Source organism: Solanum stenotomum, chromosome 9 (genome assembly GCF_019186545.1).
Source record: "Solanum stenotomum isolate F172 chromosome 9, ASM1918654v1, whole genome shotgun sequence".
Taxonomy (NCBI): domain Eukaryota; kingdom Viridiplantae; phylum Streptophyta; class Magnoliopsida; order Solanales; family Solanaceae; genus Solanum; species Solanum stenotomum.
In genome coordinates, this window is record NC_064290.1 from 56,527,157 (window position 1) to 56,666,066 (window position 138,910).

Below are 138,910 nucleotides of genomic sequence, written 5' to 3' on the forward strand. Positions count from 1 at the left end.
ACATGCGCGTAAAAGAGTGTGTACACACACATTTGGTCCAGTCAGCACAGAGGTGTGTTTTTCAAACTAAAGTGTAATAGTTTAAGTGTGTTTCTCACACTTTTAATAGTTCGGGTATGAAACTAAAAAAAAAGATATATTTTAGGTGTGTTTTAACCACTTATCTCTTTGTATTTAAATTTTCTCATTTTACTACCTAGGTACTTTTAAAAGTCATATTTAGCCCACTGGGCCAAAGAGTATAGGATGTTGGACCTTTAAAAAACCCATACAACAAAAATAATCACATAGAGAACAAATTATTATTTTCTTTCGTTTTAACTTATGTAGCATTGTTTTACTCACCTAATTTGTAAAAAAAAAAGGATTTTTTGAAATTTATGATCTAAAACACTTCTTGACAATTTATGTAATTATAAATTATTGCTAGTTTATTTTTAATACTTATTTCTCAAAAAAAAAAAACTTAATTGTTAATTGGTATTGCAAACTTGAAAAGTCTGCCCATGATTTTTAAAGAATGTTTGATATATTTGATATACTAAGCTTTTATTATGCACAAAAATTTAAGAAATACTAGATTATATCAATCGCATTGTACATTGATCTAGTTTTTATTTTGATAAAACTTATTTTATAACTTAAATATCTTATCATACAACGATAACATTTATCTTTAGACGAAACATCATAATTTCTCAATTTTATATATTTAAACACATTAGACAAGTAAAAATACTCGAATGGTAAGTCATCATTACCTTCATTTTACAATAATTACTATAGAACTCTCATTCTATCTTATTTTCAAGAACATTTACCAAATATCTAAAAATAAATAAATTCAAATTGAAACCAAATGGGGACAAAAGACACTGCATATGCTTCTTTATACTCTTTCTAAAACATTGGAATCTCCGAAAGTTGTCTAATGGATAATTATCTTTTTCCAAAAAAAAGAAAACGAAAAAAACTTAGGGTGTGTTTGGTATGAAGGAAAATGTTTTCCTAGAAAATGTTTTCTTNGCTTCTTTATACTCTTTCTAAAACATTGGAATCTCCGAAAGTTGTCTAATGGATAATTATCTTTTTCCAAAAAAAAGAAAAAGAAAAAAACTTAATTATATATATTTTTTTAAATACTTTTCTTGAATTTCTAACAGTCAGGGGTAATTTAGTCAAATTAAAGATTTTTAGTTGTACTCAACCTTCGTAAATCTAGGAAATTTGAATGGGTTGGTAACTGCTAGCCTGGATTTTCAAAACAATATTTATCAAAAAAAAAAAAAAAACTGATTTTACTAAATCCCCGTTAAATAATATTTGAAGTGATATAAGCAAACAGTTGTAAAAAAGTTTTTTGTTTCTGTAACATTCTCCAGAGTAAGAGAAGAACATATATATGTCTACTAATTCACTCTGACTCTTCAATTTTCTTCTTTAACAAAAAGTAAGTTTTTTTTTTTTTTTGTTATTAAGGGTAAGTTGAATCTTTTCTTCTTTTTTTTTTATTCAGTTTTTGCCATTTTTGTTATCAATATTGTGTTTTTATTTTGCCTCTCTGATTATGTTTTTCTCAATTTGTGGAAACAAAAGATTTGTTATGGTTTTTGTTGTTGGGCTAGATTCAGTATTTGAGTAGGGTAGTATTGAGGAGTGGGAAGAAACTGTTTATATATGTTTTTTTTTTTTTGGTTAAAATATGGTTATTAATGTGTATATAAGTGATGTTTATGCTTTTTAATAATGTATATATATTTGAATCACTTTTCGCTTTTTTGGTGTTTAGTTCATATTTTGAATTATTATAGGAAATCTCGACTCCGCCATGTTTGATTTTTTTGGTGTGTTTAGTCCATACATTTAGAATTATTATTGGAAATAGAATCCGTCTGATATTTGACAATTTCGTTAGCCAAATCTTTAAGAAAAAAAATTATGTTTCTCTTTCTGTTGTTTTCATTTTCTGGTTGATATTTCTGTTGGAAATAATGTTGTAAACAATTGTAGCTAAGTATATATCCATCAATAAACAGGAAGACACCAGATTTAAACTTAATTAGTTCAACCCGAAGGTTCTTAGCTTGTTGTAGTTTTAAAATTATGGGTTACGAAGTTAATGTATGACAAATTTAGTAGCTTTTGCTTATAAAAAAAGAAGAAGGTAAAGGTAGTATGGTGCACAAAGCATCCCGTTCACACGGGTTTGCAAAGTCTTGTTCCCTAGGGATGTGAAAATGCAAGCATCCATGGCTCGAACCCATGAGCAATAGGCAATACATTCCATTCGCTAAATTGCCTCTGCGTATATACTAGTGTAGTGTTCTCTGTTAGTCAATATATTATGTAAATTTAAAATTAAACTCTCATTTGGTTTATAACTGCACTTTTTTCTTCTTTTGTGTTTAATTTGTTACGTATAATACAGTAGCTTGCTGCAATGGACCCTTCTGAGGCAAAGAAACGTGTGTATGAAAAAGTCATGAAATTTGAACCTGAAAAGGTTGCGAGGGAGATTATAGGCTATATTTTCTTGCAAGACTATCCAGAGCAGGAAATGATTCGATTAGCGTTAGGCCCTGATACGTTAATTCGCAATGTGATCCAGGAAGCAAAAGATTCATTTGACGTAAACTCAACTCCAATGTTCCGCAGCCCTTCTATGACTGCAGTCAATATAGTAGATCCAGCACTACGGTTTGCAAACTTTTCATCCACTTACCCTGTATCCGCTCCTCGCTGCAAACCTCAACTCTCTGATGAACATTCTTATTTAGCTGAAATTCTCTACTCCAGGAATGAGCCGCCGCAACAGGTCCACCCTCTTGAAGAAACAATGTACTTTGAGAATTTGAATTACCCAAGTGATTACTGCTATCCAGAAGCTCCCCTTATCAGGCGCTACAGAAATACTCCAAGTTCGTTTAAATTTCCGAAGCCTTGCCACTATTTCAACAAAGGGTTCTGTAGAAATGGTGACAGCTGTAGGTACTTTCATGGTCCATTTCCCGAGAGCTACCCACTTACGATTGATCCTAATCTTTGTGAAAATGGTGATGAAGATGAAGTACTTTCACCTGGTTCCCTCGAGAAATTAGAGCTAGAGCTAACGGAGCTCTTGAAAGATAAGAGAGGGAATCCTGTTTCAATTGCATCCCTGCCCATGATGTATTCTGCCAAGTACGGGAAAGTACTCCAAGCGGAAGGGTATCTAACCGAGAGCCAAAGAAATGGTAAAGCTGGCTATAATTTGACAAAGCTTCTAGCTCGATTGAAGTTTGTTCGTCTGATTGAAAGGTATTTTACCTGTACTCTTGTATTGTTTCTTATCTAGTCAAACGACCGTATGTAATTTCTAATATGTTTGAATGCTTTTTGTTACAGGCCTCATGGACAACATTCTGTAGTTCTGGCTGAAGATGCAGTGAAGTACATGGACACTCATGGTGTAAGAAGTGATCCAGGTCCTATCGTTAGTGATTCACGTCAAATATATTTGACATTCCCTGCTGAGAGCACTTTTACGGAGGAAGATGTCTCTGCTTACTTCGAGTATGCAACGCAACATGTGACGTTTTTTATGTGCTTTGCCTTTTATTTAGCATTCAATACTTCTCTCATTATCTTTTTGTTTTTTGTTTGCAGCACTTTTGGGCCAGTTCAAGATGTACGAATGCCATGTCAGCAGAAACGAATGTTTGGATTTGTTACATTCTTCAGCACAGATACTGTAAAAATGGTTTTGTCAACAGGAAATCCACATTATGTGTGTGGTGCTCGCGTTCTTGTCAAACCTTATAGGGAGAAGTCTAAGCTATCTGAAAGGTACTTTATCATACTGCAAATTTCTTAATGGCACGCACATCTTGATTGCTCGATTAAATTGACCTTTAACAACTCTCTGCATGTTTTGGTGAGGGAAGCCTGGTGTTGCGTTGAGAATTCAGCTTCTTCTCTTTTTCCGTTTCTTTGAACTCTCGTATAGATATGAAGTGAACTACTAACTTGTTTGGTATTATGGGGTTTATAGCTTCTATTTTTGGATCGGATATACTTTAACTAGTTCACAATAAAGTAACTGTCTAATCTTATTTCCTCTCCTGCAGAAAGCACCAGGAGAGACTGGAGTCGTCAATATTTTACCACTTCGATTCTAGGCTTCAAGAAAGTAAGACATTAGCACCTGAAATTCTGCTCACTTATGGCTTTATCAATTTTTTTAAATGAATGTACATATAATGTGCACTGAACGTCTTTCGAATACGACCTCTCTACCTGACAAGGTAGGGTTAAGGTCTGCGAGCACTCTACATTCCCCAGACCATACAAGATTTAGTTACTTTACATCCATATCTCTAAAGCCTGTTTATAAATTCACCTTTTGTCAGCTCTCTGCCTTTGCCTTCTTTGATCTAATACATTCATGGTCTGCCAACAGAATTTAAGTCCCCTAGAATGTTACGGAAACATTTAATGGAAGAGCAATTCCTTGAACATGAGGCTAGGCGACTTGCACAGCTGCAGTTATCGCAAAAACGCATGGCCACTCTGCCCTATTTTGGCCCTCCCATGGACAAATTTAACATTTCTCAACGTGTGTATATACTCTCTTTTTTTTTGTTATTTACTTTAGCTACACACTTCCAGTTATTTATTTTAAGTACTCTGATTTTCTCTACTGCATATGTCAGCAGAACATTCCAGCCATCTATTAGATGTTCGGAACAGTGGATCCCCGGATGAAGATAATTCCAAGAATTCAGATGAAAGCCATTATGCTGACGACGATAGGTATACACTTGAGTTTATATAAATTGGCTCTGATTGTGATCGCGTTGCATAATCTCTCAGTATTTTCTGTATTGAAATCTGATAACAAGTCCTCTCTTTTTACTTTGTTGTTGTTTGCTTGTCAACCGAATTTAAAAAGTTCCAAAAAACAAAAAAATGCATCTTGATGTTGCTTTACCTAGTCTTTTCGTTTGTTTTCATATCATTCCAAAAGAGCGTAGAGTATTTACCTTGCATTATGTCTCTACACTCTCCTCATTGTCCCGCAGACTAGTCCAAAACATATGTCAAATAGTTTGAAGGTAGCTCTATTATGGGGTTTGTGAGGCATTTTCAGATCTTGGACTCATTTTAGTTCTTTTCGTTGTTGTATTGATGCAGCAATCAACGAATCAACCTGCCAGACAGTCCATTCGCATCAAGAGTAGCGAGCAGTATAGCTGAATTTTTATAGGTCTGGATACTTGTTATTTTGGTATGCAAGTCTACTTCAAAGGCAGCATCTTGAATTCGAGAGAATACGTAGTACATATAGCAATAGAGAATAGCGGAAAATAGATCCTCCACACAGCCGGGCTAACGTAACTACACCAATTAGGAAAATATGATACACAAAGGCTTACATATAAGAATGTTCAAAGGTTTTTTTTCTATCTGGTGTTTTTAAGATTAGAATAGAGGACAGAGGCCATTGTCCTTAGCAAAAAATGAAATATATAGTATAACTTTAGTTGATAAGAGGATAATAGGGTAAAAAATATATGCCTTTTATGTTCCTTTTCCTGTTTTGCAGAAGAAAATATGTAGACATGAAGTTTGTTTCATTTGATATGTTTTGTCTCTGGTTTTTGTGTTCGACAACTTATTCACGTGTTTACATCAAATCAATAGACGGCACTCATTTTCTTTCAGACCGGTAAACCTATCATGTCATGTGTCTTCTAAATTACTTAAACATAGTTGCTTTGAGTTGAGTTGGTGTAAACATTTGGTATAGGTAAGTATTATTTTAGGCTTGCATGCATGTGTGTTATTAGTGGTGGAGCTAGGATTTGTACGTAGGATTATTACATTATATCTTGAATGAACTCGTTACGCTCCTAGCTAACATCAAGTATATATCATGGTTAAGTGATAGTATATGTAAAAAATGTGATATATATTTATTGATTTTTATATAACTATTAGATGGAGATAAATGTTTTTTAGGGTTAGGTAGTGTGCTAATAAATTTGTAGGGGTTAAAACTAAGGTTGCCGTGTTTGACTGGTTTGTGGAGATCGAGGGAGACAATCCACATAACAAGAAACATCGATTTCACACAAATCTCTTTAGTTTCGGATATAAGTTGATATTTTCATATCAATATATCATAAGTTATACCTTAAAATAATTTTTTCGTAGAATAGATTTATTTATTTATTTATATTATAATAATATCTCATAAGTTATATTGTCAAAGATATATAAGGTTATATCGTATTTCAGAAAGGCATAGTATATTTTGTTTTGTTACACAAATCCACTCATATACTCTATCATTGCATATTAGTTATCCAAAGAAAAGTTTATCTACAAAGGATAAAGAATATCTTAAGGGGTAATTTGGTTAGGAACAAATTATCTCAGGATTTATTATTCTGGGATTAGTTTTCTTGGGATAATTTATCCCATCATGTATATGGGATAACTTATCTAATCATTATGGTATAAATGGTGGGATACGTTATCCCAAACATAACAACCAAATAAAACATCAAAATCTAATCCTAAACTACTTTTTTATCCCAAGATTATTTTTATTCCTCTCACCAAACGACCCCTAAAGGCATAACTCCAATTACTAAACAGTACGACAAATTTCGGAAAATACTTGTGTCGCATACCTTAATTTCTATCAAACTTACATTGAGCGAGAAAAAATATCTAAACATATCAGAATAATTGATTGAATTATTAAGTAACCTCTTATTATTTGCACAAAAGAAATGTTATACTAGGCTTCCGCGATCGCTATTTATACCTTTTTCTTTCTTTTGTTCACCTTATAAATGTGCTTTGATCCACAAATTTTCAATAAATGAGTAGTATTAACAAAGATAAAAGAACACCAAATTCAAAGTATTGAAAACACTTCTAAACTTGGCGTAAATTATTAGTTTTATCCTCGAGTTATTAATATCCTTAAAAACACAATCTATTTGACTAACTAAACTTAAATACACCCCCGACGTACCACAAAACATTGCAAGTGGTCTCAAACTTTTGTAGGTGTGTGATACTCTTAATAAAAAACCGAAAAAATGTTGAAAACACTCCTATATTTGACGAGAATTTAGGAGTGTATTTCACTCATGTTGCAAGATCAGTGGTATATTTAAGTTCACTTAGTTAAATTAAGTGATATTTTTAAGGCTGTCAATAGTTTGAGGAGAGTTTAAGGATATTTTCAATACTTCACTCACTAAATATTAAACCAAAATAATTTGGGATCATTTGCACTTTTACCCTAATTTGTGATAGTCTCTAATTTATGTCCCTCAAAACAAACAATAATTTTACGAGACATAAATTTATATTTTCGTATCATAATATTTTACAAATTATATCTTAGTATAACTTCAATCTTATGCTTCATTAGGTATTAGTTTAATTATAAAAAAGATAAAAATTAAATATCAACTCATTTAAAAAGCAAAACGTGCAATTTCACGGAGAAAAAGCTGCTAAACAAATTGGGCCTTCGGCCTTTCAAAATGGGCTATCAATTTTCACTAGTTCGGGCCTTATTAATCAGAAAGGCCCAGCCCGTTAACAAAGAGGAACAAATACAGAAACTGAACTTTGCATTTTCCGATCGTAAAATTCAACTGGAGTAATCCGACGCCGGCAACTGACCAGAAGAAGAAGGAGGAGGAAAATGAACACTGATATCACAGCATCGGCAAAGCCCGAATATCCAGTTGTAGATCGAAACCCACCGTTTACTAAAACCGTCGGTAATTTCAACACACTCGATTACCTCCGGCTCACCACCATCACCGGAATTTCTGTCACCGTCGGATACCTCTCCGGTAGCTTCTCTATCCTTTACTGTTATCAGTCATTCGATTTACTGAAGCTCAAATTGTAAATCTGTTTGGATTGGTCATTTGGATCCTCTATGAAGTTACAATTTTTTTTTTAGTTGTTGGGAATCAGTTATGTAGGGGTGGAGCCGGGTAGTGCCGAGGAGTTCATCTGATTCCCCTTCGGTTGAAAATTACATTATTTATACATGGTATATTAGATGTTGAATCCCTTCAGCTTATTCGTGTGTTTAGTTCTTCCTATTTTGAACCAATTAGTGACAATTCTGGTTACGTCATTGTCATTGTCATTATGCTTTGGGAAGCAACTAGAGGGTAGGAAGCTGGTTAGGCAGAATCCAGTAGTTTTGGTGCAAATCCTGTATTTATTATGTTGACATTATTAATTTGGAATCAGTAATTCAAAAGGAGTAAAATCCTGAACCTGTAAGGTTCAAATTCAAATCCGAGCTCAGCTTGTGCTCACATTAGCAAGTTATCTCCTTTGTTATTGATGAATTTTGGATTTTGGGCAGGAATAAAGCCAGGGATTAGAGGGCCATCGATGGTTACCGGAGGTTTGATTGGGCTAATGGGTGGTTTCATGTATGCTTACCAGAATTCAGCTGGCAGGCTCATGGGTTTCTTCCCAAATGAAGGAGAGGTAGCCAAAGCCAAGTACAAGATTTAACTGCTTCCCTTTAATTTTCTGGTTCTTTTGGATTCCCTTTTGTAGTTTCCCCGAAATGTTATGAAAACAGTGGGCATTTCTCTCTTCTCATGAGAACTTTGTTGAAAGTAATATCTTTAATAATCAGTCTGTGGTTACCAACTTATTACGTTTGCTTGTTTTGCTATGAATCATGTATTATTGTGACTTGCTAATAATGATGAGTTGACAATGCATTATTTGGTATGATGATGTTATGAAATGAGCTTAAATGAGAGAATAGAGATTTTTTGTTATTTTTTAATCAAGTAGATCATATGCTTCACATTCTTTATGCCACCAATCGATCGTAGAAGTATATTGGAGTTGCATTCTCTTCTTTTGTCTTGTTCTATGTGTTCTTAAATGAAGCATTAAGGATTCATATTGCCGACCCCAACTTGTTTGGAATTGAGGTGTAGTTGTTGTTGTTGTGTTTGCTTTACTGAAAGAGAGGGATAGGATGGGAACGAGGTGGAATCCTATCAAGCAGCTTCACAGGAGTTATGCTATAAATATTGGATCATGATGAGGCTGGTCTTTTGATTTTGATTCTTACTATCGTATCCTTATTTTCGTAGTTGAAGCTGAATCATTCAGTTTGTTTCATCAGTGGATATATCCTAAGTTTAACACATTTCCTCCCATAAAGCCGGCAAACTTAGCACTAATTCTATTATTTTCCAGGAAAATAACCGTTCATGTGAAAGTTTCTTTAATCCTATTTCTGTATGGGGAATTGTAAATAGAGAATAGCAATGATAACAGAAATGATATCATGAGATCACTTATATGTAGTCTTTTTGTGCAAGAATACAAAGAGATTTGTTTATCTATCGATTCATTTCAGAGAAAATGTGAAAGCGGTAAAAATATTTTGACACATAGCTCAGTGATAACAGACAAGCTAAGTTTGATCAAGATAGTTTTAAAAGTTCGAACAAGCTATATATCTGAACCTAGATACTAGAACAGCAAAAAACTATCCATCTGCATAGTACCTCATCTTCACAAGTAAAAACAGAAGCTTTTGTAGGGAATCAGTTAATTAAGAAGCAGGCACGCTTCTGGAGGAGGGGAGCGCATTGCAAGTGATGACTTGCTTGAAGTTGTTGATGTTAACTCTTTCAGTGCAGGCAGGATAGAGTAGCAAGTGCTTACCCTTGTTGTCCCTTTTGTAGTTTCCGGAGATGTTATGAAAACAGTGGGCATTCCTTGCTTCTATATGAGAACTTTGTTAAAAGTAATATCTATAATAATCAGTCTGTGGTTACTGACTTATTATGGTTGCTTGTTTTGCTATGAATCGTGGCTTCTCGTGACTTGCTAATAATGATGAGTTGACTATGCATTATTTAGTGTGATGATGTTATGAAATGAACTTTAATGAGAGAATTGAGATTCATATAGCCGACCCCAACTTGTTTTGGTCTCAGGTGTAGTTGTTAAATTTGAATTAACTAGATCTTATGCTTCGCATTCTTTATGCCACCATTTGATCATAGAATTATATTGGAGTTGCATTCTCTTCTTTTGGCTTGTTCTGTGTGTTCTTAAATGAAGTGCGAGGATTCATTTAGCCGACCGCAACTTGTTTTGGATTGAGGTGTAATTGTTGTTGTTGTGTTTTCTTTTCTGAAAGAGAGGGATAGGATGGGAACAAGGTGGAATCCTATCAAGCAGCTTCACATGAGTTATGCTAGTATTATCGGTCTTTTGATTCTGATTCTTACTGTTGTATCCTTATTTAGCTTCTTGAAGCTGAGGCTTTCAATTTGTTTCATCAATGAATATACCCTAAGTTCAACACATTTCCTCCCATAAAGCCGGCAAGTTAGCACTAAATTATTTTGTTTTCCAGGAAAGTAACATTCCTGTGAAAGTTACTTTTCAATATGGGGGAAATGCAAACAGAGAATAGGAATGATAACAGAAATGATATCATGAGAGCACTTATATGTTCAACTTTTTGTGGAAGAATTATAAGAGATTATGGGCAAGCTGTAAAAATACTTTTGATACTTAGCTTAATGATGACAGACGAGCTAAATTTGATCAAGACAGTTGTAGAATTTCAAACAAGCAATAAATCTGAACCTAGAGGCCAGAATAGTGAAAATCTCTCCGTTTGCATCTTCATAAGTAAAAACAATAGCTTTTGTAGGGGAATCAGACATGCTTCTGGAGGAGGGGAGCATTGTAAGTTATGATTTGCTTGAAGTTCTTGATGTTAACTCTTTCAATGCAAGGTTGGATATAGTAGCAAGTGCCTGCCCTTGTTGAAAATGATACCAATCAACAAAGGACAAGATGTCCTTAATATTCAACTAGATGCTTCATCTTTATATTGTCGTTTTAAGTTTTGTTGTTGCATTCTGGTAGCTACCTCTAGAAATGTGTTTGTTCTATAGGGATCGATGTTGTTAACTCTTTCAATGCAGGTTGGATATAGTAGCAAGTGCTTATCATTGTTGAAAATGATGTCAAGCAACAAAGGACAGAAGTCCTAACTATTCAACTAGATGTTTCATCTTTGTATTGTTGTTGAAGTTTTGTTGTTGCATTCTGGTAGCTTACCTCTAGAAATGTGTTTGTTCTATAGGGATCGATGTTATTAACTCTTTCAATGCAGGTTGGATATAGTAGCATGTGCTTATCATTGTCGAAAATGATGTCAAGCAACAAAGGACAGGAAGTCCTAACTATTCAATTAGATGTTTCATCTTTATATCGTTGTTGAAGTTTTGTTGTTGCATTCTGGTTAGCTACCTCTAGAAATGTGTTTGTTGAATAGGGATCGATGCGTTGCTCTCGTTATCTGGTTGCTTTATTGGCCTTCTCTGGTTACATGTTGCTTCTGTATGAGCAGCATTTACATCTGTGTCTGCATTATTTTTCAATTTTCATGTTGCCCTTTGATGGATTGCTGTATCAGACTTGTTTTTGTTGGGGGTGGAAGGCCTTCGCGGCTAAACATTATATTGTGTTTATGATCAAGCCTATCGGTCAGAAAGTCCTTAAGAACGAGACAATCTTTCCTTGAAACTACAGTGAAAATGCCTCTTTACGACACACAATAAGACTCCTAACCTTAGGTGTGGGATGAGTGAAACATTTGGTGAGTGCAAGTGAAGAACACAAGCACTAATGATTAATTGAAGCGTGTATAACATAACATTCAAGTCTGACATTAAGAAGGGAATGAGTCTTAACTTCGATACCATGAAGATAAATGAATTTTGAGTTTCACTTTACTTCAAATATTAGCTCACGAGGCTTTTCTAATATAAAGAAAATAAGAAATACGATCAAAGTTATTTGGATAGTCATTGTACAATAAATTGATTGAATAAATTAAGAGAATTATAGCTGCCGTTAATCAAGGATTAATGAACGCTTAAACATTATACCAATTGAAATTTATTCACTAATCACTTTTCTCATGTTGCAAGCTTTAGTAACTTAATAATTTGTCCACATGTAAGTGAAGCTCTACCCACTAATATTGACAAATAGCCTTTATAAAAAATAAAAATATAAAGTCTTTTTATCTTAAAAAGGATTACAACTTTTTGTTGATAATTGCAATGAGAAAATGTGATGTCATTAAAAAAAATAATCAAATTTTAAGATATATACTAGAAAAGAATTTAAGATGGTCAACTATGGACAACCAAGGATATTGTGTAACGTAGAATATTATTTAATGAAGTAGGGTTGGCATTTATTTTATTTGCTAATGCTAATAATAATAAATGCAATATTTAGGTATTGGGTTTTCAGTAACAATCGAAAGTCTCCAACAATTTATGTTTATTTTATTTAGTTTTAATCCAAAATATATTAATTTCATATTCACACTTGTAAGTTGTAACTTGTAACATTCATTTAAGAAGAGTCCTTGCTAATTATGGTTTTTTTCATTTACAAAACTCGAGTTTGAAATCGCTAGTTAAGTATGAAAAATCTCATTCATATTAGCTAATGTGGTTTTAAATATATCATGAATTTTTTGTCTATTTTCACAAATGCTCAACATTTAAAAAAATTTATAAAATATTGTCAATGTTTAATATCTTACAAAATTTTAAATTATGATCGAACATCTTCTGATTAGTTTTTAATTTGTTAAAAGAAGGTCAAATCTTAATCTACAAAGTCCACAAGTTGCAAGAGTAATTACAAAAGATAACAAGCAAAAAATTTACAAATACTTTTATAAAAAATAATGTTAAATATAAAAAATGTCATTTTTTCAAAAAAAAAAAAATTAATTAAAAAAGAGACTACAATATGAAGTCAAATAGACAATGATGATTGTACTCCCACCAAAAATATTAATGGTGAGTAATAAAATATCTTCCCAACCCAAGTCAAGGACAAAAAAATCAGTTTCAACAATTTTTTTCTGAATTTTATTACAATGTTGAAAATCAAGATTGATTTTTTTTCCTGACTTTCTTTTTAGTATTTTCTTCACCACTAGTGGCTTCCTAAAAATGGAATATGCCTTGTCTAAAGTTAGCTTTTTTCTCTGATTACTTCATTAACCTTGTTCTTCAATCTTTTTGCTTAAGATTTCTTCTATGAGTATCAGGTATGCTTTTTTTCACTTTTTTTTATTATCTGAAGATATGGGTAGTTTTAATTCTTGAAAAAAATTGAATCTTTTTGTATGAACTTGGAACCTCTTTTCATACTTGAAAAAAATTGGATCTTTTTGTATAAACTTGAAAAAAATTGAATCTTTCGTAGTAACTTGAAACCTCTTTCCATTCTTGAAAAAAATGGATCTTTTTGTTTTTCTTGTTTTAGTTTTTTCGTTGTTGGAGTGGGGGGTGGGGGGTTCTTTATGCTTAGCTAAATTCTGGTGTTAGGATGCAAGTGGTAAGCTTCAATTCTTTGTAATTTTTAGAAAGCATTTGAGACATTTTAATTTTTTTGGGTTTTGTGGATGGGAATTATTTGTTTGCCAGTAAATCTGAGAGGAATTCAGTGAATTCTATTTTGTGATGATGAAAATTAGGGGTTTCAGTCTCTATATGGAAGATCTATAAGGCTAAGGCAGAGGGTAGTGGGGACCTAACCTTTTACCCTAGACCTTTTTTTTAAAAAATAATGAAAAGAAAAGATTGCAACTTTGGTTAAAGTGCTTTTTTTGATATGATGAAGGGTATGAGTTGAGGTTAAATGAAGCTATAGAGATTCAGTTAGCCGACCCCAACTTGTTTGAGACTGAGAGTCTTTTTTCTTTTCACCCTTCCCTAGGAGCTCCGGCCTTTTGGTTCCTTGGTGAGTCGAATCCGCAACCTTAAGATTGGAGGTGGAGGGTGCTTACTATCTGAGCAACCCCTCTTGTCGAGAGGTAGTTGTTTGGTTAAAGTGCTTTTCTTTGATATGATGAAGGGTATGAGTTGAGGTTAAATGAAGCTATGAAGATTCAATTAGCCCACCCTAACTTGTTTGAGACTGATAGGTAGTTTTTTTTCTTTTCACCTCTCCGTAATTTTTAAGGTTGGAGTTGGAGGGTGTTTCCCATCTGAGCAACCCCCTCTTGTCAAGAGGTAGTTATTATATTGGTTACAGTGCTTTTAGGACTATGAACAAAAGCGTTTGTCCAACACTTACACTAAATTAAGTTCAAGCTGTTCTTTATAAATTGATGTTCTTTTGATTTCTCATTAGTGACAATTGCTATGGTATTTGTTTAACTTCTCGACAGGATAGTTGGATCATTGAAATGTGTTATGGATGTGAATGTTAAAGCTTGGAGCTGGTGAACTTTTTGTTAACGAGGCGGGGTGTATGCTGGAATTGTTCCTGTTGTCTTCTGGATATCCATGATGTGCTAAACGGGTAGATAATATTTCACGATGAGGCCTTCTCAAAACCCTGAGGATATCAACGAGTTTAACAGATTCTATAACCAACCCATAGAGTATCAAGAATCCTATTTCCTGCCTTCCATTAACAATCCGAACAACAACCAATCGTTCTATGCTGATGTCTCTGCCTTAAAACCCAACCAACACTGTTATGTTGAATCATCCGCGGGAAATTCTAGTGAACTTGTTTCTGATTCACCTCCTATTGTTAATTTCAACGCCATGATGCAGCAAGGTTCTGATTCATATCGTTCGGACATGCATCATTCTCCTGATGATACATTTCAATCATCGGGTAACAGTTCGTGCTACACTAGTGATGTTACTGACCTGAAGCACAAGTTAAGGGAACTTGAAACTGCAATGCTGGGGCCAGATTCAGAAAGCATGGAATCATATAATACTATCCCTGTGGCTGCAGCCAATCAAGTTTCATCGGAGTCAGATAAATTGGTTGGAATGATGGAGATGATGCCTAGCGGAGACTTGAAAGAAGTTCTAATTGCTTGTGCTAAAGCAATAGCGGAGAATAATTTGATAACAGCTGAATGGTTAATGTCAGAACTACGCACAGTGGTATCTGTTTGTGGATCTCCGCTACAACGTTTAGGAGCTTATATGCTGGAAGGTTTAGTTGCTAGATTGGCCTCCTCAGGAAGCTCCATCTACAAGGCCTTAAGGTGCAAAGAGCCTACTAGTGTTGAGCTATTCTCGTACATGCATTTGCTTTATGAAATCTGTCCGTACTTCAAGTTTGGATATTTGTCAGCAAATGGTGCAATTGTTGATGCCATGAAAGATGAGAACTCGATTCATATAATTGATTTCCTGATTGCTCAGGGTAGCCAGTGGATCACCTTAATCCATGCTCTCGCAGCCCGGCCTGGTGGACCTCCAAGAATCCGCATCACAGGGATTGATGACTCCACATCAGCTTACGCCAGAGGAGGAGGGATTGAAATCGTAGGTCGAAGATTGTCAAGCATTGCTGCATCTTGCAATGTACCTTTCGAATTTCATCCCGTGTCTGCTTCTTGTCCGGATATTGAGATTGAGCATCTTAAGGTTCGTCCTGGGGAACCATTGGCTGTTAACTTTGCGCTCGTCTTGCACCATATGCCTGATGAGAGCGTTGGAACTCAAAATCACAGAGACAGACTTCTGAGGATGGTTAAAAGCTTATCTCCCAAGATTGTTACCTTAGTGGAGCAAGAGTCCAACACTAATACAGCCCAATTCTTCCCCAGGTTTTTGGAGACACTGAATTACTACCTATCTGTGTTCGAATCAATAGACGTGGCTCTACCTAGAGACCATAAGGAACGAATCAACGTTGAGCAACACTGCTTGGCCCGTGAAATTGTCAACATATTAGCATGTGAAGGGACAGAGAGAGTGGAGCGTCATGAGCTTCTTGAAAGGTGGAGGTCACGATTTGCTATGGCCGGGTTCAAACCATATCCGTTAAGCTCCTCAGTAAACGCTACTATCAAGACCCTGCTGGAGAATTACTACCAAAGCTATACGCTTAATGAGAGAAATGGAGCTCTTTATCTTGGCTGGATGAATCGAGATTTAGTTGCTTCTTGTGCATGGAAATAGTCTCTTGTCGGAAACAGCCTCTCTACCCGCAAAGGTAGAGGTAAGGTCTGTGTACATCCTACCGTAATTAGGTGCATGTAACTTGTAGCTTGATAATGGTAAGAGATAGTAGCACCTTTTTTTTTCCTTTTCTGTTTGTATTAAGTTATAAGACTAAGTAATTTAATCTTGTTAGGATCTGTTCTATCAGAAACTAATTTAAGTCTTTTTTTATCTTTCACATTGTGCATTTTATTGTTAGCTCAATTTACTCCATGAGTAGTCTTATTCCAGTTTCGATCTCTGCAATCTGCGAACTGATGTTTATAGTTCATTTGGTTTGTCACTTTGCACGACATGAAACAACACATTCAGGATGTATATCAATTGAAAATTACAGAAAATACATTAGCCAAGTGCACTCATCATAATTACAGAAAATATGATACATTGAAAAGTTCATCATAATTCCTAGAAAATGTCATTGATCTGTATTCATTGGAGGTCGACATTTGCTCCGTCATCCATTTCCTAATATACTCTAGGTATATGTACACAAAGAACACTAGGTGAAGATGTATTATACAGCATGACGCGACGAGTCCTAGAAGTATTTATACTTCAACTAGAGATATCTTTGTAATCCACCAAGATGCAGGAAAAAATATAGATGGTGGCTTCTTATTGTTACGCTCTTATACTTGATGGTAGAGACTATTCAAGGGCCAAGAAGTATCTTTCCATAGTTTTGGAGAGACTGAGTAGAAGGTTGTAAAGGCAAAGTTTCGAAACTAGGTCCCTGAACACGATTATCTATAGCTCCAAATCGGCTCATGCCACTATGTACAATACCATAGCGCGCTGCAACTGCAGCTGGCTGTACTAGCATCATACCAGAACGTGAAATTTGAACTTGGTGATGGAGGGTGTGAAGTTGCCCGTTGTTCCCATTATCCAGACGATATCCAGTACCAACGCCTAGATCCAGACTAAGTGAGTTGGTCTCTCCTGCCCTGATCCTTGAACTCTCAGTTACAGGTGAGGATCCTGTCATTTCATGGTTATTATTTTTTGCAGCAGGTACATCGTGGTTATGTTTTCCTTCATATGTGGTGATAACAGCTTTGGGATCATGAGAAGCCCTCTCCACGTGTTTCCTGACAGGGCATCCAGCATTGGTGCACTTGTAATAGCTCCTGCATGACATGAAAATCAGGAGAAAAGATTGACCACTGGAAAAGAAAATGCTCGAAATCCCTAGCTTCTGGACATGATACAAAAGCTTACCAGAGATCTATATGAATCATGATGAGTGTGAATGTTTGATGAACTTAATGATAAATGGTCTCTAATTCATCTTAAATTCCCAACTATAGAATGTTGGCTTACAACAAAGAAGATCTTGGGGATCGATGGATTAAGGATCTGCTATCCTAGAGACCTCATTGTCTCTTAGAGGCTCTTACCTCTCGTCAAGAGAAGGCATGATATCAAAAGTGTCACACTTTCTTAGGCTACAACTCCGATCATATTTAAATGACTACTTTATAGACTAGCCAACACAACCAACAACCAGTAATGACCTTTGTCAGATACTTGTTACATTGCAAGATATATCAGGTCTGTGTACACGACAATAATGTAACATGAGGTCACATGTTCAGATAACTACAAACCATAGACATTACATACCTAGGATTAGGATTGCCTCGGACCACCTTCTGTCCATATTTGCGCCACTTGTACCCATCATCCAATATATCAACTTCACTGACTGTTTGAACAACAACGCGTGGTTCACGGATAGGCTTAATCACTGGTGTTATATCCATCCCACCATCCATTTTCCTGCTTAAAATATTAACCAATTATCAGATTTATTGCAGGAATAAATTGAAGGTGCTCCAATAGTTTTACCTTCTTTTCGCAAATTGATCATCCTCATCCATATCATCATTAGTGCCATGCATCTGTGACCCTGCTCCTTCAAGACCACCAGTGTCCGCTTGCTGAGGTGATACAGGAGTACTACTAGGCTCAGTTTTACTAGTTTGAACATTGTTGTTGAACTTGTCTTCTACATAGACTGAGAATCAATAAAGGTTGACTCAGAATAACATTACGAAAACTTCTTCAGAATAACCACTTTATGTTCAATTGAGAGGGAAACGAATACCAAAAGAGCTACTAGTTTACCTTCTTGACCCCTGAAACATGCTTCTTTCTCACATTTATCTTCTTGGATAGACATGAGAGCACCAGGAGAAAATCGGCGGCTCAGTTGGGGTTTAGGATGATCATGAGAACCTTTATAAACAATCTCTGTTATTTGTCCTTCAGGTGACCGCTCAAATATCTTTTTCACTTCGCAGTTTGGATATGTACATTTGTAATAGCTTCTCGGAAATTCACTTCCTTTAACAAGTTTCTGGCCATACTTTCGCCAGTTATACCCATCATCTGATGATCTATCAGATGTTACTGATGATGCATCTTTATGATCAGCATGTGATACTTGCATGCTTACACTAGATTGATCTCTCGGATTCATGGCATCAACGTTAATAGGTTCATATAGACTCTCTTCTTTTGATGAAGCATCAACATTAATAGGTGCAGATAAACTCAGTTCTTTTGATGTTTCCATCTCGTGTTTAGCTAGAGATGAAGGTACTAACAATTGAGGATGACTTTGATCTTGAACTTCTTTCAGTGGCTCATTTTGTTGTTGGTTGAGACCTGTAGAAATCTAGATTACAGAAGCATATTAGGAATGTAGGAACTGACTACTAGTAAACTAATATTCTTTTCTGTAATCAAATTGCTCAACAAGCTAGTAGAAATTAGATCTAAATATTTATTTTTGAAGATCTACCTACAAGAAGAGAAAACTCATCAGAAGAGGGCCCAAAAAAAAAATGTGTGCAAGGCAAAATTTATACTCTTGTGGAACCTTTAAGATATACAGGGAGATAGATGCTTCTGAACTCAGTAAAAAAAGGAAGCTCCATCCACCCACCATGCAACATAAAACAAGAAGGACGAGGAAGATATTGGAAAAATAGCCACTAGACGTGTGATACATGTTGATTTTCTAAAAGTTCAAAAGAATTACTACCGTTTTAAAATTAAAAAAAGAAGTTCGAAAGAATTACTTTGACAAACTAATTTGCAGGGTTACTTTTAACGTGCATTCTGACATGATTTAACAGTCACAGAAGAACAGATTTAAGTTAGTTATTGTACATTCTTGCAAAGTTAATTGGATGGACGCACCATCAATCAAATTTATGATTTTTAATTGTAATAACTTCTGGAATTTGTTAATCGAATATTTTTTTAATAGTAATGTGACAAATCATAGAAGAGGTAAGAAGGATCAGGAACAAGGCATAGTAGATGAAAGGTCATATCCACTGGTTTAACAATTCATTTCTTGACATTATGCATGACCACACTCAAACTACTGCTCACGGTGCTATCAATTTACCGACATAACCAGATTAATGATACTCTACTTGTGTGAAAAGGACTGTAGTGCTGCACTTAAGAAACATGAGTCTCTTCGATATGAAGAAAAAAAAAACAGATAAGCAAATCAAAGCTACTTTACTTACGGATAGCATGCTACAACACCATTTAAAACCTGCACATTTGACATTAACCTCAAATAGATGCCATATCAAGAGAATGGCACAAGAACAGGAACCTGAACCTCAGAGTTAAACTTTCATTTCTTCTAAGTTAAACATTAGTCAGTTGTTAAAGAGGGCTACTGCTAATAAAAAAGCTCTTGTTTCATTTGTTTTTTGTTTCTAATCCAACATCAATAATATTTTCTAATAGAGCATTACCACATGTTCAGTTGCTAATGATCCTGATGTAGAACTAGATCCACCGGCATATTTGTACTCAAAGCAGCTTGCTTTTCTTTCAATATATGTATTACCACTAGCATAACCTCTTGTCAATAAGAATGCAGCAGCCCCACCAGAGCCTTGCACTGTTTGAAATTTGGAGAAGGAACCTGTAGTCGGAGATGGCTCAGCCTGCAGGTTATAAGTAAAATAGACTAAGTGTTTTGATAGGTAAATGAAATAAACTTTAAGTTATTGATCACAATTTTCTTTTCCAAAGGGAAACACATTCATCCATAGACAGACATGGTACATATATTTACTACTCTTTCTCAGTTTTCTGCTTCGTTGAGGAGGGAGAAAAGTTTTTTTCTTTTTTACGTCACCTTCAGGTTCATTTCTTTTCATTTGGGTGGAGGAAGATAGATGCTACTTATAGTAGTGCAAAAGATCATTTATCTGCAACAGAACATTAGCATTTACGTCCGAATAAGACAAACATTTAGGCAAGCTTTAAAAAGCATATAAGTAGGTCAGAAGAACAATGTAGGGAATTTACTGATGCCATTATCAGGACAGAACATTAGAAAATAAACATATTTTTCCACAAGGAACAACATAGTGGAAAAGCTGAGCACCTTGCGAAAAGGAAGATTCATTATGTGAAAAAACAACACTGATGCCTAACTGAGCTTTTTCCACGCAGAAGAACGAAGAATATGTATTCTGGTAAAGGCAAGAAGCATAATTCTATTAAAAACGATATATGCACCAATACAGTTCATCGTTCATGTAAGCATCAGAACCAACGGTGACAATTTGCACAGATAAACATACTTATATTTATAGATAAATATTATATTCTTAAATGAGCACTTAGCTATATGCAGAAGAATCAAAACAACAAGTTGGAAATTGCAAATGCCAATGAAAAGAACCAAATATCTAATCAATAATTCAAACCGTACTTTAAGAAAGCAACAATCACATAAAAAAAATCCTCAAATCCTCCACTGATTAGTATATTATGACGCAATCAAACTGAACAAAAGAAGGAAAAAAGTTTTACTAATAGTTTGCATTTCACTCAATTGAAGACAGCACAACTATACACCTTATTCTTAACAACACTTAAACTAATTAGATTATCTTAATAATTGTTAAGATTCCCTAATTATTTTTCCTTATAGCTTATCCTTCGTTTTCTTATCAATCAAAACATAACAATAGCTAATTAGTACTCGTAATCACCTCAACATCCTGGATCTACTGAAATTCTCCAATTAAAAAAAGCATCGTAGTCAAAATAACTTCATTTCTTCAGCTAATGTGTTACATTACAACAAAACAAGCTTAAATTTCGTCCGATAATAATGGTTAAAAAAAACAGAGAAATGTGAGAAATAGAGATTGAGAACTGACTTTGATGTTAGAAAGAAGAACAGGAGATTCGAGGAAGGAGGAAGGACTGAGACCGGGAGGTATGGTGATACAGGCGGACCTAGAGATCGGAAGCATAGCAGGAGTCATGAGCTTGTACTTAGCACCGCCGTTCGATCCGGCGGCGTTGTGACGGAAACCGCCGGTGGAGATTTGTCCATCTCTGAGTTGTTGCTCGGAAGTAGAGTGCAGCTGCTGCTGCTGAGAGTGAGAGTCTTCCATTGACGATTCCGAAGGGGTTTGTTTGTTTTTTTTTTGGGTGTGTTGGAGAAGACAACAGTCAAAAGGAGTGTGACCCAACAGAGTGACCGGGGGCAATGGGCAGGGGTAGTTTCGACATTTTACATAAAACGGTAATTTGGCACCTTTATAAGAAAGGGAATTAAATTTTTTTTCTTTCAATTTACAATTTTCTTGTGGGCAAAAATTTAATGGTTGGGGTTTACATCAAACTAATAAATAATGATAAAAATAAAAGTATAAATACAACATGAATACTAAATAATAGTGCTAAAAAAGAGGATTGGAAGAGGAGATTAGTTACATTCCTCTTCCATTTATAAGAGTACGACAACACTCAACTACCTAATGCTCTTATACTATAATCTTCAACTTTCATATCAATTTTATCGAGGGTCGTTATGCCTTTGAAAAGTTCAAGATGTATTGTGTCTTGTTTAATCACACTTTCTAGCTTTTCTTGGCCTATGTACATCTACCTCTCCTAAAAAGTGTTTTAGTTTATTTCTCACTCTTCTTTGTTGGTGCATCCGCGCGCCTCTTTTTCATATACTTGAACTATTTCAACTTGTTCGTCACTTCTACCTTGTCTTGTATAAGTTCGTTCATAATATCATATTGTCTAGCATGTCTACACATCCATCTGAACACTCTCATCTTCGCTATCTTCATATTTTGATATTGTGTGATCTGGATTGAATAACACTCTGCCCCATACAACAATTCAAACTTAACCACCACGATGTAAAACTCTTTTAAGCCTTGATGATACATTTTAACAACATAGTATTCGATATGTGAGTCTACATTTCTCTCATTTTATTTCAATACGACGTACGATTTCATCGTCAATCTACCAATTTTCTTAAATTTCATATATCCAAACTACTTGAAAATACATTTTTTTAGATACAACTTATATATCGATCTTCTAATTAAGCTGATTAGATATTTTAGGTGAAAATAGATATTTATATAACATATTGTGTGTGTACTTTTGATATTACTAAGTGAAAGACGATTGGACGCAAGTTGACTATGGGACATGCGATGTCATATGTGGGTGTTATTCATGAGTTGTCTCTATCCAAGTACTATATGTAAATAATTTCCCTCTCAATAATTGCCATTTTCAATTATATTCCTTTACGTTTGGTTTCATCTATGTTATTGGAATTCGGTTAAGATACACCAATATAATAATAGAAAAATAATGCAAGTTGAGTACATTTGGGGTGGGTTGGGGTCCTCTTTTAAGAAAAAGAAATCTTGGTTGACATGCGATAATATTCAATTATCGTATAATTTCTTATTTTTCAATGTATATTATCATACGTTTGATATTTTGTTTTCATATTTTTTTTGGTAATTCTGATTCAAATACCGTTTCTTTTGAGTTGGGGATTTATCGGGAATAGTTTTTCTATTCCGTAAAGATAGAGATAAGATTTGTGTACATCTTATCTTTCCAGTTTTTATTTATCGTCTTCTGTATCCATGAATCAAACGATTTCCTCCGATTGAAAGTTTAAACTAAGACGCTAAGTAAAGTATGTCAAATTTATAAAAAGAAAACACTTTTTAAAATTTTATGTACTCTTAATGACTGATTTTACTAGTTATAATTCATCAAGAAGAGGAAGAAGAAGCAACAAAGGAATCCATATGAATTATAGTAAAGTGGTGAGACTGCTCCACCCTTAACTAAAAGTCTTGGCGAGTCTTGGATATGTAGAAAATTTTGTTGGAAGCATCAACCCAAATGGACCTAGCAGTTTGCGACTCAAATTTAATCGGGGCTTTAATACAGACACTAAACACCAGGTGAAAAAAAAAAACCAAAAAAGCAAAGGAAGAGCAATAACCACGTCTAACGTTTGATAATAATAGGCCAAATGTGAAATACTTTGTCAATATAAATATAACTTAAATAGTACATATAAATTGGCCATCCAATGCAAATCCTAGGTTTGGAAAAAGCCCATCTAATTTTGAGGGCCATGACATAAACGAATCCATTACTTAACTTGTTTGGGCCAAACAACTGGACTTTTCAGTATAGACCATGGGCCTGGATGGCAGGCAGTACGCAAGTTTTTGCCCGTACCGTCCCTATTTCGGGATAGTCTTTAATTTTTACTCATACGATTTATGTAAGAAAATTTAGTGAAAATTTATTATTCAAAGTATCCTTAACCATGACTTAATTTTGGTAAATAAAATTATTTTCAATAAAAAATTCCGTGAAGCTTAAATTTAGTGTTATCTAATTTGGAAGACAATTTTTTATTCTTAATATTAAAAAAGATAAAAATCATTAGGGACAAGTTCATGCTATCGAACTTATGTCTCGAAACATAAGTCCATATAAAATTCACAAGAGACAAGTTAGGTCTTATAAAGTTAGCGTATAAACCTAACATATAATGATTTAGAACTGAACTTATTATAAGATCTAACTTGTAAGTCGTACCTAGCGATTTTTTTTTGTCTNAAACTTTCGCATATAGCTATCATAATTAAATTAATTACTCTCATTAGCTAAAGTTTTCATAATTACTAATAGTAGCTATATTTTTAAGTTGCTACAGTGGTGATCGGCTGTGCAATTCTGTTTTCTTCAAAGTTTTTACAAAATTGAATTCAAATTTTTGAAAGCTATGGCGGTGATCTCGGCTAGAAAAAGGTATAAAATTCCTTAATTCACGGAATATTATCTCGTTAGACTTTCCTACCAGTTATATCTTCTTCGTACAACCCAATTGATTTCATCCTAGTACACCCAATCGAATCTCGGCGGCAACTCAATTTTCTCGGCTAGAAACGTATATTTGATTTGCATTGATTCGTATTTTATTTGCATTTATGTAGATGAAGAACTTGAAAAAATAGTGCAATTGAACTGATTTGTATATGTAATTGTATAAATTCTCTATTAATAATTGGAGTTTCATTCTAACAGTTGTTTACAATTGTATTTTAATAAGCCGAGAATTAACTAATTACTCCATTGATAATTGGAGTTTCGGGAGAAGAATTTGTTTTCAATTGTATTTGAATTGATCGAGACATACAACTTGATATCTGCAATTTGAGTAAGTAAATGTATAAAAATAGAAATCAATTGTATAATCTACTATAGTTTATGTCAAATTGTATACGTTCGTAATTGTATAATCATCAATGATTGTTTATAGACTTGTATGTTTTGTATATGTATAATTTTACATTATTTGTAGAATCGTATAACTTAGTGTTTGTATGTGTATAATTACACTTGATGAAATTAGTATTTGTATGTGTATAATTGATTGTTGGGTGGAAATTATGTGAAAAAGTTGTTTGTATAAGTTAACTAATTACGTTTGTAGTTGTATAATTGACATAGATTTGATTTGTGGACTTGTATATTTGTATATGTATAATTTTACATTATTTATTTTGTGGAAAAGTTGTCTGTTGAATGTGTGTTTGTATATTTTTGAATCTTGTTTGTATATGTATACATGAGTTATTTCTATATGTACATGAATGTCTTCCATCAATATTTTGGTAATATATTCTGAAAAATGGGATGATGCAAACTGTTACATTGACTACGTTATCGAGGGGGTAGTTTTTAGAGAAAATGCGTTTACGAATATATGAATTTATACAAACAACAAACCTCAAGAGTACATATGAAAACAACAAATATACAACAGTGGATCCGAACTTGATGAGTTTATACAAATAATATTATACAATTTGAATAACAATTATACAACTATGGGTACAGATTTGACCCAAACCAAACCCAAATACAAAGAAATACAGTAAAATGTAATTTATTTGAAAAACTAAAATGAGATTTCGTTTTACCTCATAAATATACAATTGAATTCGGTTAAACAAACTATGGATTTGTATGAAAATATACAATAAATTGTAGATCCAAACTTCAAAAGTTTATACAAATAATTTTATACAAATTACCTCAACTGTTACACCATCTTCATCTTTAGATATACAAATCTGAAAAATCAAAAGAAATCTCAGTGATATACGAATACAAATCGGAAAATGATGAAATTGCAACAAAAAAAAATGTCAAGAGTAATTAACTGTAAATCAATTACCNCAAGAAAAGAAGATCCAAAAAATAAATGGAGAATTTCACCAGAAAAAAAAAGTATATAAAAAAATATTTTCCTACCCATTTTTCGTGCCCTTTCCAGATCCTTTAGTTGGCTTTTGCAGAAACTCCAAATTGAAAAAATTGATGTTACGAAGAAGACGACAAAGTTTTGTGCATCATCATTGTGACCGAACCAAGCTTCAAAGAAGTAGTCTCATGGGTTGGATTTTTTAAATTTTATAACCCAAGTTCATTAGTTGAATTTTGTCTTCTTTTATCACAGTGTGAAAATAATGGAAAGAAAAAGCGATTTGTTGCTAAAAAAGTAAATTCTTTGCTAATTGAGAAAACGTTTGTTGCAGAATTAAGTGAGAAGGAAAGAGATGAGAGGGGAGAGAGAAAGAGAAATAGTAATAACTATGGTTAATGATATTTGATCATGGTTTAAAGGCTGCTTTATTTAAATAAATATGAACCATTAAATTTTAAAATTGCCATATGTCATTAAATTAAATATGCACTGGACCAACTGGAAAGATTAGTGTACTGGAGAGGAGCCTCTTCCCTCAATTATATGTCTCTATTATCTTATTTTTAGAATTCAATAATTTAACAAATAAGTATTGAAATTTCTAAACTCGACGCAAATTATTAGTTTCATTTACAACTTTAAAAACATCACTTTACTTGACCAACTAAACTTAAATACACCTCAATTCTATAACATTTCGACTTTTTATTAAGAGTTTCATGTTCCTACAAGAGTTTGAAACCACTTGTTCGGTCATGTAGCAGTTCGAGATGTTTCTAAGTTAAATCAATCAAGTAGAGGTGTGTTTTACGATGATTAATAGTTCGGAATGAAACTAATAATTTGCACCAGATTCAGGATTATTTTTAGTAGTTCTCTCATAATTTAGATAGATTAGAATTTTGTAATCAATAAACTTCAAATCTTGATCCGAACCTATCACAAAATTATCTTAAATCATTAAAAAGCCGGCCATTTTTTCTATTATTTGCAGTCGGTTAAAATAAATACGAATTAAGTATCATTTAGGTTTTTACTGGGCCGTATTTTTACCCAAAATATTTTCCCACGTGTAATCCGGATTCTAAAAATATTTTAATTTTCACCCAATCCGAGTAATTAATTGACCAGCAACTACTAAACCCAACTTTAAACCGTGGTATAATAAACTTGGTCAACTAAAAGTCTAAACTTAACCATAGTTAAAACCTTCCTATAAATACCAGCAACCATAAGCCCTTCAATTCTTCTTTTTCCCATGCTTTATTTTTTCCGTTTCATTACTTTTTTTGAGAAAAAAAGCAAAAGAGTTCAGCTTTTTCGCTTCTCAGTTCATTGAAGTAGAAGACAAATTCACGTAACGTTCGCACTACATGGTAAAAATTTCTTTATTCAATTTAATTTATCGATAAATCCAACAGTTTAAACAACTGATTTTTCATTTTTTTTGTGTTTTTTTTTTCATTTTTATGTTCGAATAGCTTGATTTTAGTTGTTTTTGCTATAAAAAGTGTAAAAAAAGGCTCATTTTTGAAGAAAAATTGACGAGTAAATGCAAATGTTCGAATACATGCTTTTAGTTTTGTTTTCAATTTGAATAGTTTGGAATTTAGTTGTTTTTGCTGTAAAAAGCGTTGAAAAAAAGTTCAATTTTGGCGAATTTTGAAGAAAATTTGATGAATAAATCCAAATGTTCAAAAACATACTTTTAGATTTGTTTTCAATTCGAATAGCTTGGAATTTAGTTGTTGTGCTATAGAAAGTGTTATTTTGGTGAAAATTTCAACTAATTTGGAGTTTTTTTTTAAAAAATAAAAAATCTGGGTGAAGGTGCAGAGCGTGAGTGTGGATCCGGATCGGGAATCGGAGCCGTTCATTGAACTGGATCCGACGGGGAGATATGGGCGGTACGACGAGCTATTAGGTTATGGAGCAGTGAAGAAGGTGTACAGAGCGTTTGATCAGGAAGAAGGGATTGAAGTAGCTTGGAACCAAGTGAAATTGCGTAATTTCATGGATGATCAGCAGGTGATTGACCGGCTGTATTCGGAGGTTCGGCTATTGAAAACTCTAAAGCATAAGAACATAATTGCATTGTACTCTGTTTGGAGGAATGAAAATCGCAACACGTTGAATTTCATAACCGAGGTTTGTACCTCGGGAAATTTGAGAGAATATAGGAAGAAACACAAACACGTATCGATGAAGGCAGTGAAGAAGTGGTCTAAGCAGATTCTTAAGGGATTGAACTATTTGCATACTCATGAACCTTGTGTTATTCATAGGGATCTCAATTGCAGTAATGTCTTCATTAATGGCAATATTGGGCAGGTATATCATTGACCTCTTGCTTTATCTGTTATTATATCATGTTTTGTCGAGCAGAGGGTCTACCGGAAACAGTATATGTAGTTGGTGTTGCTTTATCTGTTATTCTATCATGTTTAGTCGAGCAGCCTGCAGGATCACCAGATATGTAGTTGTTGTTGCTTTATATGTTATTCTATCATGTTTAGTCGAGCAGCCTGCAAGATCACTGGATATGTTGTTGTTGTTGCCTTATCTGTTATTCTATCATGTTTAGTCGAGCAGCCTGCAGGATCACCGGATATGTTGTTGTTGTTGCCTTATCTGTTATTCTACCATGTTTAGTCGAGCAGCCTGCAGGATCACCGGATATGTTGTTGTTGTTGCTTTATCTGTTATTAGTATTATCCTTATCTTTATTAACTCTTCAATGTCATAGCTATTTTGTTCAACCCAAAAAAGGATAATGTTGATTATACCTTTGATGATAGTATTTAATAGATGAACATTATAGTGTTGTTCTTATGGTAGTATTCATTTCACCGATTGTCAAGATTTGATTTTTATTTGACTCATGTTGGTCTTTACTGTTATCGATGTCTTAACTTGTTAATGTCTGTTTTATGAACTTCAGAATTTCGAAGGGAGTATGAATGATTGTGTTGTGTTTGTGAAATAGGTTAAGATTGGTGATTTGGGTTTTGCAACTATAGTAGGGAAGAGTCATTCAGCACATTCGGTTCTTGGAACCCCAGAGTTCATGGCACCGGAGTTGTATGATGAGGATTATACTGAGCTGATTGATATCTACTCGTTTGGGATGTGTGTTTTGGAGATGGTGACGTTGGAACTACCTTATAGTGAGTGTGATAACGTGGTGAAGATATACAAGAAGGTAATATCCGGAGTGAGGCCTAAGGCCATGGACAAGGTTAAAGATCCTGAGGTCAAGAAGTTCATTGAGAAGTGTCTTGCTCAGCCTAGGGTTAGACCCTCTGCTTCTGAACTCCTTCAAGACCCTTTCTTTAATGATATTAATGATGATGACGAAAACGACGATGAAGAGTATACTAGTAACAACTTTTGGCATGCGTAGGTCAGCCATTGCTATTATTTGCTAGTATATTAGTTAGTTGTATTAGGTTTTGTTGTGGAGTTTTTGGTGTTGATTTGTTGGTTGTAGTGTTTTTGCCTTTTCTTCCAAAAAGAATAAAAGAAAATGGTTTTGCTTTTTATTATGAAACTATTGCAAAAGAAAAAACAATAGAAAAGAGTGGATTTTGGTTAAGGAGTTTGTACATACATTTGTTACTAAATACTATTTGAAGATTGAATTCATTTCATTGTATTTCCGATTGGACAACACATCACTCGCATCAGATATTTATGCCAAATTATGGTTACATATGATTATACATGTATTAATTTGACGTAAACATGGTAACCTTTCATACCCTTGAAGTGATAGGAGAACTAAATCTTCATATTGGGACAAGTCAAAATTTTGGAATTGGTAAAAGCAAAAATGTGGATTGATTCAAATTTTAACAAAAGAAAACAAAAATAACCTTTGGTATAATGTAATGGCTTTTTATTTATTTAGGAAAAAAACATGAGGTGGAACTTGTAAGCAAAGTAAAGAAGCAGTTGACATATATACTCAAGTTGTCGCCCGCTGTCCCATTTTCAATTTGTTGGACTAAACACATCCCATTAATTTTAAAATATTATTATAAAATTAATAAAGAAAAAGACCAATAATATTTGTTGGCGTGTGTTGCATTTGCCATTTCCCACTTTAAACAAATCGAATCACAAAAGGATAAGTCAATACACACCACCACCAAAGTTTATCGTGCGGTATCGCAAAGTGATAAATATTTATTTATTTTTAATAAAAAAATATTATAATTAGAGTTTTAAAATAAAGATATTTCAAAAATAACATGTCTATCTCCGCGAAATAGAAACAAAGTAAACATTCACTTTATCTCTTCTGATTTTGTATATGAAATTAATTTGGATGTAATTTTTCATGTTTGATAAAAAATTTAGAATTTGAACCTCCAGAATAAAGTTGTTTTTAGTAAGAAATATATTGCGTTTAAAATAAATTTTGAACTAAATTTGAATTAATCGAACTCGAAAGTAAATATCGAACACAAAATAAAAAAAAATTATTAGCACTACATGGAAAAAGAAAAAGTTTGAAACGGAAAAGTAGGAAAAGGTCCAAAAAGAAAAAAAAAACAGCTGTTTTTTATACGGCGTAGGGCCATATGAAACATAATAATTTCTTCACAAGCGTCGACCGCCGGTTTGGTTTGTAGGGTCCAATAACAGTCTTTTTTTATTTCTCGCCCGTGTTCGATATTCATATTATAGGGAAGTATATCAAGTATTTTTTCATATTTAAAATTTAAACTCGAGATCTTTAATAAAGGAAGAAATAACCTCATATACTGCACTATATTATTTAATGATGATATTTTCTATTCACGGTTGTATAAAATAAAAATAATACCAAAATTAAGAAAAATGTAGTTGTAATTAGTATTTATATCAAATCATATCAATTTCTGATAAATTTTTAAAGAGAAAATCGTTTCATTTAAATAACTTGGATATTAAAAGATTATGGTCAAAGATTAATTTTTTTTCTCTTATTTGAAATTTTCTGGTGATGAGAACTCGTTTAATTAGTTTAATACTAATTAAAGATTAATGTAATCATCACTTAAGCCATAGTGCCTCACAAAAGCAGACAAGTGGCTGCTTCTCTGAAGAAAAAAATATGTTGGGCACGTTTTTCATAACACAATTTTTTATTAAAGGTTTTATTAGGACATAATATTTCTTTTTTGGTCTTGTTAATTCAGAAAAGGTTAATGTTTTTATCTTGTTAGTAATTACTGATTATTAACTTATGAAGCAATTAATTTTTTTTCGCATGTTAATGTACATGGGAGGACAAGTTAATCCGAAGTAATAAATTTGTTAAATATCTTTTATCTTGTTAGTAATTATTGATTAACGCATGTGATGCGATCTCTAAAGAAAGTGGTCAAATACAAAAATGGTATGTATTAGACATATCTAAAAAAAATGTTTAATACGTAAAATGTTGTCCCATAAAATAGAGGTGCGACAAATGGAGGAGTTAATTTTGATTTGTATTAAGCTTTAATGACAAACTACTTTCAAACCATGAAGTTGCGCAAACAATTTTGCTTCTACATCTATTGTAAGCACAACTCGGTGCTCTAAACTCTCATTATTTGTGTGGCCTATGGAAGGGCCAAATCATACTGGGCTCTATTGAATGAAACATTGCTTTGTATTTTTGTGAGAATCTATTTACATGATCTGAACCCGTGATTTCCTAGTCGAATGGTGTGGACACTTACCGTTGAGGATGGGTTGTATGATAATATATCTTTTTTTGTTAGAAAGATAAGTAATAGTGTTTGGATGCCTAATCGTGATGCACGCGTATCGACATGGTATAGTATGGGTGTGAGATCCATATTGAATTAGGTCAATTGATTTTGGGTACTTCGATTAAAATTGACATGGAAATTTGGGCATACATTGTATAATGTAAAAGCTAAGGTGAAATTGAAGAAGATCATATAACTTGTATATAGAAATTTCTACGTCAGTCATTTCATCTCCTTCTAACTCTCATCTTGATCAATATTTTCTCCTTGATGAAATACCTTGCATACTGTCTCATAATTTAAACCAACAACTCTATTTTTAAATATTTGAACTATTTTTAGCCGAATCTCCGCACACATATCTGTCCCCCGAAATCTTAAATTTCGTGAAGGATCCGACCTCTAGACACCTGCACACCGAGTCCAATCAACTTAGATATTCATATTCTTGAAACATTTTCCTCTCCCACAAAACCAAGTAAAATAGCAATTCAGTCATATAAACAATTATTGATTGAATACGTACGACCAATCCATTCTAACTAGAAAAATCGAAAATTCTTTGAACTTATAGGTAAGCTCCAATAGTAAAGACACCACAACCTTGTAATGTTCATAAAAGATATGATCTTTGTCCAATTCCTAGTCATTATAGTATGAATATGAATATTACAAGGTAGATTAGAGATCAAGTCAAAACATGAAAACATTGGAAACTATGAACAAAAACAAGGTCACAAAGACAAGAAAATACCAAAAAAATGGATAATACTATGTTGTGAAATCATATGTTAACACACTTAGTAACCTTGTACACTGTCAAACAACAACATTTCATCTAGCTAAATAGATGGACAATCTTCTCAAGTTCATTGTAAGTGTTTTACTTTCTCTTCTTTTTATCAGATTCTGTAATGGTGGCGAGTTTATCGAATCCAAATCATTTATCAGTTTTCTTGTTGCTATTGATCCAAACAATGTACTAAACGTTGATCGAAATGCTTTGTTTTCTTACCCTTGTTACTACAATTTACATGGTGTTAAGTGTGATTTACGTTCCGGTGAAGTCATAGAAATAAGACTTGAGAACATGAATCTTAGTGGTGTAATTGATGCAGAGTCACTCTGTAAACTCTCAAACTTGAGAGTTCTTAGCTTAGCTAGGAATAAGATTGAGGGAACTGTTCCTGAATCGCTATCATCGTGTAAAAGTTTAACTGTTCTTGATCTAAGCAGCAACTTTCTTAGTGGAAACTCATTAGTACTAATGCAGTCATTGACAAGGATCAAGAATCTTAAAAAACTTAACATTTCTAAGAACAATTTCACTTATTCACAACGTATGATGAGTCTACACGCGTTGAGACGTGTAACTATTAAAGAATCTTCATCTTCAACTACAGTAAGTGACGATAAGAAGACAAAGAATCATCATGTGAGTCTGATGGTTTGGGTACTCATATCTCTTGGAACTGTGATTGTGTTTGTAGTTTTAGTATTCTTGTATATGAGATGTGTTGGGACAGTTAAGGACAAGGAGGTTATAAAGGAAGTAGTTGATTATCCGTCTCCTCGAAAAACTCCCTCAGATGAAGTTGTGGATGGAGTGTGTAACACTGAAGAGAAAAGCTCAGAACTTTACTTCTTCATGGAAGATGTTGAGAAGTTTACGATGGACGATCTTCTTGAAGCAACTGCTAACTTAACAAAACAAGGCATTTGCAGCAGCCTTTATAAGGTTCATATCAGTAGAAGTGGTGTGTTTGCTGTCAAGAGACTGAAGAAACTACAAGTGGGGTTCAAGGAGTTCTCGCGAACGATGAAAAAGATAGGGAGCTTGAAGCATCAAAATGTACTTCCACTTGTTGCTTATTACTCTAGCAATGATGAAAAAATGCTCATCTACAAATATCAGAACAGTGGAAGTCTACTAACACTTTTCGAAAGTAAGTAGTCAAGAACTTCAAATTTCTCATCTTGCAATTCAGAATTTTATATCATATTGTTGTTGTTTATTGTTGCAGATTATGCAGAGGGGAAATGGAACTTCCCATGGAACTTAAGGCTGTCGATTGCAGTTGGCATTGCAAGAGGTTTCGCGTACTTATACAGAAGTTCAAAGAAAGGCAATGTCATTCCTCATGGCAACATCAAGCCATCAAACATTCTATTAAACGAAAACGGGGAGCCATTGATAAGTGAGTATGGATATTACAAATTTCTAGACCCTGACAAAAGTTGCCTCTATAAAGACAATGGTTATACAGCCCCTGAGAAAACGTTGACAGAAGAAACTGATGTCTATAGCTTCGGGGTGATTCTGCTGGAACTGCTAACCGGTAAAGTTGTGGAGAAGACAGGATTAGACCTTGTCAAATGGGTGAAATCTATAGTGAGGGAAGAATGGACTGGAGAAGTGTTTGATAGTGAAGTTTCCAACTATGAAATGTATGCTTTCCCTCTACTAAACGTTGCACTCAAGTGTGTGGATCGTTTGCCTGAGGAACGACCTACTATGACAGAGGTTTTGGAGATAATCGAAGAAATTGTGAATGATCAAGAAGACATTTCTCCTTCTTCTATGACTTCTTTTGAATCCACCCCTGGTTCAATGAAGCATGTGTATGCTCTTTAGTTTGAGAGCTTTCTTCTTTATGTATGTGAACTTTTACCTAAGACTCTTTCAAGTTATTTTTCTGAAATGTGTAGCTAGTTGTGTGAAAGATTCAAAGTGAGTGGATGAAAGCAGAAACACTATTCATGTAAGTTTCATATCTTATAAAAAAACAGTGTTTCTTCTGTTGACAATCAGCCTACAACAACACTTTTCTTCATCGAACTCGAGCTGATTACTGGTTGCAGATACTAATATCAGACAATAGCATGCAAGGCAGGCACGACAAGGCCGGGAGGGGCGGGGGGAGGTCTAGACTGGAGTGTTGTAGTACACTAAGGATGAAATAGCACAGCACATATTCAAAATTATTCCAAGGGAAATGCTGAGCATAAATTAAGAACAAAGTTCTAATTAACTACAAGGTACTGATGAAGTAAAACAAGTCTTCAACAGACAAAAGTTGATTAGTTCAGAGCATTTTAAGCATTCACAAGATAAAATGGATAAATACCACATTCATAAAATCCTTAGTGTTCACTTATCCTTTTAGACTTGCTCCTAATCGCGCTATAGGTCATTCGAGAACCATTCACAAAAGCTTAGAAGAAAGCTCTGCTGCCATAGAACACCCGTGAGCTAGTGCTTTTGGGTGTTTGCGATGTCTGATCTGAACTTGAATTCTCAGAACTGGTTGTCCCATTTTCAATGTCCAGTGGAAGCTTCATCTTTGCCAATGACTCAGTAAATTGCTGCATACTTTTCATGTACATATCCACAATATCCTGTTGCACAACCTTTTGCTCTGGCTCAATGACCACTGGCTTTGGAAATGCACTGGGGGGCTTGCTTTCCGATATGTTGCTCTCAGAATTTCCAACATTATTTTTACCTGTGGGACATTCTTTAGAGGCTGACGCATATTCTTCCCCTGGAGACTTGGAAGCTCCTTGGGTCTCGGAGGACTGAGAGCTTGCGGGATGCAAAGCTGTTGGAGAGTCGATGGTTGATATGCTGCTAGGAGGCGAATCACGCTTTGGATATTCGTGGAAATTAGCAACCTCACTTGGAACATTTTCCATATGGACATCAACTTCTGGGCTGAGCTGGTTTTCTGTATCAGAAGAGACCAAGCTATCCGAGCATTGAGAATCTGGATTACTGCCTGGCATATTGAAGTACTCGGAGACCATAAGATTATTCTCATTTACAATCTTAGGATCTGGGAACTCAATTTTGTCAAACTCATTTGGAAGGGACTCACGTGCTTCGCTGTCTGTCCGAGATGCATCAGTTTCTGATATGGGAAATGCAGGAATTTCAATAACTTCAGGTGAAGTTCCATTGTAGGAAAGGGACAAGTGCACAAATCCTGCTGGGGAGTGAAAGAGATCAGTCGACGAAAGAGAGAACTCTTTTTCTAGCTTTCCATTTTTCAAGAAGATTTCAGATAGGGGGACTAGTGCAAATCCCAACAATTGGTCTTCCAAATAATTCCTCACCCTGCTCATCATCCATATCTCACATTTAACAGAACATTTTATCGTACGAACATTGAGCCTTAGATTTTCATTGAAGACTGGACTTTTCCCACCGCCATTAATGGTTTGAGTGGAGACTGAACTTTCAGGATCACTTGTAAGGCAAAGTTTTGCATAAACATCTTGTTTATGGTAAATGCAGATGTTGTGGATATCTCTAGCCTGATGTACGTACACGTCGAGAACACCAATGAAGTCCTCCATGTTGCAGACTTCGGCCTCCTCTCTATGAGCAGAAATTCCCCGGGATAGGCCAGAAGGGTTCTTGCTGAAAAACTCATTGCTTTGCTTCTCAGAGTCCGCGAAAACGGAGGAACCCTTAAATGGTGACACAACAGACTGTGGAGAATCCATGAAGCTGACCACAAATAGAACCTAAGAAATTCGAAGGATAAGATCAATATCAGATATCACATCGGCTAAAACTGAACACATAGCTATGAGCAAAAACTGAATGATCTCCATAAATTAAATAGCATATAACAGAGGAACGACTAGTAATTGAAGGAGTAGATATATATATGTTTTTAACACAAACTTGTTTTGGAGCACATAACAGCTATACTGGAGTTTGCCATAAGAACTAGCCCCCCACGAATGGTCCCTCCACACTACATGTCACAGCCCAAACCCATGATACGTATTGTCCGCTTTGGCCCAACAGACCTCATGGATTTGTCCCTTGGGCTATGCAATCATCGAGCCAAAAAGTGTGCGTATCACGTGAACTTGTGTTATACCTTATAAAGCTCTTAAACTTTCCTCTCCTATTTCAATGTGGAATTCACCTAATGTGTAACATGCTCCATCAAACAAGAACTAGCAGCTTTATTTAAAGTGAAAACCTTAACGAATAAACTCGTTAACCTAACTCAGATACATATTTGGACCAAGTGACAATATTCAGAGCTCATAAATGATAGCATGACAAATAAAAGATCAAAGATAATAACAAGATCATGTTAAGAAGAAGAAGAATTCCACACAGATACAATTCATAACCGAAAGAAGTAAATGGAAACAAAAATGCAATCTTCTTCCTCGGATAGAATAAAAATAACCCTAAAGTGAAAGATTTGAGATTGGAGCAACATGTTAGTTAATTTTAAGATGAAGGATATTATAGCATAGAATGGACAGAAACAATCAAAATTAGGAAATATACCGAAATTATGCTAAAGAATCAAAACCATAAGCTCAGGCAGTCTACCCTGATACAAGCATCATTGGTTGATTCCATCACTCGAACACATGACCTCTAGGTCACACGGATACAACTTTACAGTCGTTCCAAGTCTACCCTTCAAGACATAAACTCATCAACAAGCACAAATTCAGAATCTAGTCAACTAGTTAACTCAATCAATTCTCCTAACTTTAAAAAGACTTCAGCTTTACTCATACCAAACTGAAAAAAAGTTAAAAGGAAGGAGAGACAAATCCTCAAAACACACCAAAAAGAATCACTTCAAAACTCAGGTTCCCACCTTAAAGTAACAAATCACACAGCTCTGATTTTAAAAATAAACAGAACCCCATAAAGTATTAACTATCCAGCACCTCTGAGAAGCAAATAAAGCTACAACCTTTAACTTCCTCCCAAAGTGTTAAAACTAAACTCAGACACCAAAGATAAAATAAACAAAACTACAAATAGAACCCCATAAAGTACTAACTGTCCAGCACCTCAGAGAAGCAAATAAAGCTACAATCTTTAACTTCCTCCCAAAGTGTTAAAACTAAACTCAGACACCAAAGATAAAATAAATAAACCTACAAACAGAACCCCATAAAGTGTTTAGCTATCCAGCACCCATGAGAATGCATAAAGCTACAATCTTTACCTTTCTCCTCAACTATTCAACTTAAATCCAGCACCAAATCTACAAGAACAAAGCTACAATCTTTAACCTCTTTTCAGTTTTCCCCTTCAAGACCAAAAAACACAAAACTGGCTTCAAAATCAAGAACAGAAAACAGTCTCACACATAAACTAAACAAGTGCAAAATCAAGAATTGAGCAAAAACCAGAACAAAGTCAAAGAATAACAACACAAACAATCAAAAGTCCATGAACCCAATTCTTACTTACAGATTGAGTCTCTGATTATTAAGCCAAAAAACTATCCAAAAGAGTAATCTTTTATGGAAAATGAAGAAAATCCAACTCAAAAAACGAAGCAAAGGAGAAGAATAATTGAGATTTGCAGAGAATAAAATCAACAAGAATGATGGTAGTGGATTTGGAAATTTGTCAGAAAGTCCCCTAAATATTTGTGCTCTAATTTTGTACTATCTGTTGGAATTTTATACTAATTTTTGTAGATTAGTATTAGGATTTGTTTTGCATTTTTTAATACAAAAAGTTAAGTATTAGCCCCACAGTAGACGCCGACCCATTGCCATTGGCTCACTACTCCAATCAATGAATGGACTTTTTAGTGCGTTTATACAGTTGGTGTCTGCACATTGGAGCGTGTCTACTACCTGCAAATTTCTTCGGATGTGACAAATTATAAATTACGATGATCGATGGTTTATCGAAAATAATATTTTTATATCTATTAATGAAGTTTCGTTAAATATGTTATTGTTTATATTAAATAATCAAGCTTAATATATCGATAATTTTTTAAATTGTGAAAACAATCTCTTGAATAATATTTTCTTATTTTTTATGGGTGAAAACAAAGATCTTTCGTAAAAATGATGGAAGTTTAAAAATGAGTTTGTGAAATGCTATAAAATTAAATTATAGGTAAATTTCATTTGGATACTCTTTTAGTTTAAAGTAGGAACAAAAATATTGTATGTGTTCTCAAACGTCTATAACTCTGTATAGACTATGTTATCTCGTTAATTATATATATCAAATTCAATTTGGAACAAGTTCGAGATTTTATGACTTATTGAGACCACACACAAAAGTTTTTATTAAAATTTAAACAAAGAATGCTTAATAGAAACATGTGTTCATATGTTAAATTGAAATAATTTGTAGTTTGAATATCTAGATGAAATTTACTGAAAAGCTTACAAGGTAATCAAAACACATATAAGATTTGAACTTTGATAAACATTTAGCATAAATACAAAATTGGTGTCAAAACTATTGAATTTAACGAAATAAGTAAATTCAAGTCTACAATTACTTTACGAATATTCTCACACTTTACATACGTTATACTTTCTTCCATGAGTCGACTTAAGGTAACTACATTCAAAACTTTAACAACTCAAAATTCACATTCATCCAAGGTAGACTAAACTTTAAAAACTTTGTAAACATCAATTAATTTTAAAATATCAATCCAAAAAAATGAACATTGAGAGAGGAATCTTGAAACAACAATTTTCATCATTTCAATAAATATGGACGTAGAAAAAATTAGCACAAGAATACGAAAATGTAGCCAAAGTTTCTCCCTTTAATATTTTTTTCGTCAAAAAATATGACGTTTTCACATGACTTATTTTTTGTATGACCCTTTTTGGTGTAGAAAAAAAGACAAAAGGATAAGGTTCAAAAAAAAAGGGAAAAAAACGTCACGGGTGACCATATTCTATGTTTTATAAAACTTGTATTTTATTCAAATCATGACCACCAAAGTTTGAGATAAAATAATATTTTAATTAAATTTGATTTTAAAAAATTATCTTTAAATATTTATTTGATTATAGATTGTGGAATAGATTTTGAAAATCTGCATTTAGAAATTCATTCACTAGCAAAATTCAAAAAGAATAAATTCAAGTAGAATATATAGTTGAAACACAACTTTAAAATCCAGATCAAATAAGAGCTAGATATATTGAGTTCGAACAATGAAAAGGAGGCGATTCTTTTTAAAATTATTTCTTATGAATAACATTTTATTTATTAAAGTACTTCACTTCTTAATGTGAATTTAAATTAATCAGAAAATAAAATGAAAAGGGGCACTACAAGAATAGTTTACGTTTGACAAAATTTAATAATCTTAACTCAAACTCTATATTTATATTAAAATTTTGATTCAACATGTATAAAAAATACTATATTCAGATTTCGAAACTCAAAAAACTAACAAATTTATAATCATAACTCTAACTAAAAATTAGACTAATATTAAAAGTGAATACGAAACACCAAATAAAAAATCTAACACGAAAAACTTGCTCCTTTTGGTGGAGCCCTATGAAAAAATATCATAGTTTCTCCGCTAATTGAGGTTTTTTTATTCATTAAGAGCATACCATCTTTTTTAAAACTATTTTTTGTTTAGTATAATTTGCCACATAATTCAAAGTATTAGGCCTACTACCCCAATAATCCAAAAGCTAAAAGTTAAAGTGATATATAATATGGGGTCACCAAAAGTTGGATCTTTTTATTAAATTTATTGGTCCCCTTGAATTTTATATAAAGTCATCTAAGATCAAATTGGACTTTTTTGCTCATATATTCTTGTTCTTCTTCATCTTTTCTAGAATTTTTCAACGGTTATTTGTTTTAGAATTATGATTCTCAAAATTTCGATCAACTAGTTTATAAAAAATTATATAAAATATATAGATTTATATGTTTATTACTAAATATACATGTACTATATACATTGTATATACACGATTAATGTATAAGTTATATATATTTTGACCATATTAATAAATTAATTATCAAACGATATATATCCGTAATTTTCTTGGTAAATTAAAGTAAGATTAGTGAGAAATTACGGTGAGGAGATATTATTTTTTAAAAAGTTGAAAGTATTTTCCCATTATTATTTTTCTTTTCCCCCATATGATTATGTCCCATTCAAAACTATTATCACTTTTTCCGACTTTAACAATTTGTCTTTAGTTTAACAATTAAGGTTAAGACAAAGGAAATTAAATAGTATAATCTTGTATTTAAATTTTAACCACCTTTAATTAGAGGTTTCTGATTGCAGCTTCAAAATATTTCTCCTTTAGTGATCAGTATGGAAAATGTAATCATGTTAGCTAGGTCAGTAAATATTGAAAAATGGATAATTATAATTAAAATGATCTCAATACTTTACTATTAAAAAATGTTATGATCAAACAAATAAATTTCATCTATCTTTTAGTTAAAAATTTCATTCTCATACTCCAAGATGATAAAATAATATATTATTTGAATATGAATTAGTCGAATCATAATGATTATGGAAAAAAATCTTCATACTTCTCTATAAAGTGCCCAATTTGATGACTTCACTTATCCATAAAGTATGTTTGACACTTGTTATTTCATTGTGTAGTGCCACTGTTAGGTACGTTATTTAAAATATTGCAATTTTGACTTTGTTACCCCTCAACCCCCCACCCACTCCTAATCAATTACAACCCCCAACCAACATTATCCCCCATAATTATCTATCTTTTTCTAATTATTAATGTCATTAGCAATTTAGCATACACTAACACATGTGTAAATAAAGTATTATGGCTTGGAGTAAAATTAAAATGATATTTGAATTATAATTGCTAATTGTAGTTTATCTTTGCATCATCTACTTATTTCCCAACTCAACAATATTGTATGCTTCATACGATGTTGATTTAATTTAATTCATCAACTGGTCACTCAAATAGAAAGTTTAAATCACTTCTACAGTTATTTTTTCTTCTTCAGACTTTCTAATTTAAAGTTTCGAACCGACAAAACCTAACTATGCATTCAAACATCATATTAGTAATTGAAACTTCAAACACGAAGGTCTATAGTTTGATTTTAAACGACTAATTTGTAAGACTTTATACACTTCGACTATTCCTTAAATAGAGGTCCTAAAATGTCTATTTGTGCAATTCTCCCTCCAAATTTCGTAAATTTCACAAACAAACAACTTTTTCGTCTTTACAATTAAAAAATAGCCACTATCATGGAGTTTTTAAGCCATGAAACTCCGAGACATTGTCGTGGAAACTTAACTCGGTGATATTTGGCTATTTTCAAAATCAAACCAAAAAGTGATCAGTTAACGTTATTTCTAAGTCCATCAAGTCTTAGAGGGCCTTACTTTACATAGGTCTTGGCCCAACATCTATATAAGGCCCAAAACAAAATCCTACAATTGAAAATATAGAGTAATTAAGAGGATAAATTGGTCAATTTCATCTCTCAATTTGAACATTTAAAATCTCAATCAAGTAACGGTCATATTTCTTCACAATATACATCTTTTAACGTCTCTCAAATTCCCCAAATCTCACCATTCAAATTCTTCCTCTCCATTTTTCTCTTCTCCTCCGCTGCCACCGCCGTCAAAATCAACGCTCTTTCTTAGTTCAAAAATGTCAGAAAACAGATTCTTAGGCAACATTTCTGCCTCTTCGTTCCGAAATCTACTTCCAAAATCAGTTTCAACTAAGAAAAAGTTGAGTTCAAGCAGATTTAAACACAAAATGAACAGTGAAAATGTTGCTCCTATAGATCCCAACATTCAGATCAGTGATCCACCGCTGTTACCTACAAGTTCGATACTTAAAAAACCCGTCTTGAAGACGATTGACAGTGATGTATCGGCAGAACTCACCAGATCTGTTGCACAGGAACAAACATCAGAAGCTCCTGATCCACCAGTTAAGGTAAAATGATAAATCCTTGCTGATTTTAGTTTGGTGTTCGAGGAAAGAGGTGAATTCAGGATTTAAACTTAATACTGTTAAAATTATGGGTTCAAATCTAGTATTTATTGAGATTTTAATAGGATTTTATGGACTGTCGGTTTATCTATTCCCTTGTTTTGCTAAATTTCTTCCATTTTTGTTGTGCTTTTTGAGCTATAATGATCTGTATGTGCTGGGTGTTTGCCAGGTTGTTGCAAGGATTAGACCTGCTAATGGTATTGAGAGTGGAACCCAAGCGGTTCGCAAAGCTTCTGATACCTCAGTGTGTGTTGCTGATAGAAAGTTTAACTTTGACATGGTTTTTGGTTCGAGTTCAAATCAGGTTGGTAAATTTAACTCCCAAGTTTCAGCCTTTTCAAGCTTTTTTGAATTAATTGTGCTTTTAGATGGTGCTTAGTTCTTTTGGTGTCCACAATCCTTTTCATTTTAGTTTCTGATGTTCGTAACTAAGGAAAGGACTAAGTTAAGAGTTGAACAATGGAAAAACATATAGGCTATAGTGACTTGTTAGAATTAATTTAGTTGGTGTTGCACTCACATTAGATCAAATGGAGGTAAGTTTGAAATGTAGACCCTCTGGTTTTAGATAAGCACTAATTTACCATGAAGGGATAAACTTGTTGCCAATATTTAACGACATGGGTCTGAATAGATGGTAAATGTACAGCCACCTCCTATTAGTTTGGGATAGAGGTATATTTGTTTTGATTAAGGAGGGATCTGATTTTGCTGAATGCTGATGTTAAGAGGTTCCAGTAATAGAGGATTTTTTCTTTTTTAAGCTGTTTTTTCTTATGATAACAGGAAGACATATTTCAATCGGTTGGTGCCCCTTTAGTTAAGGATGCATTGGCAGGTTTCAACACTTCTCTCTTAGCTTATGGACAGGTTAGTTTTACTTGTAATGTTTCATTTTCATTGTGTCACAATAAATCTGTATCTGATGGCTGAAGTGATTCTTTTGGTGATAGACCGGAAGTGGCAAGACTTATACAATGTGGGGACCTCCTAGTTCCATTGTTGAAGTTCCATCACCTAATGGTCTTCAAGGCATTGTGCCACGCATTTTCCAGACGTTGTTTTCTAGTATACAAAAAGTAAGTTCCCTCTCCAGTCAAAAATTAGAACTAAAGACTGTCAAGACATTTCTGATATTTAGATAATTTCCTTGATTGATTAGGAGCAAGAGAACTCTGAAGGTAAACAGATAAATTACCAGTGTCGTTGCTCGTTCCTAGAGGTATGTATTTTAAATATTTACCCTTGCTCACATATGATGCATACTTGTGCCAAGTCCAATCATGTCACACTTCTTCTTTCCAGATATATGATGAACACATTGGGGATCTACTTGATCCTACACAGAGAAACTTAAAGGTTAGTTGCAAATCTTGGAGCACAGTATTGTTCTAGCCCCTATTCACTTTATGAAAAATAGAATGCTGAAGATTTGTCCTTTTTGGTTATTCCAGATAATGGATGATCCAAGAGTTGGATTCTATGTTGAGAACATAACTGAGGAATATGTGTCTACCTACGAGGACGTATCCCAAATGTTGATTAAGGTGCACAAGCGCTTTTCCTATCATAATACTTTGAACTTTTTTGTAGTTCTGTCAGAATGCTTTTTTTAGCTTTCACTTGTCTTATTGTTTCTTATTCAAAGCATTTGAATTGTAGGGCCTTTCAAGTAGAAAAGTTGGATCAACGAGCATCAATTCGAAGAGTTCTAGGTCCCATATTGTTTTTACCTGCGTCATTGAGTCTTGGTGCAAGGTATCTTCCAACTATGAAATTCGGTTTCTTGTGTGTTTTGTCAGGAAGAAATTTTATACATTCATCTTCTTTTCGAACCCCGGAATTTATATTACCTTCTAATTTCTCAGTCTAAAACTTTATCTTCATAGTTGAAGACCTTTAATCTTTCTAGTGTCTAATAAAACAATATTGCTTCAGGAGTCCTCATCAACATGTTTTGGTAGCTCAAAGATGAGCAGAATGAGCCTTGTTGATCTTGCTGGATTTGACAAAAATATACCTGATGATGCCGGTAAACAGTTTGTTAAGGAAGGGAAGTACGTAAAGAAGTCCACATCACTGCTCGGGTATGGTTTGTACATACATTTTACTGTTTGTTCTTGCATATTGTGGCTGTTGACTTAAAATATCATTTGATGTTTATTGTCTTTGCACTCAAACTTTCTTACATATAGCCAACATTATTGCCTTAAGTTTCAAAATGTTTGCATTTTCAAAGTGATGTTTTTATGCTGTATGCTAAGCCAAAAGTGTAGGCAGAGGACTTGATAAGTGACTCTAAGGAAGGAGTTAATAGTCTGTTCATAAATTTGCTCATAAATGTTAAATCTACTGTAAAAAATGGCCATAGAGTTCCAGTTATTTAGGCATGTTACTTCTAGTTAATTGTTTCTTAAACTGGTGCAGGCATTTGGTTAATGTCCTCTCTGAAAGGAGTCAGTCCAGGAAACTTGAGGATGTTTCGTACAGCAGTTCCACTTTGACTCATTTAATGAGAGAATCACTTGGAGGGAATGCTAAACTCTCCGTCATATGTGCTATCAGCCCAGAAAACAAGTATTTCCCTTTTCCAACTCACTTAGTTTTTCTGCATAAATATTACAGAGATGCTTCATGCTTTTCAACATTACAGAAATATTCTGTTACCTATGACGTGCATGAAACTAGCACAATAGATAGTTAAAATTGCAAATTACTTTGGTGTAAGTGAACCTGCATGAGGTCATATCATCTGGACCAACTTGCATATGAAACATCAGTTTCTTCTCTTTTAAATGTCACTAATTTGAGGAACATTTATGCAGGCATAATAGCGAAACAGTAAGCACTCTGAGATTTGGGAAACGGGTGAAACTCATACCAAATGAGCCATTGGTAAATGAAATAACAGAAGACGATGTTAATGGCCTGAGTGATCAGATTCGCCAATTGAAGGTACTTTCACTTGTCTCACTGGGGCAGCTGCTCATCCGATTCCTCTAGAACATAAACTGTATCTGACTTTATGCTTTTATATTGCTTACAGGAAGAGCTTATAAGAGCCCGGTCAAGTGCAAGCATTTCAGTCGGAAGCAACTATGGATCCTTCAGAGGACCAAATGTACGTGAAAGCTTGAATCAGTTGAGAGTGAGCCTTAACCGTTCACTGATCTTACCTAACATAGATAATGAGCGTGAAGAAGAAGAGGTTCACATAAATGAGGATGATATAAAAGAACTACAGCTCCAGATCGATAACTTACGTGGTTCACGTGGAAATAACTCAAACTCTCTCAAGTATTCATCTGGAGAAAGTGAACATTATCTCAGCTGTTCAGAAGAAAGTGAAGGTGAAGAAATTAACTCAGAAGAGATACTGGAGGAGACCCTTGATGATGCTGACCAAGAGATGGAAACAATGCAACCTGAATACTGTAGCAGCATCTCAATCGGCCCATCTCGCCATTCTGCTGATCTTCCGGGCCCCGTGTTATCTGAGTCCCCAAAGTTTCGGAACATGCAGAGGAAGAGCTTAATTATCTCCAGTGAAGATAATATTCAATGTTCCTCCAAAAGTTCTGAGTTGCCTTCCCTACCACAGAAACAAGACCTTGTCCAGTCTTCTTTGAGGTCCAGCAGAATATTTCCTGGGCCAACTGAATCCTTGGCTGCCAGTCTACATAGAGGACTAGAGATCATTGATTATCACCAAAGGAATTCCGCATCAAATAAATCTTTAGTTTCCTTCTCTTTTGAACATTTGGCAGTGAACCCAAGCCCAATGTCAAATGATAAGGCCAATGCTTCTATCCAAACATCATCCGAAGAAGGACAAACTTCTCCTTTTGTAGCCACTTCATTCCTGTGCCCAAAGTGCAAGACGAAAGCAACTTCCTCTAGTGTTGTTAAGGATAGCACTGGGACATGGATGGTCCCCATGGAAGGGGCAAGTACGGAACAAGTAAGTATGGAAATGAGTTGCTTGACTTTCTTTTATTAACTGTAGCTCATTGTGAATGTTAAAGTTAAATGTTCTTTGGCAGGATTCGAAGAAAGTTTTATTCCAAGCTCTAGAGAGAGAGAAGCAGCTTGAAAGTGTATGCAAGGATCAAGCAGACAAACTTGAGCAGCTAAACCAACGAGTAAGAGTTCTTTCACTCTAGTAATTTGTTTCAATATGACAGAAAATTACCAAAAGTTTGACATCTATTACGAATCTTGTCCTTGCAGCTAGCCCACTGTAAATGCACAAAAGAACAGAGTTCTCTAGTTGACTGTGGCAAGGATGTCGTTGATCTCCACGACAATGAGAATCAAGGTTCACTAATCTATCAGAGCCAATCACCCAACATCCCAAAGGTGAGTGCTGTTTTTAGCTTTTTTTTGTTGGAGTTTGAGCTTTTTCCCATTTTTCTTATTATTTACTTGCGCCTTGTGGTTTGCTTTCAGCTCCTGAAATGGGATGATGAAAGTCCTGAGCCTGAAGCTGCAGGAGAGAAGTATGAAACTAAAGAAATTCTGGGCAATGTGGAAAGTGGTGGGAAAAAAATGTTTGATATGGCTGAGAGAGAAGCACTACTTAAAGAAATTGGAGGCCTAAGGTCCCAATTGAATTCAGATGGAGCATCTACAAATAAATCAATTGAAAGAACCAGATCCTCTTTGTTAGCACAATCAATGCAGCTGAGAAAAAGTGGTGTATATGCAGCTACAGGTTCTGGTGAAGAACTTGAGAAGGAAAGAGAAAGATGGACTGAAATGGAGAGTGAGTGGATTTGTCTAACTGATGAGCTTAGAATTGATCTTGAGGCTTATCGACAGCGTGCAGAAAAGGTGGCAATGGAATTAATGTTGGAGAAGAAATGCACAGATGAGTTGGATGATGCCCTCAAAAGATCGGTCTTTGGGCAAGCCAGAATAATTGAGCATTATGCAGAATTACAGGAGAAGTACAATGACTTAGCTGAGAAGCATAAGTTGATCTTGCAAGGGATACAAGATGTGAAAAATGCTGCAGCAAAAGCAGGAAAGAAAGGTCATGGTGCTCGTTTTGCCAAGTCTCTTGCTGCGGAGCTCTCAGCTTTGAGAGTGGAAAGGGAAAGAGAGAGGGAAATGCTGAAAAAGGAGAATAAAAGCCTGAGAGTTCAACTTAAAGACACTGCCGAAGCTGTTCATGCTGCTGGAGAACTTCTTGTTAGGTTGAGAGAAGCTGAGGAAACAGCTTCACTTGCTGAGGTAATTTTGCATTTAAACATGGACACACCACACTACCGGTCATTTCAATTACGTAACTCATTTGTTTTGATCAAACATTTCTTTACTTTTTTACAGGAGAACTTTACACAATCAAAGGAAGAGAATGAGAGATTGAAGAAACAAATAGAGAAGTTGAAGAGAAAACATAAGATGGAGATGATAACAATGAAACAGTATCTTGCTGAGAGCCGATTGCCAGAAGCAGCGTTGAGACCGCCAATTTACAGGCAAGACTCTGATGTAGCAAACAATGACAACAACAACACCATCCAACATTCTGAGTACGATGATGATCAATCATGGAGAGCAGAATTTGGTGCCATTTATCAAGAACACATATGAGACATATTTGATTGAACTATGGAAACACGCGAAGACCCTGCTCGGGACTTTGCTGACGAAACTTTCTAATCTTGATCACACCTTAGTGTTTATTTAGGGATGAATTGGTTGTATTCTTATTGATTTCATCATTCTTTTGAGACTTGATTGACCAGATTTGACGTTTGTTGTGAGCTGTTTCTTCAGCTTGTTAATAATAATGCTTGATTTTTCCTAATGTGTGTACCTAAGTATCGTAAAAAGTCATCCAACTTTATGCAAGTATACTTTCTATAATAAGCCTACGAGATGAATTGGACCTCAATCCGAAGAGCGATTTACTTAGCGCTGGTGGAAAGATTGAAAGAATGGAACTCCAGCTTACTGATTGAGCTAGCTAGAAGCTGGAACTAAATTGAAACTTTTTCTTTGATACTTGAGCAAAATTGAGTGACTTTTGATACGTAGTAAATTTGAGTGACTTTTCTGTTAAAAAAATAGCTTTAAGTGTAAATTAACTGCAACAAGATAAAAGTTGCGTGAAGTTTTCGATGTCCATTTTGCTCGCAATAATATAAGCAATGAATTTCTGACACAAATATCGAGTAACTTTGTTCATTAATGTATTAATAATAAGTTCGTACTTTAAACATGTGTGAAGAAATCTCCTAATATTTTAACTTGCGTTGGGGTTAAACACGAGACCTCATAATTTTCAACATATTTCTTCAACCTTGAGTATGAAATACGAATTGACACTTGCTCATAGTTAATATGTTTTTGAGAAATTTGGAGTTAAATATTATGAGTACTAAGTTTATGAAAGATATTATTTTGAAACTGACGGAAAAAAAGTGTCACGTAAATTGATATATACTCAAAGTAATACACATTTTACATAGAGTTGGACCTAAGTAAAGAAAATAAACGGTGTCGTTTCTAGGAGTGACACTCTGTTTAACAGAACAATTTGGGTATTGTCCAAAATGAAATCCGCAAAAATATCTTAGAACTTTTAGATTGACAAAACTTAGGGTTTAGCATTTGGAAATTGAGAATGGCGACGCCGGCGACCTCACCGAACTCTGAATCCGATTCCGACGTTGAAACAAGTCCGGTGGCGAACCCGTCACCCGGCCAGAATCCTCAATTCACCTCTGATGCGTTAACCACAGCGATTCCGTCTAGTCCTGTTGTCTGCCTCCTTAGATTCGCCGGTGACTCTGCTGCTGGAGCCTTCATGGGCTCCATTTTTGGATACGGTAATTGTTTATGCAATTTTCTCCGTTAATCTGTCTATTATCGGCGAGTGAATAGCTGGAATTTTGTTAGTTCAACTGGATTTTTGTGAAATAGCTGAAATGAGTTACTTCTGATTGTTATTTTCGGGACTGTGTTCTCTACGGAGTTGTCTGAAACCTATTTTATCTTTTTTATTGTTTTATACATTTTCCTCCGTCTATCTGTTTCTTATCGACTCGTTAATAGGTGCAATTTGGTTAGTTTGTTAGTTCAGCTGGATTTTTTGTGAAATAGTTGAAATGAGTTACTTCTGATTGTTATTTTCGGGACTGTGTTCTCCTCGGAGTTATATGAATGTTTTGTTGTTTTATACATTTGACAATCTATATTGGTACCAGTTTTAGATATTTATTGTAGAATTGTGTAGCAACCTGTTACCTGTGCAGTGCTGCAGCTAACCTGATATAGCAGTCTTTATGTTCACCTTCAGCATTTTGTTTGTTGGAGTCTCGCAGTCTCTCGTGAGACGGAATCTGTGCTTTTGCAAAGTATTGTATTTGGCTCTATTGCGATGGTCTGTTTCTCACTCTTGTATGATTGTTGGAGGGTGTACATGGACTATAGTTGTGTATTTTAGTACATTATAAGTGTGACAGGTGAAGGCTGCTCTGAATTCGACTACTGATTTCTTGTATCTTCTTCATCCTTTACTTTATTTGATAACCGACTACAAAATCTGTCTTATGCGTTTTCCTTTTATGGTAACCTCTAGTTTCTCCAAGTGTAATGAGTGTGTCAACCGCCCTATATTTTGAAGTTGTTTGTTATTTCTTCTGTTTGTTTGTGTAGTCCATATTTTCTAAGAATTAGGTTTATGTTGATTTCTTTTAACCAATAACATCCTTCTGTTGCTACTGTCGACCATGCATTTCGGAGGGCCCCCCTTCTTTCAATACTGTGCTTCTATAAGATTAAATAGCTTCTGGGGATCATAAATGGAATTCTTTGAGTGCAAGGGAAACCTTTTGGTGATGTACTCAATTTTGCTCAACGTTCTGTTGCAGGCTCAGGATTGATAAAGAAGAAAGGCTTTAAAGGATCCTTTGGGGAAGCAGGAGCTTCGGCAAAGGTATTTCAATCCTTGCTCAATGCCTTAATGATATTTTTGGCAAACTACAGTGTAACCACTGTTACTGCTTCCCTCTTTTGATCGGTCAAATTGTGACTTGGTTCATTTTTCCTTTCTGTGGTCTAGACTTTTGCAGTTTTATCTGGAGTTCATAGTTTAGTTGTCTGCTTCTTGAAGAGATTACGGGGAAAAGATGATGGTATGACACACACTTTGAACAGCCAGATGTTGAAACACCTTTTATTTCCATTGACTTTCTCTTCTTTCTACAGTTATCAATGCTGGAGTAGCTGGATGTTGCACTGGTCTTGCCCTAAGTTTTCCAGGTACTTCAAACATTTCCAACTTTATACCATAATTATGAGGGCTATACGTTCCCTTTTTAATTCTCAATTCCTGGAAGTCTTATTAATTGCCATTCTAGGCGTGGATTCAAATGATTAGAGGTCCCAAACAAGTGCAGATAAAAACAAATTCTATCATGGTTATACATGCTTGCTGTGTTTCGGTGCTCCTTCAAACCTGAATAAAACCATGAAGTCTAATTGTATTCATTTGATAATAGTGCAAAAGGTGTAAACTTCTTCGATTATTGTCGTTAGCCTAGTGTCTTCTCTAACTACCATTATCAATCCCAAACCTATGGTCCTTCTTAGCGGCAACAGCTGAATTGGCTTGGAGAAAGTAGCATGTGTGACTGACATGACAAATTTAAGGATGTTTTCAGGTATTGTGTGGTGGTTAGGGGGAACAATGGTGAATTGGGTATGTCATGGAGAAGTTGTGATTAACTTAGTTTTTAAGAGCACAGCTAGGCATCTAGAGCTACAAAGACCAATACTTACTGCATGAGTGTAGAACTTTTAGGGCTGCAAATAATAGCTCCGGGTTCTGGTTAAATAAGGTGGGAATCTGGGAGATATAAAGATATCACCATTCACCAGGCTCACCCCCATAATGAATTGGAAAAATGTGTTCGAATTGAGAGATTATGAAGAGGCAAGAATGTGAAAAAGTAAAGATGAGCAGGAGAGGCGGGGGGGGGGGGGGGNGGGGGGGGGGTACATTGTACAACTGTTTCTTTCAATATGTAGATTTACTCCAGCATGTCATTATCGTACCCATGATTAAGCTCAAAAAATGCAAATAGCTAGATTGGGTGATATTCATGTATTTCAATGATGTCGTGAAGTGCACATAAGTTTCAGTTATGAAATTAAATTCTCCTTATTTGCTTTATAGAAGCATCTTTCTCTGTTTTCTTTGAGTTCTTACTTCTTGTTAAATTATATACAAGTTCATGAAGTGCTGCTCATTGTAAGGTTTCTATATTCGAATTTCTTAACCTCATTCCCATTTAACTTGTCTAGTCATTTTCGTCTCCTCATTCAATGGATCTACAATTGATTTCTCTAGAGTGTTTGCCATCCCTTATAGTGAACTCGAGTTATAATTAATCTCTCTTTGTTAATGATGTCTCTCAGGTGCACCTCAGGCCCTATTACAGAGTTGTCTCACCTTTGGGGCATTTTCGTTCATCATCGAAGGTCTTAACAAGCAGCAACCTGCATTAGCACTTACATCTCACATGAATGTCAATAGTAGGCAGCAATTTGGTGTGCTTGCTCCTTTATCACTACCTCTACCAAATGAGCTCAAGGAATCCTTTTCATTCTTCTGCCAGTCCTTAAAAAATCGTCGACATGGCTCCGGTTAGATAGTGAAGAAATGCAACAAAATGTGGTTTTCAACCTTTTGGCATGATTATCAAGTTTTGTAAATTGTAATCGACTTACACTTTTATCCTGCTTTAGGAGTGATGATTCTTGCTGTGTCTCTTTTATTAATACAAAACAATTTTGCTGGGGACTATAATTATCTCCTTGAAGGTTCAAATCCATTTTCATGGTGAATTGTTTCTTAGGCTTACGATGTTGAAAGAGTACCCCGTTAATTTACACTAGCGGTACTCTTGTTCCTCGATTAAAAAAATCGGGGACAATTGAGTGTTTTGGTGTTTACACAAATCGAAGTATGTTAAAAAATTAGAGTGAATATATACTATGATTAGTAATACACACGTCTTACCTTAAAATTATTTTAATTTTGTGAGCCTCTAATGCCAAATTAACTAAAGCATTTAAGAATTAAAAAGAAGAAGATATCTATTTCTCTATTTCCAAATAAGAAGATTGAAAAGAGATTTGAAGGGATGTATAAATGGAAATATGTCTTAGAAGAATCTTGTAGGATACACAAAATAATTAATTTTAAAAGAGAGAATCAATTATTTCCCTTTTCATTCAATCTTGTCTTAAAATAAGATTGTAATACTAATAATACTATGCTAATTAATCTCTTAGAATTAACAAAACATTATCAGAAGAAGTAGAAGATCAATGAAGCCATTAAAATTCATCATTCGATTTTTAAGTGATTGCTTTGCATCAGATCCATTTCCACGTCCCAATGAATCCAATCTTGCTTTCATGGTAAATTTCTTTCACCGAGTATTCAATAGTTATCTCAAATATCTCATGAATTACTCGGATTTTCACAAAGAGAATAAGACATTATGTATTGTCTTTCTCAAAGTCTACTCAACATATCAAACATAGTTCAAATTATCATACACTCGAGAAATGCGCTATTAAGAATCCATGGAATATAGATACTATATGTTTCATGTAAAAAAAATATTGCATGTGATTGATGTAAACTTTATTTGATTTTTTGATGCAGGTTTGTGTAATTAAAATTAAAGTTCGTTCTAGTGGTTGGCAAAAGGCAGTCAACAGAGTATTGAGAAGCACTAACGGTACGGTATATTTCAATTTATAAAATAGAATTAGATTAAGTATATACCTTTACATCACTAATAATGTTTTAACACGAATTTATCTTATTTTTAAGATTATCAAATTTCACTTCAATTATATTTGAGATGAAAAATGCTTAGATATATGTATGAGCATATTAATTAAAAAAAAATTATATGCAAACAGGTGAGACTCGCCTTCATTAACGAGATTAACGTTTAGACATGTGAAAATAAAGTATGACTTTCATGATAGACAAAATGAAGGAAAGAGCCAATAAAGAAGTGTGAGAGGTTGAACAAAGGTGATTAAGCTGGACATCACACAACTTCAACTTATAGAAAATAATGACTAACTATAAAAGTCGAGAATTAGAGTAGAATTAGTGTTAGTAAGTAATCAAGTGTTGTAAGAGAGGCCGAGACTACCTCACTCTCAACTTCTCCTTATCAGTACTCCGTATTGGTTATCCTTGTCAGACATCACTATTGATAAAATTATACTGAATACGTTATTGTTAAATGCAGGAGTTCGTCAATTCAAATTGTCAGAAGGTGGAAAAGTGACAGTATCAGGGATTGTAGATCCAACTCTGTTAATGAAAAATTTAGCTAAATCTGGCAAATCTGCAGAATTAGAATGGATTCAATATGGTCAATGTTCAAGCAATTTGTTTCTTCCTCCACAACCTCCAAAACCCCCAATTAATGGATTCTCAAATCAAGGACCATTTCGTAATTTCAATCACTCCAGGTTTGCTCTGCCCCAGCACGGCGGATACTACGGCCTACCTCCGCCGCCGCCACCCTACCTACCTTATCCCATGGCCGCGCCGCCGCCGGTGTTTTATTAGTCTGATTCTACAGAAGGGCATATAAGTAATTGCAATACTATGTAACTAGACTCAAATTAAATTCATTTATTCAGTATCCGCATTGAGAGCTCGATTATATTAAGAGCTCGATTGTATTGGAACTTACGTGTTGCAAAGCCTCACTTTTTAGGGCCGCGCTTCCAATTTGAGTTTTTCCTCTTGTAATTTAAACTCGAGATTTTTAATTAATTATTTTATTATAACTTATATTGTTCTTTATCAATACTTCTAATTAGTTATTGTACTTGTTAGTTACAGTAATCTTGTTAATATTTGTAGTTTAATAGTATTTATTTGTTGTAAATGTGAACTTATTCATCACTAGAATTATTTTTATCGTTGGGTTAAATTTATTTGTTCTAAAAGTCTATATGCAAAACATATATATGATACATCACACGTCAATTGTTTCGTATAAAAAAAAAATCACCATTATATAATTGAGGATTTAAATATAACTAACCGTAGAATTTTTCTTTTAGGTTTTCGTTTCCCTGATAATCTCAATTTTAATCGTTTGGTTCACGTGCTAATTATATGGAGAAAAAACTTTTAGATAGTATTATCATGTGTTATACTATACCTATAGAGTAAAAAAAAAATAAGTTGTTAATATTATAAAAAAATAAATCCTTTTGCAAAATATTAAGAGTGAGGAGATTTTATTTTATATTTTAAAATTTTGATATTATAAATTACAAATCCAATTCTTTAATATGAAGATTCTTCTGGATATGTTTTTATTTTCTTAAACGATGATTTATTTTTATCAATAATTAATAAATGACGCAAATCTTTTTCCTTTTGAAGAAGATTAGTAATCTCACTACAAAAATGGAAATAAATAATCCATAGTATAACACAAAAAGAAATGAGAAGAAAAATTAGCCCAAAAATAGCTACAAGAGCAATTTAGTAAATCTTTGGAGATTTTCATTCTATCATAGGGTAAAAACTGTTTTAAAAATATATTTTTACGTTGTACATATTATTTAATCATAATTTAGTGAAAAATGTGTATACGAAATACGCATGCATGGCATGGAGCCATGGATGCATAGTGCGAGTATTATTACCTATTTAAGAAGTAACATGAAGGTTCGAGTCTTTAGAATGATTAATTTCTTGGCATGATGATGAATTTAATTTCTTTAATGGATTTACGAGGCATGAATATTAATTAATTGGCTAGTAAATTTTAAACATTCAATGATTTTATACTCCCACACCAAAATGTTGTACGAAATCTTGGAAATTTTAGAGTTATTGTGGATAAAGAGGATCTTGTTTCCATATAAAGAATCATAATTGATAATTCTATTGTCTTATAAATATCTTCCAATATTCTTTAATTGTTTTACAGTAAATAATAATTCATCATTTCAAAGTTTTACATGAATACAATGTCCTTCTCTACATTGGAACATCAATTCATGATGCAAAGTTATCCATTCATGGTATGTATACGCAAATTTATTTATCTTCCTATTTTGATGATTGTCATTTTTTCTTGTTTCATTTATATTTCTATGTTAAAGGTTTGGAATGAAAATAATCTGTTTATCCTCACAAAGGTAGAAATTAGGTCTGGATACATTCTAACCTTCTCAGAGCCTACGTATGAGACTACATTGTATTTTGTTGTTGTTGTTGGTATGTTCACACACAAAAACTATATTTGTGGTATTTTTATCTAAATTTTAAGTTCATTTTCTTTTATTTAAATGTATTATACTTCTTATTTTTTACTCTCTCAATGTTTTTTTTTAAAAAAAACAGACTTGCATTTTGTGGGTGAACAATCGCACTTCAGGATGGCAAAAAACTGTGTCCAAAGTCTTCAAAAATGTTTATGGTATATACATTTGCACTTTTAATTATTATTTTTTCTATGTTAATAAATGTGAGTTTGAATAGCCTACTTTTTGGATATATTTTTTTTTCATTAATATTGTATAATTTTTTATGTCATCAAGTTAAAATTAACTTTGAATCGTGAGTTATAGTACCTTTTATTGGCATTCCTAAATATTTAAAATTTTATTTCAAAAAATTTAAAGATGTCATGTTTGGATTCTCGAAATAAAATTAGATAGTTTGGCTCTCGTACTCTAAATCGTACATGAGTAACAACTTGAGGATTGCACATGTTGAATTTAAATTCTGAATTCGCTTCTATTTGATATTGTTTTATTTTTCTTGAATTTGTTTTAGGTATCACAAATTTTAGAATGAATGGAGATGGGATGATTGAAGTTTCTGGAAATGTGGATCCAAAATTACTTCTAAAAAGGCTATCAAAAGCAGGAAAAAAAGCAGAATTATGTTGGTTTCAATTTGGTGAATGTTCAACTAATCTTTTTGTTAATCAATCTGATTATGGAAGACAATTAGGATATAATGGAGGCCAATTAGGATATTATGGAGGACAATTAGATGGTAGATTTCTTCATTATGGAGATATTAATAATCCTCAATTAAATCGACGATCCAAGAAAGAATTTCAATTTTTAGATTATGATTCTAAATATGAATGCACCGTAGCGGCTGAGGCACGGGAACGTTGCCGCGGTCGAGTTTTGACCGCGGCGATCGCAGATGAAGGTGTCTCCTCTTGTTGTTTGATGTGATTACACAGTTGAAGATCGTGAATACAATGTTCATTTTGATTGTATCATATTAACTTTATCAACAAAATGTCTTATTATGTAACGACTGATGTAATAAGATCACATCATCGCCTAATATATGTGAAATTTGGATATGATTTGGAATACTTTATACTTGTATTTAGCTATATAGTCCAATATACTTCGATATTATCCTTAAAAGACCAAAATGACCTTGATATTTATACGGTAACTCTTCTCAAACTCTTGAAAATTTCTTCTCAAACACCATGTATACAAATAACATACAAAGTGAAGTTTGGGAAGGGTAGAGTGTACGTAGACCATCCCTACCTCATATATAGAGAGATTATTTCCGGTAGACCTTCAGCTCAAGTAAAACAATCCAAAAAGAGAATAACAAACATTCTGAACAGTAACTACAACTAAATAATACGATAATCGAACTAAAGATTAAAGTCACAATACATACGAATTAACCATGGTTACACTGAACCAAACAATTTAACCTTATCAATTAAAGATTAAAGTCACAATACATATGAATTAACCATGGTTAATTCTTAAATGTTCTGATGATTCAGAATCTTTTCTATTGGTTTCTATAGTAGAAAGACCATAAAATTCAGCCAAATAATCCAAAGCTTCTGAGTTATTGTTACAAATTTTCCACAATGATTCAACTTCACCTTTAGAGACAGTTCCCCACTTCTCACAATCATTAAGGAACTCCAACAAATTGGTATAAAATGAATCATAGTTCATTAGAAGCAAAGGAACAGGAAGTTGAGAGCCAATTCGCTCGAGTTGAATCAAAGCCATGATCTCAAAAACCTCGTCGAGGGTACCAATTCCTCCAGGAAGTACGACAACAGCTGTCCTTTCAGAGCTTCTGCATCGCACAACAGCATCCACCAACCCGTGTTTCCTTGCGGAGAAAAACCTGAGTACAAAACAGTCTATGAACTCAAGAAGCTATAAGGGGGGACTCCCTTTGATTGTTGGTCACGAAGTGAATTATTCATGTGACATGTTTGGTAGCATTTTAATTGTTATGTATAAAATTTGGCACACCAAGTATGGTGCTTGGTTACCAGCTTACAACCAAACAGCCCCTTAGAACATAAGAAAAACCATGCATTTGATGTTATGCTTACCTGCATGTAAGATAACTCTCTGATGGTAAGTATGGATGAAAATTTGTAGCCGTCCATTCCCCTGCTTCTTTACCTATCTTGAACCCGCCAACGGGCTTCCCTGCTTGTAGAGCACCTTGAGTGGCAGCATCCATTAAGCCTGGCCCAGCCCCGGACCATGTCGTACAATCTAAGAGGGTTGCAATCTACCGAACAAGTAGTATTTAGAAATTAATAGTCACAGATTCTTCTCCAAATAGTAATATTTCCTCCATTTCAATTTGTTTGCCTTACATTCCTTTTTACACTGTCTAAAAAAGAATGTCTCTTTTCCTTTTGGTAACTCTTTAATTCACCCTTTCCACTAGGCATGTTTAAAACCACAAGATTAAAGGACATGGTACATTCTACATATCTTTAGTTTACTTTCTTAAAACTCCGTGTAAGTCAAAATCAGAGAAAATTGAAACGGAGGGAGTACTTTTTTATACAAGCTACTTCATCTTTCTTTTTCTATTACTTCACCTAAACTTTGAGAAAGTTGACTAACCTTGTTCCCTAATTCAAAGGTTTTTATGTAGTGTAGATGTCCAGGACCCATCCTTGAAGATCCTAAATACACAACACCGCGACCAAGCCTGTGTATTAATTCATAGCATTGCTCAATCTCTTTCTTGACCTGCATTTTCAATAGATTGTTAGTTTCAGAAAACTTCAAAACTAGATAACTTGTGTAACGGAGATGCAACATAAGTAACCAGCCTAATTTTAAGCAATGCATCTGAAAGAGTTTTGGGTTTTTCCACTAATCATATATCAAGGCAAAATCAGATACAGAAAATTGTGCGTCAAAAATTCAGATATTCAACAATTCATAATTTAGCGACCGATTGCTACAGCTAAAATATGTGGCTAACACACTGCTGATTGAAGAAAGGGTGAGGCCATCAGAACTTCGCATGGTAATTTCTCTGATGGAAAAGCACTGGCTGACGAACTTTTTGCTCCATCAATGGAATCGTGCGACTCTTAAGTTTCCATCACTAATCAGTTAAATATAGAAATGGTGCATAGCTTCTCATACAGGTTCTTCAACTCTAATGAATCAGAGTCCATGCTGAGGTATACATACTGCTGTAAGGCGTCATACATCAGCAAGTGGTGAAAGAAAAGGTGGTGGGAGTATTAGATTCTTTTGAGCCGAACTTCAAGTGAATGTTATATACCTTAGCTACTTTAAGAAAGCAAGCCATTTCGTTTCACCGAAATCACAACCTGATGGCATAAAGTGTATTTCCTTGTACCCAGCGAGTGCCAACCCTTTCTTTGTTCAGCAACTCACTCAGTATTTGAAAGAGAGAGAGCGAAGGTATTCATCAATCACTAGAAGGAAACTTCCACTTTAAGAAACATGTTCTTGACAAGCTTGATAATTTTAAGAAACACTTTCAAAATTGAGAAAAATAGGACTCAATCTGGACACCCATGTGGCCTATGGTGATTTAAGCTGATTGTTCTTTCAATATGCTACTTTGAACAACTTCCATCCATTGCAGTTCTTCGTAGTTTCTTAGCCTATACTATCGGATGCCAGCCTATATGCCTTCGATTTCAAGCTATCTGTAATTTATAGTCAATATACATACTAGTGATGATATCATTAAATGTTCTAACCTTAGCATAAAGTAATGCTATAGGTGCATAAGATCCCAATGTGATCTACAGGAGGAATTACGAATAAAGGAACAACAATCGCTTGTTCGATCTAGCAAAAGTGGTGCTAGTTTCTTGCTGGCACTGAATCAATTTCTTAAAGCATCTAGATGTCTCAAATATGCACTCCCCTTTTAAAACATAAGAGGTAAGGGGGCCACACACTACAACGCCCTTTAGATATCCTCCACTCCTATCAACATAGAGAAAACTCAAAATTCTCAAGCCATTATCCCGCTACCTGTGCATGTGAAAGTACTTACCCAAAGATACAGATAAAAATCTTTCTTATAAGTTCGGAAAACAAGATAAATTTGTATGATTTATACATTTGACAAAGTGAGTGAATAGCGGGAAGGTAGAGAGAATCTTCAATTTTGTACTGCTAGCAAGTTCTTTAATCACTAATCTAACATTGCAGCATAAATCTAATTTCTTAGTATTGAAAGCCTCAGGTTCCAGATATGATACAGGCAAATAATCTCTTTAACTCATGAGTTCTCAAACAACAATATGAGCAGGAATTGAATATATAAATTATAGATTTCCCACGTCAAAATCCCAAGTTAGAATCTTTTTGTGTAAAATGAGATCAGACTATCCTCAAATTTGAAATTTTCAAAACAAAATCCAAGTTTGCATAATGCCAAGTTCTATCTTCCATTCAATCCAAAATGACATTTAACATCCAAAGTTAGAACCTCATTGTTTCTTCTTTTCGTTTTGACAGGTTGCAAAGTTGGAAACTTTTACCTAATTTCTACTTTAATTTACACAAATTGCTACAAAATGAAGCATTTGCAGCAACTAAATAGATTTTTTTTCCTTTTCTACTTTTTGACAAGTCCCAAAGCTGGAAACTCAACCCATTTTTTACTTAAATTTACACAAACTGAGACAAAATGAAGCATATAAAAGGAAGAGCCGCCCAGTGCACTAAGCTCCCGCTATGCACGGGGTCCAAGGCTTACCCTCGAACCAGTTAACTCCTGATCACATGACAACAAACAAAACGAAGCATATGCAGCAGCTAAATAGATAACTAAATGGGAATTTTCTCTTTTTCACATTTGACAATTTTCAAAGTAGGAAACTTCAACCCAATTTTTACTTCAGTTTACACAAATTGGGACTAAACAAAGCATAAGCAGCAGCTAATAGAACCCAAACAAAAGAAACTAGAAATGGGTTCATAAATCTATTACCTCATTAGGACTTGTTCTTTCTTCGAAATCAATTGATTCATTCTTGCAGCAAAATGAGATTCTTGATTGGTACTTGAGCTTTGGCAAGTAAAGATTAAAACCCCATGTTTCTTTTCTCATACAAGACCCCAAATTTACATCTTTCTGATGATGATAAGAGCTTCTTAGAAAAACATTAGCCATTGAAATGGTACTAACTGCAGCAAACCCCATTTTCAAGATGCCCAATAGAGGGAACAAAGCTTTCAACTTGGAATTTTGGAATTTGCACAATCTCAAAAGTTAATCAGTAATTCATCACAATATTCATATTCACCGTAATAATAAATGACCAGAAAATTTGGCCAGAAATTTTAGAAAAGACTATAATATTTATTTTTATTTTAATATAAATTGATCTTTTTATCATTTTTAATTAAAAGATATTAAAATTAAAAGGGTAAAAATGTTCAAAAAAATAAAATAACCTAGTTTGAAATATGTTATTTTACCATTCTGGCCAAAAGGATTTTTCCGTTCATATTAATTAATACTTAAAATTTGTATTTTGAAAATTAATTCATCTCGCTTTGATACTTAAAAGTGACGATTTAATTTTTTAAATATTTGATAAGTAAATTAAATAAAGTACTATTAGATTGGTGCGTGCAAATATTCAATAGAAACATCGTATCAGTGAAAACAATACAATACAATACAATACAATATATGTAACAAAACTTACAGCTTGTTTGGATGGTTGTTACCCGTTGTATTGTATTGTATTGTATTGTATTGTATGGTAAAATATAATATTTGTTTTGATGTTACTTAAATTTTATTGTACTGTGTAGTTTGAATCCATCATTAGGTAATGACGAAAAAATTCATATTATTTAATAATTATATTTTATTTTTTACCCTACATGTTCATAGTAGAAGTACCCATACCCTATTTTTCTCCTAGTTTTATTATTCAAATCATGAATTTGTGACAGTACGTAAGGATGTAGAACAATACAATCTATCCAAATATTGTATTCATTAAAACAATACAATCTATCGAAACATTATATTCATTAAAACAATACAATACAATCTATCGAAATATTGTATTAATTAAAACAATACAATACATTCTATCGAAATAATGTATTCATTAAAACAATACAATACAATCTATCGAAATATTGTATTCATTAAAACAATACAATACATTATAAAACAATACGTAACAATCATCCAAACAAAGTGTTACTTGATTGTATGATTATAATAACTTGGTTATTTCTCATAACATACATTAGAGTATAATTTAAATGTAATTACATATTTTAATAGCCAAACTATAAGAACCAAAATGTGAAAAAAAAACTATTGTAAACGATGTCGTCTAACTCAAAGGGCAATAAGGAAGGACAAAATTGGAATTGTGAAATAGCTAGGGTTTAAATTTATAAGCTGATAAAACCCAGCTCTTGTAGAGCCGTCGTCCGTCTTTGAGAACATCGAAACCCTAAGGACCTCCGTCACCGGCGACAATGGGTAATAGAATCTATTCATCATTTCATATTGTTAATTCTGCAATTTGTTTGTTTAAAATGTATAATTGGAATATCGAAGTTAATTTAATGGAAAAATTTACTGTGATATTGTGTAGGTATCTCTCGTGATTCTATGCACAAGAGACGTGCCACTGGAGGAAAGAAGAAGGCTTGGAGGAAGAAGAGAAAGTATGTACAAATTATTCATATTTAAGCAGTAATGTATTTTTTTGATAATTGGATTAACGTGATCTGCAAAATTTAGCATGATTGAGGATTTAGAGTTTATTCAGATTGTTCGATGTATAGCAGTAGATCTGGAGGCTGCTCATTTTTTATTTTTTATTAGTAATTCCTCACTTATGCGTTGATATTGCGTTATTATTTTGAATATAATGAAATTTGTACATGCATCCAATTCTATGGAGTTTAGGTTAATGATGTGTACGTATATTGCTCGTGATCTCCAAAATTGTTGTAGAGCCTGTTTAAGTGGACCTATGTTGATCGGAATCTCCAAATTTGCACTACTTTTGGAGGATTGACATTTTTGAATAGTCTGAGTAACAGATGTGGACTAAACATAACAATTCAATTGGCTTTAGGGAAGTTTTATAAAGGAAGCAGCTTTGATGAAATTTTAAAGTTTAGTTCTTTTGTCGGGGATTCCCTGTTTTTGTTGCCTAATGATATGGAGTTAGTCTAACGAATGGGCTGATACAATAAGGGAAAATGTAGAAAAGAAAGGTTTTTTGGAGAAGGAAATGTAGAAGAGAAATCAAAAAGCAAAGGAATTTAGCTGTAAGTGAAGAGAAGAAAAACATGAAAAGGGGATTGATATCTCATTGATCCGTTCCTAACAATGATGAATCTAACTGACTTAAGCCTATGCGCCAATCATTTTTCCCAGCTGATATATTACTCAAACTAACTAACAAGAAGGATATGACTAAAACGAAAAGTTACTGATGTGTACTACTGCAAACTTGGTATGCTTCCTTCCTGATTATCGGGTAGTCTCTCACTTGATCAGGGATTTTGTTAATTTCTGATATAAAGTGACTGATATGTATGAATAATCTGTCTTTTTTGTGGTTGCATTTTGAGATTGACTCCGTATCTCCTGTTTCTGTGAAGGTATGAGCTTGGCAGACAGCCAGCAAACACAAAGCTGGTGCCAAATGCTAAGACTGTTAGAAGAATAAGAGTCCGCGGAGGTAATGTGAAGTGGCGTGCTTTGAGATTGGATACTGGGAATTTCTCTTGGGGTAGCGAGGCTGTTACAAGGAAGACTCGTCTATTGGATGTGGTGTATAACGCCTCCAACAATGAGTTGGTTAGGACACAAACCCTGGTGAAGAGTGCAATTATTCAGGTTGATGCAGCTCCATTTAAACAGTGGTATCTCCAGCACTATGGAGTTGAAATTGGTCGCAAGAAGAAGACTGCTGCTTCCAAGAAGGAAGGAGAGGTATTTGATTGTCTGTTTTCAACTCCATGCTTATGTGATACTATCTTCCTTATCGATGATTCCATTATTAGGTTTATTTTATTTGTCTTGGGGAAATCATGAATGGACATTCTTAATCTTAAGAGGTTTTTTCTTTACTGTTTGTGCTGTTGGTGGCTCTAATCCAAAAAGAAGTGGAAACTGTCTTTATAATAAAGGTTGCAGCTTTAGCTTCAACCAAATTCAATGGAAGTCTTTCTCTGTTTTGATAACTTCTTTTTCATTGATCCAAACAGGAGGCTGAGGCTGTAGCAGAGGAGAAGAAGAGTAACCATGTCCAAAGAAAGCTGGAAAAGAGGCAACAGGATCGCAAGATTGACCCACATGTTGAGGAGCAATTTGCAAGTGGGCGTCTATTAGCTGCAATCTCATCACGACCTGGCCAGTGTGGTCGTGCTGATGGGTATGAATTCTCTTATCGTTATGTATATTATATTTTGGCGAAAAATGCCAAATTCCATTTTCTTACACACTTTCTTTCAACGAACTATGACAGTTACATCTTGGAAGGAAAGGAACTTGAGTTTTACATGAAGAAACTTCAGAAGAAGAAAGGGAAGGGTGCCGGTGCTGCTGCTTAGAGTTGCAGGCTCCAATTTTTAAATTATCAGAACCAATTAGATTTTGGTTTTTCTTCCCTATTCAACAGTCTCACTTCATTGAAAGGGAATGATAAACTTCTTGTATCAGAGTTAGATTCAAGTTTGTTTTGCATATGGTTAACTGAGAATTTTGAGAACAACCTACTTTATGGAAAAAAAGAATTTTGAGAACAGCCTTAATTGCATCATTAACTGTTTTCTTAATCAGTGTTAAGATGGACCTTCTGCTGAACTTTCATCTTGTTTGTTGCACTTCCAATAGATACCTTCTAACAATTCATGGGGATCACAGGTTTCATATCATTACGGGGTAGAGAAGTTGTGTCCGATAGACCCTTAATTCAAAATAAAAGTACCCCTACCTCTACGATCAATCTCTCACACATCCTCGCTGACTATTACGTCTCCTCTTCACATATCTGACTCAAAATTCAACCTCTCTTCTCTCATCGTGTTCACTATTGAAGTCACTCGTCTTACCATCAATCCATTCCCAATCAATGTGAGATTTTTACCCACTCTAACAGTAATAATGTTTAAGCCTTGACAACACATTCTTTACCCCACTGTAACAAACAACTATCAAGTCAAATTCCTTAATTAGTTTAGTATACATATCAAATGTAAATAAATATGTGGTATTGCAAACGGATACGACATCAAAACGATGGTATTGCATCATCATTTGCTACAATAAATATACTTTGAAAGAAAAAAAAATGAAGTGTCAAAATTCATGTGGAAGTTGGACTATATTTTCATATTGAGACTAGAATCTTTGTAGTAATCCAATCCAACTATACATCATTTTATTTTATTTTTGACTAATTCTAATTTTACAAGGCTATTATTTATTTTCGTCATGCTTTTGTTCTTATGACGCTAACAATTAATGGACCCCTCTCATAGATAGATATTTTTAGAAATAACACGCAAATAAGTTAATGTCAGAATATTCAAGATTTTGGTCTACTTGATTTGATTTCCCTAATTGTCATTTCATAGAATCTTGTTCTATGAAATATGGGGCGTTTTTTATTTTTCAAAGGATCTTTACACAAATAATCGGTAAATATCTTTTTATTTTCCTAGTCGATATATATATATATATATATATATATNCTAATTCTAATTTTACAAGGCTATTATTTATTTTCGTCATGCTTTTGTTCTTATGACGCTAACAATTAATGGACCCCTCTCATAGATAGATATTTTTAGAAATAACACGCAAATAAGTTAATGTCAGAATATTCAAGATTTTGGTCTACTTGATTTGATTTCCCTAATTGTCATTTCATAGAATCATGTTCTATGAAATATGGGGAGTTTTTTCATTTTTCAAAGGATCTTTACACAAATAATCGATAAATATCTTTTTATTTTCCTAGTCGATATATATAAATATATATATATAATTTTTATTTTGGTCATTGTGCCATGTAATTAATATCGAAGTCGTTGTACTCCTTCAAAAATGCTCAAATATGATTTCTAAATAGACCCTAAAAGGAAGGCAGAACGGATGTTTGAAATGGAAAATTAAACAAATATAGTCATTTGAACTGATAAAATATTAATTTATCGTCTAATATCTATAAAATTTATTAAATAACTATCTAAATTCGTTTTTTAACTTGTCTCAACTGACATTTATGTTCTCTAACTTTAGATCTGCTTAACTAGACGTACAAATCAGTTCGAGTGTATCTCACAACGTATGACGCGGTGTATTTACTTGTTCAACTTTATACAAATTTAAATAAATATCTACTTACATACCCTATAATTAAAGCGTATAAATGTTATCTAAAGTCAGATTAAATAACACGTTTATGTTTAACGGAAAAAAAATGCTTGTGAATGGAAAATGGGGAGGCATCATGGAAACGTTATGCTGACGTGAGAAGTAAATATATAAACAAAAACAAAAAGATGAAAGGTGCCTGCATCTGAAGGAAATTCCCTCTTCCTTTCATATATTTTGACTTAATTGCCAATTACACACTATATATAATAATAACACTTTATAATAAGTTGCTACACAAACCACACAAATATATACTACAAACAAAACTCATAAACAAATATAAAAGTTTTTCTAATTTAGTACTTTTAGACAAGACAAAAATGTCAATTGTAAGAGAACCTCGTTCTATTGCAAGAAAATTTTTGGCAAGGCCTCAACAAGAAGGCCTTGGAGCTGTTGTTAGAAGAAGCATTGGAAGGTATATATACACTTTTTAAATTTTTCGCTTCGATTTTGGTGGGACTATACTGAATACGTTGTTGTTTTTGAATACGATATATTTTTCATAAAGATAGAGATAAAATCTGCTTACACTCTATTTTCTTCAGACCCTATATGTGGAACTATACTAAATTTGTTATTATTGTTTAAGTCAATTACATTTCAAAATTTAATCTTCAATCAAATTTTATTGTTTTTCTCATATATTTATGTTCTACGTCGAAAATTGACATTTTTTTGTATTTTTCATATCTCAGGTTTGAGTTAAGATACTTTGATCCATTCATTGTTTTGGATGAATTCTCAGGTATGTTTAATTAAATTCTTGGATTAATTACTAACTTAATTTTTTAGCATTTTATCCATATGTTAATCTCTTCTTTTTTGTCTAATTAAAATTAATTACAGTTTCTGCTCCATCTGGTTTTCCTGATCATCCACATAGAGGTAGCAATTAGCATTCTAATTATTTAATTTGTTCTAATTTTTCCCAACTAAAATAATTTTCAAATCTCATCACTATTTTTTTCTTGAATTTTACAGGCTTTGAAACTGTCACGTACATGTTGCAGGTATTTTTATTTTCAATTTTACACTTTAAATAATTAAAAAAAAGAGAAAGAGAAGCAAATTAAGATATTAGGCTTAACCCATCGGAGCCTCTACTGGATAGACTGAACGGAATTCCTCCTATTACTTCCTCCGGTTGATACGGAACTCGTGGAAGCTGATTTAATGGACCAGCTTTGTTTGGCCCCTTAAAAGTTGACACGAAGTTTCACTGACAATATTCATTTTAAACACCTTATGTCGGCTTATTCTATTTAGTAATTAATAGTCTCTTTCACATGCTGTTGGTGTAAAAGGACTAAATTAATTTCCACGTTTCAGAAAATTAAAGGAGTAGTTGAATAAATGTGATTGTTCAGCTTAGAAGGATCAAAATAAATATTTACTTATAAGTGACTTGATTAATTTATGTTTAAACAGTCAGCACATAAATGTCCATTTTGTTTTTGTATCCTAAATTTCATGATGTTGACAATTATTTAGGTAAAAAAACAACAACATTTATATGTTAATTTCATATTAGTTGAAATCAAAGCAAGTTTTTTATATTATTATTTTGTACAACAGGGAGCTGTGACACATGAAGATTTTGATGGACACAAAGGCACAATTAAAGCAGGTGATTTACAATGGATGACTGCTGGAAGAGGAGTAGTTCATTCAGAAATGCCTGCAACTGAGGGAACTCAAAAAGGTTTACAACTATGGATTAACCTCTCCTCCAAACACAAAATGTAAGTTTATTCGGCGTTCGATATTCATATATTTTAAAGTTGATTGATTTAAATTTGCGTTGTATAAGGCTCATTAAAGAAGAAAACATATTTCTTACAAATATTATTCTAATAAGAGGCTGGCCTACACGATTTGGTGGGGGTGCACGTGCAACTACAAGTAAGATATAATTAACAGTGCACCCATGAGAAGCATGACAGTGCCCTTGTGCTGATAGTACAAGCTAAAGGAACCACCTGTGAGACCAGGGTTCGAATTGATCAGCTACTACCCTATTTCACTATTTTTTATTTGAAGTGTATCCGAAGTCTTTAAATCCTGAGTTCGCCTCTGATTCTAATATCACTATGGCTTTTAACAGGATACAACCAAGATATCAAGAAATATCAAGTGCAAACATAGGAGAAGCAACAAAAGATGGAGTAAAAGTGAGAGTTATAGCAGGAGAAGCACTAGGAATAAAATCAACTATACACACAAAAACTCCAACAATATATTTGGACTTTACTCTAAAACCAGGATCCCAAATTCAACAACCAATTCCCAAATCATATAATTCATTTGTATATATTTTAGAAGGTGAAGGTATTTTTGGTCAAGATTCAAGAACAAATTCACCTATATCTTCACATAATTTGTTGCTTTTAAGTGGATTTGGTGATGGACTTGTGGCATGGAATAAAGGGACAAAAATACTAAGGTTTATATTAGTAGGTGGAGAGCCATTGGGTGAACCAATAGCACAATTGGGACCTTTTGTGATGAATACTCAAGAAGAAATTGATCAAACTATTGAGGATTTTGAGAATTATACTAATGGTTTTGAGAAAGCTAGGTATTGGAGATCTCAAGCTAGAGTTGAGCTTGGTTATTAATTATTGATAAGTCGGAATTTACAGATTCGACTGATTCAGATTCTCGTCGCTTTTGGACCAGGAAAAGCATTGTATATCATATATATACACAGTGTATATCATTTTATTTTTAGCATAAATGGTAAAGTTGTTGGGGTTACATGTTTGAGCCGTGTAAACAACGTTATGTATATGCAAGACAAGACTGTGTAGAATAAGCTTTTGTAGTTCGATAGTTTCCGAACCCCACATATAGCAGAAACTTAGTGTATCGAATTGTCTTTTTTTTTTATCCTTTATTTTTTTGTTGTTACCATCTTTTCCTTGTTTCAATGCTCACTTTGAATATAATAAATAATTTTGAATGTCAATCATATGGCTGAATCTATTAGTATTTGCTTGTTTTTTGATATACATCTAAGACCTTATGATGGTATATAGCTCTTTAATTATTAATATTTGTAATATACAAGTCAACTTGCACATACTTTAGTTAATTTACCAATAATATTTTATTCCCTACCATTACATATACAAAACAATATTATTTATAAAAAGTTTAGATATGAATAGGAATAAATATCACTTCAACACCTAAACATTCTAAATTCATTTACCACTATACTACACTTTTGAGAACTTAAATATGTGTCACTATTACACTAAAAAATAATACAAACAAAATATAAATTTGAGAACAAATATTTATAGTCCGTCTTAAAATTATGACAAATTTATGATGTTTTTATTCTTCCGTCACATCAAAGCTTGAATTTAGGACGAATTATTTTCAGACCAACCTTTGTGTTGGGTTCTGAAGGGTGATTAGGATGTCATGCGGAAGCTTACAATTTGCAAATCATAAAGTTGATAAATCAGATAACAAAAACTTATACTAAAAATTAAAATATTATTATATCAAAACTAATATAAAGAAAAACATTGAAACTTTAGAGAGAATAAATCTCCCATAAACAAGACTCTTAAACGACTATATTGTGGATGTTATTGTTATTGTTTTAGAAAAAACAAACTTATATTTATAGAGTCCTAAAACTTTTTCTTAGTAGAAAAGAACTAGTTTCTTAAAAGGAAAGAATAAATCAAATATGAAAGAATATNTTTAGTTAATTTACCAATAATATTTTATTCCCTACCATTACATATACAAAACAATATTATTTATAAAAAGTTTAGATATAAATAGGAATAAATATCACTTCAACACCTAAATATTCTAAATTCATTTACCACTATACTACACTTTTGAGAACTTAAATATGTGTCGCTATTACACTAAAAAATAATACAAACAAAATATAAATTTGAGAACAAATATTTATAGTCCGTCTTAAAATTATGACAAATTCATGATGTTTTTATTCTTCCGTCACATCAAAGCTTGAATTTATGACGAATTATTTTTAGACCAACCTTTGTGTTGGGTTCTGAAGGGTGATTAGGACGTCATGCGGAAATTTACAATTTGCAAATCATATAGTTGATAAATCAGATAACAAAAACTTATACTAAAAATTAAAATATTATTATATCAAAACTAATATAAAGAAAAACATTGAAACTTTAGAGAGAATAAATCTCCCATAAACAAGACTCTTAAACAACTACATTGTGGATGTTATTGTTTTAGAAGAAACAAACTTATATTTATAGAGTCCTAAAACTTTTTCTTAGTAGAAAAGAACTAGCTACTCCAAAACATTTTCTTAAAAGGAAAGAATAAACCAAATATGAAAGAATATTATATTTTTCTTTCAGAAAAGTTAAAACATTTATGGTAATACTTTGACTTTACTTTTAGGGAAAAATAAACTTCAAATAAGATAAGAAAATCAAGGCAAAATCCTAACATTTTGTTCTAATAGAAGAAAAAGAATATAAAAAAAAACATAACGTGACCAAGTAATATGAGTTATTATGAACACTTATAATAATGTTACTTTTTGTTGGAACATTTATTCTTATCAAAGATCATTGACTCGTGCTTTATAAAGTTGGCAAAACCTAGGTGGTACGCAATTATATTAACACGGTCAGATATTATAATTAATTAATTTGCCATATTAGCTATAGTCACAATCCATTCACATGCAACTTGAGAATAGTACAAAATGGTGAAATTTCAATAACTTTGACTACATGGAATAAATAAACAAAAATGTTATAAAAAAATGTCCTTAATTGTTTGGTTCAAGAAGGAAAGGAAGCAAAAGTCATAGTATATAAATTTAATTTTGACTCCAATTCTATTCTACACTTTTTTTATTTACTTAAATTTTTATTTGTTATTCATTTAATGCTCCACAAATTTATATTCATATTAAAAAAATTCACTCTAAGACTAAAATTTTCTTATAAAAAATGATTTAATTTTCATAATTCAAAACAAGATTTCTAATTAAGAAATAAATTATATAAATATCCTTTAAAGTATAAAAGTATAATACAATTTCCAACATATATGAAGTCCAATAAAAAAGAAACAAAACTCCCTACTGTTAATTATATAACATATAAATGTACAATTCTTTAGACACAATTAACCCTAAATTATCTATAATTATTACTACTTCTTAAGAAATATGATCGTAAAAATTTATCTACATTCAAAAATTTACTATAGTTGGTTAATTTAATAACGTATACATATAAATATACAATTTTCAAACACAATTAATTCTAAAGAATTATCTATAATTACTTTTTTAAGAAATATGATGGTAAAAATTAATCTACATTCAAAAAATTATTATAGTGAAGTAATTCAACAGGTACAAATACAAATTAATTAATCACTATTAAATACTAATACAAATATTATTACAACAATAATAACATATTTATCCGTTTAGTTAAGTTATTATAAATATAAATACAACTGGTAATGCAACTGAGAGAGAGAGAGGAAGAAGAAGAAGATGAACAAGAAAAAGCTGAAAATTCTTCTTTCTCTCTTTGCTCTCAACTCAATCACTCTTTATCTCTACTTCTCTTCACACCCAGATCATTTCCGCCACAATTTCCCCAAAAACCACTATATTACTACCGGAAACCGCTTTTCTTCATCGGAAAACCACCCAAATTTGCACTCCTCCGTCGTTTCCCAATCCAAGCCATGGCCCATATTGCCGTCTTACCTCCCTTGGTCACAGAACCCCAACGTTGGTTGGAGATCCTGTGAGGGTTATTTTGGAAATGGGTTTACTCGTAAAATCGATCTTCTCAAAACCTCGCCGGAGATTCACCGGAAATTTGGTGAAAACAGAGATTCCGGAGGAGGAGGAGGATGGTTTAGGTGTTTTTTCAGTGAGACATTGCAGAGTTCGATTTGTGAAGGAGGGGTAATAAGGATGAATCCGGAGAAAATTTTGATGTCTAAAGGAGGAGAGAAATTGGAAAAAGTAATAGGAAGGGGAGAAGAAGAAGAGTTACCCATTTTTGAAAATGGAGCTTTTGAGATAGAGGTTAATGAAAGGACAAAAATTGGGAAAAAATTAGCTGATGAAAATTTCTTGAATAAATATTTACCTGAAGGTGCAATCTCAAAGCACACTATGAGGGAATTAATCGACTCGATTCGATTGGTTGGCGCCAATGATTTTCATTGTTCTGAGGTTTGATTTTTTGAAACTTTGTTTGATCTGATATTGATCTATTTAATGAAGATTGATTTATCTAATTGTTGCTTTAGAAAAGTAGCTCAGTGTTATAAATGTTGTTTTATATGTGTCATTAAAGAGAATTCCTTGAAATCTGGAGTAGAGGATGGATAACATGAGTTAATTAACTTTTGGATTATGGTTGCATTTCATTTGATTAGAGTATAGATAAAGTGGTGATTTTGGATGTTTTACTAAATATTTTGTTAAGATTTTAGAGTTTATCTAGAGGTGTAATTGTAGTTTTGGATTTGAATCCATAAAGTTATCGAATTTATGGACCTCGAAGAGTATTCATTGTGGTTAGTTAACGACCTTAAGTTGGCAAATGGTCAGTGTATGTGATCTAAGGTGAATCCTACAACTTTTGATGTCTAACATAAGAAAGTTAGTTAATTTACGTGTTTTCCCTTTCTTAATGTTGATTCTTTTACTCTATTGATTCATTTGTTTGATTGATACTTGTAGTGAACCATAGACAGATTTAGCTATATAGAAAAAAAATGACGCAAACAATGTGTTCTCCTTTTTCTCTTTATTTCCATTTCACAAACGGAACATGGTAGCATTTGTCTGAGCTGGCCAGCTTTATTCCTGTAATACTTCAAAATTAATTTGAGTAAATGCATTTTGAAGCTTACTTGCACAACTGGTTGTTGCATATTGAGGACTATCGACTTGATTTGACTGTGTCCCGAACATGGTTTGTATGTTAGGAGCAACTTATATCTAGGAGGAAACCTGTACCAGATAGGGACCTTCACTTGCTTATTAGCTACGGAAAGTTCCAGTTAATTTTAGATCTTCGCCGTGGTATCATTTTAAGTTTAATCAAAATCCAAAGCACTGTTGTGCACTAACAAGAGGCATACATGAAGGATGTAGCACTGTTAGGTTACGTTACCTTATCCACTAATGAAAGAGAATGATGATAAGTGGTCTTATATTTTCTGTTTTAGATTGCTCATTCTTGGAATATTTATGAGATGAACATTTTTTCAGTTCTTCATGCGCTTATCAAAAAATTATTCATGCTAGATATCAGTGTTCAAGCAGCCATGTAAGGAAGCTCTGTCTTTTACTAATGCCATCTTTCTGTAATCGATGCCTTACATTGCTGTCATTTTTCTAATTTTTATTTCAGTGGATTGAGGAGCCATCACTTTTGATTACGCGATTTGAGTATGCAAATCTTTTTCATACAGTTACTGATTGGTATAGTGCATACGCGGCATCCAGAGTTACTGGCTTACCCAGTCGGCCACATTTGGTTTTTGTAGATGGCCATTGTGAGGTATGTTTGAAAGTATTGTTGACTATGGTGTGCTGCATTATTCTGTGTCATGGATGAATGTGGAATTAGTAATTATTCTCTAGCAGGCAATGAGCTTGAGATTCTTGTGTCAAGTTGGTTGTCTTCATCCCGAGTTTCCCTTTGTTTCAGTTTTCTATTTGACACAGTGATTAACTCAGTACCTAATTGTTGCAATTGGCTCATTCTTACTTCTATTTACATGTCACTATTTATTTGAATGGCCCTTTGATGGTAAAAAGAAGTTTTGTTACGAAAAAAAATTAGCAATGATTTCATTTCTGGACAATTTATTGTTACCTTACACCCCCGTCTTGAAAATTCCTTCCTGTGCATACTTTAATGGGGCTGACGTACATAGCCTACACTTTCATGTGTTAAAAGCTCTTTCACCCCATTACTGTAATCTTGATGAATTTTACTTGGCCAAGATTGTTTTTTGGGCGTGTTTCATTTATCTTCAAATTCAGTTTCTTCATTTAAACTGTTTTTTATCTTTTCTGTTTGGAAAAAAAAAACAGACACAATTGGAGGAAACATGGAGAGCATTGTTTTCAAGCCTCACTTATGCTAAAAACTTTAGTGGTCCGGTTTGTTTCCGCCATGCTATTCTCTCGCCGTTGGGATATGAAACTGCCCTGTTTAAGGGGCTTTCCGAAAGTATAGATTGTATTGGAGCTCCTGCCCATGATTTGTGGCAAAATCCCAATGATAGAAAAACTGCACGGTTGTCCGAGTTTGGAGAGATGATCAGAGCAGCCTTTGGATTTCCTGTGGATAGACAGAACATCCCAAGGACAGTCACTGGCCCTAATGTCCTCTTTGTTAGACGTGAGGATTATTTAGCTCACCCGCGTCATGGCGGAAAGGTACAGTCTAGGCTTAGCAATGAACAAGAAGTATTTGATTCCATAAAGAGCTGGTCCTTGAACCACACAGAGTGCAAATTAAATGTGATTAACGGATTATTTGCCCACATGTCCATGAAAGAGCAAGTTCGAGCAATCCAAGATGCTTCTGTCATTATTGGTGCTCATGGAGCAGGTCTAACACACATTGTTTCTGCAGCACCAAAAGCTGTAATACTAGAAATTATAAGCAGCGAATATAGGCGCCCCCATTTTGCTCTGATCGCTCATTGGAAAGGATTGGGGTATCATCCCATTGATTTGGAGGGGTCTTATGCAGATCCACCAGTCGTAATTGACAAGCTCAGCAGTATTTTGAGGAGTCTTGGCTGCTAACTCTACTCAACAGTTTGAACAGTTTGACTTTTCTCTAAAAGACTGGAACTTGGAGCCTGAAAATCGTGTAAAATATGTTTCATCTGCAGTTCTATAGTTTTGCTGCAATCTTGATCCTCAATCTGGTGTTCACAAGCTTCACAGTTTCTGGCAGTTACTAATTTATTAGCCCTCTCAGTTATGGACTCTCAGAACGATCGTTATGGTGAGCTCATTGAAGATATTCTTTATGGTGCAAGATTACAAGTCACTCGCGACACACACATTTGTAAATCACATTAGGTTGGTACAACTTCCTTACAATTCGTTGTCAATTGTTTTCTGCAATTTATTATCTTCTTGTTCTGGGAAGACAGATTAACAAACATGTTGAAGTAGCAGATTAACAAGTACCTCAGTGTAGTGTTCAGTGAAGATATGATTGTAACCAAACAAAGGAAATGAGAATTTAACAGAGATTTTCGCGTATTTTTAGCTCTCTATCTATGTTATTTCTCTTAAAATCCATCGATTTGTGTTCTTCAGGTTGTACATATAGCATATTTTCTTATTTTTCAGATGTTTGTGTGCGTCTCTTTAACGCGCGGGATACTTTATGCACGAGCTATTTTTTTAGTTGCGCTTGAAATGAGCAACCTCATTTTTTGAAAGTGAAACATTCAAGAATAGGACTACTAGGCCAAATTTGTCTGAGAAGTATGTAATCAAAGTGCTATTTTTTTAAAAAAAAATTACGCATTTTTATAGTAACCTTAAGTTAATATACAATAATAATTAAATTTACAAATCAAAATCCCTTGAAATAAATCAATATGTTTTTTCTATAATGAAAATAGATCAAAAAATAACAAATAATTATATCATGGTAAAACCTCACGAAATGTTTATACCAAAACAAAAGAATACCAGACATGTGTCTTTTATATATAATTATATCACTTAACAATAATTAATATGTGTTCTTGCTTTCACTTTTAACTAATTAAAGTTAAAATAATTGGTTGAGCTAAACAATAGCCGCAGATAAATACTTATTTTTTTTAAAAAAAAAATACATCAGATCCGGATAACATTTATTTCACCCACTCAAATAATAAAACTGTACTTACTAATCATTTATTATATTTTTTAAAAAAGTGTATTATCTAAGAGGTAAAAAAAGGATAAAAATTTAAAAATAAAAAAAAGTTGCAGAAAACAAATATATGCAAAGAGTGCAAAGATTATCATTGGAGGAGAAGGAGGGTGGTGAGTTTTTTTTTTTTTTTTTCAATTGTAGCAAAAAAATAACATCATTCCAAATTCTCCTCTGATTCTGATTTAGAATTTTATCCAAAATAAAAATTAACAAAAAAAAACTTTCTCCTTATGTTTTAGCTATTAGATTTCTGTAAATGGCATTGCCATTGTCGTTTTTCTTCATTCCGTCATTTTCAATTTGCAAAAAAGTGTATTATTGTTCGTATACACATTCAAATCTACCATTAGCATTGTGAATTACAATTCACAATGCCGATTCCGGCGACTCAAATCGCGGGATTAGCGAATGGGATAAATGGATCCAGGAAAGTGAAACCAAATAATTTGAAGAAATTGTTTACTAAGGCGTTTCGTTCCACTGCTGTTAAATCCATTTTCAAATCGAAGGCTAAGCGTAAGTCTCCCGCTGAGATTGTTCGTCGGGTGAGATTTTTGTTGGAGGCTGTTGATTCCCTGGATGACAATGTTGATCCCAGTCATTTCGACAAGGTGACTTATTTTTTTATTATTAATTTTTTATTTTGATTATTCATTGGGTAGCTGAATAAGAAATAAGTTATTCGTGTATTGATTTGATTTTTGTATAACTTATACGACATTTGGTAGATGGATAAAAAATAAGTTATTCAGGTATAAAATTAAAATGATGTTATAGTTGACAATTTGGAAACTCGCATAACTAATTCATGTATAAGTTATGAGGAATCTATGTATTATATTATATAGGTTTAGAAGATGGAATAATTAATGTATTAATAACTAATTCCTACATAGATTCACTCCTAATTAATTTCTACATAACTAATACATGCATAACTCTAATTCCGACTATGAGATTTCACATGCATGCTATTTCAAAAAAATTGGATTTTTTCTGTATCTTATGATACATAATGCTTTGCAGATGGAAGAACTGGATTCTCTTTTACATGAGCTGAAAGCAATGTTGTATGGTAGTAATGAATGTGAACCTGCTGTTGATGCATGCGCGCAATTGACTCAGGAGTTTTTTCGAGAGAATACATTTCGTCTCATCATCATTTGTTTACCTAAATTGAACTTGGAGGTGAGTTTTTATACATTTGATTCTTGTGGAAGTATTTAAGCTTTCTACTATCTGTTGTTTTTAGTTAAAGGATGTTTTATTGCCCGAACGTGTTACCAAAATGATCATTCGTTTCTTAGGCTCGTAAAGATGTCACACGAATTGTGGCCAATCTACAAAGGCAACCAGTTAATTCACGCTTGATTGCATCTGATTATTTGGAAGCCAACTCGGACCTTATGGATCATTTGGTATGCGGGTAAGCTAATCTGTATTTTTCTCCTTACCAGGTTGGTGGAATGCCCTCTCTTCCTCGTGATCTTTGACTTAAGCACGACCTTGTCCTCACTGTTTCTGTTATAGATATGATGATCCAGGTCTTGCTTTGCATTACGGAACAATGTTGAGGGAGTGTATTCGCCATCAAGTTGTTGCAAGGTAAGCAACTTTGTGAACACCGTTAATATGTTAATTGGAAGTTGCTATGATCAATGGTTTGTTTTGTGTTATTATTGACTCCGATGTTCCTTCTTACTTTAGCAATGAATAACAATGCTTCTTTGCTTTTTGTTTAAACCATCACTTCTTCTCGTCTTGTTGTTCTGTTCAACGTGTGTTATTATTATTCTCTGATTGATTTTATATTGTTTGTTTTATTAGTGTTTATGGGCAATTTTCCCATAATTTGTTGAAATATTTGCAGATACGTATTAAACTCCGAGCACATGAAAAAGTTTTTCGATTACATGCAAATCCCAGAATTTGATGTTGCTGCAGATGCTACAGCGACCTTTAAGGTTATTAATCACAAATTCTGTGATGACAAGATTTCTTGATCTGTTTCAGATCTGTTAAGAATGCACTATTACCACTCGCCACATAATATTCGTCATACTGTTACTCAACTTCGAATCATTTTTTTCGTTTGCAACTTGTTGCAGGAGCTTATGACCAGGCATAAATCCACAGTTGCTGAATTTCTCTCTGAAAATTATGATTGGGTATGTTATGATCCTCATTTGCCATTTGTATGATTTTCTTTATGTTAGTTCATTAACACCAACTTCATCCTACGACATACCGGGTATAACATATGCTCCACTTTTTTTTTGTTATAGTTCTTCGTTGAATTTAATGCGAAGCTTTTGGAATCAGCAAACTATATCACCAGAAGACAAGCTATCAAGGTAAAATAGATGTCATATTCTCGTCTCAAAGCACGTCTCAGTTTGATTTGGTGTTGGTTCCATGGGATTCAATGGTGTTCTTTCTCTTTGTATACATTTAAGTAATTTCTCTGCTATATTTCATCACGATAGAAGTATTTTTCATGTAAGTTTTATCCGCACTCATATCTATTTTTCAGCTTTTGGGAGATATTTTACTTGATCGCTCAAATTCTGCTGTGATGACACACTATGTCAGCTCGAAGGATAATCTAAGGATTTTGATGAATCTTTTGAGGGTATGTAATTCTACCAATGTTAGGACTGCCATAAGTTAGGACTTCTTTTCCCCTCGGAGCATTTTGCAACATCATACAAATTCTCCGAGTAATAAAGACAACGATGGAATAACTTCCTTCCATAATTTGATTCATGAGTTTAACTCTCATCATTTGATTCTTTCGTGTCCATTTGCTAGTGTTATTATTTCACTATGTTTACTTGACACATTATTATACGACTCAATCTTGCTGCTACATTTCCTTCTCCGTCTTTTCATGTTTCAGGAGGCTAGCAAGAACATTCAACTAGATGCATTTCACGTGTTCAAGGTAATCAAATCTTCATAACAACTAATTATCTAGTGTTCATGTATGACGACTCCTCTTCACTTCTCTCTGCTTGTTCTTTTGTTCTGTTGACAGCTTTTCGTTGCCAATAGAAACAAGCCTACTGACATTGTCAACATAATCGTTGCCAATAGAAGCAAGCTTCTACGTTTCTTTGCAAGTTTCAGGATCGATAAAGGTACTAACTTTACTTCAACCAACCAATATAATCGTTGATATCATCTTCGTATGAGGAATGGTATATATAAATACAGAACATTGTCTGTTTGCAGAAGATGAACAATTCGAAGCAGATAAAGCTCAAGTTGTGAAAGAAATTGCAGAACTTGAAGCGAAAGGACCTCTTTTCTCAGGGGAACTGCATAAATTTCCCGGTACACCTACTGCTTCAGGAGAACTGTATAAGTTACCAACAACACCTCTCTCGAGACAACTTACATAATTTCCCAGAACTACGTTCCATGAGACCAACTACAAGCTCTGGAGAATCGCAAAAGCTTTAGTATACGAGTCATTGTTTTATGAATTATACTAAAATAAACGTTTTTTTAAAACTTTTTGAGTCTGTTGATCAAAGAATTACTAAATGCAGTGGAGTATGTCATCTTTGCTCTGGTTATTTGAAAGAGCATCGATAAGAAACATATTCATGATGTAAATCGAACATTTGTCAATTTTCTTCGTCTTAAACAACTTTATATATAACTTCTTACAACCATGTTATTGAGTTTGTTGGGCACTTGCATGCTGTATAGTACACTCATTTGCAGATTCCTGAGGTTCATATTATCGATCTTTAACTTGTTTGGGATTGAAGTGTATTGATTGTTGTAAAGGTTTTGTATTTAAAAGGTTTCAATTCTGAACTCATATGGGGTTCTTTAGTAAGCTATTTTCTAAAACCTATTTTGTATTTTTTTTTAAAAAAAAGAAAAACTTGAACAATATTTTTGACTTTGATACTAAAAATAAAATTCATAAAAGTAAGTTCATTTTTTCATTAAGTTGTATTAATTTAATAGATAATAACTTAAACTTTTATTTTTTAAAGGTCGATTGGTAAGTATGTAAAACTGTATTAGTCTTGATTGAACTATTTTCATTCACAATATTGAATATTTTAGTAACTTTAAAGAAAATTATCTTAATAAATAATGTTATATCACTCTTATAACATATAAAAATTTAAAATTAATTAAATTAAATTAAGTAAGTTACCAAAAAAAAATTAGAATTAAGTTTAACCCGCCCGCTCCACCCCACATTAATTTTAAAAAAACTCACTTCAACCCGCTCCGCATCCCATCACCCCGCATAACCTTAAAACTGCCCAGCCTCATTTGCCATCTCTACAGGCTTTTATGGGCTGGATTATATCTCTATGATCCAAAACGATTTGCGTTAATGGGCTTACCGAAGAAGCCCAAAGAAAAACCCGAGTGTATGCACACAGCAGAAGAATCGTGACTTCTCCCAGATCTTCACAAAATCGGAAATTTTGCTCAAACTTTGAATTCTGGATTTCTGATCTTGAAGTTTTTTGTGTAAATTGTTGTTAGGATCCCCAAAATCGAAATGGTTTTCTGCTACCCATCATCTCCTTCAAAGTTTGCTGCTACATTGGCGTGTTTTTTTGGTGGTGCTGCTCTGTTTGCTTTTGGTGTACATCATTCTTATATCAATATTGCTCCTCAACAAGCTCGAACTAAAGCTCGGAATGACTTTGTCAAGGATCGGTTGAGAAAGAAATATGGCAAATAATTCGTGGTAATTTACCAGTAGCATTTCCGAATTGCTCATACCTTTTTTGTTTGCGGTTATCTTTGTTTTTTTGGTTTAATTTTAGCTGACCAAAAGATTCTTTGTAGTTATTAAGAGAGATTGTGTTCATGAAGTTAATTTTATGAACTGATGATTTAAACCAAACTAAGAAACTTTTTGTATGTGCTTCATTGATGATCCTCAGCTCTTGTGTAGTATGCCCATACAACACGCGATGAAGAATAAATTCGGAAAGCATATTATCAACTATCATTTGCCATCTCGAGGAAGTAACTTATGCCACTAGTGATACCATAAGCTTGGTACCAATGTGATTCTTACTAATGATTAGTAATGAGCTAAGATCATGAAGAACTTCTTGTGTTGGTTGTAATGTAGGCTTACAAATAGATAGAATTATGTGGTCAAGTCTAATGTGATTCCAATTGGCGCAAAAAGAAAATCCCTGCACCATTCAATCTCAAGTTATGGTTTGTTCTTTTCAACCACATATCGTTCAAAGAAAATACCTTTCTCCTTCTCTTTTCACCACAAACTCCCACACTTACATTTTGCTACCACTTAACCCTGCAACATTGCGTTTTTGTCAGAAAATCTTGAGATATGCAGTGTCGTCCGTCTCCTTTAACTTTGTCAAATTACTTTTCAACAGCTTAGCCTATTGCAACAAAGATATAGCTAGCATTGTTGTCTGTGATCTGCTGGTGGAGTGTATGAACGTCACCACATACCTCTACTAATTAAGGTGTATCAATGGCCAGAAATATATTTAAGTTAACAAATGTGGATGGGTGCAGTCTGGCGGAATGTTAGTGGCCTTTGCTTCTTTCTATGGCATTTGCAGTAATGGTACAAGGCAGAAGCTAAGGCTACTCTCCAAGGATTGAGCATGTGCATTGACAGAGGCTACCTTAAAACTATTTTAGATCCGACTCCATGATATTGGTTGATATAATCAATAGGAAAATCAGTACTCCGTGGCAGATATATAGAGCATCAATCATCAACCAGATTTGGTCCTTGATGCATAAAGGACGTCTTTAGGGAAGGAAATGGCATTGCAGATCAGCCCCCAAGGCCTAGCTCAAGTGGCAAAAGGTGGAGGATTTGTGGCTTAGGTCGCAGGTTCAAGCCCCACACCATGCAAAGCGAAGCCCGGTNCACAAAATCGGAAAATTTTGCTCCAAATTTGAATTCTGGATTTCTGTTAGTTATATTTTCTTGAAGATTTTTGTGTAAATTGTTGTTACGATCCCCAAAATCGAAATGGTTTTCTGCTACCCATCATCTCCTTCAAAGTTTGCTGCTACATTGGCGTGTTTCTTTGGTGGTGCTGCTCTATTTGCTTTTGGTGTACATCATTCTTATATCAATATTGCTCCTCAACAAGCTCGAACTAAAGCTCGGAATGACTTTGTCAAGGATCGATTGAGAAAAAAATATGGGAAATAGTTCAATCTCTCCTCTTCTCGGTAACTTTTTATTTTCTGGTAATGTTGATTATTAGTAGCATTTTTGGATTCCTTATACTTTTTTTTTTTTTTGCTGTATTCTTGTTGTTTGTTTGTCAAATTTTAGCTGTATCGATTCCTCATTCCAAAAGATTTCATTGGATTATTTGTAATTATTAGGAGAGATTGTGTTCGAAAAGTTAATCGAACGAGACTTGTGAATTGATGATTTGAACCAAATAAAGAAACTTTTAGGTATGTGCTTCATTTGATGATTCATTAGACATCCTCAGTTGTGGTGAGCGCTGTGTATTATACTCACACACAGGCGCAATGTATCAATGAAGAACAAAATTGGAAAGCATATTATCAACGCAATCTCTAGGAAGTAACTCATGCCTTTATTAGTGATAAACCTTAAGCTTGATACCATTGTGATTCCTTACTAATGTAGGAACTTATGAACTTTTCGTTTGGTTATAATGTAGGAACTAATGAGCTAAGATCATGAAGAACTTTTCGTTTGGTTATGACTTATGATGTAGGCTTACGAACAGATAGAATTAAGTGGTCAAGTGTGATGCGATTTCCGTGAGGCAGTCTAAATATATTAGACATTAAGCACATCCTCTTTTCTTCTCTATCCAAAAACCAACCTACCTCAATATTCTATTTCTGTTTTTCACAATGGCGCAAAAAAGAAATCCCTTCACCATTCAATCTCAAGATATCGTTTGTTCTTTTTCAACCACATATCGTACAAACAAAATACCTTTCTCCTTCTCTTTTCACCACAGACTCCCCATACTTACATTTTGCTACCACTCAACCCTGAAACATTGCATTTTTGTCGAAAATGTTGATTTGTGCAGTGTCGTCTCCTTTTAACTTTGTCAAATTAATTCCTTGACAGCTTAGCCTATTGCAACAAAGATATAACTAGCATTGTTGTTTGTGATCTGCTGGTGGAGTGTATGAACGTCACCACATATCTCTATCAATTAAGGTGTATCGATGGCCAGGAATATATTTAAGTTAACAAGTGTGGATAGGTGCAGTAAGGCTAATCCAGGGGTTGCAGGAGGTGGTAGAGTTGTTAGAGATCATGATAGCCTTTGCTTCTTTCTATGGCATTTACAGTAATGGTAGAAGGCAGAAGCTAAGGCTATTCTCCAAGGATTGAGCATGTGCATTGACAGAGGCTACCTTATGACTATTGTAGAGTCCGACTCTATGCTATTGGTTGATATAATCAATAGGAAAGTACTCCGTGGCAGATATATAGCATCAATCATCAATCAGATTTGGTCCTTGATGCATAAAGGGGTTCTTTTTTTGTCCACGTCTTTAGGGAAGGAAATGGCATTTCAGATCAGATGGCTAATTTGGGTGTTACAGACAGAGCACATTGTTGTCGTCACTGTAGATCTCTCTTTGCCAAGCCAATCTAGAGCTTCACTGAAGCAAGAGCAGGATCGAATATGACTAATACACCAAACCTTGTTTGTGGTACTCAGTGTACTTGTATAGCTTTGTGCTCCCTTTACTCTTTCGTTCTATATGGAAAAAGAAAGATCTATCGCTGTGTAGACTCTGCGGTTGATGCAAATGAACTGTGCTATAGCTAAAACCATTTGTATTTCGTGTGTTGGAGGCTAAGGTGTATGTATGTCCTCCTCCGTGCAATCTTTATTTTTCATGTATATAATCACTATCGTGAATCCTTTGATTAAGGAAAATGTGGATGCGTAAGCTAGCTACATGTTTATATCAAGTAACTGTACCATAAATTTACTAACGTTGCTTTTGACTGTTCCATGGTTCAGCTTGCAAATTTCTGTCATTGAAGTTGTAACACAGTACTGATTGATGAGACGCGGNTGTTCCATGCTTCAGCTTGCAAATTTCTGTCATTGAAGTTGTAACACAGAATAATTAGTCATTAGGTCTGCAACATTTATTTGCAATCTTATATTACATGATGAATAGAATATAAAGATTAAAGGCTGTGTATGAAAAATACTAACTACATTGATCATTGCTTACATCCAATACAGAATTCTTACAAACAAATAGGCAATAAACCCCAGACACCCACTCAATCTGACCCAAAATGGAAAAAAAGGGGAGGGAAGGGATGAAAAATAGAAACGAGGAAGAATGTAAAGAATAAACAAGAGCTGAAAATTTTGATACATCGCAAGTACAAGGAAACAATCACGTGTTAAATGAGCTGACCCGAGACTACCACCGCCACCATGTGCGACTCCATAATCACCAGAGAGAGGTTTGATCAGCAAGATGGTTAAAACAAATTGTACAAAATGGTGGCACCAAGGCAGAAATGATCATCACTATACCATGAAAATTGCTAGAAGAACTGCGACTGAGCTCATGAGAATGCTAGCAACAACTGAGGATTGGCCATTTGGAGCGGTAGTGGGAGCTCTAGCTGTAGAACCATTGTCATTACTTGGCTTTATCTTTGCAATAGGTGGAAGAGGTGGCTCAGTCACATCACTTACATCGAGCACGGGGCTGGGAGGTTCGACGGGTGGCATAGACTGAAGAGTCATGAGTCCCAAGAGACTCCCAGGTTGAACAGGGCTCATATATGGTGGCAAGTTTTTGTACGCTAAACAACGGTTCCCTGTACATTCCCAACAATTGGTATATGTCAAATTGAGGATATATAGTAATCTTGCATTTCGTATGCACAACTTAATGGATATGAGCAAGCAAAAGCTCTGGTAAAAAATACACAAATCTAGCAGATTGCGCCAGAGATTCATCTATACTGAATAATGTTTGGGGATGATGAATATAGAAACTAAAAGAGAAAGAAAGGGGAAAGGGGGAAGAAGGGGTTGGGGTTGGAACACGGTATGAGAAATAACAAAGGTATATAAATAACTTACTTCGGTATCTAGCCGCTGTGCCAGGATATTCTGTAACAAGACCATCAACGCCAGCTCCAAGAACATAGTTGTTTAACTCAGCAGACGAATCTGAGAAGAAGTCCCATGCTTGAGATATAAACTCGTTATTAAATAGTCGCACATATACGGGGAGATTTGCTGACTGCAGCTTCTGCACAACATTCGTTTGACCAATGATAAAAGCGTCTTCACTGGGGAAGACTGATTTCTTGGTTATGACAACAGATTTTGCAAAGGTCTTGATCTCCATTAAAGTTGAGTTCTTAATATCACTGATATCCTCGTCAACCAAATAAACAAGTTCATAACTACTCTTCTTGAATTCTTCCAGAACAGAACTGTCATTTGATTGGATCATAACTTTCCTAGCTGTCTGATTATTGTAACCAGCTGTGCTTAAGGCGTCCGAAACGGCATCAGTTACACCTAATCCCTGCTTTGCCAGGTATGCGGCATTCTGCATGAAGCCAGAATATAGTGTCAAATAATGAGAAAGGAGGTAAAACCTCCAGTGTACAAAGATATCCATTAAATCAGATTTTTTTCTCGTATAAACATAAAAAAAATACAGCTACTTTGACTGTTCTTTCCTCTTTTTTTTGTTGTGATGTCAAAGTTCTTATTGAATTTCTTATAATCCTTTATTCCTTTCTACATTGAGTGGGTAATCACCTTCATTAAGTAATGAAAATAGAATTATTATGATTCAGCTACTAAAAAGGAAGTCATTATTGTACTTGGAAAGCAGTTAAAATTGCTTCAGTTGTAACTTGTAGAGAACATTTCAGAAAATTGGAGATATTGAGATCCTTAATGTATCCAGCAGACGATTAAACCTTCAAAATACTAGTCATAAAGTGAATCCTTTCCTTTTGAAAATATATAGACCATTTTCCAAAAGCATTTTCTGGTTCCAAATTCTTTCGAGGGAAAGTTTGGCATGTTTCCCACATTCAATCACCTATGAAATAGCATAAGAAGCTATGGAATTCTCACTCAGAATGAGAAGTGATAAGGAGTGAGTATATAACTTATAAGCATTTAGGATTCGGAAATGAGCTTACACTATATTGATGCATAAGAATATAGGTATAAATAAGGTCAGTAGTCCCTAAACAAACTCACCTCTATGCTGATCACTACACCAGAAACATTAGCCTTTTTGGAAAATGTCAAGAAGTCTGCTAACGACATAAAATTTCCATCATTTCTGGCCTTTGGATTCCGTGACAATCTAAAGTCTGAATACCGGGTTGATATTGCCGCTGCAAGACATTAGAGCATGTTAAAGTGCATTTTGAAACAATAGTATTCCGAAATTTCAATTGAAGTAGTGCATAATCTTGCAATGACAAATAATTAGAAGAAAACGTAAGTATTTGCAGAAATGTCTAGATAAGAAATGAAGGTCTCTAGAAAATTTGAGAACGTGTCTTAAAAGAGCTTGCGGAAAGTGTATGCCACAAAAGCATGTCAAAGTGGGAAAAAGAGGCTTAATAGCCAAATAAAATTCCAGTTTTTGTAATTATTTCACACATTTCAAAAACAATAACTGTCATTCTTAATGAGGAAGGAGAACTGGGATGATGAATTCCTAGAATATTGCTCCTCTCTTAAGAGCTTATATGTGCAGTTCAAAACAATTAACAAGCTACAAAATAAATAGCTAAAAAAAACTTAAATTAATCCCTGAAATTGTTATTTGTGCAAAAGATAAATGCATGACAGTAAAAAAGTCCCAGATATGAAGAAGATAAAAAAACACAATACAGAAGAGAAACTATCTCATTATCTACAATTTTTAACAGTCTTGATCCAAATGAAAGAAGTAATTGTGGCATAGATATATTTGCAGGCAAGCAAAGAAGAGAAGTTCTTGAGGCATGCAATCTTCCATTTTTCTTTTATAAAGAAAGTTAGATACAGATGGCATCACACGGATGCAGAGGCATGCAATAGTGAGATTGAAACAAGATAAGCCACATAATTTAACACTACAAATTAACAGATGATTCAGCTTACGTTTCAGCGTTTGAATATCGCTCCAGGTAAGGTTGATGGTGAGTATTCCATCTTTTATCTGAAGCTCTGGAACAGTGGTAGCGATGTTGCTGAATGGCGATTGGGCCGCAGTCGTCGTGTCTATCAGATTAATTGAACCAAGGCAGAAGGGTATTCCATCTTTTGTCATTTGGACAGGACAGCCAAGAATATCTGCACCATCGGAAGCAGCTTTTGTATATGCTAAATCTGTACAACCAGGATAGTCACCGCTTGCTCCTTGAGGTGCGATAATCTGAAGATTTACTGCAGGCCAAAGGAGGAAGAGAGAAAACAAGAGAGAGGACATGGATAATCAGTATGCCGCCATTTGGTGAACTAGTTATGCATGGATATCTTAGAGTGAACTGTTATATGCTGAATGATAACAGAGATTTTTGTGCAGGGGACGCCTACTATAAGGTATGTTCATCATTAGATACTGACATCTAGGTATTGCTAATACATGTAATATATTCCACATTGTACTGCAGTAAAATAATACATAATTTATGTCCATATAAATAATGCATAGTTTAACATGGAATGTTGCATGCGAACAAAGTTGGACAGGGTGAAGCTCATTTACTTAGAAAGTTAAGTTAATCAAATTCAAGGTTTCAATTTTAGGAAATTAGTTGACTCCATGTTCAATTCATTTTTAACCAAAAGTGAGAGAATTTGAAAGCTTTGCAAGATAACTTGCATTGTAAAGATTTCAATGAAAATGTTTAAACATATAAAACAACATAAATCATTCTGGAAATGCGTGTATATCAACAGCATACCTTGAGGCTTATCATTCTCACCCAAATGCGAGAAGCAATCTGCAAGATTAGAAAAGTTTAGGAACCTGGATAAGTACCACAGAAAGAAGTAGACCAAACAAGTGAAACTATGAAAGCAGTAAACAAAGCTTATACTAGCACACTCTCAATACAGAGAATCAAAATAGATTGTCACTTACCTACTGACGCAGATGGAGACATTGGGAAGTCAGATAACACTCCGTCCACCGAGAACTCACCGTTGTCTATAAAGGATAAATACTCAGCTACAGGATCATAGCTATAATTATAAGCAAAAGGAGCATCATTAACAAAGTCGGCTGCATAAATCTCAAGTCCTTCATTATGAGCGTCCGAAACAACCGATGTATGTGGCAGCAAGTACAAGCTGCTGTCCGTTGGCCAGATATAGTCTTTGGGAACAAGAATCCCAGCGGCAAAGGTTTTAATAAATGTGAGATTCTTTACTAGAGAACCATATGTTTGACTTGTTGATGGCTCAATATCATCCTTGTTGAGAAACCGGAAAACGCGCTTTGTCACTCGTAGATTCAATCGCGATGCGATACTTTGCAGGAAATTCACCTCAGGTGATGAAATATAGTTGGCAATAACACTTCTAGATAGGGAAATAACAAAGCTTCTCATACTCAGATTGTGCTGGCTGTAGAAGGAATCATGCTGGAAATGTATTTGCAGAAGAATGAGTTAAATAATTGTTATGCCAACACGTATTTAACATACCACACATCAAATGCAGCAATGCATGGTATGATAATTAAACTGTTCCTTTTAGATTCTTAGAGATTGAAAAACTGAAAGTAGGCAACAAGTAATTACCAAAAGCATTCTGTAATCAAATGCATACCTGGATATTCAACCATAATCCTGGAGGTTTGACTTGGGTAGCTACATCCTGGACAGTAAGAATTTGTTGGGGAGTGCCATCAAATCTAGGCGACCGTGAAAACACTCCTTGTATCACTGTTCCAGGCATCAGGATTAATCTCTTTTTAGTAGAATTTCAGATCACCAGAGGCTAACTTTCATCAAGCCATAACAATAAGTCCAACTCTAATGAGAGATTCTCTAGACTATACCAGCAACATGTTTTGCCATAAACATATATGATCTATTAGGGTCCTAAGGAAATGCACAGGGCAACTCATTTTCTAAGGTGATCTGATTCTACATTTTTTTAAAACATAAAATAAGATAGTGGTTGAGGGAGGGGAGAAAATTCTATGACAAAATATATTACTCCCTCCGTCCATTTTATGTGAGGTAGTTTGACTCGGCACAAAGTTTAAGAAANAACATATATGATCTATTTGGGTCCTAAGGAAATGCACAGGGCAACTCATTTTCTAAGGTGATCTGATTCTACATTTTTTTAAAACATAAAATAAGATAGTGGTTGAGGGAGGGGAGAAAATTTTATGACAAAATATATACTCCCTCCGTCCCATTTTATGTGAGGTAGTTTGACTCGGCACAAAGTTTAAGAAAGAAAGGATGACTTTTAAAATTTGTGGTCTAAAATGAATGATAGAAATTTGTGTGGCTATAAATCATTTCATTAAGGGTAAAATAGATATTTTAAAGTTAAATTATTACTTAATATAGAAATGTGTCATTCTTTTTGGGACTCTGACTATACAAATAATACTAGCATATTATTATGCAGAATTACTGCCAATTAGCACTTCATCTGAGAGTCAAACTTTTAAAAGATAGGACCACAGTTATTCCACAAAATGAAAACCTAAATTAAGTTTTTCATCATCAACCCTTTTTGAAGCATAAGTATGTAAAAGAAATGATAAATGCAGTCCCAACATATCAGAATTGTTTTAGAACCAAATAAATACAGGTACATACTGGCTTTAGACACACTATAATGGTATGGCACCAGAACCTGGGCTGTCCCGCATTAAAAGAAAAGAGGGAAGTGACTGTACCACCTTCACAGACCAGCAAAAGAATGGCAAAACAAAGACAGAGAAGCTAAGCACCATTTAAAATTCCAAATTAGTAAATCCCTGAAATCAATTGGTTTATTAAGTAAAACAAAAATAGCGGAGAAGCCTCTCAATTACATATGATAGGTAAAACCGGCTGCTTTGGAGTGTAAACTCATTGCCCAAAACAAGTTCTTTACTAGGTGTAACTGCTGATCTAAACAGTCATTCACATATATAGGACCATAAAGTCTGAAGCATATAGTAAAAGATACAAAAGGTCATGATTTAATCTTACAGCTGACAGGCGCCAAATCCTTGATGTTGAAATCTATAGAAAACCATCCTGTCTGAGGAATTCCATTCACCGAGTAGTTATTATTCTTGTTTTGGTAGAGAAGATCGATGTCAGAAGCATTGTTAAGCTTGAGATCAGGAAAACAAATGCCAACCCCGTCTTTTGTGAGTTGAACATCACACCAAGCAACCCAATCAGCCGAGCTAATTGTTTGTGCCAACATATAGGCATTAAAGCTTGAATCAGGAAGTAATCCAGAAAATCCTCCACGAGCTATGACTTTTGGTGCATCTCCTGCAAAGTAGAAAGATGGATTTAGTCTAAATACAACAATGAAAACAATAGAATCTTATTCATTATTTTCTCGAATAGGCAAAGAAAAGAACACTGCTACTGACTATTTTAACAAATAAGGAGTGCTAACTTTTTCACCATTGAAATCCTATCTGGAGTTCTGCCCCCTTATTCAGGGGAACTTTTCTTTCTTTTCATTCTATCTTTTTTTTCTTTTTTGGAGGAGGAGATTTAGGTATGAGTTGCTGCCAAAGAGTTGCATCAACTACAGTGCGAAATAAGAAGACAGTTGCAAAGAGAACATTTTTTTTTCTTTTGAATATTGAAAGCATCTTGGCATGTTTCTCCAAAATCTAAAAGACCATGGCAATGGCAAGCAATTGAAAATCAAAAGTTAACTTTGCAAAAAACAGAAAAACAATGGCTTATGTATGTTCTTTCAAAACGGTTTCTTTATCGCAACTTCAGGTACCACCAGCATCATACTAACAACCATTACCGGCATAGAATTAAAGAAGCAGATGTCTCCACTGCAACAGTTAAATCACTGCTTCCTGAGCAGCGAGCTTACTATTAACAGGTACTATCCATCACATCCTAGATGCAGCTTTTCATTTGCCCCTAATTAAACTAACTTGATCAGAAATCTCACAAAATAATCAACATAAAACAGCTCAAACGCCTGAACACTGAAGAATACTTCAAACTAACAAATCATCCTAACAATTCTCCCGCTCCAGTTACTATCCAACAAAATTATAGGCAAAACTATTCTAAACTACGGAATCTAAACCTTTTTTTCACGATTTCTTCAGTATCCGTATAGCTAAATTGAACTTCCATTGATAATTTTTCTGAAATACATAAGTCTACTCAGAAAGCAACTGTTGTAACAAATTTATAGCTGAAAAAAAACTCAAAATATAACGCATCCGAAGAACTTATCATGATCTCTTCAATTCCTTCATAGCTAATCTGAACTTCCGGAGATATTGTAAGCTTACTCTTAAACTTATTAGGTAGAAATTTAGAGAGAGAAAAAAAAGTTACCGCTCAGTGTTTTCCATTTAGAGGTTACATTGCTAGATCTTTGAGCAGCAACAAATGCAGCTGAGCAACAAAGTAGCAGGAGACATAAAACAGAACGCATTTTCCTCATTTCCGGCGAGCTTAGCCGGAGAATCGTTTTCCGGCGAAATTTTTTTCCGTTTGTGACGGAGGTGGAGGAGAATATGGAGAGATTCAGCTGATTTGTGTGAAGAAAAAGTGTGATGATTGACAAGTTAAGGAGACTTTGAGACCAGATAGATAGAGAGAGAAAGTGTGTGAGTGTTTGTGCCTGCCTTAGAGGGGTGTGGGCTATTTTCAGGCTGGCAAATATTTTAGCACTATTTATGCATACAACTATTAGTTGTACTAATGGATGCCGATGCTTTCATTACGCGTCTCTCGCTATAATAGCTGTATTTAAATATCTTCAGCGGCTCATGCTGACTGCTAAAGGTAAAAACTCAGTCTATCGTGTTCATATCAAAACAATAAATGTATATAATAATTAATAATTTAATGAAGTAACAATACATGTTAGTTAATCGTAATTAAATTATATTTTCAAGCATAAATAGAGTGTGCAGATTTTATCAATATCTCATTGAAGTAGAGAGTGTGTTACCAAAAGACCTTCTACCCAAGTGGAGCAAATTCAATTATAGAAAGAAAAAAGGAAAACATAGCAACTATAACAACAAAATAGTGCGATAATCAAAATACTGTAAACAATTAAAGATGTGAGAGATGAAAAGTTAAAACTACAATAGTACCGAGTGATACTAGGTTACAAAAGTCAAAATGAAAATGCTAATACTTGTACAAACATGGTGCTCTATACTATTACCGAGCAAAATATATGAATAGGCTAGTAATAAGATAATTCTTAACTACGTATTAATCTTCTATCCTTATCTGTGTAGAATAAATTTTCAATCAAACATGCATAATATATAACTTAATAGCAAAATATATCATCTTATGACATGAACCAAATAATTATACCCCTTGATAGTTTGAACCAAGACCTCATAATTGTCCATCTACTTTTTTTACTTTATTCCCTCAGTCCACAGTTCAGTCTCTATGTAGATTGTTTTGTAAAGTCTATGAATTATATGAAAGTAGAATATTTCAAATTCATGGTTCAAATATTCTTAGTGGAAAAAATGTGAATAATGTATCACATCAATGTAGAAACTCAACGTCTCCACAAATTCAAAACTAATATTTCTAAAATGTGAATAATATAAGATGAATTTCAAATTTGTGACCAAAATTAGTTATCTTAAAACACAACCAAACAGGGAGTTACTGTTTTACTGCCTTATTAATGAAGCTTGTTAAACATAATGACCAGTAATGGCAGTAATTATAATAATGAGCCATTTAAGCTGAAAGGACGGCTGGCTGATCAATGACTGACTGGCTTGTTTGGTTGGTAGACAGCTAAGCGGAGACCAAAACATGGGTCAGCTTCCTCTGCTTACGTGTCACAATTTCCAATAATTAAAATATCCGTATGTACAAAACGTAAAAGTTTATATTTGCGTTCAATTATTAATTTCATTTTTGAACTATTAACCGTATTAAAAATATTTATCTACTTGATTAATTTAACTTAAATAGACTCATACTTTTGCAACTTAAGTAAAATACACCACTAAATTATCGTCAAGTTTAGAAGTGTTTTCAACACTTCTCTCAATTTTTTATTAACAGTCGCATGCTCCTACGAGAATTTCAGACTACTTGCTACGCCATGTGTCAGATCAAAATTCAGTTAATCACGCAGAAGAGTGTTTTTTAAGACGGTCAATAATTCAAACATGAAACTAAAAATTTACGATAAGTTCGAAAGTGTTTACAATACTTCTCTTATATATTTCATACATTAATTTAATGAATATGTATTTTTACTATATTAAATCATTTATTTAACATAAATTGAGTTGGTTTAATATAGATCTTTGTTTATTTATTTAAATAAAATGTTTAAGAAGAAACGCCGGATCTCGTTGTTCGTGGGACCCACTTATGACCCGATCCATTTTTTTCAATTCGGGTTTCAGCTTAGGTCCAGGTGAGTATTAAATAATCTACAAATAACATGCCTGGCTTTTTCTAGATAAAATAATTACCATAAATAGTAGATGTCTTTCACATTCACCTATTTAATTTAAGTATATTTTAGGAAACTGAAAATAAAATAGAATAGCAGAAATCACAATTAAAATTCTAAATGTGTTTTGAAATACTTTATTTGAATAGATGATCTATCAAAAATAGTCTATTTATTTACCTAAGGCAAGGATACGACGATACATATATTATCCTCTTTAAACCTTACTTATAAAATTACATTGAATATATTATTATAATTGTAAGAGTTTTTTAAAACTTTCTTCTTATTGTTTTTTTATTCAAATGGAAAACTGTAAGAGTTAAAAATGCCAATTGGAAGTTGGATAATTAACGACCCAAATAATAATAAAATAGAGTATTAGTTCAAACAAAAGTTCCCCTATAATATAATCCATCAATCATGTGAATTCATATTATTCCGCTATTTTTTTGTTTTCCATCTAATGTTTGGAGTTCATATTAGAGTGTCGATTAAGTTTGGAGCATGTGCAAGGTTCATTTGATCGTAGAGCTCCTAACATGACTTTTTCCAAACTCAAGATTTTTGATTGAGGGCGAAGCAGTCTCATTATTGCACCGGGAACCCACCAATGCCCAATATCCAACTAGTTTTTATTATAATGTTTTTGACAATTTCTAAAATGTAGGCCACGCAATGAATGATATCATGATAAATCCCCTCGGGTCTCGACATGCACATTCCTTTGAAGATTTTGTGTATTTTAATTTGACCAATTCAGCTAATACAACAAATTTATATATTAATCTGGTTAATAATTAAAAAAAGAAATTATATAAATTATTCTGGTTCAACAGCAAATATATTTTGACAAACACTTTTTCTTCTTTTTTTCACCTTTCTTCTTCTATAATTAATTTTATGGTATTCAAAATTCACTGTTTAATTCTTCACGTACGATTCACTAAAAAGGTATTTTTAATTACATTATTTGAGAGTGATATACTAGCTGTATTAGGGCTAATTTTCTTGCCTAACCAATTTATTCAAAAGTCAAGGATATAACAAATTAATAAACGATTAAAAGAAATTAAAGATATGAGATAATGAGAATCACAATTTTGGAAAAATGATGAACAAAAAACAACAGCTATAATACAGCAAGAAGAGAATTATAATGGGGAGTCTTTGATGTGACTTGCACTATTTTTGTGTCATTTAATTTGAATATGCCAATCTAATAATATACACATAACTTTAACTTGATTCTTCTAGTTGTATTGTTGCATTAAGGGTGATTTGGTACGAAGGAAAATATTACTTATGGAAACATATACTTAGAAAATGTTTCCTATAAAGCACAAATAATTTTCTTGTTTAATAAATAATGATAGATTATACGTAAATTTTATCTCGAAATTGTTTCTGATAAATCTTCAACTCTAAAAACGATGTTTGATAAGTAAACACTATATATGAGGATAGAGGTGGTCGCGTGGAGGGTGGTGAAAGGTGGGGTTGAGTGGTGGTTGGGAGAGTCGGAGAGACAGGAGTCAAGGACTCATGGTAGGGGGTCAGAGGCGGATATAACCTTATAGTATTGGGTTAATCCACTTGAACCCAATACTTTGATGCGAAGTACAAATTAGTAGCTTATGAATCTATAACTTTTAAAATATAATGTACTCAATTTAAACCCCTTAAAGATTGAATGCAAGAAGCTTAAATCTTAGATCCATTTCCAGAGGAAGTTTGCGGGTTAGAGATGGCTATCGGTCAGGGCAAGGCAATGGGGTAATTGGGGTGGCCGGGAGACAATTGTTTCATCGAACTTATTTTTCCTATTTCTTCAATGAAATCAACTAAACATAGGAAAATTAGAATATTATCTCGAACTCAAGTATGTAGTGGAACTTTTATTCTTAAAAGTAATCTAACAAATTATATGCATATTCTCTAAGTATACAATATTACCTTGATTTCTCTCTCTCTCCATATATTATATGTATAACTTTTTAATACTATAATATATAGTGATCAATTTATAATTAAGATGAACATGTAGTGTCAACATCATCCATGATAAGCAAATAAACTTTAAATAGCTTTAATGAAAGTTTGCACTACATTTGCCATACCAAGTGATTATGGTTTATGATCCAAAGGCAAAAGTACTACCACTACTAGCTACTCTAAAAGGGAAAAATGCTTACTATATATATATGCCTTTACAAACTTCAATGATTCAAGTATTTATATGTGAATGAAGAGTTCCATTGTAATTTTTTTGGTTTACTATCCTGCCTTCGATATCCATTGGTAACTAATTTGAGTTCTAAGATAATTTCACTTTAAAAGATAAGTGTTTTCAATATAAACGATAAGTTAACCAATTCTTTAAATAGTCATCAAACTTATAACTTTTTTCTATAAAAGTCATTTAATTTTTTTTTGTCACTGTAAAGTACTCGATTTATAAATTGTTCTTTCAGAAAATAACTATGATCCAAATTTTTTTTTATCAAAATTTGAATTTGAAACCTCAATGAATGAGAATTAAGAATAAAATAAAATAAAATAGAGTTGACCAATTATTATTCAACATTACCATGGATGCTCATCGTAATCCTTCTTTTTAAGTGTTTCATCTAACTTCTCTATATAAAAATTAATAAATAAGTTGTGAGAATTATTTTTTTGGTTATTGAATAAACAATGGTCGGTCAGAAGACTCAACTTTGTATTATTTTTTAAAAATAAAAAAATATAAATTGACGGGTACAACGGTTGGTGAGTAGATTTTGCACAAAATATTATGAAATCACGACTTTATTAATCTAATTCATAGATGTATAATATCAAATAATATTTTTAAAATATGATTATTATTATTAATGGATGGAGCATAAAGTTATATTCTAATTTTCTATCTAATTACGTGCATAGTAATTTGTACAAATGACATAGTGGGCACCAAGTCACTAATAAACATAAAAATAAAATACTATAGATTATGCACCAATATCGACAAGTCCAGTTAAGATGTTTTTGTAAAAAAAAAACGATATTTTAATTCTAATAATAATTTATGTCTATTACTACAAAACAAAATATTTGAAAACAATGCATGTGGACAATAGTAAAAATAAATTGGTGAGCTAGAGACAAATCTAACGGATTTTTGAAAAATTTTGTAGTTTAATGATATTTATGGACTCGGAAACGAAATTAGAGACGTAAGGGGTTTATTTGAATTTTTCTTTGTTATATAAACTTATATTATAAATAAAGAGTTAAAATTATTTTATTCATATATAATAATTAGTAAATATTGAGTTTATTTAATTTATTTGTATATATTTTTTTTAAAAAATAATTAAAAAAATTCTGATTCTGTCATTATTTCGCGATGTTTATGCAATTGGCAAGGTTATTGGATTTAGGAAGTCAGAAACATTTGTCTCTTGTGGGTTAGCATATCTTAGTGGTTATTAGTGGTAAATATGTTCTTTATTCAATTTACAGTCAAACAAGAGTTTGAATCAAAGTAAATAATTAGTTATCTTAATCTCTATTTAATAAAAAAATGTTCTGAAACAAAAATCTTAAGATAGTCATTTTAGCATGGTCTTGCACCTTATTATATAATTCTCTATAAATAATAATAATAATAATAACAATATTTTTTAAGGAAAAATGGATAACTTATGCTAAATATGTCACTATTCTAATTAACAACATACTAGCAACGAATTATCTAGTGATAAATTCTACTCACTATCTTATACTAAGTATATTGTTATTATTATAAAATAAAAGTATTTAGAGTGTTTCAGATTCGAACCTTAGATATGAAGAAAAAGTTGTTAGGAACTCCACGAATGAGCGATGCAATGCGCGACCTGAATTTAATTAGAGTTTCAATATAAACTCCGAAGACCAATAGAAAAAACATGATGCAAGAGCTTATCTCATATTGTACTTTAGATTCGAATACTATAATATAATATCATATGTTTTGTTGGTGATTTAATTATAAGTAGTTACAATATCACAACATAAAAAATGTCACAAAATTAATTTATTGTATAAGAAAGTTCCTAGGTGGGAACTAATTAGGCATATGGCCGCACATGGCGCCACGAATTAACAAATTGGAGAGACGGCTATCTTATAATTGGCTAAAATGTATAAATTCACTTTGCAATTACTATAATAAAAAAAAAGTCATTGTTATAAAATTTTATCAGTAAAATTTAAAACTCTTCAATATTAATTGTTTTTTTTCCAAGAGAAGATGGAAAAGAGACATGTGAACAAACGTAGAACTTATATCTCGTTATATTGGACATTTCATTTTTCTTATTATAATAGTCCAAGAGAGCAATGAGAGAAAAATATTTTTTTGTTTTTGTTTTTAATCAAATATTTGATATTTATTTTGAAGTTTCGATTAATTTAAATTTATGTCGTGTAATACTTGTTTAACGTATGCTTTCTAAAAGTTTCTTTTCAGAGTTTAGACTCAAGAAAACTAAATTAAATAGGAAAGTCTATTAAAATTGAATATGAAAGTCTAAGAGAATCTTTTTATTATGAGGCTTCATTAACTAATTAAAAGTCTACTTTATTGTTTCTTTATGAAAATTACGAAACGAAATTCTCAAAGTAAAGTTGTCACTTTATTGGTCAATCTCGACAAACAAAAGAATCAACTACTTCTTTCGTCCGTTTTTATTTGTCTACTATTATTTACTTAACACATTTTTAAACAAAGTAATAAATAAATAATAATTTTATTATATTACACTTTAAATATAATAAATTTCATATTTTGTAAAATTATTATAGTTAATAATAAAGATAAATTAGAAGCTAAGTGATAAATTATCTCTTATTATTTTAATCTGAACAAATAAAAATAAACATCTATTTGTAATATGATAAACAAGTAAAATTGAAAAAAAAAAAAAGTACTATTGGTAAGAAAATAGAAAACCTTGATATATATATATATATATACTCGTTAAAGAATTGTGCATTAAATCCAATCCAAAGGCCAATTTTGATCTTTCCAAACCTGAAAAAAAAAAAGGCCCACAACTTTTGAACAATGACGTTGTGCTTCAAGTTGCCGTTGGCATATATCACTAACTTAATCGCATCGAATTATAGCGGGATGAATAAGATCTTCCATTATTAATGATAAATCTCAGGATCAAGCTCGGATATAAAAAAAATCTCGATAAAAAATGTTATTCTCTTAAATAAGTACATGACATAAATTTAAATTAGTCAAAACGCAAAATAAATATCAAATAACGAGCGAAAACGAAAAAGGCCATATCAGCAATACGCGTTTGTGTGGCCTTAAGAATTCTTCAACAGAAAACGACGTTGTAGTTGTTTGCACGATGATGTAATTTATTACACATTCAATTTTAGCTTTTGCAACTTTTTTGGTATTTTGTCAATTACTTCCTAGCATTATTGTATGCCTTTTTTTTTTTCCCCCATTTATCAAGTCATATTCACTAGTAATTTAATTACAATATAATACCAGCGAAGACTTGACTTCTTGATTTTGAAATGCTTAAAAACAATAGATTAAATTTTCGCTTTCTTGGACGGCTGTTTAGCAAATGACAATTTTTTATAAATTATGAACATTTTAGTCTACGATGTAAGAATTTAATTTGCTTAATGAAACAATATTAGATAATATTTTGAAATTTTATAAACGTTAGAAGATAATCTAATATTTTATCGATCTCTACACAGAAGGGAAGTCACCAAACGTGGGAAAGAGTACCTTTTTCTTACTCGAAGGAACCGCTACCATAGGATTTAAGACAAGGATGCCTTATTGTTTGGACTTTCATTAAGGATAGACCTAGGATTGAAAGAGTCGCAATAGATGGATAGCATCTTCAAAAGGGTTATATACTTGTACAACTTTTAAAAATAAGAACAAAATATAAATGGGGGTATAAACGGAATATTTGCATAAATCAGCCAATAATATATGTTCTAGTAGTTTTATCATCAATTCTCAAAGTGGGTTTTCAACTTTTCATAAAGCCCATTGGGCCCATGATGAGTTGGGCTTCCATTTGAGTGACAATTCAATGTCAACAAACAAGGCTCTATTTTGTGAGGTTCGAGTTTGCTCATATTACTGATCTTCAGCTCGAATAAAAGAGGATACACGTGGTAATTGAACAGTATAAAACTAGTCAATTTACGATGAAGCATCACTATACAACATACTTTTTAATGATGTTTTGTCACTATACAACATACTTTGTAATATTGGATCGAAACTGATAAAAAAATGAACCTTCAACCCCAAAAACGAGCTCTTAAGATAATGATTGTCCAAGACTATATAAAGAGACTATACCATTCCTAAATAGCCGATGTAGAAACTCAAGACAAGCTTAACTGACAGTGAGAATCATATAGTCGACACTCCCAACTTGCTACGGATCGAGGCATAGTTATTATAGTCGGTGCGTGTAAAAAAAATACATTTACGAACCCAACAACTCAAAGAAAGTTTATTTAAATTCTCAAATAACCCAAATTACAAACACACACATAAAAACAATGTCAACTTCACAATAAAGTGAAGTGAAACAATTCAAAACAAATTCATGTTAAAATACATGCTTATCTTAAATTAGTCCCAACAATTCTCAACATTCATCACAACATACTCAGTGAAATCCCACAAGTGAAAACTGAAGAGGATAGAGTGTACGCAGATCTTAACATTCACTGGGAACATCAATTTTACATTGCTTAGGCAGATTCATTGCAGCTGCAGGACTGATCCCAAATTTCCCCAACTCAGATTTCTGGTTGCACATACACTGTGTATCAGCCTTGCGTAGAACTGCGCAACAATCCGGTGTCGGTTTCGGAGGTTTCTTGCCCATTACTGCAGGTAAACATAGTACAAGTTCATTGATTGTGACCTTGCAAATAGTTTCTGGTGTTTCTGCAGCATTTGATGTTACAATTTGTACTGTCATGATCAGTGCAAAAAGCAAAAAGATCATTGTACTGTATGATTTAGCCATTTTGATGATGAATTGTGAAGTGAGAAGGAATTGTTTGTTGTTATATAAGCAATACAAGAGATGGAAAGTGACAAGATTTGGATTTTGTTTATTTAAACTGTAACTCTTGTGAACATAGCATGTGAATTTTAGGTTCACGGACTTTTGATCTTTTTCTACAAAACAGATCATTGGTTATTTAATAATAATGCATTAAGTTAAGTGTGAGAATAAACTTGGATTTTGTTTATTTGAACTGTAACTCTTGTGAACTTAGCATGTGAGTTTTAGGGTCACGGACTTTTGATCTTTTTCTACAAAACAGATCATTGGTTATTTAATAATAATGCATTAAGTTAAGTGTGAGAATAAACTTGAGATTATGCTGCTTCCAGACTTCGGTTTAGTGATAAGAGCGCAACACGTTAGGCAGATATATATACGAGTTTGAATCCTGATAATTTAAGTGGAGAAGGGTGGAGGAATGAATCATTATCCTCCGAGTTTCAAACTGTGTGTCACTGACCTTTAGAGTTACTTGGTATGTCATGTGCATACCACTAGAGGTAATTGACTGAAACAACCTCTGTACTTACGCAAGTAGGAGTTAAAATTGGATTACTATTTTGTTTCTATATTAAATTAAAATATTATAAAGTATTTGATTGATTAAAAATTAAATAATAACATATTTCTCTTCTCATCTTTTTTTTTGATAATTTCCTTTTTTGTTTTTTCTTATTTAATTTACATAAATTTAAAAGGTCATAAGCACGCTGTTTATGAAATATTAAAGCACAATTGTGAAACAGTTGCTGGAGAATTGCAAGAGTTAGTTGTAATTATGAAATGTCTTAATATTAAATGTGAATCCATTTTATGTTTTAGGCCAAGAAACTCATTAGTTGCACTATGACAATTTTAGATGTAGAATAAATACCATGTCATATACTATTTTCAAGAAATTTAAAAGCCTTAATAAATGTTTAACATCTTAATGGGTTCCACGGTTATAACTATATTTAAAGTCAAAAAATCAGTAATTGCACTTCTCATTAAAATTTGCTCCTATTGATCTCTCAACTACGTTTATAGATGAGAGGGAGTTGCTCAGATGGTAAGCATCCCACACTTCCAACTCGAAGGTTGCGAGTTCGAGTCACCAAGGGAGCAAAAAGGGTGGAAGCTCCTAGGGAGGGATAAAAAAAAAAAACTACGTTAATAAATCGAGAAGATTATAATTCTCATTACACAATAGCATAAGGACATATCAATTACAAATCTTTTGGCTTCTCTTGGCATTTTTCAATTTTGAGTCTCAATACTACATTGATGAATCCAAAAAGACATAATTTTATATTAAATATTATATTTCAAATTAATTATAAACCTTTTCACCCCTCATATTCTCCTATATATATTTCAATTCTATATGTCTAATTTATGGGCAGCAGAAGTTTAGGTAGGGTAGAGTAATACTTTTTGTTTTTTTCCTTTTTTGTTTCATGAAACCTTGATTTATTGATTTGATGTCTAACTATATGGATGATGGAAGTTAAAATTATATAAAGTTGGTACAACTTTTGTTTCCTTTTTATTTATCAATTGGAAATACATTTTTCTTTTTTTAGAAAATACTTTTGTTTCAAATTTTCATTTACGCAATAGATTATATTTTAGAGTAGTACATATGTATGTATATATACAAATCCAAGGTTATAATTTCTTTTATATGTTCCTAACTTTTTGCAGTATTTAATTCATTTTTCTTTTAATTAGCACGGAAATATGTATATATACAAATTCAAGGTTATCCTTTCTTTTATGTGTTTCTATTTTTTATTTTTTGATATTTAATTTTTGGTTCGATAGTGAAGTAGTAACAATTATATTATTTTCTTTTTCCTTCTAGCAAATTCACAATTTTATCACTTTTCTTAAATATTAGAGTGTCATACTTTTCATGAAGTGCGACAAGATTTTACCGTCAATATCTCTCAAACGATTATGTTATAATTCATAATACATTTATATTTATACAAATTAGCAAATATTGATCATATAAATAAAAAACACAAAATCATTTCGTAAAGTTTAAAATAACAAAAAATTGAAAGAGAATTGTTGTGCACATATTTTAATAATATGCTTCCCAGAATGTTCTGATGATCATTCCACCGTGTGGTAAGTAAATTTACATCTAAGTAATAATTTTAAGTTTGATCAAATTAATCAATCAATATGTTGTATGCTATTATTAAAATATGTTTCAAGATTTATTTTTAACTATTATGTAGTGTGACTAGTATGGCGGAGCAGTGTATCGGGCTTCCTCAAGTTGTGAAAGTAAAAAAAATAAAGAGGCTCGCAATTTGCAGTGACATTGGATATGTCAATTACATTCGTATTCGAGATTTATTTCGTCTCGAGTAATAGTCAAGTGCTTCACATATATATTTCTTTATTCATTCGTGTATATTTAAATTAATTTATTATTATTTCAAATTTAGATTGGTAGATATTGAGCTTCTCAAGCTCGTTTGGCTTCTCATGAGGGCCGACCCAAATTTGTGTATCAGAGTGGATGAAGCACTTCGACATCCATATTTTGTTGGTTTCACACATCCTGGGTAATACTGTAATATTTACACTGTCAATTTAAGATATATTTTCAAAAAAAAATTCTAGTTTAATTCAATTTTTGGTGATGTTAATTGATTTTTTCCATTTGTGCAGCATGTTCTGTTACTGCGCTTATTTGACATCTGTTGTGCTTTTGGGTAGCATTTGGTACGGGTTGAAATTTTACCGGAGTAACAAGAAGACATAAAAGAAGAAATAAAACAAGAAGAGAAAAAACAAGAAGCACACCATCTTAGCCATGTCTTTTTTAAAAACGTTGGTTCCTTTATTTTTTTTAGCACAATATTAAAGAATTGCTCACAACGTTGACACACTATGCCTACTATGTGAATTTCGTAAACATTATCTTTTCCTATCACAATAACTAAAGTTGTAAATTGTCTGAATAGAACATCTTTTTACAATTCACATTTCCTCGTAATTTCAGGTGGCTAAGTCGCACTGTATTCTATATCCACTTGTATAGCAAGTCGAAATAAGCAAGAGCCCGTATACACAATCATATGGAATTCAAAATACCTTTTTATTCATAATTATTTAACATTAATATGTTTAAATCAAAGATGTAAATGCAGGATCGAAGAGATGGGAGAAATGAAAACCATATTGAGTCATATTAACCTTCAAAACCAACGTTTCAATTTAATAATTATTTTATATATATATATATGCATTTCCTTTTTAAAAAAACAAAAGTCAACTAGCAATTAAATTATTTATCAACAAATTTACAATAGTTAACTTCAAATATCAATTTCCAAGAGAAACTCAAATATATATTTGCCGATTTACATCAGTTAAAAAAATCCGTCATGTCCTCGAACAATAGTTGAAGGCACAATATTTTTGACAAATATGGTCTTTTTAAGCACAATAAGTGTTCCATTATGAAGCCATCATAACTTAACATGATTTTAAGTTTTTAAATGTGTTATACTTTGATTTTATTCTCATTTTATTTTTCATTGCATCGAAAATCATATCAAAATATCAAATCAAACTAAACCAAAATAGAAAAAATCAAACTGAACCAAAGTAATTCGATACACTTTTTCAAAACCTAAAATGGAAAAACCGAATATCCACCCCTACTGAATTCCCTGTTTGCCTACTTTCAATTTTTCAAATTATATTTCGTGTAGTAAAAGCCCCAAACTTGTGCTGAACAGAGCTAGGGTTCATCGTCTCCGGTTGGCAATTGCTATTTGCTACTGCTGCTGTTTTCTCCCCGTCGATATGGCCAGACATAGGTACTATTTCTCTCTTCTTCTTCTTTCTTTTTTTTTCATGCAATATAGTTTTCGAAATTATGAAGAAGAAACAATAGAGTAAAAAGCTATTTTTTTTCAGGGGTAAAAATATGATGAAAAAACAGATTAGGGCTTGGAATGGGAGGAATTTTATGATATTTGGATTTTTTATTGCATGCGTCGCTGGAATTCTTATCAACGTTAAGGTAGCTAAGTCTAAACCTGAATTTGAACCTGAATCTAAGTTGATGGAAAAACTATTAAGAGATGTAAATTCTCTTAAAAAAAAGACAATGTCGATTCCAACTCCAACTCAAAATTGTCACTTTGCTACGTCGCAAGGAAGAAGGTCATACCAGGAGGATCGAGTAACATGTGACCTAAATTTTACGATTCCTCTGTCTGGTAATGTTTAATTAGCTTGAATTTATAATATGCATACATATACCACCTCCAAACACACACTTGTTGTATGAACTTTGACATATTAGACTATGATGTAGGGCGTGGCGATGACGTTGAAGCGGTGAGGGTTGGGGCAGTGGCAGTATTTGATGGTCATATTGGTTCCTCTGCTAGTAATATGGCTGCAAGGATATTTTTGGATAAGTTTATGCTTAACCTCAATAACAACAGTATTGAACAATCTTCTGACTTGATGGAAATACTAAAATCTTCTTTAGTAACAACCATTAATGATATTGATGCTGAATTCACCAAGGCAAGGACAATACTAGTGATATTTTTTTCTTTTTGTTTAACTTCTTAATGACTTGGTTGTTCACATTCTTTAGGTTGCTTTCGAATATCATCTTTATGCGGGTTCTACTGCTGTTGTTTCCCTCATATATAACAATCATGTTTTAGTTGCAAATGTTGGTGATTCAAAGGCTTTTCTTTGCTATCAGAAAGAAATATCTCATGAAAACGGTGAGGGTGATATTTTCTTCTCTTTTGTTGTTATGCCCTTCTGTTATTACGAGTTTGATACTTCCTCTGTTTTCCTTTTCATAGTGATGTTTGTAAATCTTTTGAACGAAATTTTTAAGTTTCTCTTGAAAGATAGTAACACCCCAATTAGGATTATATGGAGAAGCAAGCCATGGGTTCAGATCCTACCACAAAGAAAAACTTGATAGTTAAGTGGAGAAGGATAAAGTGGTCGACCTATTATTCACCTAGTTTCGAACTTTGCATCATTGGCCTAGTAGTAGTATTGTCATCCCCGGGGATCAGTTGATACTGTACGTTATAGTTTCTCAATTATCCTATTACCAAGAGTTTATGTTTTTCAGAATAATTTTAGTATTGCAGGTTACAAATACTGCTGCTGAAATAGTAGATGTTAATATTGTATTTTGATTTGTGTTCTGAGACATCATTGTGTAGGTGATGCTTCCTTGGGTAGTCTTCTCGCCAAGGAGTTGACGAGTGATCATAATGCACATAGGTTGGACGAGAAGGCTAGGGTTGAAGCTTCTGGAGGTGTATTTAAATCCATCCTTGATTTTGTTCCTCTTCTCATGGGCCACTTTCCCATGACTCGAGCTATTGGTGATGTTCCTTTGAAAAGGTACGACTTCTTGAAGGCGGTTAATCTGTTCAATGCATTGCAGTTCCTGTTTCATGATTACATAAGTGTGTGTGTGTATTTGATGCATATAACATGTGAATATCATAACGTTGATGGATTTGTTGTGCTATTTTTTCAGCTATGGCATCATAGCTGATCCAGAGGTGACTGATTGGCTATCTTTAACTTCAAAAGATGAGTTTTTGGTGGTGGCATCTGATGGAATATTTGAAAGTGTAACTCCCCAAGCAGTGTGTGATTTTCTAAATGAAGTAGAGGACTATTCAAATCCATCATTATTGGCTCATCAACTCATTCAGAAAGCATATTTAGAAGGCAGCAATGATAATTTATCAGTCGTTTTGGTTCCATTGGGATCAAGGGACCTCTTGTAGATGATTTATTAGTTGTTTCTGGTTCCACTTGTATGTAGAGGTTTTAGGGAGAGAAAATTTATCTATGAAAAAGTTGGTATAGTAACATAGCCTGTCGCATAAGGCTTGCTTGGTGCGATTTACATCTCCCGTGTGGTTTACAGGTTATTACACTGTGGGGGTTTACCCAGTGCGCAAGTGCTCACCACAGAGCGCTCACCCAAAGGGCAGAGGCTGTGGCAGAGGCCGTATCAGTTGCGATTATCCCGGGGTTCCAAAAAAAACTCTCATCTTGTTAAATAGTGTCGTGATTTGGTGATAGGAAGTTTGAACCTTGATATTTAAGTGGACAAGGATGGAGGAATGGATTATTATCCACCGAGTTTCAAACAGTGCGTCACTGACCTTGAAAATTACTTGGTCGTATAGAATAAGTTTGAGATTATGCCATGTGCATACCACTAGAGATAATTGATAGGTTTATCGGAAACAATCTCGCTACTTACACAAGTAGGACTTAAAATTGGATTACCATTTTGTCCCTATACTAAATTAAAATATTTGGTTAATTAAAAATTATTTTTCTTCTCATCTTTTTTTAATAATTTCCTCTTTTGTTTTACATAAATTTAAAAGGTCATAAACACGTTGTTTAAGAAATATTAAAGCACAATTGTGAAACTATTGCTGGAGAATTGCGAGAGTTAGTTGTAAATTGTAATTATGAATTGTCTTAATATTAAATGTGAATCCATTTTATGTTTTAGGCCAAGAACTCATTAGAATAAATACCATGTCATATACCATTTTCAAGAAATTTAAAAGCCTTATTAATAAATGTTTAACATCTTAATGGATTGCAAAATTATATCTATATTTAAAGTAAAAAAATCCAGTAATTGCAGTACTGCACTTCTCATCAAAATCTGGTCCTATTGATCTTCAACTATGTTTATAAACTCAGAAGATTTAATTCTCATTACACAATAGCATAAGGACACTTCTCTCGACATTTTTCAATTTTGAGTCTGCAATGCTGCATTCAAGAATCTAAAAAGACGTGATTTTACATTAAATATTATATTCCAAATCAGTTATAAGCCATTCACTTCTCATATTCTCCCATATAGATATTTCAATCGTATATGTCTAATTTATGGGCAGGGGAAACAAAAGTTTAAATTAGATAGGGTGGAGTGATACTTTTTTTTTTTCCTTTTTTGTTTCATTAAACCTTAATTTATTGATTTGATGTCTAATTATATGGATGATGGAAGTTAAAATTATATAAAGTGGGTAAAGCTTTTGTTTCCTTTTTATTTATCAATTGGAAATACTTTTGTTTCTTTTTTTTTTTGTAGAAAATACTTCTGTTTCATATTTTTATTTACACAATTTATTTATATTTTAGATTAGTACATAAGTATGTGTATATGCAAATCCAAGGTTATAATTTCTTTTATATGTTCCCAACTTCTTTTGCAGTATTTAATTGATTTATTTTTTAAATTAGCACATAAATATGTATATATACAAATTGAAGGTTATCATTTCTTTTAAATGTTTCTATTTATATTTTGGTTTGATAGTGAAGTAGTAACAACTATATTATTTTCTTTTTCTTTCTAGCAAATTTGCACTTTTATTACTTTTTTCTTAAATATTAGAGTGCCATACTTTTTATAAAATATGACAATATTTTACCGTCATCTCACCAATGATTATGTTATATTTCATTTCGTGAAGTTTAAATTAACAAAAAAAATGAAAGAGAATTGTTGTGCACATATTTGAATAAACAACTTCCAATAATATACATCAGCTGAGCTACTTAAACGTGATTATTCTGATGATCATTCCACTGTGTGGTAAGTAAATATACATCTAAGTAATAATTTTTAATTTGATCAAATTAATCAATCAATATGTTGTATGTTATTATTAAAAAATGTTTCAAGATTTATTTTTAACAATGTAGTATGACTGATATGGTGGAGCAGTATATCGGGCTTTCTCAAGTTGTGAAAGTAAAACACATGAAGAGCCTCGCAACATGGACTGACGATGGATATGCTGATTACATTCGTAATCAAGATTCATTTCATCTCGGGTAATAGTCATTACTTTAAAAAAAAAATCATAAGATCACAAGCTCATCTCTAAGTTGAAAGTATCAGTAATTTAAAGAAAAAAAATATAAATTATATTTATAATCTTAAAAAATAAAATTATTTATTTATATGGTTGCAATTTATTTTACAAACCTAAAAAATTGTTTCAAACATTTTATTCTTAATTTTTTCCTAAAACCGTAAAGGTTTTTCAAACATAATAGATAGATGAAATGTTATTTTGTTGTTTCTATTTTATCGAGTAATAACTTAATACTTCCACTATTGATCTTTAACAAGTATATTTCAAGTTTTATTAACTAGTTTAATTTACTTTTTTGGTAATGCTTATTGAATTGTTTCACGTATTACAATATGACATTTATCTACGGTTATCATTTGAAACGTACAAAAGCAAGAAAAATAAGAAATGAAATTTAATATATACTGGACTAGTTACATCATGTGTTTTGAAAATTATGGGGCGAGCCCAATCTGACCCTTATATTTTGACGGATCAAAAAAACATCAAATTGAACCATGCACTCCGTGGATTGGGGTTGCGATAGTTCATGCCACATTTTAAATATAAATATGTTTTTTCAATTTTTTTGTTAGATGATTATGGTAAGAATGAAAAATCATTAATGCAATTGGACAAAAATTAGTGGGTTTTCCCTATTTTCAAAAGACGCCACACTATTTAATTTTCACGATATGTTCTTCTCTCGTGAATAGTGAAATATTGTCCCATTAATCTTTTTCTCTCTTTATAACTTTCTTTTAATTTTATTCTCCAATATTGTTCAAATCGCGAATAAAAAAGATTTCTAAACTTTATATTATCTTTTCTTAAAATCTACCTTTTGTTGTTATGGTACAAAATACATACTAATACAATTACTAAAATGATATTTTCGTTTCAATTTTTTTTTAAAAAATGATGTCTATGTACTTCTATTATTTTTTATATTTTATATATATATAAATTATAGTGTGAGTAATTGAAATTTTGACTTGACATTTAATTTTTAAAATTATTGAGTAAAATATCCACTCTCCACCAAGTAATTTAGTTCTATGATTTTCAATTATTAATGTTGCATATAATTTCCCTCGTTCATATTGATGATTCATCAATTATTAATATGATTGTCATATAGGTATGATGTTTGGACAATAGGACAAACCACCGTGGATCTTATAGTTAGTACTCCAGATGTTTTTGAACTCACAAACTATGAAGCATTGAGGCTGATAAAAAAGATTAGTTATTCAGACAAATATTCCATTTTTCGGTAAGTATCTACATACAAATAATAATTTAAAGATTGAATAATTTAATAATTCAATATAAATGTATATAATGAGGAAAAAGTGTGTGAGAACTAACTTTCACCATTAATACACAATAATGCAGGTATGGCAGAGCAATGTATCAGACTGCCCGAGAGTGTTGTCATAGAAAAAATGAATAGGCTGACCACATGCACGGACAATGGATATGCTGATTATATTCGTAATCGGGATCCGTTACATTTGGGGTAATTAAGTTGTTTCTTTATTATCTTCGTATATTTTGAAAAATAATTAAAAGTAATTAGTATTTTTTTTAATAAAATGTAGATTACAAGATGTTGAGCTTCTTAAGCTTGTACGTCTTCTCTTAAAAGCTTATCCAAATCAACGAATCGAAGTGGATGAAGCCCTTAGACATCCGTACTTTGGTGATTCCAGACCTACTAGGTAATAATTTAATATTCTATACTAACCCATTAACTACTTGCAACAACTGTCAGCTAAATTAATCAAATTACATTAATTAATTCAGCTAAATAACTAATCAGTACGACTTAACTGTATTTCTAACTAACTAATCTTAAAAGTCTAACTCTAACTAACATCTCGATATTAATGAATAATATTATTAAATATATTAATCAATTCTATGGTTTCTTTTCAAACATATATGATTCTTGGAATGTTGGTCTTGTTATCATGAAGTTCATACTTGGAGCTTCGAATGTTTTGGACTTTCATACTATGTGTCACATGAGTTGTTTAATCATGATCACTATATTAATTAAAAAATGTTTTGAAGATTTATTTTTAATTATTATGTAGTACAATTGGTATGGCGGAGAAGTGTATTGAGCTTTCTCAACTTGTGAAAATAAAACAAATGAAGAAGCTTGCAACTTGCACCGAATATGTATTAGCCGATTACGTTTGTAGTCGGGATACATTTGGTCTCGGGTAATAGTCAAGTGTTTCACAAATATAATTTTTTTATTCTTGTTTTAAAAACCAATTAATTAATTATTATTATTATTTCAAATTTTAGATTTCGTGGCGTTGAGCTTCTCAAGCTCGTACGTCTTTTGATGAGCATTGATCCTGATTTGCGTATCGGAGTGCGTAAAGCACTCCGACATTCATATTTTGTTGGTTTCAAATATACTAGGTAATAATTTAATATTTACACTATTAATTTAAGATATATATTCTCGATTTTTTTCTAGTTCAATTTAATTTTTGGTGATGTTAATTGATTTTTTTTCATTTTTGCAGTATGTACAGTTACTTCACTTTTTTGACATTTGTTGTGCTATTGGGCAACATTTGGTACAGGTTGAAAGGTGCGGGTTGAGAGGTGCTATGGGTTGAATAGAGCATTGGTTCCTATTATCTTTTTTAGAACAATATTAAAGAAGTGCTCATAACACTACGCCTACTATGTGATATGTGAATTTCGTAAACATATCTTTTATGTGAATTTCGTAAACATATATTTTCCTACATATCACATAGTAGGAACACTACACCTACTATGTGAATTTCGTAAACATATCCTTTTGTTACAAGGTAGAAATTATATAATTCATCTTCAAAATAAATTTTACCCCAATCTTAAACACAAAATCATATTTTGTAAATCCTCCATATTTTTATAATACAAGCCTTTTCTAATATCATAGTAATAAAATCTAGAAAGCAAAGTTTTCAATAAAGGTAAGTTGTAATTTCTAACAGAAAACTAAAGCGGGTTGCAACTTTAAATCACGTCCTAGTATAATAAGCCTTCCAATTCTTTATAGGTAGTCGCACAAATAAACTAATCTGCTGACAAAAAATGAATGCAAATTTTCCATTCACGGTGGAAACACTTAACTTGGGTTAAACTTCCAGTCACCAAATCACGATATGCACAATAAATTTATTTTGTATGGTTGCAATTTATTTCACAAACATAAAAAATTGTTTCAAACATTTTATTTTTAATTTTTTCCTAAAATCGTAAAGGTTTTTCAAACATAATTGATAGATAAAGTGTTATTTTACTGTTTCTATTTTATCGAGTAATAACTTAATACTTCCACTATTAATCTTTAACAAATATATTTTCAAGTTTTATTATCTAGTTTAATTTATTTTTTTGGTAATGCTTATTGAATTGTTTCACGTGCAATATGACATTTATTTATGGTTATCATTTGATACGTGCAAAAGCAAGAAAAATAAGAATTAAAATTAAATAGGGTCTGGCCTAGTTACATGTGTTTTGCAAATTATGGAGCGAGCCCAATCTGACCCTTATATTTTGATGGATCAGAAAAACATCAAATGGAACCACGCACTCCCGTGGATTGGGGACTGCGATTGTTCATGCCACATTTTAAAAATAAATATGTTTTTTCAAAATTTTTGTTAGATGATTATGGTAAGAATGAAAAATCATTAATGCAATTGGACAAAAATTAGAGGGTTTTCCCTATTTTCGAAAGACGTCGCACTATTTAAGTTTCACAGTATGTTCTTCTCTCGTGAATAGTGGAATATTGTCCCGTTAATCTTTTTCTCTCTTTATAACTTTCTTTTGATTTTATTCTCTAATATTGTTCAAATCGTTAATAAAAAAGATTTTTATGCTTTATCTCATCTTTTCTAAAAATCTACCTTTTGTTGTTATGGTACAAAATACATGCTAATACAATTACTAAATTGATATTTTAGTTTCAGATTTAAAAAAAAATGATGTCTATGTACTTCTATTGTTTTTGCAACTTTGAGTAAACATTAACAAAATATTAATAATGACCTACTTCTATAGTGTGAGTGATTGAAATTATGGCTTGACGTTTCATTTTTAAAATTATTGAGTAAAATATCCACTCTCCACCAAGTAATTTAGTTCTCTGATTTTCAAATATTAATGTTGCATATAATTTCCCTCGTTCATATTGATGATTCATTAATTATTAATATGACTTTTAATATAAATGTATATAATAAGGAAAAAGTGTGTGAGAACTAACTTTCACCATTAATATACAGTACTGCAGGTATGGCGAAGCAGTTCATCAGACAGCCCAAGCTGAGCACCTGCATGGACAATGGATATGTCGATTACATTCGTAATCGGGATCCATTACATTTAGGGTAATTAAGTTGTTTCTTTATTATCTTCATATATTTTGAAAAATAATTAAAAGTTATTAGTATTTTTTAAAAAATTTAGATTCCAGGACGTTGAGTTTCTCAAGCTCGTACGTCTTCTCTTAAAAGCTTATCCAAATCAGCGTATCGATGTGGATGAAGCCTTTAGACATCCGTACTTTGGTGGTTTCAGACCTACTAGGTAATAATTTGATATTTACACCGTTAATTTAAAATATATATGTTAAATTTTTTTTCTAGTTCAATTTGATTTTTGGTGATGTTAATTGAGTTTTTTTTCATTTTTGCAGCATGTTCAATTACCGTGCTTCTTTGGCATGTGCCTTGGCTTGTGCTGTGATTTTTGCTAGCTTTTGTATTTGGGTGAAAATTACCGGAGTCCACCATTGGAAGAAAACATGACCAAAATGGAGTTGAAAAAAAAGAAGAAAAATAGGAAGAAAAACAAAAAGCAGAACTAAAGATTTCTATTGGATATGGAGCTTGAATTGTCCTATCAGCTCATGATTTTTTTCTCTACAGTTTATTGATTATGTTGTGTTACATGTAGAAGGGCTCGAAACTATTACACATATTTTATTACATTGCAACAATGTAGAATTATAAATTGTTGGGTTTATCAAGGTGTGAATGAGAAATAAAAAGAGAAAAGATAAAATGGAAAGTGGAAGAATCAATAAAAGTGGGGGAACCAATTTCGGAGGGAAAATAAAAAGTCATTGCAAAGTGCAAATGAAAGTCATTTTTACCATATTGATAGAAGAAAGGAAATTGTTGTCCTTATATTAGGAAACACTTCATTTAGTTCTTAAAGGGTTAAGAAGAAGGTGCCCCTCGCATCGTCGTTCGCTCGGCCTCGGCTTCTGCTTCGAATTTGGCAAATGATTGATTGATAATATTTTTGGACAAAATCTATTTAATCAATTTTGTTAATTCATTTCTTTTCTCTTATAAATTAATTCAAAATGTTAGTTAAATAACGAAATTAATTTCGCAACAAATTATTTGAAATTCACGCATAACGGTAAATTCGTTTGAAATGATTTGTTCCTTTCGAAAAGTCGTTACTTTTCCCAAAAAACACAACGTTCTGGAAAAAAGGGGTCTGAACAGATTTGTCTGAACATACGCGTTCCTTGCTGCTAATGGCTATAAATAAGAGGTCGTGTTCGTTTTTAAACACTGAATTTTTTTCCTCTCTGCATACATTTTTCTTACATAAATAAAATTGTCGATCGACTGAGTCTATGTGTGCTCTTGTTGTTGTTCTTGCGTTCGCTGAAGTACCGCTACTTCTTTAACAGGTTAATCTATTTTATCTTGGGAGAAATTAATCTGCAACCTCGGGTACAGTGAGAGGATTAAATTTCTTAAAGAAACACAGTGGTTTCTGTGGACTCGGATTAAAAATCATTCTGTCTATTTCATTTTTTTCTGTTTCTGCATTTTTTTCTAACCTGAATACAAGAGATAACAATCTTAAGAAATTTATAGTTTCTGTATTTGAGGTTTCTGGAGACTAAAACCTTTATGGTTTTCTACTCTGTTTGAATTTTTAAAATTCATTCGATTAACGATTAAAAGAACATAAAAACTTTATCGTTAAATCAGAAACAACCTGTGTAAGGATTTATTCTTTACTGTTAGTATTTCACATACTAAAATTGTCTGTCATTTGTTACAGAAAAATGACTAATTCAAGTCAAGTAAATGCTGGAACAGTAAGTGCTGCAACAACATCGGTTGCACACAATCGTTCAACTGTTGCCCTAGCACCGGCTGAGAAATTTGCAAAGTTTTCGGGAGTCGACTTCAAGAGATGGCAGCAAAAAATGTTCTTCTATCTAACTACGTTAAGTCTGCAGAGGTTCATTAATGAGAACGTTCATGTTACGTCGGATGAAACTCCGTCTGAAGAACGATTTTTGGTAACAAAAGCATGGACAAATTCTGATTTTTTGTGTAAAAATTATATTCTGAGTGGCCTACAGGATGATCTGTACAATGTGTACAGTAACGTCAAAATGTCAAAAGAACTTTGGGATGTTTTAGAAAAGAAGTACAAAACAAAGGATGCCAGAATGAAGAAGTTCATTGTGGCAAAGTTTCTGGCCTATAAGATGATAGACAGTAAGACCGTCGTCACCCAAGTTCAAGAATTGCAGGTCATAATCCATCATCTCCTTGCTGAAGGTATAAATTTATTTAATACCTATGTTGAAAATATTAAGTTTATTATTAATACTCATAATCTTTAATGTAGGATTGGTTGTGAATGATGTTTTTCAAGTGGGTGCCATTATTGAAAAGTTACCTCAATTGTGGAAGAACTTCAAAAACTACTTGAAACATAAACGCAAGGAGATGACTGTTGAAGATCTTATGGTAAGGCTGAGAATCGAAGAGGATAACAAGGCTGTAGAAAAGAGGTCACGTGGTAATTCAGAAATATCTGGAGTAAATATTGTTGAAGAAGATCCCACAAAATCAAAGAAAAGAAAGAAGACATCTGGTCCGAAGAGCAATCCTCCTAAGAAGAAATTCAATGGAAGATGTTTCAATTGTGGCAAACATGGTCATAGGGCTACTGAATGTCGGGTTCCCAAGAAGGACAAGAAGAAGGATCGAGCAAATTTGGCTGAATCCAAAGGAGAGATGGACGATCTTTGTGCAATGTTTTCAGAATGCAACTTGGTTGGAAATCTAAGAGAATGATGGATAGATTCTGGTGCCTCATGCCATGTTTGTGCCAACAAAGAATTATTTTCATTATATACTCTAGCAGCTACAGACGAGAAGTTGCTCATACCAGAGTATTAGGAAGTTTGATGTATGTCATGAATTGTACACGACCAGACATAGCCTGCGCTATAAGTAAAATGAGTCGATACACAAGTAATCCCAATCAAAATCATTGGTTGGCAATGAAGAGAGTTTTGGGGTACTTAGAAGACACTTAAACTATGTTTTGCATTACAACAATATCCAACAGTTGAAGGATATAATGATGCAAATTGGATTACTGGGTCAACTGAAATGAAATCCACATGTGGATATGTTTTCACTATTGGTGGAGGAGTAATACCTTGGAAATCATCCAAAAAAACATGTATAGCTCGCTCTACAATGGAGTTTGAATTCATCACCTTAGACAAGGCAGGTGAAGAAGCTGAATGGCTTCGGAATTTCTAAAAAGATATTTCGTTTTGGCCCAAACCAATGGCCCCTATATGCATATATTGCGATAGTCAAGCTGTAATAGGAAGGGCTGGAAGCGTTATGTATAACGAAAAGTCTTGTCACATAAGACGAAGACATAACTCTGTTAGACAACTACTCTCTAGTGGAATTATTACAATTGACTATATAAAGTCAAATGATAATGTGTTGGATCCATTTACAAAAGGCCTAATTAGAGAGGGAGTTGAGAGATCATCGACGGAAATGAGACTATGGTCGAGAACAAGTCATCGTGGCGGTAACTCTACCTAGAAGACTGAAGATCCCAAGATCTAGGTTCAAGGAGATAAAACAAAGTCATAGATGACGGTTCAACATTGTCAAAAATTATTTTATGTCTATTCTCATGATGAGACAATGTTCAGTAACCAGGCTAAAGGCATAAGGATTTTTTAATAGTTTCTAAATTTGATACAGGGTATATCAAATAGTGTATCTAAGGGATAACACATTTAGAAACCACCTATGTAAGTGTGATGTGTAAGCAGCTTTAAGGAGAATCCGGTAAGGTCAATTCTCTATGCACTTATTAACCGATATGTGTCCATGGCTGAAATGAACAAAATAATGAGAACCAAAAACAGTTCAAGGGTTGATTGTGTGACTTATGTTGTCTAGGTATACACTAAAGCTCGACGGTTCAAAGATATCAAATCTATCGATTGACCAAGTATATCCGATATATGTTCACTACGGAAAGTTTAAAGGGAAACCTGCCTATCCAGATGTGATTAACCCTTACTTACAAGACACACAAGTTTTTCATGCATATATTTTAACTATAGTCATTCCTCATTCATGTGGGGGATTGTTTAGCAAGGTGTGAATGAGAAATAAAAAGAGAAGAGAAAATGGAAAGTGAAAGAACCAATGAAAGTGGGGGAACCAATTTTGGAGGGAAAATGAAAAGTCATTGCAAAGTGCAAATAAAAAGTCATTTTTACCATATTGATAGAAGAAAGGAAATTATTGTCCTTATATTAGGAAACACTTCCTTTAGCTCGCCCGACCTCGGCTTCGGCTTCGGATTTGGATTTGGATTTGGATTTGGCAAATGATTTGATTGATAATATTTTTGGACAAAATCTATTTAATCAATCTTGTTAATTCATTTCTTTTCTCTTATAAATTAATTCAGAATGTTAGTTAAATAACGGAATTAATTTCGCAACGAATTATTTGAGCGCGTACAGTAAATTCGTTTGAAAGGATTTGTTCCTTCCGAAAAGTCGTTACTTTTCCCAAAAGACACAACGTTCTGGAAAAAACAGGTCTGAACAGATTTGTCTGAACAGACGCGTTCTTTGCTGCTAATGGCTATAAATAAGAGGTCGTTTTCATTTTTCAAACACTGAATTTTTTTCCTCTCTGCATACATTTTTCTTACATAAACAAAATTATCGATCGACTGAATTTGTGTGTGCTCTTGTTGTTGTTCTTGCGTTCGCTGGAGTTTTTGAAATTTGAGGTACCGCTACTTCTTTAACAGGTTAATCCATTTTATCTTGGGAGGAATTAATCTGCAACCTCGGGTACAGTGAAGGAATTAAATTTCTTAAGGAAACACTGTGATTTCTGTGGACTCGGATTAAAAATCATTCTGTCTATTTCATCTTTTTTTGTTTTTGTATTTTTTACTAACCTGAATACAGGAGATAACATAAATAACAAGCTAAATTGGAGTCTTGCTTTTCCCTTTAATATTTGGAATATATGGCTAACTAGAAACCACAGTTATCATAACAATACTAGAGAAGAATTTGACATTACTCGTGTTGAATTACAATAAATTAAATGGAACAATTCCTCCTCCGCTTTCTCAGCTTCCTAATTTGTTAGAGATTTACTCAGATCGTAACAAACTCACCGGAACAATACCGGAATTGTTTGTGAAATTTGAAGGACCAAATGTACCAGACCTGTACCTTTCCCATAACAGCCTAACAGGAAAAGTGCCAACTTCTTTAGGTGATTTGAATTTTTCTAGGCATGATTTCTCAAGGAATAAGCTTGAAGGAGATGTTTCGTTTCTGTTTGATATTTCGAAATTGGAGTTTACTGAGAGCTTAATATCATTGGATTTGAATCATAATCGAATTTTTGGTAGCTTAAGCTTACCACAAGGATTGAAAGATGTACCGTTACAGTTTTTCAATGTGAGTTATAATAGACTTTGTGGACAAGGTGGAACGTTGCACAGGTTTGATGTTTACTCTTATTTACATAACATATGCCTCTGCGGCTCTCCCTTGCTGGACTGTAAGTAGATATGGAGGTCGAGGATTTGGATAGCAGAATGTTGTGGAAGAGGCATGAGATAGCCTCCTCTAGTTATTCCTAATCAAGAAGAAAAACAAAAGGCAAAACTAAAACAATGTGCCTACAATGAAAATCGTCAAAGGCAGAATGACGTGATAGATCCTTATGATTAACTCAACTAACATCACTGATTGGATCATTCTATAGACACTTGAACTCGTTCAAGATAGAAATTTTTGACCCCGCTATCGCTATCACTTGCTTTGACGTGAATGACACATCATATCCTGTCAGAAAAATCCTCTTTACAACAATATTATCACAAATCTGCCAAGGCAAAGGAAATCAAAAGATAGAGTTTTTAGTGGTGGCATCCAGACAGGCTTTACCTAGCGAAGGTGTCATCTTAAATCAATCAATCAATATATATTTTTCATCCTAAAATTTAGATCACTATTATTTTTTACCGAATCAGCTCACTGAGATATAAAAAAAAACACATCCTTACTAAAATTTTAAAAACTTTTTTCATGTAAAATCCTTTTATTCTATCATCAATTTAACTAAAATATCTGTGAGAATAACCCTCAAACCTCTGAGTAATAAATTAGTGAGATATTATTCGAGATCTCTTTTTTGAAGTTTGAATTTCAAAAGCCAACGCATTATTATATACTGTTACACACCATGTGACTTGTGGGGCAGTTTTTCTTGACCAAAAATCCGTATTGCTAAAATATGACTTTTTTTTTAGTTTTATAAATACCAATGAGTTAACTTGATAATATAATACTGTTCATAAACAAAAAATGAATATGAACTTGCCTCTTCTTGTAGTTGTTTTTCTTTGCTTTGCTTCTCCTTCACTTTCAGTGAGATGCAATCCAAAAGACAAAAAGGTCCTTTTACAGATAAAGGAAGATTTGGGCAATCCTTACCATTTAGCTTCATGGGATCCAAACACAGATTGCTGTTACTGGTACGTCGTTAAATGTGACCGGAAAACCAACCGGATAAATGCTCTCACCGTCTTCCAAGCCAATATCTCCGGTCAAATTCCGGCAGCCGTCGGAGACCTTCCGTATCTCGAAACATTGCAATTCCATCATATCACCAATCTCACCGGAACAATTCAACCTGCAATTGCTAAGCTCACAAATCTCAAAATGTTAAGGCTCAGCTTCACTAATCTTACAGGTCCAATCCCTGAATTCCTTAGTCAGCTGAAGAATTTGACATTGCTCGAGTTGAATTACAATCAATTAACCGGAACAATCCCTTCTTCACTCTCTCAGCTTCCGAATTTGTTAGCGATGCAGTTAGATCGTAACAAACTCACCGGAACAATACCGGAATCGTTTGGGAGATTTATAGGACCAAACATACCAGATCTGTACCTTTCACATAACAGCTTGACCGGAAAAGTGCCGACATCTTTAGGTGATTTGAATTTTTCCAGGCTTGATTTCTCGAGGAATAAGCTTGAAGGAGATGTTTCGTTTTTGTTTGGGAAGAATAAGACGAGTCAGATAATTGATTTATCGAGGAATTCATTGGAGTTTGATATTTCGAAATCGGAGTTTGCTGAGAGCTTGATATCATTGGATTTGAATCATAATCGAATTTTCGGTAGCTTACCACAAGGATTGAAAGATGTACCGTTACAGTCTTTCAATGTAAGTTATAATAGACTTTGTGGACAGATTCCACAAGGTGGAACGTTGCAGAGCTTTGATGTTTACTCTTATTTGCATAACAAATGCCTCTGTGGCTCTCCCTTGCCGGACTGTAAGTAGATATGGTGGTCGGGGATTTGGATAGCTGAATGTTGTGGGAGACGCATGACGCTAGCCTCCCCTATATATTCCTAATCATAATTGGGAATCACATATTTTCAGTGTGTATTTGTATTTGTTGCTTAATTAGCTTTGTATCCTTGTAATATGTGTATCGAGGGTCTATTGAATGTAGTCTTTCTATCAATAAAAGTAGGGGATAAAATATGTCCTCTCTGGATTCCACTAATGAAATTTCACGGATTATGTTGTTGATCAATATTACTACCCTTGGTTCATTTCTTATCTTTTCTTTTGTCAAGTTGCAATATTTGAAAGCAAATTAAATTGGGCATATACTTACAAACTTTGAACTTAGTCAATTTTGAATCTTGCACAAGTGAGATAAAGTCAAGTGTATATATATAATTATAAAACAAGAGTGCATATAAACAGAGTTGAACCAAAGGCTAATAGATGGTGCAAATTGAGATGCATTTCAGTATGGTCGTGTTTTTTGTTTTCATTTGAGGAGTTCTGAATACAAAGTTCGTGCTAAAGTTGATGAATTTTTCAATACAAATACAAAATATGTGCTAAAGTTATCGAGTTTCAAGAAATTCTCATGACCTAAATTCGCCCTTGCTCGCACATTGTGGAGCAGTAGCAAGATAAGATGAAGGAACTGGTTCTTCATTGAGAAATTATTTTCACAACTTACATTGATCTTTATCGATGTTAGTAAGCTCAAGAGCTCGAAAACAATACCCCGTTAGTTCATATTAGAGTTACCAATCCTAACACTTGAACAATAACTAACATCAAATGCAGCCTCAACAATTCTAGGAAAGCCTGACCTATCATCCCATAATTTAAATCATATTTATCTGGTTGTTGTGGTTGGATCTCTTGCACTCATTCAAAATGCGGAGAAAGTTGAGCACGACTTATATGCTTGAATGACAAATAATCAGTTCAGATATTCACGATCAAAAGGTATACAATAGCAAATTGTCACGAGAATGTCATTACAAAACAAAGTAATGATAAGCAGCTACAACTTTGTGTCATTAAATTTATGATTGATATAATTGAGAAAACATTCCAAATGAAGTGGGACACAAGTTTTGTTGTTTGGGCTTAACTTATTAAACGATTAGTAACATTGTTACAAACAAGTTATGGCCCATTCAACTTATTCGAGCTTTCAATAATACCATAGTTCCATTTACGTAGAAATGATCTCCTATGATCATTTACAAATCGAATCGAAATAACCTTTTCATATCTTGTACATGTAAAAAAAAGACATCTTATAAAATGACTACATGGATAAATCTCTCCTAATTAACAACATTAAAGCACATAAATACAATTTACACCGTCAAATTTTCAAGCAATTTTATCTTCTATTATTTTTTGACAGTACATATTGATTTATTATTACAAAAATATAAAGGATCATTTTTGTCATTGTATATGAAAGATGAAAATACATTTAAGACTAAATGCCAAGTTGTCGATTTATAACCTATAGTTNGGGTTGGGCTTAATTTTTTTGGCCCATTTAGGAATGAGGCTTTTTAGCCCAGCCTCGTTTGGCCCGTAGCCTCGTAGGGCCAACCCGCAAGCCTCAGAGGCCAGCCCGTGGGCTATTAATTTTTAAAAATATTTTTTATATATATTTTTAGTAGTGTTTTATTTGTAAAGATTTTATCAATAAATATATTTAAAATATCAATATAAAATGAAGACTATATTTTTTACATATCTTTTACATTTTAGGGTCATTAGCCCACTAAATTTTCTTACTAGCCCAAGTTCATTGCTCCATTATAACTATGAATCTTTGACCTCCTTTACTTTTGTTTTTATGCCTAATTTTCACTTCTCCCTTATTGTCTTGTTTATGAAAATAATGATCATGTAATGTTTTTTTGCTCAGATGAATCTTATGAATGTTGTATCTTGGCTATTATGTATTTGTTTTGTAAATATTCACTGAAGTATGTGTAATTCATGAATGAATTTATGTATGTATTGATGTTGTGTCCATCAAACATCGACGTTCGTATCTTTTCTAAGAGGAAAATGTTGTCCCTTTTTTGGTTGAAGGGCCAACCCGTCCCAACCCATGGCCCGCTTAGGGCTGGGTTGGGCTGCTATTTTATCGGCCCTTTAATTAAAAGGGTCAGCCCGTCCCAACCCATTTAACTCTCTAGCCCGTTAGGGTTGGGTTGGGTTGGGTTGGGCCAGCCCATTTTGACAGCTCTACCTATAGTCCTATAGTTATTGTGTACTAGTGTTAGGCCAATTTCTGTCGGCCCATTAAAGAAAAAGAAAAGTTTAGTACGAAAATTGCCATAAAGTATTTAATGCGATTCTATTTTTTCTAGAGTAATTAACTCTATTACGTATAACAAAAAACAATCAACAAGTTTATCTTTCGTTTGAGAAATATAGCTCCTTAGCGCATATATTTAGAGATTCTATGATTTAATATATATTAGAATAAAAAGAATTAGAAATTAGAAGGAAAATAAAAACTCTTAATAATTGATAGAACCAAGAATAAAATAAAAATTGGCATATTGTAATTTATTGTCATTTTAGGAATGAATTGTAATAATTTCACTTTTCTACGCACACCACGTACCCCACCGGCCCACCCTAAATAGCATGTGATAAATATTTGCTTTAACCTATGTACAATGTTCGATGGACCAATAAATTATAAAAAATTGTGAGCTAATAAATCATTTTAAAGTTATGATTGGTTTGAATGAAAATAATTTTATTTATTTATTGAAAATTAAATAAATATATTACTTATTTGATAATTAATAAATAATACTATCATAAAAATATTTATATAATTTAAATAAATATTATCGAGATAGAATATTTAGAGTCAATTAAACCCAAAAATAAAAATAAAAAAGATAGTCGAGTATTAGAGGAGAAGATTAGTAGAATAGTATAGCATTGTTTAATTTTCCTTATCACTATTAACTTTTTAATAATTTATTTTTAATTTTATTATTACATGTTATTTCATTTACTTCGATTATCATATTCTTTGTTGTTAGAGGAAATTTCACAAATAGACACTAAAAATAACTTAATAAGGCTCCATAACTATAATTTGCTAATAATGATTCGTAGCTACATGTTAGAGGGAGGAGAAAGGCGAGTGAAATTGGGGAGAAGGAGGAGAGAGGCGAGTGAAATTGGGGAGAGGGAGGAGAGAGGCGAGTGAGCTTGGGAAAAGGAGGAGAAAGGCGAGCGAGAGAGGGCAGAGAGTGGAAAGAGGTGAATTGTATTTGTATATCAATCAAATTGTATATGTATATATGTAACTGGTATACATATGTATTTGTATATATGACGAGCGAGATTAGGAAAGGGAGGAGAAATGCGAGCGAGATTAAGAGAGAGAGGAGAGAGGCGAGCGAGAGAGGGCAGAGAGTGGAGAAAGACGAATTGTATTTGTATATCTATCATATAATTGCATATGCATATGTATAATTTAGATTTGTATAAGTGGAAGAGAGGGGAGAAGTGCACGTAATTATAACTAAAAAAAGGCTGCAAGCGATAATTAATTCAAACTATATATGTTAACTAATTAACTAATATATATATATAGAGCTAAAACTCCATTGAAATCGTCTTTCCTACTGTCATAAAGCACCAATAAAACTACATATACGTTAGTATTATCAAATTTCACTTATGAAATTACACTCGATAAAACGAAAAAACAAAAAATGATTGCAAAACGCCAGGGTGATAGTGCTAGAGGTCGGTGGTCGGTGGCCGATAGTCAAAGAAAACGACAATTTCAATTCTTTATTATTTTGTATTATTATAATATATAAATTTCATAATTAAATAATTATAGCTCTCCTCTTTTTGTTTGTTATTTTATTTTATTTTATTCTTTCTCTTTCACTTTTTCCAAATTTCCAACTTTAGAGGAGCCAACTATTTGTAGTTGCCGTCCTCAACTTTATTGCTAAAAACTAGAACTAGAATAACCTATATATAGTGGCTTTAATTTAGTCAATTAATTTAAATTCACAATATTAAAACGTGCCATCAACACTAAATTCCCAAAAGCATATAGGCAATTTACTTTAATTCTTTTTTACAATCATAGTATTTGAATAAATGTGTTTTGATTAATTTTCAGAAAATTATTATGTATATCGAGTAATTTTGTTCATTAAAAATTAGATAAATAAATAAAAGAAGCACTAGTAATTTTATCTTTATCGAAATATGAATTTTTACTTTTCTTTATCTTACTTCATTGATCATTAAAATACATCTTAAAGAACTAAACAGATAAAGACTTACTCATATTTACGTCAAACTACATTGACTTTTTGTTTTTCCATTTTAATTATTTAAAGAGAGAACACAAATTATATTGTATTTATTGTTCATAATGAGATATGATCAAAATTTGTGGGGAATAAATGACATGATTTGTCTTTTCCAATAATAATAAGTATAAAAAATGAAAGGAATACTACTTTTCCAAAATTTACGTATACGTTAACATATTGTCTCATATTACAAAAAAATTTGTCATGATTTACCTTTCTAAATCCACCCACAACCACTATTACTTTGTAATTTAAGACCATCATATATTAGGAGAGAGTGGAATTTTCATAATTTTTTCAAATTACATATGTCTTTATACATAACGTAAAGTGATGTATTTGATCAATAAATTAGATAAAGTGATGTATCAGAGATTAAATGTTAATTTTTTTTAAAGAATATAATAAAATAAATTGTGTATTTAAAATATCGAAATTGAATTAATCATTCACATATACAATAACTAGCGCTTTGATTACTTTAATAATTGACTTAACTCATAAAGCATTTCACATAATGACAAGTATAATTCGTCCATTTATGGATAGATGGTTCAAATAAATAAGTACTTTAGTTTATAAAAAAAAGAAATTATCTAGTTAATACCAATAAAGCTGCTAGTAAACTAAGCAAAGATGATTGGTCAGTTAATTTAATTTTATAAATTTTTTTTTATCAAAAGGAAAAAGTTGAAACCCTTGTATTTAGATATGTACATAAATCGCCGAAAATGAAATTATCCAATCAAATTAAAAAAATTACTACACCAAAATTTAAACTTATCAAACGGAATTAAACTTAAAAAATTTAGTGCTCAATTTCTNTATATAAGTTTTAAATAATTAAGCTGTTAATTATTGTAATGTATAGTATTACTTATATTATTTTTAAATATATTTAAATATTATATGTTAGGTTTTTTATCCTAATTTATATGGCATTGATAGAATTTAAAGTGTCAAATAATTGTTAATTATTGTAATAGATAATATGGAGTATTTAAGTCATTTATAGTATAGTAATTAATATATAATATGTAGTATTTAAGTGTTATATTATGGAATTTGAGAAGTTATTGAAATTTTTATATGTTTTTAAAAATATTTTAAATTCATAACTATATATTTCAATGTACAAGATTTTGTAAAATAAAATCTTTAAAGTTAAATTATAATGTTTTTGAAATTTAAATTATTAAAACATATATAATGATTTTATAGAAAAAATAATATCATATAAAATTAAATGAAAAGGATAATAAATTCAACTTTTACCATGATAAGGTTGAAAAATATTATTTAAGTGGAAGGAGGTGGGGCCCACCTATATATTTTATATAGTAAGTATTGGACATTTGTAATGATTTTATTGGTACAATGGTAGTAAATCCTAGACTCTTCTAATATATAGTAATATGTACATAAATCGCCGAAAATTAAATTATCCAATCAAATTAAAAAATGACTACACCAAAATTTAAACTTATCAAACGGAATTAAACTTCAAAAATTTAGTGTTCAATATCTTTTTTTTTTAATCAATTATTAAATTATTAAAACCAAACCAAATACCAAAACCTCACTTCAATAATATAAAATTGATATGTAGTTATGTAAAAATACTTGTATTTGTTTCAATTTATATGCTATTTTTATATTTCGATATTTAAATAAGTTTAACTTGACCGTAATTATTATTTCATATATCTAAATTCACTAACTATTTTGAAGATTTCATATTCATATTCATATTTACGGTCAAACTTAAGTTATTTAACTGTCAATATTTTGTAGATTTCATACCCATATTCATATCTACGGTTAAGTTTAAATTATTTGACTGTCGAAATTTCAACGATATCACATAAATTGTGACAGACGGAGTAGGGCGGAGTTAATGCTTAGGTGTAAAATTAAAAGATGAGTTGTTGAATGCAGAAGAAGCTAATAACATTTATTTTACCCCACATTATCAAAGTGGGCCTCCATTACCTTAACTGGCTTCATCTCTTCGTAGTCTTTGCGTGTCCACAGCCCAAATCTTCTCCTTCTCTCTCTCTTCCTCCTCTGTTTTTGCTCCAAATCGAAGTAAACACCCATCTCTCTCTGTTGAAGGGTTTTCTATCATTGACAAAAACAGTCAAAGGCTTGAAATTAACAAGAAAACGAAGTTGGTTTAAGCAAATCTTTGGTTTTTTTAGTAAGGTAACTTGTTAATGGCTTATAGTCACTCATATAGTTGTTCAATTTGATGTTTAGACTGGAAATGATAATTTTGTATGTTGAGTAATGGGTAATTGGAGATTCATTGACTTGACGTCTCTGCTTTGCATGAAGTATAAAACAGTTTGTTTTGCTTGCCCATTTTGGATTTACCCATTAGTGTTGACTGGGTGTGTTTAATTTTTTGTGGGGTTGCTGAAATTCTGGGTTTTATTGAGTTTTGTAGGTTTCTGTTGAATCTAAGTGGAAGTTTTTTCGATGGGGTTTGATCTTTTTGTGTTATTGCAGCAGTATTGGGAATCGCAGGGGAAAGGGAGATGTCTTTTGTTGGTGTTATTGTTTCTGATCAATGGCTGCACAGTCAATTCACTCAGGTGGAGCTTCGAACCCTCAAATCGAAAGTATGATTTCGACTCCTTTTCTCTCTGCTTGTTGGATTTGATTGATGTATTGTTTTTTGAATGTGGATGTTGATAATCTGTTGGTTTGTTTGTTTTTTGGGTTCCTTAGTTCATTTCAGTTAAGAGTCAAAATGGTAAAGTTACAATTGGAGACTTACCGCCTTTGATGGCGAAATTAAAGGCTTTCAATGAGATGTTTAATGAGGAAGAGATCCAGAATATCTTGGCTGAATCGGGTTCAGATGTGAATGATGAGATTGATTTCGAAAGCTTCCTTAAAGTGAGTATTTAATCTAGTTATTTGTATTAGTGAGTTCATCTGGTTTGTTTACTCATTGCTGTTGACTGAATGGAAATGAACAATGTAGATTAGTCTAGTAGTTAAACAAAGTTTTCAGGGGTTCTAGCTGATTAACTAGAAAGTGGAATTTGCTTTACGTTCACCTCATTATTCTGAATTTCAGTTTTGTGACATTATGGTCAATTGCTTGTGTTCGACAGACATACTTGAATCTACAAGCTCTAGCTGCCCCAAAAGTAGGCAGTTCTAAAAGTTCGTCCTCATTCCTGAAGGCTTCCACAACTACACTTCTTCACACGATCAGTGAATCAGAGAAGTCATCTTATGTTGCTCATATAAACAGCTATCTAAGAGATGATCCATTCCTAAAGCAATTTCTTCCAATAGATCCAGCTTCAAATGCTTTGTTTGATTTGGCAAAGGATGGAGTTCTTTTATGGTATTTAAACTTAATCTAATTTGTGATGCTCCAAATTATGTGTGAATCTATGACAAAAGTTTCTGTTGGCTCATTGTACTTTTCTTTCTGTGATTCATTAGTAAGCTGATCAACGTAGCTGTACCTGGCACCATAGACGAACGGGCTATTAACATGAAACGAGTAATTAACCCATGGGAGAGAAATGAGAATCACACCCTTTGCCTCAATTCTGCAAAGGCTATTGGATGTACTGTTGTCAATATTGGCACTCAAGACCTGGTTGAAGGACGAGTGAGTTGAATCTTGTCTTCTTCATTTGCATTACCTCAATGTACCTCTGAGTTGTGTGTTTTAATTATTTTTTTTTCCCTATATCTTTGCAGCCTCACCTAGTACTTGGGTTGATTTCTCAAATCATAAAGGTTAGCTCCTGATTTATATTTCTTTGTGTTCTCTGCCTAGCTTTTATGGAGGGATAAAAGGGCACGACAGTTATGGCAGATTATGTTTGGTTAATTGCATAGCACTTGAGATTTGTGTTTATTATACTGACTTTTTTTCTGGCTCTCTCCTCTCCTGTTTCTTGCCGATTGTGGTATCTGAAGATACAACTATTGGCAGATCTCAACCTCCGGAAGACCCCTCAGCTCGTGGAACTTGTGGAAGACAGCAATGTAATTTAATCTCTCTTGTCCGAAGCGGCTCTAGTTTTATTTCCAATCCATGTGCATATCTACGAACTATACAAGCAAATATCTGATTATTGTTAACTTGTTCAGGATGTCGAGGAGCTCATGGGATTAGCTCCAGAAAAACTCTTACTAAAATGGATGAATTTTCATCTCAAGAAAGCCGGTTACAAGAAAACTGTGGCAAATTTTTCTTCTGACTTGAAGGTATAAATATTCTTTTTCTTCTCCCTGACCTCCCAATATCAATTAGTTAAAAAGTTCCCTGTAAAGGAATTCACTTTATTTACCTTGTCAAAATAAAATAGAAGTTCCTTTATTAAGTTCCTTAGAAAGTTAATCATAGAAATGAAGATGCAAAACACATTCCAATCCAGGTCAGGGTATAACATGACAAATAATGTGGTGTAATATCTAAGCTATGCACCTTAACTAATGTTGACCCATTTGGATTTTAAAGCATAGTGGCCTCTTGGCAATCACATATTTCTGCTCTTTCCTGTAGGATGGGGAGGCCTATGCTTACCTGCTTAATGTACTTGCACCAGAGCATTGCAGCCCAGCAACCTTGGATGTCAAGGATCCCACTGAGAGAGCTAACTTAGTTCTTGAGCATGCAGAGAAAATGGATTGCAAAAGATACCTAGATCCTAAGGACATAGTTGAAGGCTCATCCAATTTAAATCTTGCTTTTGTTGCACAAATATTCCATCAGAGGTAGGAAACTAACATAGCTTCTCTCTTTTTATCTTTTCTGGCTCCTGTTGTGGTTGTCCGCGGTATGATAAGTAGGATATAGTTGAAGGTTCAGCCAATTTATATTTTGCTTTTGTTGCACAAATATTCCAGGTAGACGTAGGACCCTAACATGGCTACACTTTTTTTTAATCTTTTGTAGCTCCTTTTGTTGTTGTGCTCAAAACATAATCATAGAAGCACAAGAGGGGTAATCACATTATTTTTGAGGAACATTATAACCACTGTATAATCCAATCATGTATTTGTTGTGCATGCACGACTACATTTTCCTCTCTTTTCTTTCATTGCTTGAGATATCTATTTTGCAAATATTCCTGATTGATGCTCCACTTAGATTCTAAAAGCAATGTGCCTACAAAAGTCACCATCTGCCCTTAACATTTAATGAAGTTCTGGAGCCTTCTGTTGTCATTCTAAGTATGAATCAGGCTGATCTCTGCGTTTTCAGTTTTCTTGTTATATTATTTTGGTTTTGGTTTGAGTCGCTAAAGGAGAGGGTGATGCTAGTTTTTTAGTTGAAGCAGATGGCCATTTTTGAGACATGGGTTTCTTTTTCAGGAGTGGGTTGTCTACAGACAGCAAGAAGGTATCCTATGCAGAGATGATGACAGATGACGAGCTAATTTCCAGAGAGGAGAGATGCTTTCGATTATGGATTAATAGTCTTGGGATAAACTCTTATGTCAATAATTTGTTTGAAGATGTAAGAAATGGGTAAGTGATTGGCCTTGTTACATGGATCACTCCAGATATGAAAACGGACACCTGCTAGTAAAAGGTGTAACTGGAATTTGTAGGTAGAATTTAGCTCTGCCTCAACTTTACCATTTATTTTTGTAGATGGGTACTTCTGGAGGTGTTGGACAAGGTTTCTCCAGGATCTGTTAATTGGAAGCACGCAACCAAACCTCCAATAAAAATGCCGTTTAGGAAAGTTGAAAACTGCAACCAAGTTGTCAAGATTGGGAAGCAGTTGAAGCTTTCCCTTGTAAATGTGGGAGGAAATGATTTTGTCCAAGGGAATAAGAAGCTTATACTTGGTAATGTCTCAGAATCTATTTTGTTTGTTTCACATGTGAAAAGTGAGGCTTGTTTCTCTTCTTGTCTATGTGTGAATGTAATCACTTCCAAGCTTTATGAGCTTCCAAGATTCTATGATTAATACAATTGGGCTATTACTTTATTCAAGCTTATTGATGGTATTGTGTATTATAAATGATTCCATCAAGGAACTTTTGGGTTGTTTTCCTACTATAATCATTCTCAGTGTGATGTGTATAATGATTCATCTTCAGTAAGCTAGCAAGCTAAGACGCAACATTTTTCTTACATAGTAAGATGTGTCCAGTTATTGTGGTGCTAAAAGTAAAGAAATCTTCCAGGACCCTGTAAATGAGTAGTCTCGAAAATTGGATTATAATTTTAACGGATGCGGAATTTTAGTTGTATTATTCTCAAAGCTTGTAAATGTGGTTGCACATATTGAATCATCATAAATCATGGTTTAGCAGTCTTGCCTAATACGTGAGCCCCTCCTTACTGATGATCTGTTATTATGCATCCTCAGCAGTGAACTTTTTGATTTTGTGTTTTCTTTTATGTGATTATGTTGTTTTATGCAACTAAATACCTTAGTTTTGCTTCTTTGAATGATATGCTTTACGACATATGCAAGCCTTGTAATTAGTGCTTCTTAGCACATCACTTATGTATTCATATATACATTCTTTTCCAGCTTTCCTGTGGCAGTTGATGAGGTTTAATATGCTTCAGCTTTTGAAGAACTTGAGATCACGTTTCCGAGGGAAGGAGATTACGGATGCTGATATTCTCGCTTGGGCAAACAAAAAAGTTAAAAACACTGGAAGAACATCTAAAATGGAGAGTTTTAAGGTGAAGTATCACCAGTTCCTGTTCAATTGGCGTAATTTCAACTTTGTCTATGTGATTTTAACTTACAATTAGTGTTTTTTGTTCAGGATAAGAGCCTTTCAAGTGGATTATTCTTTCTCGAGCTTCTCAGTGCTGTGGAGCCAAGGGTTGTTAATTGGAATCTTGTCACCAAGGGTGAAAGTGGTATGGAGTTCATTCGTGCAAAATTTAATTTTTCTAGTCTTTTTTTCTCTTCTTGGGGCATGGAGGAAGGTCATTTCCCAGTCACTCTCCGTTACTTAACTGCCGCAGGCTTCTCTTTCACTTACACAATCAAGAATGTCAACTTGCACTTGCAATATTGAATTCAGCTTTCTAGCGTGAACAACTAGCTTTTAACTCTTCCTTAGTGTTAAAAATACGGATTGAGGAATTTGAATTTCTAGAGGGTGCAACTTACTTTCTAGGCTTTTAATGCTTGCGGTCTTCTATCTAACATCATCCAAAAGAATATCAAGTTTCTCAAAAGGGTCATAGTACGACAGGGTTTTACACATTCTGATTTTTCATTCTACTTATTGTCATCTTATGGGATGAAGTGCTCCAAACTGAAATTTCTTTTGTTCCGTGACAGATGAGGAAAAGAAGTTGAATGCTACTTATATCATCAGTGTTGCACGGAAACTTGGGTGTTCTATCTTTCTGTTGCCTGAGGATATCATGGAGGTGAGTATGCTGTCATGTTGAATTGCTGCTAGTAGTTCCTGTATCCATTATAGTAGGCTTAACAAGAACCAGATAGATACAACACAAACTTTCCAAGGTAAAAAGAATTTAAAACCTTCTAGGACTTTTAAGACATGTTTAAAACAGACTATTTGACAAGTGAGACTAGCTCTAGTGGTTGAGCATCTCCACCATCAATTGGTAGGTTGAAGGTTCGAGTCACGCTGGATGGAGGGTAAATGGGAACACTATTGATCCTTTTGATGGGGTGGGTGGGGTAAAAAACAGACTAATCTTTGTCCACTTGCAATACAGAGAAAGTATGCCTGCGTCTGCTTCTTCATGTATTCTTTTCTGTGCAAAGATGTATTCCTGAGACCTGATTATGACACTATCCTTCTTGGGGTCACGTGTGGACAGGTTAACCAAAAGATGATCCTCACTCTCACTGCCAGTATCATGTACTGGAGCCTTCAGCAGACAGCGGACGATATAGAGTCTCCTGCGAGTACTGTTGCATCTGATGCATCACCAGCAAGATCTATGAATGGCTCTATGTCCCCCTATACCGCTGCTTCACCTGATGCATCCCCTGCACCTTCAATTAGTGGAGCATCATCGGCTACTCCTGATGCATCTCCAGCACCATCTGTAAACGGAGATGATGAAACCCCACTTATTGCTGAAGTGTCAAAGTTGGAGTTGGCTGCTGACTATGCACCATCTGATACTCCTGAAGTGTCAAAGTTGAAGTTGGCTGCTGACGATGCACCATTTGATGCTACTGAAGTTTCAAAGTTGAAGTTGGCTGCTGACGATGCACCATCTGATACTGCTGAAGTGTCAAAAGTGGAGTTGGCTGTTGACAACGCACCATCTGATACTACTGAAGTGTCAAAAGTGGAGTTGGCTGCTGAGGACGCACCATCTGATACTACTGAAGGGTCAAAATTGGAGTTGTTTGCTGACTACGCACCATCTGATACTACGGAAGTGTCAAAATTGGAGTTGGCTGCTGAGGACGCACCATCTGATACTACTGAAGGGTCAAAATTGGAGTTGGTTACTGGCGATGCACCATCTGATACTACTGAAGTGTCAAAGCTGGAGGTGGCTGCTGACGATGCACCATCTGATACGTTAGCATCTCCAATGCAGTCTCAAAATGCAGAGATACCATCAGATGCACCCTCATCCTCACTACTTGAGGATACACAACAACAGTACAGCCTCTTCTCATGAAGTTGAAAATGAAGGTACAAAACCAGATAATGAACAATAGTTAAACGTTTTTGTCTTTACAGCTACGAGGAACAAATAATAAGCTAGGGGGAGAAAGCAAGAAGAACGAACATAAACGAAGAGAACATACATGTGTTTTTAGATGAATTATACTCGAGTGCGAAATGCATTTAGATACAACTATAGATAAAAGTACACAATGTTATCAACTCAGCACAATAGTACCTCTGGAAGAATCAACTGTACTATTTCCAATTTTGTTTCCTGCTACTTTTATGTAGTTTTTTTTTTCTCATCTGAATGTAAGTAGAATTTGATTCATTAGATGTTTGATTTATATTTTGAAAATATTCACTGATTCATACTTTTTATTTTATTTTTTGAGGTTGCAACACTAATATAATAATGGAGAAGGGAAGAACAATAANTTGAGGATACACAACAACAGTACAGCCTCTTCTCATGAAGTTGAAAATGAAGGTACAAAACCAGATAATGAACAATAGTTAAACGTTTTTGTCTTTACAGCTACGAGGAACAAATAATAAGCTAGGGGGAGAAAGCAAGAAGAACGAACATAAACGAAGAGAACATACATGTGTTTTTAGATGAATTATACTCAGGTGCGAAATGCTTTTAGATACAAATATAGATAAAAGTACACAATGTTATCAAATCAGCACGATAGTACCTCTGGAAGAATCAACTGTACTATTTCCAATTTTGCTTCCTGCTACTTTTATGTAGTTTTTTTTTTTTACTCATCTGAATGTAAGTAGAATTTGATTCATTAGATGTATGGTTTATATTTTGAAAATGTTCTCAGTGATTCATATTTTTATTTTATTTTTTGAGGTTGCAACACTGATATAATAATGAAGAAGGGAAGAACAATAAAAATGCTATGTATTTTTTCATTTGATTTAGTGTAAACATACTATTTATATAAGTGTAGTTTTTGAATGATGAAGTTAACGTTTTCAATTCTTTTTGGTGCAAATGTAGTACTATATATATATATATATTATTACTTCCAATCGTGTTTTCTTTCGTGCGACTAAGACTTTTAAAATTTGTGGTCTCACACATTTTTCAAGTAATATTTAGCCATCCCTTGTCAATTTTCAAGGGAGGGATGTAACACGAGAACTTGACCATTCATTCTAATACTATTCTTGTTTAAACACGTTGAACTTTAAAATTCTAATGAGATTCAATATGTTCAATTCTTAGTAGTTTTCCGCACAACTTATGTGATTAGTTTGCTTTAAAAAAAAAACAAGATTTCACTCAGAATATATGAATGAATAAACAAACAAACTTTGCACAATTAACTTACGTATAATACACATTTTCACATCATTTCTCAAGGTCCATAAATAGAAGACATTACCATAGATCTATAATATATTAAAACTTGTGATATAATTAAAAGTTTTTTTTTTTTTAATCTCTAAAAAAAAAAATGTCTTCAAATTATATTTGTTTCTCTGTAATTCCCTCTCTTTCTTACTGCTATTTCTTCTCTGCCAAAATCCCAAAAGGTATTCCAAGGCTAATTTCACTTCTCCCCATTTTTTACCTCTTCACAATCCTCCCACTTTACTTTTCTTCTGCATTTCTCACAGCAATCACCACTTTCTCCATTACATGGCTTGCCATCTTCAAGCTCGTACTCTTCGCTTTCGATCAAGGTCCGTTGATTAACAATGCACCCAATCCGAAAATCATATCACTCCCCGTCTTCATTTCCATAGCTGCTCTACCTCTCAGAACCACCTTTACCCCGAACCAAAACAGAAAAAACCCGATGAATTCAGCTGTACAACTTGTCATATTCGCTGTAATCATGGAGATTATTCTTCATCACAAAAATGAAATTCATCCAAAATTAGTGTTGATTTTCTACAGTGTGATGATTTTCCTTATGATTGATATACTAATTGCGTTGTCTTCTCTTGTCGTTAAGAATTTTCTGTGTTTAGACATAGAAATTGAATCACCATCGAATGAACCTTATTTCTCAACTTCGCTACAGGATTTTTGGGGACGAAGATGGAACCTCACCGTAACACATACGCTGCGTTTCACTGTATATAATCCGGTGAGGTTAGTGTTGTTGAATGTGATTGGTAGAAAGTGGGCCCAACATAGTGCCTCGCTGGCAACTTTTTTAGTTTCGGGATTAATGCATGAGCTGATATTTTACTACGTTAATAATGGTGTGAGACCTTCCGGAGAAATAACGGGCTTTTTTGTGTTACACGGGCTTTGTTTAATGGTGGAGATTGAAGTAAAGAAGGCTTTGAAAGATACGTTGCAGTTGCCTGGGCTTGTTTCGGGCCTGTTAACTGTTGGGTTTGTGGTGGTTACTGCATTTGGGCTTTTTTTTCCACCAATAATTAGGAGTGGTGTAGATGAAAGTATACTTGAAGAAGTTGGGTTTTGCTTTGATTTCCTTAAAGATAAAATGCTTCAATTTGTAATTTTTGATAAAATTTGTAATTTTGGATACTAATAGAAAAGTTGATTTGTGCAATTTGGATAATTGTACTTTTCACTTTTGGTATTATATAAACACTATTGGTAAATTTAAGACCTGGTCTTTTCATACACATATATTCAACTTAACTAAGTTCTATAGAATGGTAATTAAACTGACTTTATTGTATGAGGTGGAATGTTGATCAATCAAGATCTCTTATGTTCAGAAGGTTCAAGTTGTGAGAATGAGAATATTGAGATAGATGTGTGAGCATATTAGGAGAGATGACATTAAGAATGAGAATATTCGAAACAAGAAAGGAGTTGCTTTTGTGGTGAACATGATGAGAGAAGTAGAATAAAATGGTTTGGGTATGTGAAGAGGAGATGGACAGATGGTCCGATGAACTGTTCTCTTGAAGCTAGCCTTTATTCTTTTTGAAAGTCATGACAGACGGACCCGTTTTGAGTTCGCTTCCTGTTTAGCTTGACTTTTCCTTTTTCCGATGGTTGCTCCTATAACTCGGGATTGAAGCTTCTATTAGCGTTGGAGGTGTGAGAGGTTGAATATAATGGATACGAAGAGAGGTAGATATATGCCGAAGAAATATTGGAGAGGGGTGATTAAACGGGACATAATGCAACTTCAACTTATTGAGTATATGACTTTAATTTAGATATGAGGATATATGGAGGTCACGAGTTAGAGTAAAATTGTTAGAAGATAGTTGAGCGTTGTCTTGTTTTTCGACATGATTAGGCTTTGGTTGTAGTAGGTAGTATGTTATTTGTTGTAGCATTAGCCTTATTATTCATGTAGTTTCTTGTTTTTAATATATGTTACCTTATGTTATTTATTGTGTATTGGTCATCGCATTATTTTTTTGTTATTAATGTTTCTTTTCTGAATACTCTATACAACTTTCCTTATTAATTGTCCTATTTTCTGTATTGTTGTTTTTCCTTTTCATTACTAATTTGTAGAGGTGTACTTGAGCAAAGGGTCATTCATAAACAATTTTTCTACCTCCACGAAGTATGAGTAAGATATGCGTATATTTTATCCGCTCAGATCTCACGTGAGGGATTTTATTATTGTGTGATTGAAAGTGTATTTTTTGAATGGTATAGTTTTGAATGTTGGATGTTTGGTGGGCTAAGCCATAATGGGGTGAATGTCGTGTTAGAATTATACTACTACATTATTAATGGCTTTTGTGTGGTACCAAAGGTATAACCATTTTGTGGTCTTTATTTCATTCACTTTTAACTATGTTTGGTAGGTAAAAATAGGTCAATTTGAAGTCAATAAAAAAGTAAAACACACACGCTCCTTTTGCTAGTGCAATAGATCATCAAAGGAGATTACTTGCCACTGCAATAACTAAGAGGTTTACGTATCATTAATTTAAGATCAAGAAATTTAAAAGTCTTATTTACGTTCTAAAATTTCAAGTCAAGTCAAAATAGATAAATAAATTGAAATGGAAGTAAGAAACACTTCACCTAATAGACTAACAAATTGTGTATATTCTAATGATTTTTTCATCGTACTTCATGTTTTATATGAATGTAGCATTTGTTGATTTTTTTTAAAAAAAAATTGGTATGAGAGATCTTTTAGTATGTTAGGCAAGATATTTTTGAAATAAAAAATTAGTAATATTTGATTTCTTTGTTTGGTTATTAACTTTTGGAGAAATTATATCATAATTAATAATTAATATTAGAATAGAATAATAGAGCAAGATAAAATAATGACAGTGACGAAAAAATATCATGAGATCCTCAAAAGTCAACTCTTATTTCTACTAAAGAAGGTTAAAGATATTTTTTAGTAAATAAGTAATTTTTAAAAAATTATATAATGTATATTATTTCTAATAAAACAAATCAAACAATCAATAAAAATCATAATTGTAATTTAAATCAAACAATCCCTACATTATTACCACCAAAAGATGTAGTGCAATTGATGAGTATGTTCCTTCCTTAATTAAATATCTCGAATTCGAGTCCTGGATATAGAAAAATCTTAAATAGGGAGCACTTCTCCTCAAAAGAGTTTCTACGCGACTCAATTTTATAATAATCAGGTTCTAATACGAATACAAGATATAGAATAGGAAATTTTTTTTTTAAAAAAACTACATTAATACTTGTAGTTGTGCTTTCTTTGGTGTGACACATGTATATCCCATTTGTGGTCCTTATTTAATTCACTTCTAAGTACTCTAGTTTGGTAGGTGAAAATAGATCAATAGAAAACACACACACTCTCCTTTTGTTAGTTCATAAAGAGAGGGGAAAAATCCAAAAAATAACCAAAGTCCAAGAAAATGTCATCAATTAACATTTGTCTCTCTATAATCCTCTCTCTTTGTTACTCCTATTTCATATCATCCAAAATCCCCAAAGGTATTCCAAGGCTAATTTCACTTCTACCCATTTTTTACCTCTTCACAATCCTCCCACTTTACTTTTCTTCTCCATTTCTTATAGCACTCACCACTTTTTTCATTACTTGGCTTGCCAATTTCAAACTCCTTCTTTTTGCTTTTAATCAAGGCCCTCTTTCTTCTTTCACCTCAAAAAATGCAACAAATCTCCCTATATTCATTTTTATGGCTTCCCTTCCTCTAAGATCCAAACAAAATACCCCTATCAAAAACCCCACCAAGAAAATCCCATTAAATCTAGGTTTAGAATTTGTCCTTTTTGCAATTTTCTTGGAGTTGACTTTTCATCACAAAAGTCAGCTCCACCCTAAATTAATCTTGATTTGTTATTGTTTCTTGGTTTTTCTCATAATTGATATTCTTGTAGCATTATCTAGCAATATTGTTAAAATAATCTTAGTGGGGTTTGAGTTAGAATTAGAGCCACCATCAAATGAACCTTATTTATCAACTTCCCTTCAAGATTTTTGGGGAAATAGGTGGAACCTCACCGTAACCAATACA

At 33.1% G+C, this 138,910-nt stretch overlaps 22 protein-coding genes and 1 long non-coding RNA gene across 30 annotated transcripts in view; 18 read left to right on the forward strand and 5 right to left on the reverse strand.

The window, feature by feature from the left end:
- The first annotated feature begins 1,343 nt into the window (after positions 1 to 1,343).
- Positions 1,344 to 5,528, forward strand: LOC125877845 (zinc finger CCCH domain-containing protein 18-like). Of its 3 annotated transcripts, XM_049559117.1 has the most exons (8): positions 1,344 to 1,450; positions 2,429 to 3,297; positions 3,385 to 3,552; positions 3,646 to 3,825; positions 4,107 to 4,168; positions 4,439 to 4,594; positions 4,692 to 4,791; positions 5,173 to 5,528. In XM_049559117.1, the coding sequence occupies exons 2-8, from the start codon at positions 2,441 to 2,443 to the stop codon at positions 5,243 to 5,245; spliced, it is 1,596 nt and encodes a 531-aa protein (XP_049415074.1). In that variant the 5' UTR covers positions 1,344 to 1,450; positions 2,429 to 2,440; the 3' UTR covers positions 5,246 to 5,528. The 3 variants fall into 3 exon arrangements, with proteins under 3 accessions (XP_049415074.1, XP_049415073.1, XP_049415075.1); XM_049559116.1 differs by lacking the exon at positions 1,344 to 1,450 and having other exon boundaries at positions 1,558 to 3,297; XM_049559118.1 differs by lacking the exon at positions 1,344 to 1,450 and having other exon boundaries at positions 1,559 to 3,297; positions 4,695 to 4,791.
- A 2,106-nt stretch (positions 5,529 to 7,634) lies between these two features.
- On the forward strand, positions 7,635 to 8,794 carry LOC125877726 (NADH-ubiquinone oxidoreductase 20.9 kDa subunit). The gene is made up of 2 exons (XM_049558948.1): positions 7,635 to 7,865; positions 8,396 to 8,794. The coding sequence occupies exons 1-2, from the start codon at positions 7,712 to 7,714 to the stop codon at positions 8,548 to 8,550; spliced, it is 309 nt and encodes a 102-aa protein (XP_049414905.1). The 5' UTR covers positions 7,635 to 7,711; the 3' UTR covers positions 8,551 to 8,794.
- Positions 8,795 to 12,981: 4,187 nt separating this feature from the next.
- Positions 12,982 to 16,268, forward strand: LOC125878039 (scarecrow-like protein 21). The gene is made up of 2 exons (XM_049559340.1): positions 12,982 to 13,165; positions 14,291 to 16,268. Exon 2 carries the CDS (start codon positions 14,442 to 14,444, stop codon positions 16,053 to 16,055), a length of 1,614 nt encoding a protein of 537 aa, XP_049415297.1. The 5' UTR covers positions 12,982 to 13,165; positions 14,291 to 14,441; the 3' UTR covers positions 16,056 to 16,268.
- Positions 16,269 to 16,394: 126 nt separating this feature from the next.
- LOC125878037 (probable WRKY transcription factor 20) lies at positions 16,395 to 21,582 on the reverse strand. 2 transcript variants are annotated; one of them, XM_049559338.1, is made up of 6 exons: positions 21,314 to 21,582; positions 19,889 to 20,083; positions 18,231 to 18,783; positions 17,952 to 18,120; positions 17,727 to 17,882; positions 16,395 to 17,230 (listed from the first exon to the last, which is right to left on the reverse strand). In XM_049559338.1, exons 1-6 carry the CDS (start codon positions 21,551 to 21,553, stop codon positions 16,753 to 16,755), a joined length of 1,791 nt encoding a protein of 596 aa, XP_049415295.1. In that variant the 5' UTR covers positions 21,554 to 21,582; the 3' UTR covers positions 16,395 to 16,752. The 2 variants fall into 2 exon arrangements, with proteins under 2 accessions (XP_049415295.1, XP_049415296.1); XM_049559339.1 differs by lacking the exon at positions 21,314 to 21,582 and adding an exon at positions 20,198 to 20,221.
- Positions 21,583 to 26,967: 5,385 nt separating this feature from the next.
- Positions 26,968 to 29,340, forward strand: LOC125877177 (probable serine/threonine-protein kinase WNK11). The gene is made up of 3 exons (XM_049558512.1): positions 26,968 to 27,095; positions 27,550 to 28,050; positions 28,706 to 29,340. Exons 1-3 carry the CDS (start codon positions 27,093 to 27,095, stop codon positions 29,120 to 29,122), a joined length of 921 nt encoding a protein of 306 aa, XP_049414469.1. The 5' UTR covers positions 26,968 to 27,092; the 3' UTR covers positions 29,123 to 29,340.
- Positions 29,341 to 32,316: 2,976 nt separating this feature from the next.
- Positions 32,317 to 34,101, forward strand: LOC125877691 (probable inactive receptor kinase At4g23740). The gene is made up of 2 exons (XM_049558917.1): positions 32,317 to 33,412; positions 33,491 to 34,101. Exons 1-2 carry the CDS (start codon positions 32,317 to 32,319, stop codon positions 34,099 to 34,101), a joined length of 1,707 nt encoding a protein of 568 aa, XP_049414874.1.
- A 437-nt stretch (positions 34,102 to 34,538) lies between these two features.
- LOC125875651 (uncharacterized) lies at positions 34,539 to 37,932 on the reverse strand. Of its 3 annotated transcripts, none has more exons than XM_049556657.1 (2): positions 37,710 to 37,932; positions 34,539 to 35,996 (listed from the first exon to the last, which is right to left on the reverse strand). In XM_049556657.1, the coding sequence occupies exon 2, from the start codon at positions 35,973 to 35,975 to the stop codon at positions 34,683 to 34,685; it is 1,293 nt and encodes a 430-aa protein (XP_049412614.1). In that variant the 5' UTR covers positions 35,976 to 35,996; positions 37,710 to 37,932; the 3' UTR covers positions 34,539 to 34,682. The 3 variants fall into 3 exon arrangements, with proteins under 3 accessions (XP_049412614.1, XP_049412613.1, XP_049412615.1); XM_049556656.1 differs by having other exon boundaries at positions 37,714 to 37,931; XM_049556658.1 differs by lacking the exon at positions 37,710 to 37,932 and adding an exon at positions 37,466 to 37,544.
- A 3,913-nt stretch (positions 37,933 to 41,845) lies between these two features.
- Positions 41,846 to 48,098, forward strand: LOC125875644 (kinesin-like protein KIN-12F). Its single transcript, XM_049556646.1, has 16 exons — positions 41,846 to 42,218; positions 42,448 to 42,582; positions 43,065 to 43,148; positions 43,232 to 43,357; positions 43,441 to 43,500; positions 43,584 to 43,637; positions 43,733 to 43,825; positions 43,941 to 44,036; positions 44,217 to 44,365; positions 44,706 to 44,855; positions 45,104 to 45,233; positions 45,325 to 46,239; positions 46,322 to 46,420; positions 46,509 to 46,637; positions 46,728 to 47,513; positions 47,610 to 48,098. Exons 1-16 carry the CDS (start codon positions 41,925 to 41,927, stop codon positions 47,874 to 47,876), a joined length of 3,567 nt encoding a protein of 1,188 aa, XP_049412603.1. The 5' UTR covers positions 41,846 to 41,924; the 3' UTR covers positions 47,877 to 48,098.
- Positions 48,099 to 48,832: 734 nt separating this feature from the next.
- LOC125875665 (chloroplastic import inner membrane translocase subunit TIM22-2-like) lies at positions 48,833 to 52,111 on the forward strand. Its single transcript, XM_049556675.1, has 5 exons — positions 48,833 to 49,117; positions 50,162 to 50,226; positions 50,353 to 50,425; positions 50,499 to 50,552; positions 51,711 to 52,111. The coding sequence occupies exons 1-5, from the start codon at positions 48,913 to 48,915 to the stop codon at positions 51,941 to 51,943; spliced, it is 630 nt and encodes a 209-aa protein (XP_049412632.1). The 5' UTR covers positions 48,833 to 48,912; the 3' UTR covers positions 51,944 to 52,111.
- Positions 52,112 to 52,625: 514 nt separating this feature from the next.
- Positions 52,626 to 53,984, forward strand: LOC125877692 (heavy metal-associated isoprenylated plant protein 20-like). Its single transcript, XM_049558918.1, has 3 exons — positions 52,626 to 52,718; positions 52,969 to 53,044; positions 53,573 to 53,984. The coding sequence occupies exons 1-3, from the start codon at positions 52,626 to 52,628 to the stop codon at positions 53,896 to 53,898; spliced, it is 495 nt and encodes a 164-aa protein (XP_049414875.1). The 3' UTR covers positions 53,899 to 53,984.
- A 3,031-nt stretch (positions 53,985 to 57,015) lies between these two features.
- LOC125875659 (uncharacterized) lies at positions 57,016 to 60,887 on the reverse strand. Its single transcript, XM_049556668.1, has 4 exons — positions 60,604 to 60,887; positions 58,236 to 58,364; positions 57,707 to 57,891; positions 57,016 to 57,492 (listed from the first exon to the last, which is right to left on the reverse strand). The coding sequence occupies exons 1-4, from the start codon at positions 60,814 to 60,816 to the stop codon at positions 57,096 to 57,098; spliced, it is 924 nt and encodes a 307-aa protein (XP_049412625.1). The 5' UTR covers positions 60,817 to 60,887; the 3' UTR covers positions 57,016 to 57,095.
- Positions 60,888 to 61,979: 1,092 nt separating this feature from the next.
- On the forward strand, positions 61,980 to 64,411 carry LOC125875664 (40S ribosomal protein S8). Its single transcript, XM_049556674.1, has 5 exons — positions 61,980 to 62,127; positions 62,243 to 62,315; positions 63,264 to 63,597; positions 63,873 to 64,039; positions 64,133 to 64,411. Exons 1-5 carry the CDS (start codon positions 62,124 to 62,126, stop codon positions 64,215 to 64,217), a joined length of 663 nt encoding a protein of 220 aa, XP_049412631.1. The 5' UTR covers positions 61,980 to 62,123; the 3' UTR covers positions 64,218 to 64,411.
- Positions 64,412 to 66,286: 1,875 nt separating this feature from the next.
- LOC125875662 (pirin-like protein At1g50590) lies at positions 66,287 to 68,800 on the forward strand. The gene is made up of 6 exons (XM_049556670.1): positions 66,287 to 66,466; positions 66,747 to 66,796; positions 66,898 to 66,936; positions 67,033 to 67,061; positions 67,627 to 67,793; positions 68,156 to 68,800. The coding sequence occupies exons 1-6, from the start codon at positions 66,369 to 66,371 to the stop codon at positions 68,667 to 68,669; spliced, it is 897 nt and encodes a 298-aa protein (XP_049412627.1). The 5' UTR covers positions 66,287 to 66,368; the 3' UTR covers positions 68,670 to 68,800.
- Positions 68,801 to 71,560: 2,760 nt separating this feature from the next.
- Positions 71,561 to 75,312, forward strand: LOC125875649 (beta-1,2-xylosyltransferase). The gene is made up of 3 exons (XM_049556654.1): positions 71,561 to 72,283; positions 73,473 to 73,622; positions 74,162 to 75,312. Exons 1-3 carry the CDS (start codon positions 71,588 to 71,590, stop codon positions 74,882 to 74,884), a joined length of 1,569 nt encoding a protein of 522 aa, XP_049412611.1. The 5' UTR covers positions 71,561 to 71,587; the 3' UTR covers positions 74,885 to 75,312.
- Positions 75,313 to 76,286: 974 nt separating this feature from the next.
- Positions 76,287 to 79,639, forward strand: LOC125875654 (putative MO25-like protein At5g47540). 2 transcript variants are annotated; one of them, XM_049556662.1, is made up of 11 exons: positions 76,287 to 76,633; positions 77,049 to 77,210; positions 77,330 to 77,448; positions 77,553 to 77,627; positions 77,893 to 77,986; positions 78,131 to 78,190; positions 78,308 to 78,376; positions 78,556 to 78,654; positions 78,922 to 78,966; positions 79,060 to 79,162; positions 79,239 to 79,639. In XM_049556662.1, the coding sequence occupies exons 1-11, from the start codon at positions 76,394 to 76,396 to the stop codon at positions 79,424 to 79,426; spliced, it is 1,254 nt and encodes a 417-aa protein (XP_049412619.1). In that variant the 5' UTR covers positions 76,287 to 76,393; the 3' UTR covers positions 79,427 to 79,639. The 2 variants fall into 2 exon arrangements, with proteins under 2 accessions (XP_049412619.1, XP_049412620.1); XM_049556663.1 differs by having other exon boundaries at positions 76,300 to 76,633; positions 79,257 to 79,635.
- Positions 79,640 to 80,506: 867 nt separating this feature from the next.
- On the forward strand, positions 80,507 to 83,935 carry LOC125875666 (uncharacterized). The gene is made up of 3 exons (XR_007447455.1): positions 80,507 to 80,751; positions 81,419 to 81,557; positions 83,270 to 83,935. It is a non-coding gene; the product is annotated as an uncharacterized LOC125875666 (long non-coding RNA).
- A 293-nt stretch (positions 83,936 to 84,228) lies between these two features.
- On the reverse strand, positions 84,229 to 91,951 carry LOC125875647 (glycerophosphodiester phosphodiesterase GDPDL4). The gene is made up of 9 exons (XM_049556651.1): positions 91,588 to 91,951; positions 90,244 to 90,537; positions 88,853 to 88,968; positions 88,164 to 88,665; positions 87,985 to 88,023; positions 87,179 to 87,463; positions 86,282 to 86,421; positions 85,136 to 85,613; positions 84,229 to 84,867 (listed from the first exon to the last, which is right to left on the reverse strand). The coding sequence occupies exons 1-9, from the start codon at positions 91,694 to 91,696 to the stop codon at positions 84,572 to 84,574; spliced, it is 2,259 nt and encodes a 752-aa protein (XP_049412608.1). The 5' UTR covers positions 91,697 to 91,951; the 3' UTR covers positions 84,229 to 84,571.
- Positions 91,952 to 100,458: 8,507 nt separating this feature from the next.
- Positions 100,459 to 100,773, reverse strand: LOC125877693 (putative lipid-transfer protein DIR1). Its single transcript, XM_049558919.1, has one exon. The coding sequence runs from the start codon at positions 100,771 to 100,773 to the stop codon at positions 100,459 to 100,461; it is 315 nt and encodes a 104-aa protein (XP_049414876.1).
- Positions 100,774 to 105,117: 4,344 nt separating this feature from the next.
- On the forward strand, positions 105,118 to 106,616 carry LOC125877694 (putative protein phosphatase 2C 76). Its single transcript, XM_049558920.1, has 4 exons — positions 105,118 to 105,366; positions 105,440 to 105,575; positions 106,035 to 106,218; positions 106,358 to 106,616. Exons 1-4 carry the CDS (start codon positions 105,118 to 105,120, stop codon positions 106,611 to 106,613), a joined length of 825 nt encoding a protein of 274 aa, XP_049414877.1. The 3' UTR covers positions 106,614 to 106,616.
- A 12,822-nt stretch (positions 106,617 to 119,438) lies between these two features.
- LOC125875658 (polygalacturonase inhibitor-like) lies at positions 119,439 to 120,715 on the forward strand. Its single transcript, XM_049556667.1, has one exon. The coding sequence runs from the start codon at positions 119,470 to 119,472 to the stop codon at positions 120,454 to 120,456; it is 987 nt and encodes a 328-aa protein (XP_049412624.1). The 5' UTR covers positions 119,439 to 119,469; the 3' UTR covers positions 120,457 to 120,715.
- Positions 120,716 to 126,823: 6,108 nt separating this feature from the next.
- LOC125875645 (fimbrin-1-like) lies at positions 126,824 to 133,839 on the forward strand. 2 transcript variants are annotated; one of them, XM_049556647.1, is made up of 15 exons: positions 126,824 to 127,034; positions 127,341 to 127,453; positions 127,563 to 127,733; positions 127,955 to 128,193; positions 128,295 to 128,466; positions 128,559 to 128,597; positions 128,781 to 128,849; positions 128,955 to 129,071; positions 129,370 to 129,581; positions 130,182 to 130,337; positions 130,464 to 130,663; positions 131,359 to 131,516; positions 131,603 to 131,699; positions 132,130 to 132,221; positions 132,642 to 133,839. In XM_049556647.1, exons 2-15 carry the CDS (start codon positions 127,370 to 127,372, stop codon positions 133,461 to 133,463), a joined length of 2,628 nt encoding a protein of 875 aa, XP_049412604.1. In that variant the 5' UTR covers positions 126,824 to 127,034; positions 127,341 to 127,369; the 3' UTR covers positions 133,464 to 133,839. The 2 variants fall into 2 exon arrangements, with proteins under 2 accessions (XP_049412604.1, XP_049412605.1); XM_049556648.1 differs by having other exon boundaries at positions 127,344 to 127,453.
- Positions 133,840 to 134,874: 1,035 nt separating this feature from the next.
- LOC125875656 (probable long-chain-alcohol O-fatty-acyltransferase 5) lies at positions 134,875 to 136,040 on the forward strand. Its single transcript, XM_049556665.1, has one exon. The coding sequence runs from the start codon at positions 134,929 to 134,931 to the stop codon at positions 135,979 to 135,981; it is 1,053 nt and encodes a 350-aa protein (XP_049412622.1). The 5' UTR covers positions 134,875 to 134,928; the 3' UTR covers positions 135,982 to 136,040.
- Positions 136,041 to 138,251: 2,211 nt separating this feature from the next.
- LOC125875657 (probable long-chain-alcohol O-fatty-acyltransferase 5) overlaps positions 138,252 to 138,910 on the forward strand; it is a 1,153-nt gene continuing 494 nt past the window's right edge. The window contains exon 1 of the mRNA XM_049556666.1: positions 138,252 to 138,910. This exon is cut by the window's right edge and continues 494 nt beyond it. Within this exon, the coding sequence (XP_049412623.1) occupies positions 138,287 to 138,910 (624 nt within the window). The 5' untranslated portion in view covers positions 138,252 to 138,286.

Coding starts and splice junctions, on each gene's coding strand:
- LOC125875658 (XM_049556667.1), top strand. CDS start 119,470: ATGAATATGAACTTGCCTCTTCTTGTAGTTGTTTTTCTTTGCTTTGCT.
- LOC125877845 (XM_049559117.1), top strand. CDS start 2,441: ATGGACCCTTCTGAGGCAAAGAAACGTGTGTATGAAAAAGTCATGAAA. Junction 4,169..4,438: donor CGATTCTAGGCTTCAAGAAA/GTAAGACATTAG, acceptor GTCTGCCAACAG/AATTTAAGTCCCCTAGAATG. Junction 4,595..4,691: donor CAAATTTAACATTTCTCAAC/GTGTGTATATAC, acceptor TGCATATGTCAG/CAGAACATTCCAGCCATCTA.
- LOC125877693 (XM_049558919.1), bottom strand. CDS start 100,773: ATGGCTAAATCATACAGTACAATGATCTTTTTGCTTTTTGCACTGATC.
- LOC125875665 (XM_049556675.1), top strand. CDS start 48,913: ATGGCGACGCCGGCGACCTCACCGAACTCTGAATCCGATTCCGACGTT. Junction 49,118..50,161: donor GGGCTCCATTTTTGGATACG/GTAATTGTTTAT, acceptor GTTCTGTTGCAG/GCTCAGGATTGATAAAGAAG. Junction 50,426..50,498: donor ATTACGGGGAAAAGATGATG/GTATGACACACA, acceptor TTCTTTCTACAG/TTATCAATGCTGGAGTAGCT.
- LOC125877694 (XM_049558920.1), top strand. CDS start 105,118: ATGAACTTTGACATATTAGACTATGATGTAGGGCGTGGCGATGACGTT. Junction 105,367..105,439: donor TTGATGCTGAATTCACCAAG/GCAAGGACAATA, acceptor CACATTCTTTAG/GTTGCTTTCGAATATCATCT. Junction 106,219..106,357: donor GGTGATGTTCCTTTGAAAAG/GTACGACTTCTT, acceptor CTATTTTTTCAG/CTATGGCATCATAGCTGATC.
- LOC125877691 (XM_049558917.1), top strand. CDS start 32,317: ATGGACAATCTTCTCAAGTTCATTGTAAGTGTTTTACTTTCTCTTCTT. Junction 33,413..33,490: donor TCTACTAACACTTTTCGAAA/GTAAGTAGTCAA, acceptor TTATTGTTGCAG/ATTATGCAGAGGGGAAATGG.
- LOC125875645 (XM_049556647.1), top strand. CDS start 127,370: ATGTCTTTTGTTGGTGTTATTGTTTCTGATCAATGGCTGCACAGTCAA. Junction 128,467..128,558: donor AAGACCTGGTTGAAGGACGA/GTGAGTTGAATC, acceptor ATATCTTTGCAG/CCTCACCTAGTACTTGGGTT. Junction 128,850..128,954: donor AACTTGTGGAAGACAGCAAT/GTAATTTAATCT, acceptor TAACTTGTTCAG/GATGTCGAGGAGCTCATGGG.
- LOC125875651 (XM_049556657.1), bottom strand. CDS start 35,975: ATGGATTCTCCACAGTCTGTTGTGTCACCATTTAAGGGTTCCTCCGTT.
- LOC125875654 (XM_049556662.1), top strand. CDS start 76,394: ATGCCGATTCCGGCGACTCAAATCGCGGGATTAGCGAATGGGATAAAT. Junction 77,211..77,329: donor TACCTAAATTGAACTTGGAG/GTGAGTTTTTAT, acceptor TTCGTTTCTTAG/GCTCGTAAAGATGTCACACG. Junction 78,377..78,555: donor CCAGAAGACAAGCTATCAAG/GTAAAATAGATG, acceptor TCTATTTTTCAG/CTTTTGGGAGATATTTTACT.
- LOC125875649 (XM_049556654.1), top strand. CDS start 71,588: ATGAACAAGAAAAAGCTGAAAATTCTTCTTTCTCTCTTTGCTCTCAAC. Junction 72,284..73,472: donor ATGATTTTCATTGTTCTGAG/GTTTGATTTTTT, acceptor TTTTTATTTCAG/TGGATTGAGGAGCCATCACT. Junction 73,623..74,161: donor TTGTAGATGGCCATTGTGAG/GTATGTTTGAAA, acceptor AAAAAAAAACAG/ACACAATTGGAGGAAACATG.
- LOC125877726 (XM_049558948.1), top strand. CDS start 7,712: ATGAACACTGATATCACAGCATCGGCAAAGCCCGAATATCCAGTTGTA. Junction 7,866..8,395: donor CACCGTCGGATACCTCTCCG/GTAGCTTCTCTA, acceptor GATTTTGGGCAG/GAATAAAGCCAGGGATTAGA.
- LOC125875647 (XM_049556651.1), bottom strand. CDS start 91,696: ATGAGGAAAATGCGTTCTGTTTTATGTCTCCTGCTACTTTGTTGCTCA. Junction 86,422..87,178: donor CGATATTCAAACGCTGAAAC/GTAAGCTGAATC, acceptor AATGTCTTGCAG/CGGCAATATCAACCCGGTAT. Junction 85,614..86,281: donor GTGTAGTGATCAGCATAGAG/GTGAGTTTGTTT, acceptor GGCTTCATGCAG/AATGCCGCATACCTGGCAAA.
- LOC125878039 (XM_049559340.1), top strand. CDS start 14,442: ATGAGGCCTTCTCAAAACCCTGAGGATATCAACGAGTTTAACAGATTC.
- LOC125875664 (XM_049556674.1), top strand. Junction 63,598..63,872: donor CTTCCAAGAAGGAAGGAGAG/GTATTTGATTGT, acceptor TGATCCAAACAG/GAGGCTGAGGCTGTAGCAGA. Junction 64,040..64,132: donor CAGTGTGGTCGTGCTGATGG/GTATGAATTCTC, acceptor GAACTATGACAG/TTACATCTTGGAAGGAAAGG.
- LOC125875662 (XM_049556670.1), top strand. CDS start 66,369: ATGTCAATTGTAAGAGAACCTCGTTCTATTGCAAGAAAATTTTTGGCA. Junction 66,937..67,032: donor TCCTGATCATCCACATAGAG/GTAGCAATTAGC, acceptor TGAATTTTACAG/GCTTTGAAACTGTCACGTAC. Junction 67,794..68,155: donor CTCTCCTCCAAACACAAAAT/GTAAGTTTATTC, acceptor GGCTTTTAACAG/GATACAACCAAGATATCAAG.
- LOC125877692 (XM_049558918.1), top strand. CDS start 52,626: ATGAAGCCATTAAAATTCATCATTCGATTTTTAAGTGATTGCTTTGCA. Junction 52,719..52,968: donor AATCCAATCTTGCTTTCATG/GTAAATTTCTTT, acceptor TTTTTGATGCAG/GTTTGTGTAATTAAAATTAA. Junction 53,045..53,572: donor AGTATTGAGAAGCACTAACG/GTACGGTATATT, acceptor TGTTAAATGCAG/GAGTTCGTCAATTCAAATTG.
- LOC125877177 (XM_049558512.1), top strand. Junction 28,051..28,705: donor TTAATGGCAATATTGGGCAG/GTATATCATTGA, acceptor TTTGTGAAATAG/GTTAAGATTGGTGATTTGGG.
- LOC125878037 (XM_049559338.1), bottom strand. CDS start 21,553: ATGGAAGACTCTCACTCTCAGCAGCAGCAGCTGCACTCTACTTCCGAG. Junction 17,883..17,951: donor GATCAATTTGCGAAAAGAAG/GTAAAACTATTG, acceptor TATTTTAAGCAG/GAAAATGGATGGTGGGATGG. Junction 17,231..17,726: donor CGAGGCAATCCTAATCCTAG/GTATGTAATGTC, acceptor CATGTCATGCAG/GAGCTATTACAAGTGCACCA.
- LOC125875659 (XM_049556668.1), bottom strand. CDS start 60,816: ATGGGGTTTGCTGCAGTTAGTACCATTTCAATGGCTAATGTTTTTCTA. Junction 57,892..58,235: donor CCTTTGAATTAGGGAACAAG/GTTAGTCAACTT, acceptor CTTGTTCGGTAG/ATTGCAACCCTCTTAGATTG. Junction 57,493..57,706: donor GAGAGTTATCTTACATGCAG/GTAAGCATAACA, acceptor TTTTGTACTCAG/GTTTTTCTCCGCAAGGAAAC.
- LOC125875656 (XM_049556665.1), top strand. CDS start 134,929: ATGTCTTCAAATTATATTTGTTTCTCTGTAATTCCCTCTCTTTCTTAC.
- LOC125875644 (XM_049556646.1), top strand. CDS start 41,925: ATGTCAGAAAACAGATTCTTAGGCAACATTTCTGCCTCTTCGTTCCGA. Junction 45,234..45,324: donor ATCAGATTCGCCAATTGAAG/GTACTTTCACTT, acceptor TATTGCTTACAG/GAAGAGCTTATAAGAGCCCG. Junction 46,240..46,321: donor AAGGGGCAAGTACGGAACAA/GTAAGTATGGAA, acceptor GTTCTTTGGCAG/GATTCGAAGAAAGTTTTATT.